The sequence below is a fragment of the Schistocerca gregaria genome, chromosome X, assembly GCF_023897955.1.
Source record: "Schistocerca gregaria isolate iqSchGreg1 chromosome X, iqSchGreg1.2, whole genome shotgun sequence".
Taxonomy (NCBI): domain Eukaryota; kingdom Metazoa; phylum Arthropoda; class Insecta; order Orthoptera; family Acrididae; genus Schistocerca; species Schistocerca gregaria.
The window spans coordinates 159,783,299-159,927,477 of NC_064931.1; the positions used below are offsets into that span (position 1 = coordinate 159,783,299).

General features: G+C 41.0%; 1 protein-coding gene across 1 annotated transcript; it reads right to left on the bottom strand.

The window, feature by feature from the left end:
- Positions 1-23,050: 23,050 nt before the first annotated feature.
- Positions 23,051-91,420, bottom strand: LOC126299242 (DNA polymerase epsilon subunit 4-like). The gene is made up of 3 exons (XM_049991030.1): positions 91,113-91,420; positions 46,705-46,926; positions 23,051-23,629 (listed from the first exon to the last, which is right to left on the bottom strand). The coding sequence occupies exons 1-3, from the start codon at positions 91,227-91,229 to the stop codon at positions 23,480-23,482; spliced, it is 489 nt and encodes a 162-aa protein (XP_049846987.1). The 5' UTR covers positions 91,230-91,420; the 3' UTR covers positions 23,051-23,479.
- Between the last annotated feature and the right edge of the window lie 52,759 nt (positions 91,421-144,179).

Genomic DNA, 144,179 nt, shown 5'->3' on the forward strand with positions numbered 1-144,179 from the left:
GTCCGCTGTGCCGTGCGTGTGATCATTGCTTGTACAGCCCTCTCACAGTGTCCGGAGCAAGTATGGTGGGTCTGACACACCGGTGTCAATGTGTTCTTTTTTCCATTTCCAGGAGTGTATATATGTTGAAAGGTCTCTGTTGGATTCCTTTTGCGTTAATTTCTTAAAACTGTTGTAATTTACGGCATACATTCTACTTCTAAATTTACTGTGGTGTTTCTGACTACCTGGGAGGAGGCTGAGTAGTGGAACGTGTTACTTTTACACATAATGAAGAACGATCTGTCACACTACTACACTTTAAAACACAGTGTATATGTAATTCATGTCACACAGTCTCATATAGAACCTAAATCCGCTTTCTTTTATATACTGTATATAATAAGATACTGTCATCACCCTTTCCTTCCGTGTGAAAGGATGAATGAGTAAATGTATTTCTAGTTGAATGCTTGATGGTAGCAGACAAGCCTGTCTGCTAGAGAACAGTAGGACCAACGTCGGAACAGGTAGCTACGCTTTATAAAAGCAAAGAGGTTTCTATTCTTAGTATGGTCCTGTCCGTCCCTTGTCATGTTGGTATTTGAAGCCGCCTCTCTGGTCACTTCCGTTTTGTCTCAGGAAGCACCCTTTGTAGGGGCCCTCAGGCAGTCTGTCCGCGGCGAGCGTCTGAAGTGGTAAGATCTCCGGCTAAGCGCGCCTCTGCTAAATCCATAGGACAATGGATTTCTTAACTTCAGCCTAACTGAAAATTTAATCACCTTTATTTCAGGTTTAGATCTAAAATATCTAATGTTATCTTAAATTGCAACGCAGTGTAAATCGAGTGAGAAGTTCAGAATATCCTCCAGTAGTTGCTTTGTCACTAATTTGTGAGTAAACTGGAACCACGTGTGGATGACCTTAACTCTAACTAAGATCATCAATCTTAAATGAGAATGTGCGTGAGATTATAACGTGTTGTCTTGACAATACTTTTCAATATAGCAACTTTTCTTTATGTTCAACCCACATAGGGTGTACTTTGTGAGACCAGTACCACGTACTTATACAATTGTTTGACCCATCAGGTTAATAGTAAGACGATAGTAACAAGTTCGAGGTTTTTCTTTTGTAATTTGTGTTTCGATGTAATTTATTTTAATTATCAAAATTATTATGGAGTTACACTCTTTGTGTAAACCATGTTGACCACGTGAAACATGTAGTGTAATCATTAAAGTATCCCTCAGCTATTCTTTTCAGGAAAATTTCACAGAGCGTTAGTATGAATTTAGTATACCAATGTGTGGTAATTTCATGATGGACAGGATTGCACTACAAACATAACTTCTTTGGGTGAAAATTGAATCAGTTGGTTGTGGTTAATTTCCTCTTGCATATGTTTCAACGTTCTTCGTGTGTTATTTTATGAATGCAGTGTTGTATGCAGTCTCCCAATCTTGGCTCTATATTGGATGTGTTCCATAAGATTACAAACTCACATTTTCACAATCCTAAATAAGGCACCAGTTTAGTTATGAATCAAGTTTAATATGCAGAAATTTTAACGGAACAATGATCAATGTTAAAATAAATGTCTAAATATAAACTGGTTTATTTCTTTCTATTTAAATTGTCTTTATATATATATATATACATCACCGGTAATCGTAAGATGACTACTAAAAGATTATAATTAATGTTAGTCTGGTTGGGAATTTGGTAAGCTAGACTGGATACCTGATGAAACAGTTGCTCAGTAATGCAAGGTTAACTTCCCCAGATAGCTCACAGCTTTTAACCCGCTTTTATTGTCTTGAATATCAGCACCGTTTTCAGAACAACTTAATGCATCAACATTACAATGTGGCCGGTTTCCTAGGATGATTCTGTCTGCGCCAGTGGCCAGTGGCGGAAATGATTCACGTTTCTGGCTATCGGTAGGAGCTGTTCGAATGGAGAGGCCTGCTGGGATGCAGGAAAGTAGCCGACTTAACTGTGTCGTCCTCTAGACGGCCGAATAGCGAACTATCACTTAGTATGTGTTGGATAACTTTCGTGATCGCGTGGAAATTTGAGAAGATTCAATATGGATGTGTGTTTGTACTGGACAATTATTCCCTTCCATGTAAATTGTCCTGTTGACTGCTTCTACACATTTCGCGCCTTTATTTAGTTGAGAGAATACCGATTGTGGCGTGTGCATCTAGAAGGTGAAAGACGAGCAGAAGACACGATTGTAGGTTTTCTAGAGGTGAGGAACAACTTAGTTGACTTTGCAAATTATAGGGGTGATTTGGAATCTGTTAAATCACCAACATGGGTATTCGCGTGTGGAAATATCAGTTTCCTCTATTTTTTTTCGAGTTTTCACGTAAAGGTCTTCCTAGTTACTCAATGGTTTACAGCACGCTCCACCTCGCTAAAGTTTCGGGTTTCTAGAGAAGTAATTTCCAGCCTATATCTGCGAAATTATGTTGCGCGAGCGATCGGGATCATACTGTTATGTGCTTGATATCAAGAAGTATCGCGTAAATGGTGTAATATTCTTGAACACCCTGTGAAAATACACGTGTTCTTGTAATCCCAGAATCTGGAGAGCCGCGCGCTACTAGCCGAGCGGTCTATGGCGCTGCAGTCGTGGACTGTGCGGCTGGTCCCGGCGGAGGATCGAGTCCTCCCTCGGGCATGGGTGTGTGTGTTTGTCCTTAGGATAATTTAGGTTAAGTAGTGTGTAAGCTTAGGCACTGATGACCTTAGTAGTTAAGTCCCATACGATTTCACACACGTTTGAACATTTGAGAGTCTGGAGATGGGTGTAGAAAGGATGTATGCAAATAGGTTAGGGCCAGAAGTAGTGATGCCTTTGTGCCAAGGCGAACTGACCCAGACTTTGTACAACTGTCTTTTGCAGTATATGTATGAGTGTGTGGTGGTCGCTGCTGCGAGTCCTATCGTGATGGAGGTATAGATCCAGCACATCAATAGTCGTAAGGGGAATGAAAGATGTTTTGTTTTTTTACATTGAAAATTATGTGCACTATAGATACTGAGATTCGTTCCAGAACCACTGTCGTAAAGAGGAAAAGAGGAGACAGAAATTCTAATATTTAATTGTAGTTACACTAATGAATATGTATCGGGTTCCCAATATTCTTGTGAGTCTGGAGATGGGAGTAGAAAGTGAAGCAGTAGGCCAGCTGGTCAGGGCCGGAAACAGCATCTCAGTGGACGCCTTTGTTCTGAGATGGGGCTTGCCCATCCTTTGTACACCAATTCAGAGATCCTATGAAAGCTTCCGGTTTATGACGATTTGGCCACCAGCTGCCTGGGGCAGGCAAATAGCGAACTAATATCCGATTGCCTTTGGGACCGCCTATAAACTCTGTGGGAATTTGAGAAGATTCAATTTGACGAGTGTTTGTGCTGTGAATATTGATGGCAGTTGAACTGCTACCACTCAAGTCCTCCTGGGGTGTGGGGGTCGTCCTCGGCCGACTGGCCAATCTCTGATTGACACGCGCTTCCAGAGCTGTGGTCATGTGCCGCGTTTATGGCGGCCGTTTCCTCTGTCGGCGCTGCACATTGGCACAGTCAGTACGTGGGATGTATTTGAGATCTGTAGACCACTTTTGCGAGGTTAAACTGTCAATGCAATACGATGATCTGTACAAAACAGTTTCTTGCCGCAGAAAGTCTCGTCTGCAGAAAAAAAGGCGGACAGTGCTTCCACACCAGCAGCATCAGTTATTTGGAGAGTAAATTCAGTAAGATCCCGTCGGAATGCTCCATGCATTCACAAGATGACCTTCGTGCTGGGGCATAGGAGCCTCTACAAACTGATTCGAGCAATATGGATGCAAGGTATATGTGGAAAGTTCTGAGAAAGCAAGTGTTCAAAGACAAGTTGAAGCAGTCCATCCATCTCCAGCGGGGATGCCGCCACTGATCCGCCACTATGGCATTAGAACATCTCCGGACCAGTAGCTGTGGGGCACCGAAAATTCCAGCCATTTTTCTCTTCTGTAGGACAGCGCTTCGAATTCTGTTTGCAGCCGGTGTGGGCATGCGGTTCTAGGCGCTTCAGTCTGGAACCACGTGACCACTACGGTCGCAGGTTCGAATCCTGCCTCGGGCATGGATGTGTGTGATGTCCTTAGGTTAGCTAGGTTTAAGTAGTTCTAAGTTCTAGGGGAATTATGACCACAGGTGTTAAGTCCCATAGTGCTCAGAGCCATTTGAACCATTTTTGAATTCTGTTTGCATAATTGTTCCGATTTTCCCGTCTGTACTTAGACAGTGCTCTCTTTCCAAACGACAAGAATGCTTTTATGATTAACGGTGTTTTCGCGAGGGTGCAAAGATATGATAAAGGCTTTCAGCGGTGAGAACGTTTACCATTCCTGAGACGTGTGTTGAAAGCAGGAGGTAACGATTTCCAGGAAGGAAACATGTGATTTCTCGTTAGAACCATTAGGAGGAATGCATTCGGTGTTATTCTGGGCTATATTCGTAAACAGGTCCTGTTAGGGCAAAACGTTTCATGCAGACATCACGAAAGCTGTTACAAAAGCGACGGTTAACTATTTCTGTGACACTTTTCCAATTCTGAGATGGGACTGATAAATAATTGATGGGCTCTCCTGTAAGGCTTGCGAGGAAGAATGCAGTCTGTGTTATTCTGGGCTATTTTCATGAACAGGTCCTGTTAGGACCAGAAATTCCATGCAAACAAATTGAGATATCAGGAAAACTCCTACAAAAGCAACCTTTAACTATTTCTGCAACACTTTCGGATTTCTGAGTGGAAGATTTGGCTCTTATTTACATAGACATCTGACATCAGTGTAACACTGACAACCTTTTAGCTGCGCCTGCAAGGGTGTGCCACTATGGAAACACCTCGCTGGTGCCTAGGTGAACACGTATTTCAACAGGAATTTCTCAGGTGTCAAGTATAAAAGGAATGCTGCCGCCTCATGCTTGTGGGACCCGAACAGACACCAGCGCCTGACTCGGCAGCTGACAGCCGTGTCGTCACTTTGCGAGGGCCACCGGTGCACCCCAACTTCCGTGGGTGTGTGTGGTGGCGTTCTGTACGGTCCAGTAGACAGGGTGGCGGCGGGTGGTCCGTGCTTCGCGATCGAAAGATGTTAAACTGTATAATTACGTGCAACGTGTGTTTCATGACGGTATTCCTTGCGTGATCAGAAAAAAGGGTGATCGATTTAATTACACTACTGGCCATTAAAATTGCTACACCAAGAAGAAATGCAGATGATAAATGGGTATTCATTGGACAAATATAATATACTAGAACTGTCATGTGATTACAATTTCATGCAGTTTGAGTGATGGATCCAGAGAAATCAGTACCCCGAACAACCACCTCTGGCCATAATAATGGCCTTGATATGCCTGGGCATTGAGTCAAACAGAGCTTGGATGGCGTGTACAGGTACAGCTGTACAGCTGCCCATACAGCTTCAACACGATACCACAGTTCATCAAGAGTACTGACTGGCGTATTGTGACGAGCTAGTTTCTCAGCCACCATTGACCAGACGTTCTCAATTGGTGAGAGATCTGGAGACTGTGCTGGCCATGGCAGCATTCGAACATTTTCTGTATCCAGAAATGCCCGTACAGGACCTGCAACATGCTGTCGTGCATTATCCTGCTGAAATGTAGGATTTCGCAGAGATCGAATGAAGGATAGAGGCATGGGCCGTAACACATCTGAAATATAACGTCCACTGTTCAAAGTGCCTTCAATACGAACAAGAGGTGACTGAGACGTGTAACCAATGGCACCCCATGCCATCACGCTGGATGATACGCCAGCATGGCAATGACGAATACACACTTCCAATGTGTGTTCACCGCGATGTCGCCAAACACGGATGCGGCCATCATGATGCTGTAAACAGAGCCTGGATTCATATGAAAAAATGTCGTTTTGCCATTCATGCACACAGGTTCGTCGTTGAGTACACTATCGCAGACCCTCCAGTCTGTGATGCAGCGTCAAGGGTAACCGCAGCCATGGTCTCCGAGCTGATAGTGCATGCTGCTGCAAACGTCGTCGAACTGTTCGTGCAGATGGTTGTTGTCTTGCAAACGTCGCCATCTGTTGACTCGGGAATCGAGACGTGGCTGCAAGATCCGTTACAGTCATGCGGATAAGACGCCTGTCATCTCGACTGCTAGTGATATGAGGCCATTGGGATCCAGCACGGCGTTCCGTATTACCCTCCTGAACCCACTGATTCCATATTCTGCTAACAGTCACTGGATCTCGACCAACGCGAGCAGCAATGTCGCGATACAATAAACCGCAATCGCGATAGGCTTCAATCCGACCTTTGTCAAAGTCGGAAACGTGGTGGAATGGATGTCTCCTCCTTACACGACAACGTTTCACCAGGCAACGCCGGTCAACTGCTGTTTGTGTATGCAAAATCGGTTGGAAACTTTCCACATGTCAGCACGTTGTAGGTGTCGCCACCGGCGCCAACCTTGTGTGAATGTTCTGAAAAGCCAGTCATTTGCATATCACAGCATCGTTTTCCTGTCAGTTAAATTTCGCGTCTGTAGCACGTCATCTTCGTGGTGTAGCAATTTTAATGGCCAGTAGTGTAAAAGACCTGAATCTTACCAAACAGCAGAGAATGATAGGTAAGAGAAATCCAACCCGACAAAGTGAATTTTTTTTATAAATAAGCAATATACCCTTGAATTTCCCTTCGTGAGATCGGTCCTCTCCACCGCTGAGCCGCCAATTTCCAGGTAGAGGAGTGGAGGGGTACAGGGATGGGGGCAGGTGAGGGGGATGGGGCTGAGTTACTAGAGGGGCGACAGTTTATAATTAGTGAGCGTGTCTGCAGAGCATTTTACATGCATTATTTTGGTGATTTACGAGAGTTGCATTGTATTCAATGACTTTGAGTTTATATTTCCCATATCTGTAACAATTTCAGAGTTGTTTATAGACTGTTTATGGCCTTTATGAGGTGAGATGGATAACCTCATACTGGCAAAATATTTCACATCGTTTCTCTGTTCATGTTAGAAAATCCTTTTTTTATAAAATCTATAAAAGTGTTTCCATGTTGAATTCAAGTATCTTTTCAATTACTTCTTGTAGTGTGAAAACACTGTCAGTTGGCGAATGTCATATCTAAAACCTGATTTTTCTGCAGGCATATTTTTCATAAAATTTTTAGTCTTGCATTCAAGACTTTAGCATTCTTCTTTAGTTAGATAACTAAGCATGACGCCAGAGTAGCATTTAGAGACACCGGTAACTGAACATGGCACAGAGTAAGTGCTGCTCGCTCCGGTTCCTAGATTACCAAGATCAACCATTCTCAAAATTTCTGACTTTACAAATGCCACCTGCAGCACCCAGTCGACCTACATTCTTTAATTTCATAGCAAACCATGCAGCTAGATTAACGGTCCAATCAGGTGATACTGGCAGTTGTTTATGGCACAAAATACCAGTCCGTAACTTCAAAGATCAATATGTAAATAAATTTCCACAAGCGTTATCTGTCGCCTTTAGTTTCCAAGTCTACGGTATATATATGTATTTCTGAGCACTATGGGGCTTAACTTCTGAGGTCATCAGTCCCTTAGAACTTAGAACTACTTAAACCTAACTAACCCAAGGACATCACACACATCCATGCCCGTGGCAGGATTCGAACCTGCGAGCGTAGCGGTCGCGCGGTTCCAGACTGTAGTACCTAGAACCGCTCGGCCACTCTGGCCGGCGAAGTCTACAGTCCTTTCATCCAATAACAATACATGAAGCCAGATAACGGAACAATTCCGGAGTGCTGGTAGCTGAATACGGCAAAAAGTATGCGCCAACCACCCCGGTTCCTAACTTCATAGGTTAATAAAATGGTTCAAATGGCTCTGAGCACTATGGGACTCAACTGCTGTGGTCATTAGTCCCCTAGAACTTAGAACTACTTAAACCTAATTAACCTAAGGACATCACACACATCCATGTCCGAGGCAGGATTCGAACCTGCGACCGTAGCAGTCGCACGGTTCCGGACTGCGCGCTTAGAACCGCGAGACCACCGCGGCCGGCTCATAGGTTAATAACTTAATAAATTTCCCCTATCGCAATGCCATTTACAGCAAGCATAATACGTTCCTTTAGTTCAGTGACAAAACCTGAAGACAGGTTAATGGTCAGGACCCTATCTCACTGGCAAATCGCTCAGTAAATTCCCGCCACCACAATATGCCACTTGCAGCATCCAGTCTACATTCCTTTAGTTAAATAACACAACATGAAGCCAGACCTATGATCTGATTAGGTGGTACAAGCTGATGAATATGACAGAAAATATGCACTGTCCTCTTCCACACCTAAATTCGGTGGGGAGTGTTCAACAAATTTCTGCCATCACGTCATCAGAGTGCTGTGGTGCTCCTGGGTATGCCCTCTGTAACCTTGTGGTCAACAGGAATGCTGATGACGTCTGAAAGTTGCAGCGGTGTGATGGCCACTTGGCATCCGTGTCTTGCTTTGTTTACATCAATAAGAAGAGTGTGTCTGCCTGCATCAGCAATGTGTGGTCCCGAGTGAGCACAGCCAGTGACATATTCGTCCACTTAATTCCTTTAGGAGGCCACAGTAACTGGGCTCTATGTTCGTCCTGCTGTGGATGGATGGCGGCGGTACCCGCCGCCCACCCTCTCCCTGCTATGAACTGTTATCCTCCAAGGCTGAAGTTTGTTGCTGCTGTGGCCTCCCAGAGATGATTTCTCATTGTTGCCTAAGTACGCGGTGGTTATGTTACATTAGATTAGTACTTGTTCCATAGATCATGAATATGACACTTCGTAATGATGTGGAACATGTCAGGTTAATAAAAGGTGTCTATAAAAGATATTAAATTACACAAAATATTACATGACGCTCAATATTTTTAATTTTTTGTGGGGGTTGGGGTAATTATCCACTTACTATATCCAAAAATTCGTCTAATGAGTGGAAGGAGTTGCCATTAAGAAATTCTTTTAATTTCCTTTTAAATGCTATATGGCTATCTGTCAGACTTTTGATGCTATCAGGTAAGTGACCAAAGACTTTTGTGGCAGGACAATTTACCCCCTTCTGAGCCTATGTTAGATTTAACCTTGAGTAGTGAAGATTATCCTTTCTCCTAGTGTTGTAGCCATGTACACTGCTATTACTTTTGAATTCATTTGGATTGTTAATAACAAATTTCATAAGTGAATATATATATATTGAGGCTACAGTGAAGATCTCTAGCTCTTTAAATAAGTGTCTGCAGGATGATCGAGGATGAGCTGCAGCAGTTATTCTGATTACACCCTTTTGTGCAATGAATACTCTTTTACTCAATGATGAGTTATCCCAGAATATGATGCCATACGAAAGCAGAGAATGAAAATAGGTGTGGTAAGCTAATGTACTCAGATGTATATCTCCAAAATTTGCAATGACCCTAATAGCTTAAGTAGCTGAACTCAAACGTTTCAGCAGATCCTCAGTGTGCGTGTGTTTTTTTTTTTCAGTTAAACCCATCATCAAAGCATACACCTAGAAATTTTGAATATTCTACCTTAGCTACCGATTTTTGATCGAAGTCTATGTTTATTAATGGTGTCATTCCGTTTACTGTGTGGAACTGTATATACTGTGTTTTGTCAAAGTTTAATGAGAGCCCATTTGCAGAGAAGCACTTAATGATTTTCTGAAAAACATCGTTTACAATTTCACCAGATAATTCTTGTCTGTTGGGCGTGATAGCTATACTTGTATCATCGGCAAAAAGTATCAGCTTTGCACCTTCATGAACATAGAATGTCATTAATATATATTAAGAACAGCAGAGGACGCAAGACCGAACCTTGCGGCACCCCAGTCTTGATTGTTCCCCAGATTGAGAAACCACCAGTTTTTTGCACATTATGTGAACTGTTTATTTCAGCTTTCTGTACTCTTCCAGTTAGGAATGATTTAAACCATTTGAGCACTGTCCCATTCATACCACAGTACTTGAGCTTATCTAGAAAGTATTCCGTGATTTGCACAATCAAAAGCCTTTGATAGATCACAAAAAAATCCCAACGGGTGACTGCCGGTTACTCAGAGCATTTAATATTTCATTACTGAAAGTATATATAGCATTTTCCGTTGAAAAACCCTTCTGGAAACCAAACTGACATTTTGTTAAAACTTTATTTTTACATAGGTGTGAAGCTACTCTACAACACATTACTTTTTCAAGAATTTTGGATAAGGCAGTCAGAAGAGAGATTGGGCGGTAGTTGTTGACATCAGACGTATCCCCTTTTTTATGCAGTGGTTTAACAATGGCACACTTCAGTTTATCTGGGAAAATACCGTTACACTTCTTCCAGGAACGTGCTTTTTATTAAAAGGAATTAAGACTGCAAATTTATGTCATACCAGAGTGGAGGAGGAAGCGAGCCAGTACGTCACAAGTGGGTTAGGTCGTTTACACATTAGACCACCGTCTGCCAAGTGAGGACATGCGTGCAACAGAAAGGAGACTGCGACATAAAACCAAAGGAAGTGAGACAAGCATATTTGTTAGCTCGTAAGACTTTGTGCAAGAAAATTATCTCTTACACAAGAGCACATACCGAGGAACTGACACAGCAGTGAACAGTCTGTTTAGTGAATATCAGCCCTGGATCTACGGTATTTCCGAACCAGGGAAAAAGAGTAAGAACTCCTCGATGATGAGTGTTCATCGGAGGTGAGGATATCATCTGGAGTGCCCCAGGGAAGTGTGGTAGGTCCGCTGTTGTTTTATATCTACATAAATGATCTTTTGGATAGAGTGGCTAGCAATGTGCGGCTGTTTGCTGGTGATCCTGTGGTGTACGGGAAGGTGTCGTCGTCGAGTGACTGTAGGAGGATACAAGATGACTTGGACAGGATTTGTGATTGGTGTAAAGAATGGCAGCTAACTCTAAATATAGATAAATGTAAATTAATGCAGATGAATTGGAATAAGAATCCTGTACTACTGTAATGTTAGAATACTCCATTAGTAGTGTAGCGTTTGACACATTCACGTCGATTAAATATTTGGGCGCGACCGCTACGGTCGCAGGTTCGAATCCTGCCTCGGGCATGGATGTATGTGATATCCTTAGGTTAGTTAGGTTTAAGTAGTTCTAAGTTCTAGGGGACTGATGACCTCCGATGTTAAGTCCCATAGTGCTCAGAGCCATTTGAACCATTTTTAAATATTTGGGCGTAACATTGCAGAGCGATATGAAGTGGGACAAGCATGTAATGGTGGTTGTGGGGAAGGCGGATCGTCGTCTTCGGTTCATTGGTAGAATTTTGAGAAGATGTGGTTCATCTGTTATGGAGACCGCTTATAAAACACTAATACGACCTATTCTTGAGTATTGCTCGAGCGTTTGGGATCCCTATCAGGTCGGATTGAGGGAGGACATAGAAATAATTCAGAGATGGGCTGCTAGATTTGTTACTGGTAGGTTTGATCATCACGCGAGTGTTACGGAAATGCTTCAGGAACTCGGGTGGGAGTCTCTAGAGGAAAGGAGGCGTTCTTTTCGTGAATCGCCACTGAGGAAATTTAGAGAACCAGCATTTGAGGCTGACCGCAGTACAATTTTACTGCCGCCAACTTACATTTCGAGGAAAGACCACACAGATAAGAGAGGTTAGGGCTCGTACAGAGGCATATAGGCAGTCATTTTTCCCTCGTTCTGTTTGGGAGTGCAACAGGGAGAGAAGATGCTAGTTGTGGTACGAGGTACCCTCCATCACGCACAGTATGGTGGATTGCGGAGTATGTATGTAGATGTAGAACTATGAAGTGGCGGCCCTCCTCCCACCCCCTCCTACTCTAGTGTTTGAGATAGGACGTCAAAAATTTTAAAAAAAATCACTTTCTCCAAAATGTGTTCATTTTGTAGCGCACATATTTCTGAAGAGTTTGTTATATAAAACATATATGTTCGAGGAAACGTAAGACATGTTATTTGGTCGTAAGTGTGCCAAAGTGCAGTGACACGCCCCTTTGCAATGCAATTTACTATCGCAACTCACTGTATTTCGCTGTATGGAATCCAAACGCGTATATTATGTAATGGAAGCTATCAAACCTACATTCAAAACATTGAAATCAAAATGTCCTGTGTTGCCTCTCCTACTTCCAGTTGTACGGTTTGACATCCTACCATATATTATAATTATTTTTATTATTAAAGCCCTCACATTTAATACTGGGTGGGATTGTTTGTGACCGGGAGAGTAACAACTCTTCAGAGAATTTGCACTCTTTATTGCCTATTAGCTAACAACTTTCTCTTTTGTGTGACATAAAATGAAATATGGGAAATACAGAACAAGTAGAGACAAGCAAGACAGTACACATTTTTCAATCATTAGGTCCCAGTAATCTTTTCTCCGTAAGCTTGCTACAGTTTTTCTCTCCTTTCCTTTCTGCGAAAGAATCTATTACCTCATCAAAGCTCGCAAACGTTTTGCTACATGAAATTTCAAAATGTTTAATACTGAGAAAGCTGTCAATACGAATAGTACTCAAGACCGGTGTGGTTTCTCGATTTGATTACGTCTATTTTGACGCTGTCTGAGAGATTAAACGAAATAGGCCGTTCTAATATTGTAGCAATAGGAACACACGTCAAATAAGCGAGACTGTTTTGGCACAAATTGTCATTTTTACCTATCTCATAAATAACATGACAGAATATAATTCACGGTGTACCACCATCAAGCGCTTGATAGGCTTACTGCAAGCAAATAGGTTTATATTAGGAAACAGTTCCACATTTCATTCATACGCTCCAGTTTCTCAAGCATAAGATCGAAAGTAGTTTTTTTTTATGGTTTTAGAGCGCAAAAATGCTACTGTCATTCGCGCCCGTCGAAAGTAGTTGGTGGTGGTGGTATTGTTGCGTTCTCTACAACTAAAACTACAGAATACGTTTCAGTAGTTGGCCGAGGGAGTCAAGATTGGTCAGAAGCACTTTCACTGCGTTTCGTAAGAAAAATTGCGATTGATTGCTGACATTTCCTACAGATTTGTTTTAGCTTGTGGTGCATGAATTTCACCGCAGAGGACAACTTTTAATGGACAATCGCTTCAGTTATCCCGCGTTTATTCTCTGGTTATGTATTATTATGTGTTCTTACAACGCCTTTTCCGCGCTATTCGAGAATAGAACTTAAGCGGCTGCTAACCCGGGACTGTACAACATGGCCCTTAGTACTGTAGCGATCTCGCAAAAATTTTCTGTCAAAATTATATATTCTTGGAAACACAGAGAAGATAATACGTAATCTTTCTAGCCTGTTAGTCGTTTATTTCCACTCTGGTAGTCTGCATCTATGGATTTCGCTAATAATAGGCTATTTTCCTATGTCCAAAGTATGGATCGGATTATTGTTATTCGGAGAGATTACAGCATACAAATCACATTTACGGTCAATATTCTCAAAAAATATCTAATTTTTATGTAATTACAGCTTAACAAATCATTAAATATCAAGATTTGGTCACGTGATCTAAAACTTATTGGCTGAAGCTCTGGTGACGTCACAGACTAGAAGTAAGACGAAGCTACACGTGTTACAGGAGTGTTCGGCGAAGTTATTAGGTACTTTTCCTGCAAATAGTTTAGCTGTTTAGTAGTGGAAAACACCTTTACAACTTCGATGCGTTTATGCTCCACTTATTTAGAGCGCCGTTTTGCAAGGACGGACATTCTTTTCCCTGTTCCCTGCAACATCATAACCATAGCACAATAGAATTATTCTTGGCAAGTCATAGCGCTGACTTCCGGTGTACAAGATGCGCGTTGTGGCGCATCTGCTAGCGCAAGTAACAATGGATGAGAAAACAGGTTCGAATCTCGGAAAGGTCACACATTTTTAATACTTTCACAAGAACTAATTGCAGCAGTTGTTTCGATGGCGGGATGTATTGTATACAGCTTCACACTGATCTCAGTCAGAGAGATGGATAAATGACGATAAATGCATCTACTTTGCTTACAAGCAATTACCTTTTTTGGGGCAAGCATTGCTAGCAGTGAAGGTATCACCATACTCCCACAGTAAAATGAGGTGTAGGACGACGAGGTTTTATATGCGGAGAGATATAATGCATAGCGGTATCCAACATGGAGGTAACGAACTTTAAGAGCTGTGCTGTTTGTGAGTGTAAATTAAAGTCAGTGTCTGAAGCAGACTTAACTTCGTCTTACGTATAATGATGAAACTTCAGAACCTTAAAACAGTAAGGATCCTTGCTGGACATTACGATGTTTAAAAAAATTCTTTCTACTACAGTAAAAAGTGTGTCGTCACATTAACCAGAAAATATCTTTTCGAACGTGTAACAAGCTATTGCAAATGTATGCGCATGCAAACGCCAAGGAAAACACGATAGTGCTGAATTTTTGTAGTTGTGATTTGGTTTTCATATGAAAGGACTGTCGATTTGTTTTAGGCCTACAAATAGGTCAAAATATTGTTGCAGGCGTGATTCCAATCAGCGATTAACGGATATCTTTCAATATTAGAAATTCCACCGCTCTATCAGGCGAGCTACCAATGATGTGCACGTTAGGAGATATAACAGTAATTTTTACAATGGGTTTAATTTTTTCGACTGACGCTATGCTTCGTTGTGACTGTAGGAAAGTGTCTCGGAGGTAAACTATGTTAACTTCAGAGTGCAAGACATTCTAATTAAGCGTGCGCCACCGGTAGCTGAGTGGTCAGCGCGACGGACTGTCAATCCAAAGGGCCCAGGTTCGATTCCCGGCTGTGTCGGAGATTTTCTTCGCTCAGGGACTGGGTGTTGTGTTGTCCTAATAATCATCATTTCATCCCCATCGACGCGCAAGTCGCCGAAGTGGCGTCAAATCGAAATCTTGCACCAGGCGAACGGTCTACCCGACGGGAGGCCCTCGTCACACGACATCATCATCATCTAATTACGTAAGTACAGGAACTTGGGCATCGACGTGGTGGCATTTTGCCGGTACAGTGCAAGCAATTTTTAGGCACATTCTCATGCCTGAAACACTCAAAAACAAATTTTCATGAGCTTTTACGGGTGTATTAATACAGTGCGGTGCTACACACAATTTGTAAGCCATTTTCCGAAACTTGAATTCCAAAACAAGATATCACTATGAATTAGGATTATGCGAGTAGCAGCAGCGAGCTAGCCAGTGAAGTCACAGGCATCACAATTCGAATATAGCATTTTAGCGGGCTTTCAAATTATTTGAATTTCATTCCCGTTTTTATAAAAGAATACTGAAATTCAAGAAGGAAAAAAGCATATTATGAGAATAAAAACACAATCAACCATTTAGGATCATTTCCAGAAAAACAGTGAAATACCCTATTATAACAACGCCCATCATTTGCACACCCAATCACACAAACAAACAGCGATTGGTATTCACCCATTCGGGTTCCTTTGGCTCAGCTCGTACAGCCCCCTCCCCTTTTGTCTGTGGGAAGTTTTTTATTTCTTGATGCGATGGGGATTCCCCTGGCGGAGACATCACGTACACTATGTACGCCAGTGATCTCTATACTATCTGGATGTTGAACTTCAGCTGTTTGATGTGCCAGCCAGAGATGCTCATATTTCGTTTCTTGCCAAACTACAACAATGCTGCTAAGAAATGCCACAAGAACACGGAAAGAAAATACATTCCGATTCTGCCCCCACATCAGTCTATTACACCATATATTCACGTAAAGTTCAAAACAAGAAATCAATCTGCAGTTCCTTGTCACGTACAGAGCGATGGAAATTTATTTGCTAAACTAAAACATGGCGGACGATGCAAAGAAGATGAAGCGGCAGACATGCTACAGTACTATCGTCAGAGACCATACTTCTACATCCCGGTTGTATAGAGATCACTGATGTACGCAATCACAAATCAACTTCTGAGTCATTCAGAAATCAACCTAGAATGTGCTCAGAAACCAACAGGGATGCATTTCAAAACCATTTAAATAATCGATAGAGCAACATGCACTGGATGCTAGGCGCGACAGATACCCCTGTGTGCCGCCGCCCCCCCCCCCCCCTCCTTATGCATCGCGGCCTGGTGAATATAGGGAGAATAAGGACGACACACGTGGTAATTATGAACCGGGCTTCGTGTCATACCCTCACACTAGCTCCCTTCAAATACTTCAGGTCTCTGGTTATCATGATGAGTTGATCATTGTGACGGATGCATTCACAATAATGACACTTGATTTCATGATAACAATACAGCAGTGAATCTATGTCCTAGGTGCTCCATCACAGTCTATGAACTAGATGAAGATATATTTAATATGATGGCCTCCTCCTGATGAACTCCCTCCTCCTCGACACCTACCATTTACTGTTGGAGAACCTGACTGACTTCCAACACCACCACATTGCAGGGTGCTGCCAGCACTGAACTTTGACGCAGCACCCAGCAATAGGGCCTTTTGGGGTCCATGTTCCCATTCAACACTCAGGTGCCTTGGTGCTGAAACCTATCAGGCAGTATGGAGGAGATCAACCAACCAGGGGACAACCAACACCAGGTACATGCAAATTTGCAGTGAGACTGAAGACTCTCCAGCAGCTGGTACGAGACCGTTCCAGGTGGGACAAATGTCAGGCCTGCTCCCGGGCAATTCACTGCAGTGCCAGGGGTTGCCAACACCGCCTGGACATGCAAATGCGGAGCTGACTTGACAAACAGGCCAGAATCCAACACACAGCTGACTGAAACATCAACTGAGGCTGGCGTGGAAGGTTGACAACTTGTAAACATTGTGAATAAATAATTTAACTGTAATAATGTTTTATTGACTTTAAGGATGCTTCACAGGCTCCAACAGGCACCCTGACTTCATGCAGAGGCGTCTCCGCTTGGTCCCTCCATAAACTGGTACCGAAGTATGTACTCTGGCACTCATCAGAGTGATTTGGAATTAGAGGTGTTAAGATTCCAACGACTGGAATTCGGGGGCAGTTGTTTGACATTGCAGCAGTAACCGCTGTGTGATAAGCATGAAAGACATTTTTCTCTTACTTTGGTTGTGAAATGGCAGACTTTAAGTGTACTGATGGGCATCACAACTAACTTTTGTAAAACCTGTTGATTTATCAGAATTCATAGAAAATTGTAAAGAAACATATTTGGTACTAGCGAGATGTACTACTTGTAATTTGGCAGGCCATAGTGAATCATGCATTACGTTCATACCAGTAATCTGTTCTGCTTGTAGACGATAGTCGCGCAGCACGTCTTTCCACAATGCAGACCTTTTCATCCGCACCTTTTCCCACATATGCCCCGGTTAATTGACTGTCCTCCAGGGGTAAATTCATGATACACAATACTGGTAGAATTGAAAATAATCGACAACATTGTCTTCACCTTCGACAGACTTTGCCGTGCTTTTTTCGGTCGTAGTGAACCTGTAGTCTTCCACTGCGAAGACTGCACTTTGGTTTCAGGATCGTATCCATATACCTATAATTTGTCACTTGTCATTACCCTATTTAACAAATCTGGGTCATTTTTAGTCTGATTAATCAGTTCTTGGCACATATCAGCCAGTATTGTCTCTGGTCACTTGACACCACTTTTGTAATGAACTTTTCAGACATTGACACATGTTCAAATCTTCAGTAAAAATTGACTGAACTGCACAGAAACTTAATTTAAGTTCATCAACCATCTCCCTAATTGTAAGTCTACGATCAGAGCACACTAAATCATGAACTTTCACATTTTCATACGTTTTTGCGGTGGAAGGACAGCCAGACTGGGGCTCATCTTCAAATGATTTGCAGCCATTTTTAAATCTACAAAAACATTTGACTGGCTAATACAATTATCTCCAAAAGCTGTTTTTAACAGTTAGTAAGTCTCAGAAGTTGATTTCCTGGTTTTAAAGCCAAATTTCACACAAACTCGTTGCTCCATTTTTACATCCATTTTCACGCAGGCAGAATCTAGCAACAAGCCCTAACAGACCCGCACTCAACCAGCTGCCACAACGAAAAGAATAAAGGAAACGCAGTTTTCTGTCGGGGGGCATTCAAGGATAAGGCAATGACTCACTCCCCACCCTCCGTGTATCTGCCCGCAAACCAGTAACAGATCCATTCTTAAAACTTTCCAATCCATCCTCATGTAAGACAGTGGTAAACTGTGCAAAAATGCTAGGTGTTACATCAGCGATTACTAGCAACAGTATAACTACTCTGAACAATTGTCACGATTATCAGAAGAGAATGCTCAACAGAAGTTATGCCATGATGATTTGATGGCTCAATTACACTGACGGTAATAAAAAAAAAATCTCAACACCAAGGAGGAGTTGTGTAACATGAACAAAAGTTGGTAGCCATGTTTCTACAACCGAAAGATGTCTCTTCAATTTTTGTGCCAGTTGCATAAGAGTGGCACTACTACTTCCACTATGAGAATGCAAACCAGGTTTGCTTTAATTACACTTCTTAAGAGTCATGAGTAGTGGTGTAACAGCCTAAGCATTTATAAGTTGGGGCAAATGCCCAAAATTTGTAAATGGCCAAAATTTGTAAATGCCCAGTCATTTATGCATTTTAAAGATTAATTGATAAGTGGCACTTCTAAATAAATTTTAAGCTGTTATATTATATTGGAAAAGGTGTTTTGCAACACTGTTTCTTCTGTGATTGGGTAACCAAGCTGAGAAAGCTGCTTCGAGCATAGGGAAGGGGGGGGGAGTGGGAGGAAGGAGGGAGGGAGGGAGGGAGGGAGGGAGGGAGGGAGGGAGGGAGGGAGGGAGAGAGAGAGAGAGAGAGAGAGAGAGAGAGAGAGAGAGAGAGAGAGAGAGAGAGAGAACAGGTAAAAATAAACAGGACATTATCAATGACAAGCAGCCGTCAGCAACATGTGCCCTTTCTTTGTAGTTCGTACTTAGTAATTAAGGGAAGTGTAAAGATTTACTAAATTTTAATACTGAGTTTAATTTTATTTCCCTACTTTAATTGGTACATTATACATTCTAGCAGTAAAAACATTAAAAAGTACTTGTTTCATAAATGCCCAGATTTTGGGCATATAAAACTGGTTTGGGTAAATTCCCTGGCAAATGACTCTATAAATGTCCTGCCCACTGGACATTTGCCTGGCCCACATTACTAGTTGTGAGTGATAGTTACCTTTAAGAAAGACTGGATGCAATTATACGATAATAATCAAGAATGCTTTTAAGGCAACAAAGATGCCATTACCAATAACTCACCAAGTTTGAACGAGGTCATATAACAGGGCTATGAGAAGCTGGATGTTCTTTCTGTGATCCTGCAGAAAGACTTGGCAGGAATGTAACCACTGTACACGATTGCTGGCAGTGGTGGTCATGAGAATGTGTGCTCACAAGAAGACTGGGCTCTGGACATGTATGGGGCACTAGCAAAAGTAAATACCATTCTACTCTGTGCTTGAAACTGACGCATGGTACTGCATATGCAGCAGTAATTTGAGCAGAAGCTGGCACTACAAGGTCACAATGAACTGTTAAAATTTTGTTACCTCAAGGACAGCTCCAGGCCAGACACCCTGTAATGTGCATTCTGCTAACCAGAACCCACTACCATTTGTGACTTCAGTGGTGTCAAGTAAGATCTCATTGGAGGGCAGGGTGAACTTCTGTTGCATTTTCTGATGAAAGCTGGTTCTGCCAGTGATGGCCGTGTGTTTGTTACGAGGAGGCCGGCTGAGGGCCTGCAACTGACCTGTCTCTGTTCTACACACACTGGACTTACACCTCGAGGTATGGTTTTGTAGGACAGCAGGAGCATTCTCGTGGTCATCCCACACACCCTGACTGCAAATTTGTATCTCAATCTGGTGATTAATCCTATTGTGCTGCCATTGATCAGCTGTCCAGGGTGTGATTTCCGACAGAATAACACTTTCACATACTGCTGTTGTAACCCACACGCTCTACAGAGTGTCGACATGTCACCTTGGCCTGCTCGATCACCAGATCTGTCTCAATTCCAACACATGGAGCAACACTAATGGCAATTCCAGCGTCATCAATGAACAATGTTAACTGCCCTGTATTGACTGAAAACTGACCTCTAGCACCTATATGACAATGTATATATATATTTGCATTCAATATTCTGGTGGTTACACCAGTTATTAATTACTGGCTTTACACATCTGCCATGGGCTATCTAATGCTTAAATTAGCCTGTTATCTTGCAATGTTAATCACTTAAATATGTTACCTAGAAAAATCCAATCCTGAAATATTATTCTGCATTAACTATTTTGTGGTGTTATGATTTTTTTCTGTCAGTGCAGGATCTTTGAGGGATGTGCAAGTGCCACAGTCAGGTTTGAGTGAATTTAAGTTCCCACTAGTAATGCTCCACTTTTTAGTAGATACTTCAGCAGCCAACCTAATCACACCCTTCTCCAGCAAAACAACAGAGGATGTAATGGTATTCATTAATGATGTGTTGGCTATAGGTAGAACAAGAAATTGGTCAGCTATATCTGCTTTGCGGATGGCCAATTTACACCTAACAGGGCATAAAGAGAGCAGGTGGATGATCCCGGCACCCTGTAAACCGAGGCAGGAAGAAGGCATACTCATCCCCAAATGCCATGAGCTGGTCACCCACGGTGTCGAAGAAAGAAAGGCAGTGCCAGCAGGAGGGTGGCAGGTGCTTGCAAGCACAACAAAGAAGCCCCAGTGTCCACCCTCCAAGGAAGAAGAGGCAGTAAGTGGATCACACTGTGCACATGGTGGGAGGTTCATTTGGCACCTACACTGCCAACAACAAACTGTGATGCCAGTAGACACCACTGAGGGAGCAAAAATCTTGAAGGGAGCGAGCCAAAAATTGAGGACCATTGTCTGAAACCATTGTACAAGATAGGTGTTCGACAGAAAAAAAAGGTTGACACTGATGTGGCAGATGAATGATAAAGAACATATGAAATTTAGAAAAGGTGTCAACAACCAAAAAGTGCCTACAGAAGGCCCTACAAAATCAACAGGAATTCTGTGCCAGTGTATTGTCAGTGCCAACCAAAGGGAAAAAAAACATTACATGATGCCACATGTTGCTTTGAACACTTGTGGCAAGCCACGACCAAGCTTTCCATCTCACAATCAATGTGTTTAAGCATTGCATCTGTAGTTACTGAAGATGTAATCTTGCATCTTACAATGAAGAAACCAGCAACAGTCTGTCATGCTTCTGTAGCAAGTGAAAAATGAAATGATTTGTCCTGAGCAAACAACAGGTCAGGCCCCATGGGCATCCCATATGATGTGGGGTGGGGTGGAAAGACAAAGAATGTGTTTCCAGAAAGAGATTTTCATTCTGCAGCAGTGTGTGCACCGATATGAAACGTCCTGGCAGATTAAAACTGTGTGTTGGACTAAGACTAACTCAGGATATTGTCTTTTGCCGGCAACTACCATCTGAGTTACCAAAGCACAACTCTTGACCCACCCTCACAGCTCTAGTTCTGCCAGTACCTTATCTTATGCCTTCCTAAAGTTATTAGGGCAGATCACAAGTCCTCCTCGGGTAACTACATCAGGAGAGCACTTGCCCAAGAAAGACAAAGGTTCAGAGTTTGAGTCTCGGACTGGCACACAATTTTAATCCGCCAGGAAGTTTCAAATATGTCGCAATAACCAAAAATTCAAAAGCAGCATAAGTGTCAAACTAAAACAATTTCTCAATATGAGGATTGTTAACAACCAAGTAAGTGCCAAGATGGACTACAGGTTTTGTAAGCCATAGCCGTGGTAAATTGATCAAGAACAGGAATATTCTGTTTATTTTAGGTTAACAAACTGTGTTTGACAGGAGCCAATGGTGGAGAGCTCAGTCGTGCATATGTTTGAGTGTTGAGGAGCGAAACAGATACTCTGACATCCACATGCAGCTCTCTAAGCTGTGCAAAACTAGAACAGCATGACAGAAGTGTTGCACGGTGCCATTGTTGTTGTTGTTGTTGTTGTTGACAGGGTTGTCCGCTGCGGACAGGTGTGAGCGACAGCAACCTCCCCTTCGCTTGGCGAACCTGATTCAATGTGCTGCTCACCTCCCTCTCTGCCCACTTTGATTTGATGGCCTGCAGTGCAAAGAACTGTGGGCAAGGATGGATCCTCACAGTGAAGGTTGCACTGATAAACTGCTTTGTTGGGTGCTAGGGAAGGATCACATCCCTGACCCTCCAGCTGCCTAGTGCCTAGAATACAATAGGAGCCTGGAGTACCCCAAAGGTGCACTACTCCAAGTGTGTGTGTGTGTGTGTGTGTGCGCGCGCCCCTTGGCAGTGGCAGTGGCAGTGGTGTAGTAACATATGGGTCACTACATAGCATGACACCCACACCCACACCCACACCCAGTGACATGCACCTTGGCAGTGAAAGTGAACGTGCAGTAACATGTGGGTCACTACACAAATACATGACAATCCCCCTCCCCACACGCATGTGCAAGCAATTTCAAACAAAGGCTTTGTCCAAATCCGATTCTCTTCTTTTTTGGGCACTGTCCATCACAGATCATCATTCCTAATTGGTGACCAGTAATTTATTCACTTACACATATGAGTTCTATAGTGGCATAACTGATGTAATTCTCAATATTTAATAGTTAATCTTTGTTTGGTTATTAGCCTTCCACTGTCTCAGCTCTCTGAGTAAAATTATAATTTCAATTTTCCTGTTGTGAAACAGTTTCTCAGAATTTTATTTTATTCCTTGTTTTTGCTGTGATTTACCATGTAGCTTCCTTTTTGTGTTTGGTAAAATCAGTAGTCTCCTATTGTACTCATGGCAAAAACTCATTACCTGGAACCACACGAAAGGTGGGAGCAAATGCTGTCTGGAAACAGTTCTTTGTAATTTCTTCCAACTACACATACATAGAATAAATACCATTTTAAACATTAGGTATGTAAGGTTTGATAGCTTTATCCTGTATCAGGTAGGAAGTTGGTTTTTATTGCACTCTTTAACGGAATACTACATCTTGGAAGGATCATAAATAACTGTATCTAAACTATGAATACGTCTGACAAAACCATTAGCTTGTGCTAAAACATGACATTTGATATTACAAGCAAAAACATGATTGCAAGGATTTTACATAGACAACAGCATAATATATCATTATCTCCATGCACATTTCAAGTATCAAACTTCACCTTGCATATGAATATCATTTGAAATATTATAATCCTTCACAGGTGGTGACAAAACAAACTTAGTAGCATGCTACAGGCATTTAAAGGTAACGGAGGCAAGTAACTTTACACTAGCACCCCTACAACTATTTAAAAAATAACATACTTTGAAATAGCTCATGCATTTTTGTAAGTACATTTGCTAATTGAAATTAATTTGGAACATTCAACACAAGTCATCAAGTACACCCTCCAAGAATACAAGAGGGTCTACAGCTTCAATCACCGCATCAATGTCTTTTCTCTGCACGGTCTTCCTCTTCCCCTTTATTGTGAAATTGTAAGCTTCCTTTGCCAATGACTCAATAAACAGCTCCTGAAATGAACAAAACAGAATCAAAGGTAAACATAGTAAATAAATATGACTCTGCAACTCTTGAGTTGCAGTGTGAGGGTGATACAAGTGGGACAGGTGAGTGCTATGTGAACAGGACTATGCAGCAAAAGCTCTTACAGTTACGTCATCTTGCAGCAATGTTAGCAAAGTAGCAGTGAACCGATAGGACTTCCTCTGAGACGTATAGTTTTATACACCATATTATACCTCTTCTCAAATATATTGATGCATCTGATGGACGTGAAGAAGTGCTCGACTCCAAGCATACTTGCCACCTTTAGTGTAATTTGTGCATCATCACACTGTTCACAGGCATGTTGTGAGCATGTGCTGTCCGAAATCAGTTCTCCGTAATTTCTTCCAACTCCACATATTTAGAGTACTTTTTTTTTTAAACTTCCTCGCAGATTGAAACTGTGTGCCAGACCAAGACTAACTCGGGACCTTTGCCTTTCATGGGCAAGTGCTCAACCATCTAAGCAACCCAAGCACGACTCATGACCTGGCATCACAGTTCTACTTCCACCACTATCTCATCTCCTACCTTCCAAACTTCACAGAAGTTCTCCCGTGAACCTGGGAAAACTAGCATTCCTGGAAGAAAGGCTATTGCAGACATGGCTTTGCCACAGCCGAGGAATGTTTCCAGAATGAGATTTTCACTCTGCAGCCGAGTGTGTGCTAATATGAAACTCCCTGGCAGATTAAAACTGTGTGCCTGACCGAGATTAACTATGGACTTTTCTTTTTAATTCCCTTTTTTTTTAAAAAAAAAAAAAACTGGCCCACTTTTACTTGCACTTTCTAAAATGGAGTCTTTGATTTTGATAATGGTGCTCAACACAGATACAGGTATCCCTAAAGTCTGTGCTTACAGAAGCCCCATGTGTAGAGAGTATGGATGATACCAGTACTGCAGCAGGTGTCTTAGGCTTTCTCCAAACCGTAAAACACAGCCACAGTCTGGGATTTCCACAGAAAACTAGTCATGACATGCGTGGACAAAGTGACGAGATGGTCAACCACAGAACTGTGCACTTCAAATGCACACTGTGCAATCGTTTGCAAATTGCGAGTCTTGAGTCACCATACCAACTGGGCATGAATCATAAGTTCCATCACCTTGCAAACACAGCTGGTGAGAGAGATGGGGCAGTACCTAAAGGAAGGTGTTTGTCCTTACTGGGCTTAGATACAGGTATGACTGGCTTCACGCCAGCATCCGGGAAACAGACCATCTGCCCAGATGTGGTTGTACGTATCAAGGGGAAACGGCTTGCCCACAAGAGAAAGATGCTGCAACATCTGAATGTTAACAGCGCCTGACCCTGGGGCAGACTATCAGAATGAAGTGAGAGCATGATCTAGCGCCCTCATAGTAAAGGTGTCATTGTAGTATTTATGATCCTGAGAAAAGAATGGTACCACCCGAGCCTCCTCCACTCATTTCTGATGGAGGAAGGAACTGATAGTAGGAGCAGCCCGAAATTTCTGCAAAATGGCGGACCAAGGTGTTGGAGACAGCAATAGGATCCACGACATCGTCTGCTACTGACAGGCTGGAAATTTAGGAATGAATCTTGCTCCCAGAGAGACATTGGAGGTTGGGCCACATGGCCAAAGAGGGAGTGGAACTGCTAAAAGAGCCCCAGCTAGCTTTTTTGCTATCCTGAATATCATGACGACACTGTGTACACATCTGTTTACAATGAATGCAGTTTGCCATCATAGGATGACAGTTAAAAAACACAGAGCATGTATCTACACAAGAATCGTGTCATGGCATGCCTCAGTCCACCAAGAGACCGGGACACAGCGTGGTTGGTTGGTTTAAAGGTGGGAGAAGGGACCAAACTACGAGGTCATTGGTACCTTGTTCCTAATAGAACAATGCCACAAATGTGAGAATAAAACGGATGAAACGTATAACACAAAACGGAAAGAAAGGAAAAGCCACAAGAACAAAGGGGAGGCAACAAACACTAAAAGGAACAAAAGAGGACAAGAAAACAAGAGAGAGACGTTAGAAACAGAAGAGAATAAAACATGAAAGCAGATCACAGTGGCTGGCCCACCACGAGAATAAAAAGCGAAAGCCAGCCACTCTGCAGCATATTAAAATCTCCACCCTAAAAGCACTAGTGTGGAGGACACAGAGGGACAAAGGACATGCACTAAAACTACATAGAAGTATAAAACCCACTCTCATGGATAAAACATAAAACTAAATATGCTGTGGAGGCATTGTTGCCCAACACCGAAGGCAGGGTGCTGGGAAAGTTAAAAGTCTGCCGCAGAGTGGATAAAAGTGGGCAGTCCAGCAAGAGGTGGATGACTGTCATTTGGGAGCCACGTATGGCCAATGCAGAGCCGGCAGTGGACAACTGATTCCCTGAGAGAGGCCTGCATGGAATACTTCCACATGCCTATCTCCAGAAGTGGTTTCCACATTGCCTGTTTGGACAGCTTGTTGCCGGGGATTCCAATGTGCTCTGGGGTCCACACAAACACCACTGAACGGCAGGACTGTTCCAGGGCATAGATGAACTCCTGAATGGACACTACCAGATGGTGGCGAGAGTAGCAATGGAAGATAGCTTGTAGGCTGCTCAATGAGTCAGTACAGATGATGACGACGACGACGATTGCATTGTGGGGCGCTCAACTGCTCGACTATCAGCGCCCGTACAAATTCCCAACCATTTCTCAGTCCAATCTTCCACTTACATGAAGTATGATGAAATGATGAGGACAACACAAACACGCAGTTATCTCGAGGCAGGTGAAAATCCCTGACCCCGCTGGGAATCAAACCTGGGAAGCGAGAATGTAATCACAAGACCATGAGCTGCGGACTCCGTACAAAGGAGAAATGAACCTCCAAGCCATGAGCAGATGTACTTGAGCGCACGAGATAAGGCTGCCAGCTCTGCAGTGAAAACACTGCAGCAAACTGGGAAGGATTGCTGCTCAATATGTCCTCCATAAACATATGTGAAGCCTACGTGAACATCAGCCATTGAGCTATCAGTGTAAACCACTTCAGAGCCCCAGAACATGCCAAAATTCGAAAGGAAGTGACAGCAGAGAGCGGCAGGGTTAACGGAGTCCTTACAGCCAGGAGGTCCAGATGAAATTGCGGCTGAGGCGTACGTGAACGGACTGCAAGTAGACATGGTAAAGGGAAGGACTCCAGTTCAGAGAGGAGGGACTGCATGCGAACTGCAATCGTTAGCCCCGACCTGGGCCACCGATGCGCAAGATGGACTGCTGTGGGCGGGAAAAGGAGAGGGTAATTCGGATGCTCAGGGGAACTATGATAGTGTGCTGCATAACTGGCGAGCAGTTGCACACATCTCATCTGCAGTGGACGGACACCAGCCTCCACCAGTATGCTGGTCACCGGACTCGTCCTAAAAGCTCCTGTCGCTAATCGAACCCCACAGTGGTGCACAGGGTCGAATAACTGCAATGCTGAATGTGCTGAAACCATAAATCACACTCTCATAGTCAATTAGGGATTTGACAAGGGCTCTGTAGAGCAGCAGCAATGTAGAGCTATCTGCATCCCAGTTGGTGTTGCTCAGGTAGCAGAGGGCATTGAGGTGCTGCCAGCACTTCTGCCTAAGCTGACAAAGATGAGGAAGCCAAGTGAATCAAGCATTGAAAACCAGTCCTAGGAATTGATATGTCTCTACTACAGTGGATAAAAATCGGGAGTGGTCCCCGAAGACACCACTCATACAACATGGGAAGGATATGGTGTCACCAAGCTGTGTCGTATGCTTTACACAAGACAAAAAAGACGGCAATCAGATGTTGCTGTCTGGAAAAGGCTGTTCGGATGGCAGACCCTATGGACACAAGATTATCAGTGGTAGAGCGACCCTGGCAGAAGCTGCCCTGACATGGAGCCAACAAGTTATGCGACTCCAGGACCCAACCCAACTCGGCCACATACCATACGTAACACGTTCCAGCAGCTTACGAAGGCTGGGGGGAAATTCTCCAACGCAGAGGCTCGAGCAAAGTGCTCAGCTAAGTACTTGGCAATTGCGTTTGCATTGGTACATAACTCACCATTTATAGTAACACCAGGGACAGCTGTTGGGGCTTGGCACCCAAAAGGACGTGTGATCTTTGCCCAGACTTGGAAAGGTGATGTGTGGCACCCAATGGTGGAGACTTATGTCTCCTAACTATTCTTCTTCCATTGTTTGACAAGGTAGCGAACATGGGCACGGAGAAGTTTAAAGGCTATGAGGTGCTCCAGGGAAGGCTGCTGCTTACGCCGCTGTAGAGCTTGCCGACGCTCCTTAATTGCTTCAGTGACTTCCCGTGACCATCATGGGACTGCCTTACACCTCATGCACCCTAAAGAGCGAGGGATTGCATTTTCTGCTGCAGAAACAATTGTTGTAGCCACCTGCTCAACCATCACATCGATTTTACCGTGTGGAGGAGATTCAGCAGTGACAGCCGAGCTGAAAGTTCTTAAGTCTGCCTTGTTCACAGACCATCTGCTCAGGCATCCTTATGCCTGATGTTGGGGCAGCGACAGGGAGATGAGGAAACGGTCACTACCACACAGGTCATCACGTGCTCTCCAGTGGATAGATGCAGAAGTCCTGGGCTGCAAATTGATAAATCAATGGCCGAGTAACTACCATGAGCCACACTGAAATGCGAGGCGGCCGCAGTATTTAAGAGGCAGAGGTCAAACTTTTCTAATACAGCTTCAAGAGGGGTTTGAAGGGGCACATGTTCACTACAGACCAAGTTTAAGACATAAATGCAAACTCCACCTGACACTATTATAGTCGCTACGGTTCCTGCAATATCCCTTATATCAGCAGAGTGCAGGGGTCCACATTGCTGAAAACCAGGTTTCCTGGAGGGCAATGCAGATAGGTGTAAAGCTTAACAGTTGCTGTAGCTCAGCCAGGTGGTGGACAAAACTGCCACAATTCCACCGGAGGAGGACATCGTGAGATTGGGAAGGCATGGAACATTCAATGAGGCAGTTTAAGTCAAAGGGTCACCCGCTGCCACTGACTTTTTGGCTGAGCAGTCTATATCCATTGTGTCTGAGGGTCTGGCGAAATCCTCAGTGGACGCTAAAATCTCCACGTCATCCTCAGCCGCAGAGTTGTAGGTAGCGGTGGTGTGGGTGCCACCTCAATTTTCTTGGTCTTAGGGGTTCTCTTTTTGGATTTCTCTCGTTGTTCCTTGGGTTTCCCTGGCTGGGAGGACTTAACTGGCTCAGTCTCCAGGACTGAGGATGAGAGTGAAGCTCTAACACCAGCTGCTTTTGGGTTCTTCAGCCACTGGTGGGTGTTGTCTTTCCCACTAGAAGAAACCTGGGAAGGGAGTGACCCAAGAGACCCCTTCCTAGCGAGATAAGCCGAAGAAGACTTGCGCTTCCCCGGTATAGAAGTGGGGATGGACATCCCTGATGGTTGGGGTGGGGGGGGGGGTTGCTCCCAAAGTAGGTGGTGCAAGAGTAACAGAGGGGGAAATGCCCACCATCATCAAGGGGGCAGGTGTAGTCTTCCAGCTCAGAGGTGACCTGGGCTGGCAGAGGTGATGATGCCAGAACTGTTGTAGCAGCGGTGTAAGACGATGTCATATGCACAGGATGCAGGTGTTCAAACTTTCTCTTAGCCTCTGTGTAGGTCAGTCTGTCCAGGGTCTTGTACTCCATGATTTTCCTTTCTTTCTGGAGAATCCTGCAGTCAGGCGAGCATGGCGAATGGTGCTCTCTGCAGTTGTCACAGATGGGAGGCAGGGCACATGGAGTATTGCAATGTGATGGGCGTCCCCAATCTCAACAAATCTCAGCATGTGAGGCTGGAAGTACAAAGGGAAGACACATGGCCGAACTTCCAACACTTAAAGCACCTCATCGAGGGAGGGATATAGGGCTTTACATCACACTGGTGGACCATCACCTTGACCTTCTCGGGCAATGTATTACCCTCAAAGGCCAAGATGAGGGCACCGATGGCAACCTGATTATCCCTCTTACCCCGGTGTACACACCGGACGAAATGTACACCTCGGCACTTTAAATTGGCCCGCAGATCGTCGGACTGCAAAAGAAGGTCCCTGTGAAACATGCATACCCTCGATGATATTTAAGCTCTTATGGGGCACGATGGTTACAGAAACATCACCCAGCTTGTCACAAGCAAGTAATGGCCATGACTGGGCAGAGGATGCTGTTGTGATCAAGATTGACCCAGACCTCATTTTGGACAAGCCCTCCACTCCCCTAACTTGTCCTCTAAATGCTCAACAAAAAAACTGAGGCTTCATTGTCACGAAAGACTCCCCATCAGGTCTTTAACATACAAGGTAACAGGGTGAATAAGATCTGCTGCCATCCTTAGCCTGACGTTCCTTCCCTGGTGTGGCCAGGGCAGGGAACGATTTGGTGTCATACTTCTGTGCGTTGAATTGAGCTCGTGATTGCTTGAGACTGCTGGTGTTTCACCACCAGCAAGAGATGATGTACTATGCTTCATCGCGTATCATCCGCCCTGATGCCACCCACTACGACCACGGGCCCTCCTCACAGGTACCTTCCAGCTGCAACAAAGGCCACCTGGCAGGACGGCCATTGCCAGGAGTCCCGATGCCTCGGTGGGATGAGCATCTACCCCTTGGCGAAAGTGGGGAGTTAATGGAAGCAGGCATCAGCAGTGCGAGACCTGTGTGGTCAGGGGGCTACAACCAACAGGGTACATGGCGGCCCCACCACAATGGACTGGCTACTGCGCTGTATATCAGGTGCAAAGAAGTCCATGTTCATCGTCAACACAGAAATCGTTACAGCATAGTGCATGGTGGAAAACGCACCCAGGAAGGTGTCCTCGCCCAAGAGATGGGGAATGGGCAGGACTGCAATGCGACAATGAGAAAATGTGCTAGAGATCTCAACACACGATGGACACATAGCACTTTGTAAGGCGAAACAGCATAGTTGCCCCAATCCTTAAGCCAGGCAAGAACCGAATGTCTCTCAACAGCTACTGGTTGAGTTGCCTGATCAACATAGTCTGTAAGCTGCTAGGAAAGGATGGTTACCTGCATATTATGATGGGTTCTCGAATCTTGTGGCCTTATGACCTATCAATCCTGTTTTCAGGAGGGTTGATCCACAACCAACCATCTGCTTAGATGGGAAGCAGCAATCTGCCAACACCTTATCACAATATTTTTAGATCTGCGTAAGGCATATGACACAGCATGGCAGGCTCACAGTTTACTTGCTCTCCATGACTGGAGGTTTCAAGGCACCCTACGAGTTTTACTAATCAGTTTTTATCCCACTAGTTGTTGGCTCTAGCCAACAAGCATCTGAATCTTCATCTAAAGGTAATAATAAAAAAAAAAAAAAAAAAAAAAAAAAAAAAAAAAAAAAAAAAAATCAGACTAAGAAACAGTCCATACCTTTGCCAACTTAAGAGTTCTTGTTCAATGGTGTCGCCATGATACCCTCACCCGTCTGAACTTCTAATTGCCGGTGGGCACCACAATCTGTTTTTCCGTCCTGGAATCTGCACGCCAACCCAGAGAGAATGCCGATGACTCCATGGATCTCATGGAACACAATCCTCCAACCTCTGCACCCTGTAGCAATTAGTTCTGGAAGGCTTGCACTCAGCAGCCGGCAAGGTGACACCTCTTCATTTTTCCCCTGCTGCCCTTTCCCCATCATCATTCTCCATCAATGAAACGTTCACAGCCTTAGATCCAACAAAGAGGAATTAAGGCTGCTCTTCGAATCACAGGAGTCAGGAAACAAAATTGCATCCTCATGACTGCTTTGATCTCTCGCATTCCTTTCTGTTGTGCTTTGACCTTCCCATTGAGGATGGCATTCAGTCTCATGGCAGAATCATGCTGCTCATCTGGAATGAAGTTCATAGTCAAACGATCTCACTGAATACCTAGCAACAAGCTGTTGCAGTCCACATTTCCCTTCCTCGCTTCACCTTTCCTCTTTGTAACACCTACATCCATCCATCCTTCGGTGTCACTAAAGCGCAGACTTCCTCCAGCTTATTCACCCCTTTTTTGCTGTTTGGTGACTAATGTGCACCATACCTTTTGGGGCTCCTCAAGAACCTGTCAGAGAGGTGCCTTCTTGGCTGACCTTCTCAGTCAGCTCAACTTCATCTGCCGTAACTCTTGAGTGCTCACATTCCTTCCCGACTCAATGTACACCTGTTCCAATTTGGACCTGCCCAGCTTGCCCGTCGTCTGGCCTGTTCTCTTTTGCGTACTCTAACGACCACTTCCAGTGCTCTATCAGTTTGCTGACTCGTACCGCACCAACCGTAAACCCAACTGGCAGCTTTCTAATGGCGACTGGAGGCTTTACTCCTCCTGGGCAACCTTCATTGAACATAATTTCCCCCGTTGTGATGACCTTACAAATGCTATCCTTACTGCTGCAGAATGTTCCATTCCTCGCACTTTATCTTTGCCGCGCCATGTCCTGGTTCCTTGGTGGACAGACACATGCCATGATGTATTCGCACTTGGAGATGTGCTCTCTCAGTTTTTCACTGTTGCCCTAAGATTGTGAACGGTATTCATTACAAACAGTTGCGTGTGCAGTACCGTCGCATTCTTTGGGACAGCAAAAAAGCCAGCTGGATTTAGTTTGTTAGTCCTAACAGTTCCTCTCCCTCTTCCGTCATGTGGGCCAACCTCTGAAGGCAGCCTGGAACCATAGTCCATTCTCCAATTTCTGGCATAAGAATAGCAGATGATGTCATAGTGGACCCCACACCTTGGGCCACTATTTTGTGGAGAGTTCGAGCACCACTCACCATCACCCTGCCTTCCTCTATCAGAAACAAGTGGAGGTGGCTCAGGCAATACCTTTCTCTTCTCAGAATCTTGAGCGCTACAATACCGCCTTCACTAGGATGGAGCTAAATCGCGCTCTTGCTTCATCCCGATCCTCGGGCACAGGGCCAGACGCTGTTCACATTCAGATGTTGCAGCACCTTTCTCTTGAGGGCAAACACTTTCTTCTTCGTACGTGAAACCACATCTGGGAAGGGGAGGGGAGGGGAGGGGGGGGGGGGGGCACATTTTCCAGATGCTGGCGTGAAGCCAGTCATACCCATACCTAAGCCTGGTAAGGACAAACACCTTCCTTTAGCTACTGTCCCATTTCTCTCGCCAGCTGTGTGTGGAACGTGATGGAATGTACGATTCAAGCCTGGCTGGTATGGTGGCTCAGGTCTCAAAATTTACTAGCCACTGTACAGTGTGGATTTCGAGGGCGCCGTTATGCACTTTAATATCCTGTCACGTTGCCCACCCGTGTCATGAATGGTTTTCTGTAGAAATACCAGACACTGTCCATGTTTTTCAATTTGGAGAAAGCCTATGACACTTGCTGGAGCAGTGGTATACTCAGTACTCTCTATACGTGGGGCTTCTGAAGCCACCTGCCACACTTCCATCAGGAAATTTTAAAAGGCAGTTTACAAGATATGTGTGGGGTCTGTCTTATTGGACACATTTATCCAGGAAAACAGTGTGCCTCAGGGTTATGTCCTGAGCGTCATCCTCTTTGCTATCGCCATTAACCTTATAATGGCCTGTTTCCCTCCAGGCATCTCCGACTCCCTTTTCGTTAATGAGTTTGCAATCTATTACAGTTCTCCATGGACTTGTCTCCATGAGCAGCATCTTCGGCCATGTATCGTCTTTACTCATGGAGCACCGATAATGGCTTTCGTTTTTCCACTGACAAAACCGTTTGTATAAATTTCTGGTAGTGCAGTTATTTCTCCCACCATCTTCACATCTTGGGCCTGTTGCTCTTCCTTTCATTGAAACTACGAAATTCCTGGGGCTGATGCTCTATAGGAAACTTTCTTGTTCCTCCCACATCTTACTTAGCAGCCCGCTGTATGCGGTCCCTCAGTATCCCACGTGTCCTCAGTGGTACTTACTGGGGAGCAGATTGATCCACCTTCCTCCATTTGTAGTGCTCCTTTGTTCAAAGCTAGCCTATGGGTGTTTTGTTTATGCATCTGCACATCTGTCCATTTCACGCAGTCTCAATACAATCCATCATTGTGGCATCTGTTTGGTCACAGGCCTTTTTTTACACAAGCCCAGTTGAGAGTTTGCAGGCAGAAACTGCCAAACTACCACTGTCATAACCCCACCCACCCAGGAGGCTCACCACTCTTTGGTGGGGTCGTGCTTGGCTACCAAGGGGGCCAAGCCTTTACAGCATCTTTTCCCTTTCACGCTCCATGTCTGTCCACTTGCTGCTCTTTTTCCCTTCCTTTGGGGAACATCTCTGGCCTGTTTTTCGGTAGTCCATATCAGAATACTCTTCACTGTTTTTCATTCATTCTTTCTTTGTTCACATTCTCCTGTCCTTTTTCCACTATGGCATTTGATCTTCTTTTCTTCTTCTTCCCCCCCCCCCCCCCCCCCCCCTGTGCTCCTGAAGGCCAACCCATGCATCTGACTCTTAACAGGTGAGTGGTTAACGCGTAATTCCCTGCCCCGTGTTGACAGGTAGGGTTCACATGTACCCCCAGTAAAGGCCAGGCCCAGGGAGAGGTGACTGCCAGAGATGCTACCTTCCCAAATTGCCGATTGGTCCCTCTGTCAGGTGGTAGGGAGGTATGACCTGAGGTGTGGGTGTGCCCCAATCTGGGGGTGGGGGGGGGGGGCGGCTCAGTTGGAAGGAGCACTCCATCGGAGATCCTGGAAACATGGAAGATTTTATCCCAATGAGCCAGTCATCTCTTTCACTGTGAACATCTACCAAACGTAAACGGAATGAGGCTAATGATTCAAGATGCTCCCAGCTGCACTACGGTTCCTCTTCGCTTCACATACTGAAGACTGTCAGTCCTTCGCTACATCAATCCATTTTTTATCTCTTGTTCATTGTATCTCTTGTTTATGCAATGGCACTTTGCTTTTGGAAACCAATAGTGATTATCAAGTCCAACATTTTATGGCTTCCCTCCTCCACAGCTATCCTGTTCATGTTGAGGCCCACAGAACGTTGAATTCTTCTTGTAGTGTTACTTACACTAGGCTGCTCAATGGTCTGACTGAGGCAGAAATCCAAACGTACCTCTCTGATGAGGGTGTCATTGCAGTCCACCGGCTGATGAAAAAGGTAGGTGCAATCTTAGTGCCCACACGCACTCTTTTCCTCACATTTGATAGAGTGGTGCTACGGTAGGCTATGAAATTAGCACAGTCCGACTGTACATTCTGAACCTGATGCATTGCTGCCAGTGTCATGGTTACAACCACAGTCTATAGCCCTGTTGACACCTGGCCAAATGCGTAGCCTGTGGTAGGGATGCTCCTGAGGGCAATTGTTCACCTGCTCCCCACTGTATCAACTGCAATAGCGACCATCCGTCTCTTCCCGACATTGTCCTGTGTATTTCTATGAGCAGGCTGTACAGGACATCCATATGAAGGAAAACATGCCTTACCCGGTTGCTCGCTAGTTGGACATGCTGCATTCTACCATCTGGCACCTATAGTACTGTTCTTGCTACATCTCGCTCCATAGAGGACATTGTCATGCAGACATGCGACCTTAAATTTAGCACCGCCAATGTGAAATGCCCTCCTTCAAGGCAGGGTCACAGTCTCCTCCAGCTGTGCAACAAGCCACCAAACTTACACCTCACGGGGTGAAGTCACCTGCTACACAACCATCGGGTCGGAAAGGACAGAAGGAGTACTCCCGTGAAAACTTCTCTCTCTCTCTCTCTCTCTCTCTCTCTCTCTCTCTCTCTCTCTCCCCCCCCCCCCCCCCCCCCCCTCCCCATTTGCTTTCAATGGTTGTTTCACAAAATGCAAGTGTTCCTATCGCATCTTTAACTTTTGGTTAAATAATTATGCCAATTTAACTACAACAGCTTCATTTGAATTAAGAACCTGTTTTCCATTAATGCCACATCTCAATTTATTATGTTGCATTTTCGAACTTTTTCAGGCTGCACTGAAGGAGGAGAGTTGCCGATGAATTGTTTGATGACCACAGCCAAACTACTAGTGTTGAATTGGCATTTACTTTATCAAACTTATTTCAGTGTCCTCAAGATCTCTTTTACCGACCTTTTCTATCGGTATCCAGGAATGGTAATTACACAAACTGTGTAACTGAGATCTGTCAGTGGTCTCTAAACAATGCTGTCAGTCAATGTTCTTGTCGATCTGATGCCAGATGGCGGAATACAATTTCATGCCAAACGAAAAAAAATTTCTATGCACCATTTTACTGTTTCAGGAGCTTTACCACCAGCAGAAGTGATTAATAAAGTTTATAATAATATTTTTTTTTTAAATATCAGAAATATAATAAGGGGTTGTCTTCAACTTGTCACTTCTTCAGTAGAAACTTAGCCGGATAGAAAGAAGGTGACAATGCCATTGCAAATTGGGTCGCAAGGTGTTCTGCAAGAAGCAATGAACCGGTGCAAAGACTACCCTGGTGGACAAGAGCCAGCATAGGCATACAAAGGTCAGTTGGCTCTTTGAAGCACCCAACAATGGCAGTCAGTCACTCTGGCATTGGCAAGGAAACAATAAGATACCCAGAAAGTGGTCACTGTTGCGAAGGTCATAGTGTAATGACCAGTGTAACAAGGCCACAATATTACAGGAAAGACTGTTAGATCAATAGCTGAAAAGGTGCCACAAGTGGCACTGGAGTGGGTGGGAGAACCATTGTTGACGTGGCACAGTTCATGGTACATGAGAAGCTGTTCAATCAGAAGGATCCTATATGACAAAGTGGTACTCCCCCGCAAGGGGTGATGTGCACAGACGTCCCCAAGTAGGAGAAAGGGGAGGGGGAGGGGAGAGGAACGTTATTGGATGAAGGTGGTCAATTCAATGTATGTAAGTGGCCTGGATGCAGGTGGGAAAAAGTTGCAAATGCTGATCGCTCGTGTTGCTTGTATTTTCTTATAGAGGTCTTTACCATCCTCACAATCCAGACGACTAAGCCAAGATCCCCATTCCCTATAACATACCACCTTCCACCACCGTGCTATATGGTGGTCACTTAAACGTGCTCAGAGCTTATGGTTACAAAGAACTAGCAGTGCACTCTGGCCACCAGCTCAGGAAACCCAAGTGTCCAAAACTGAAAACCAAATCAAAGTAGGGTTGGCATCACAAAGATCATCCAATGGTAAGGCAGATGGGGGAAGAGAATAGTTTACTTGCAGCATGGAAAGGGAAGCAGCACTGCAAGGGATGGTGGCCCACGATGGCCAAGCACATAAATCATGAAAGTGATGAGAGCCCCCTGGCGGGAGGGTGGATTTGGGCTAGGTGATCTTTCCAGAAAGTGATTTAACGTTATGACCTGTGCGTGTGCATTTTAGCAGCATTGATGGTGAGCATTCGGGTGTGATGGCGAGTCTTCACCCAGTCTGAACTAGACAAAATTTGAGAACAACATATGCCGGTAGAGGCAAGGCTGTTTCACCCTCTCTACAGGCGAGCTTGCACATTGCGCTGCTTTGAATTCCATCTGCAGTGATCTGAGGTTTTACATAGACTTCCAACACACGTGTATGATGTACGCACAGTTTTTAAAAAAGTTATGACACAATCGAATTAGTTCTGCTGGGTCTCAAAGTGTGTCCACATACTGATTATGATTTACCATTACCTTGAAAAATGTAGTGAATGATTACTGTATTCTATATCATTATAGATTTCCATAACAAGGATACTCAATTTATGCCATCTTGTTTGCTTTTTGACCAGAATTCATTAAGGATAGCTGCACCAAAATCATTACACATTTTACACTCTATGATGCAGGATTTTGCTTGGATTTTTAATGAAATTGAGAAGTGTGATTATCTAAAATCTGAAAACTACTGTTGTGTGCAAGGGAAGTTATGATGTTATTTCCACATCTCTAGAATGTTTTAATTACGTGTCACGAACATGTAAAAATATTTACAATAATGTGTTTAACTTGCAGTTAATTATGAGGAATGCTAGTACTGGACATGCCAGTAGTCAAACAGGAGTGACTTGCTTCTGACCATTGCCAGCCTTAGTTAGCAGACATTTCAATCTGAAGCCTGTACATGGAAAAATCATGGGTAAAGCATGAAAAGGGTTCGAAGGCAGATGTATATCGAGTAGAGAGAAATTGGAACTCCTTGCTCGGCATTCGAGGTCTCAGTACAGGCCATCGTGTTTGCGATAGTGTGGGAGCTGCAGAGTTTGATCCTATGTAGATGAATAGTATTTACAAACCATGTGCTTTGATACAGTTTGAACTACTTTACATTCCTTGAGCCATATCCACTTAGCCCATTAGAATACATTTTGCATAGTTAAAGGTGTAGAAATGTCACTCCACAAACATTAAATAACTTACAGAATAGTCACCATGTTGTATGCACAAATTAATAAAGATTTTTTTTTCTTATTCATTAACCTTAAGGACATCTTTAAAAGAAACCCTAACAGCTGTTGTATCTGACTGTAGCATAAGTCTTCTCATGTACTGTTTTAATCTAGGGACCAGTTGGCAGTGGGGTGGTGTTGCAATGTCAAAGTTCTAGAAAAGTGTTTATAGCAGTAAGCACATTGTGAGCCCTATGGCTCAGAAATTACAAAGGTCCAGGGTATTTTTCATTATATCTGAAGTAGAGATAGCACAGCTATACATTTCATGAGTTCCATGTAATCAACATATCTTCCCATCAAATAGAATTCCTGTGTTGAGTCAAGGTCTCAGCTTCCTGTGTTGAGTCAAGGTCTCAGCTATCAAGTAAAGATGCTTTAGTGAGTGTATACTGGTGTACGAGTCCTGCTTTTCCCCACATCTACAAGCTCTTTGTGTGAGATGTGTTCATGGCAGTCGAAAATGCATGTTTGTATGCATCATGCCTGTGGTCTACAAATATGACAGAAGCACTTATTATAGATAAATCAGAAACAAAAGTAAGTCATCTATACAGACATCGTACTCATTAAAAATATCAAGAATACAAGTTGAGGAATAAACCCCCCCTCCAGACACCTGGACATACCCGCATACATGCACCGATGCACCCATACACACATACAGAAGGCATACAGTACCTCTCTTAATGTAGCAACTATAAATGTGTATGTATGCAAGCACTTGCTTTTTGTAAGTGGCTTCAAGTGTACGTATGTATGTGGGTTGGTTGCAGTAGTTATTTGAAGATGAAGAGCCTTACTCAGAAGTTTTAGTCTGATAATTTGTTTTAATATATATTTGCACACAGTCAGTTTGGCAATTGTACTGCACAGGCATGTAAAGGACTGTGGGTTCCATAGCATACACCTGCTGCGCGTCTGTGTGCCCTGCCCCATTACCGCAGTGCCATGGAAAACAGCCATATAAGGAACTGATGTCAACAGCCTACTGTAGTCTGCCATGATCTATTTTAGACCACCACAATCAGTGGGCTGTGTGTTGTCATTAACATACACTCCTGGAAATGGAAAAAAGAACACATTGACACCGGTGTGTCAGACCCACCATACTTGCTCCGGACACTGCGAGAGGGCTGTACAAGCAATCATCACACGCACGGCACAGCGGACACACCAGGAACCGCGGTGTTGGCCGTCGAATGGCGCTAGCTGCGCAGCATTTGTGCACCGCCGCCGTCAGTGTCAGCCAGTTTGCCGTGGCATACGGAGCTCCATCGCAGCCTTTAACACTGGTAGCATGCCGCGACAGCGTGGACGTGAACCGTATGTGCAGTTGACGGACTTTGAGCGAGGGCGTATAGTGGGCATGCGGGAGGCGGGGTGGACGTACCGCCGAATTGCTCAACACGTGGGGCGTGAGGTCTCCACAGTACATCGATGTTGTCGCCAGTGGTCGGCAGAAGGTGCACGTGCCCGTCGACCTGGGACCGGACCGCAGCGACGCACGGATGCACGCCAAGACCGTAGGATCCTACGCAGTGCCGTAGGGGACCGCACCGCCACTTCCCAGCAAATTAGGGACATTGTTGCTCCTGGGGTATCGGCGAGGACCATTCGCAACCGTCTCCATGAAGCTGGGCTACGGTCCCGCACACCGGTAGGCCGTCTTCCGCTCACGCGCCAACATCGTGCAGCCGCCTCCAGTGGTGTCGCGACAGGCGTGAATGGAGGGACGAATGGAGACGTGTCGTCTTCAGCGATGAGAGTCGCTTCTGCCTTGATGCCAATGATGGTCGTATGCGTGTTTGGCGCCGTGCAGGTGAGCGACACAATCAGGACTGCATACGACCGATGCACACAGGGCCAACACCCGGCATCATGGTGTGGGGAGCGATCTCTTACACTGGCCGTACATCTCTGGTGATCGTCGAGGGGACACTGAATAGTGCACGGTACATCCAAACCGTCATCGAACCCATCGTTCTACCATTCCTAGACCGGCAAGGGAACTTGCTGTTCCAACAGGACAATGCACGTCCGCATGGATCCCGTGCCACCCAACGTGCTCTAGAAGGTGTAAGTCAACTACCCTGGCCAGCAAGATCTCCGGATCTGTCCCCCATTGAGCATGTTTGGGACTGGATGAAGCGTCGTCTCATGCGGTCTGCACGTCCAGCACGAACGCTGGTCCAACTGAGGCGCCAGGTGGAAATGGCATGGCAAGCCGTTCCACAGGACTACATCCAGCATCTCTACGATCATCTCCATGGGAGAATAGCAGCCTGCATTGCTGCGAAAGGTGGATATACACTGTACTAGTGCCGACATTGTGCATGCTCTGTTGCCTGTGTATGTGCCTGTGGTTCTGTCAGTGTGATCATGTGATGTATTTGACCCCAGGAATGTGTCAATAAAGTTTCCCCTTCCTGGGACAATGAATTCACGGTGTTCTTATTTCAATTTCCAGGAGTGTATTATTAGTGGCAAGGTTTGGTTTCTGTCAGATCACAATATTACTGAGCCTTTCCAATATACATTGAAGAGAAGTGTGCAGGATCACTATCCACTTCCAAAACTATCGTCACCTGATCATATCAGTATTTTTCACAAGAATGGAACAAGATTCCCTTGAAAAAACAAAACCATACAAGATGTGTATTTATCCATTCCAAGACAACTGGGAACTCTGAATGCCCAAGGCCTTCCCACACTACATGAGGCATAGTAATGTTCCTGCTCCACTACAGTTAATGCAGCGCAGCTACATGTGTGTATACGTCAGGTGCTGGAGTCTACTTCTACTCTTGCTACAGATCTAGCCTGGTCAGTGTAATACATGAGGGTGGTATTGGCAGTATCTGTAACGCAAAGAAATTGAAGTCAGAAGTGTAGGCTCTCATCTCTGCCATGGTACTCTCTTCTCTACCAGGCAGGTGAGCATTAAATACAGGCACACTCTCTTGCGACAATTTGCTAACCTACAGGACATGGCGGGCGCAGAACCCTAACTTCGTTGCATGGAAGGCAAGTTTGTGTGGTGACTGAATATGTCATTGAAATTATTGCGAAACTTTTTCCAGAGAGGCAGCCTGCACCGAGGCACAGTTTTGTTGTGGGGTGAATGGTGCATCGCCCCAGCTAAGAGCGAGAGTGATTTAGAGTTGCTCTGTACTATGCATGTAACCTTGGTAGTCAGCAGCCATCTTTTGACTAAACTGCCACCTGCCTGAGAATCCACTGTCAGGATCCCTGTATGGGATAATTAACGTGTTGAAGAATGTGCATGGAAGGCTTCTGGCCTTGGTGCGGTTCCTACCAAATACAGTGTCTCCCATTACTGTCGATGCTGGCTGGGGTCGGCACCCCTATCTTGTGTTTAATTGAATGGCAAGGAGCAACAGGCATATCCGGGCATGTCACTTCACAATGCCACCTCCCACCTTGTGTGCGACTTTGTGAGGGTTCAGGCATCAAGGGGTGGGGTGGAAGAAAAGGAAATGTAGTAGCTTTATTTCTCATGGCACTGCGTGCTGGACTAAGTGACACGAGATGGCCAAGAAACACAGTCTGCATGGACGCTTAGTCTGCAGTTGATCATGGTGTGCAGTGTAACAACCAAACTTCATTGACTCCAGAAGACCTGTGGTCATAGTAATAAAGGCAGCGACTTCACTTATCCCCTCTCCATACTTCCTATGGTGAGGGAATTAACAGTGATGTTTTCTGGGTGATCTTTCTAAACTCAGGTAAGGGAGCGTAATCAACTACAATGTGTGATAAGAGTGCAATGTTTTGTTTTGCAGTGGCTGATGGGCATTTCTTTTAAGCGTAAAGCACACAAATACTCTGTGTGTGTGTGTGTGTGTGTGCGCACATTGTTTTAAACTCGTGCAGTCAACCTTAAGGAACTACAGCGTTTTGGTAGATATTAAGTTGGCTTTACCTCAGGACAAGGCATTATTATTATTATTATTATTATTATTATTATTATTATTATTATTATTATTATTATTATTATTATTATTATTATTATTATTATTATTATTACAATGGAACCTCTCATAGCGCGCATGATTTGTTAAAGAATCTTACTCGTAGGGCGAAACACTCATTTACTGAAACAATTTATCAATATAAATAGATGTAAAATACAACAATGCATTCCATGCAGAAAAAGCACTAAAAGTTTTATCTTATTCATGCCATTTATTCCAAGAAAATTATACACACAGTATTATGTATTTTATTATTCACAATACTTAACTAATTCTTTTTTACTAGGATTAGGTGCAATCAATTCCCATGCTGCCAGCATTTCTCTTATTACACCAGATTTTGCTGCTTTGCTGTGACTGCCGCCTAGTCGTCCTCCTCCTCCTCCTCCTCCTCCTCCTCCTCCTCCTGACTCCTCTTAACAACTTCCTGCTGTGAAACATAATGCAACTCCATAAGCTCTTCAGTGGTCATTTCTTGGCTGTGATTTTCCACAAACTCATCGATATCATTGTTATTCACTTCTAGTCCCACGATCTTGGCCAGAGAGAGAACCTCTTTGACTAAATGCTCAAATTCCTCAGTCACACATTCGATGACACACTATGGCCAAATATTCTTCCAAGCAGAAGTGAGACATCTCTTGGTAACCCTTTCCCACACCTTTTCAATCATCGACACAGACAATGACGTTGAAATAATATTTCTGAAACACTCAGAATGAGATTGGTAGCTTCAGTCAACTCAAAGCAATGTTCAAAGAGTGCTTTAGTGCAGACTTCTTAAAGTTAGAAATAATCGGCTGGTCCACAGGCTGGAATAATGGATCTTGATTAATTGAAATTCTTCAAGGAAGTGATCTTGTAGGCTGGGAGAATGGGCTGGAGCACTGTCCATAACGAGTAAGACACGGAGTGGCAGATTCATCTGAAGCAAATATTTTTTCCACCAATGGACCAAACACTTCACTGATACAATTTAAAAACAAAAAAAAAAATGTATGTGTCACACAAGCCTTGTTGTTGGACCTCCACATCACATTAAGCAACTCTTCTGGACTTCTTGAAGGCTCATGGAGTTTCTGATCACCACTAGCATTGGCGCATAATAGCAGTGCAAGAGGGTCTTTCATTGGCTTGTGACCGGGCAATGCATTCTCCTCTGCTGTTGTAAAGGTACACTTCAGCATCTTTTTCCAGATTACACCAGTCTTGTCACAATTAAAAACCTGTTACATCAGATAATCCTCAGAATCTATGAGCATTTGGTAATTACTGATAAAGTTCTCTGCTGCCTTTGTGTCCAAACTGGCTGCTTCGCCAAGCCTTAAAACGCTGGGGAAGCCGGTTCTTCTCTTAAACTGCCCGAACCACCCACAGCTTCCCTTAAACACTTCTTCAGCCGCTGATAATCCTGGTGTCTTCTTACTGAGGTCGTCAAAAATCAGTTTCGCCTTCTCACAAATGATATTCTTGTTCCCAGAATGAGATTTTCACTCTGCAGCGGAGTGTGCACTGATATGAAACTTCCTGGCAGATTAAAACTGTGTGCCCGACCGAGACTTTAACTCGGGACCTTTGCCTTTCGCGGGCAAGTGCTCTACGAACTGAGCTACCTGCAAGGTTCGCAGGAGAGCTTCTGTAAAGTTTGGAAGGTAGGAGACGAGATACTGGCAGAAGTAAAGCTGTGAGTACCGGACGCGAGTCGTGCTTCGGTAGCTCAGATGGTAGAGCACTTTCCCGCGAAATGCAAAGGTCCCGAGTTCGAGTCTCTGTCGGGCATACAGTTTTAATCTGCCAGGAAGTTTGATATTCTTGTTAATTGTGTCACTTTGCAATTACTTTTCTTTTATCCACATAAGGAGCAACTGCTTGACATTGTCCAGAATACATCTCCTTTATCTTATCCTTGTTCTTGAGAATAATGCAAATGATTGATGTAAACCAATTATATATATATATGTGTGTGTGTGTGTGTGTGTGTGTGTGTGTGTGTGTGTGTGTGTGTGTGTGTGTGTTGGAGTTGGGGTGGTTGCGCTAAATCAGTAACTCCCAAACCATCTTCACTGTTTTCAATGGTTTTATGTTTTGTTGCTAAGGTCATTTTCTTTCTCTTATGGTCATCTTTACGCGACTTATCTTCAGGGACACTTCCACAATATTAAAATTTGCACACACACAAACACACACACACACACACACAAACACACACAAACACACACACACAAACACACACAAACACACACACACACACACACAAACACACACACACACACACACAAACACACACACACACACACACAAACACACACACACACACACAAACACACACACACACACACACACACACAAACACACACACACAAACACACACACACACACACACACACACACAAACACACACAAACACACACAAACACACACACACAAACACACACACAAACACACACACACACACACACACAAACACACACACACAAACACACAAACACACACACACACACACACACACACACACACACACACACACACAAACAAACAAACCAGTGTGAACACAAGTTTAGCAAAATGTGCAACCACAAGCTGCACTAGTCCTACTAAATCATTGTCAGTTGTTACGTGAAACATTGCTCATTAAGCAAGTCTTTTTTACAATTTGTTTTTCTTGTTATGCCAATTGTGTGTTATGGGAGGTGCTTGTTAAGTGAGGTTCCACTGTACTAACCTGCTATCTTTTTGCCACTGCCACTTTCTCCACAGCAATCTTGTGCTGTCACAGCAAAATCGCCTGAAAAGGTGGGCTTAGAGGGGAAGGGGTGATGCCAGTAAGACAGTTTAAAGGTACAGCCAGTCAACTGCACGGAAAGGATGGATGAGGACAAGAAATTTGGCAACACTGCACAACATCATTGTCAGAAATCTTGAAATAATCTGTAAACAATGCAGGATGCCGGGATGAACATTGCCCCACTACTTGCTCTTTCTTGGAATGTGGGCTTGAAAACTCTTCAGAAATATTGGAGATTCCATGTGTCAGATCAGCACAGCTTTAATGAAGAAGAAATGAAACCACCCACAAGATCCAAAGGAATAAGACCTGTTAAAGTCCAGGCCGTTCCTCATGTGTTGGCAATATTTTGGCAAAATTGTGCAGAATCATGAGGAAACATTACTTTTACGTAATCTTCTGGCCACCTACAAAAAATTGTGCTCTTCTCTGTTCTGTGAAGGACAACCTGGAACTGTGGGGGCTAGAATCTGCAGAATGCCTTGCCAGTATGGAAAAGCCTACACTGGTCAGACTACATGCAAAATACATTAAAGTTGCATTAAACATGATTGCAGCATTATTCTATCGCAACCCTGTAAGTCAGCCATAGCTGAGCATTGTATCTCCACAGGACATTCTACTGCTTAAATTAAATTAAAATCCAGACTTTTCAGCTGCTTACAGGTGTTGATAAATATCAATGGAGACAGTTGAAAATGCATGCCCTGAACAGGACTCTAACCTATGAACTCCTGCTTACATGGCAGATGCTCTATCCGTCTGAGCCATTACGAACACAGATGATAGTGCAACTGCAGGGACTTACCTCTGGCACACTCCCTGTGAAACTCACAATTCCAACTTACTGTCCACAAACTACGTTTGTAGTGCTCCTGCCCACTGTACTCATTACTCACGACAGTCAATCTATCGAATCCTGTAAGTTGGTAATGTGGCTCTCACAGGGAGCATGCCAGAGATAATTTTCTGCAGTCACACTATCCTCTGTGTCCTCAATGGCTCAGTCAGACAGAACGCCTGCCAAGTAAGCAGAAGATCCTCGGTTCGAGTCCCTGTCAGGGCACACATTTTCAACTGTCCTCGTTAATATTTATGAACACTTGTAAGCAGCTACAAGGGTTTGGATTTCAATGTTATTTCATACTTAAGGAGCTGCAAGATCACCAATGGCGACTGTTCTTTCAGGCATCATAACTTCTGCAAATAAAATCTTGGTCTCGACAAGATTATTCTGGGATTCAATTATTAAGGAAGTGTGGAAACATGTTGGTGGAATATCTTTGTAATCAAGATGGTGGCTTTCAACTGGATAAGGTGTGGGACCTAGTGATTTTTTTTTATATATTTAGAAATAAGGGCCAACATTAAAACAGGGAGCATACATATATGATCCCCATTACACATGCGCCTGCACTGCATATGTGGAGCAATTTTTTGAAAACTGCACTAAACTCAACAGAAGTCTTTCACGTAGCAGCTACCTTTGAGCATGGGTCTCCGTGCAACTTTTGGTAAGAAGTTAGTGATGTCAAACAGCAGTCTTCAGTGCAAAACACTCACCTGAATATGGCTAAGTAGTTGTCACCTGAAATATCATGGCAAGCAGTTGATGTCATCTGGCTGCAATCTCAAAACTTCATGGAATATGTAATTACTGTTACAAAGTCAGTGTCTTATAAAATGGTATGTTCAAGAGGTCAGAGTCAAATTTTGCCCGTACAACATTATACAAAGTGACAATACAACTCTATTTCCAGAACTGGCAACAATAAAATTAATTTATAGCATAATTAATCCATAAAACTTACAGTTCCTTTTGCTACTAGGAAAACTGCTTCTTGTGTGGCAAGAGAAACATCAGGATCCATTTTCATCAAGTGTTTAATTCTCCCAATAGGCAAACGGACCAGTTTCTCTGCTTTATCTGCCTGGTCATTATTTGCATTGCCGTACAGCTGCTCATCTGTGGGCAAGTCATCATCAACTTTCTCCAAATTCTCTTGTATGGGTAATGTCTTTTCCGTTCCATTCTAGAAAAAATATAATAGTAATGTCAAGCCATTACTTTTCTTAACTGATAATATTTGTGAAAGAGCACTAATTTCTAAGGTTTTTATGCACCACAAGGTTCATAATACAATAGAAATGAATGTCTGCAGTAACATTAATACTGTAGTTATTACTAGGTATTTCTGAGTCAATTTCAGACAAAAGTGTGTGTATCAGGAAGTCATCCTGGTGGCATAAATGTACTGCTACAAAGGCATAATACAAGTAACCTTAATATTTGTTGGCATACTTAAAGGCACTGCTTGTGCACTACCATATGCAAAGCTCTGATGCCTGTACTATGTGTGAAATACAAATTATGCAAAAATGTTCATGCATTTTCTGTTCTAAACAGATCACCTCAAATTCCTATGAATCTCAGAAGTTGGTGCCATGGCCTGTATGTAATGGTCTTATTTATTGTGGAACACAAAATGCAAATAATGCGAGTTAAGAGTCAACATAGGAATAACTGAAGATAACATGTACTCGTGTAACACACAGTTGCATAGTACAAGGGACATGTATGTATGGTTGAATGCTAGTAATTAGGTACAGCATCCAACAACCGAAAAAATGTAAACCATCGAAAGGCAGAGTTGAGTTTAGTTGGTTTGAAAGAGGGGTGGAAGGGACCAAACTATGAGGTCATTGGTCCCTTGTTCCCAATAAAACAATGCCACACGAGAGACTAAAATGGATGAGACACATAACACAAAACGGAAATAAAGGGAAAACCACAAGAACAAAGGAAAGGCAATGAACCCTAAAAGGAACAAAAGAGGACAAGAAACAACAGATGCTAGAAACAGAAGAGAGTAAAACAAGAAGGTAGATTACAGTGGCTGGCCGACCAAGAGAATAACAAGGAGAAGCTAGGCATTCTTCAACACATTAAAATCTCCACCCTAATAGCACTAGGGTGACACAGAGGGACAAAGGACATGCACTGAAACCTACATGAAGTATAAAACCCACTCTCACAGGTAAAACTTGTGACTATAGCTGCTGTGGAGCCATTGTTGCCCAACACTGAAGGCAGGGTGGTGGGAAAGTTAAATCTGCTGCAGAGCAGCTACAAGTGGGCAGTCCAGCAAGAGGTGTACGACTCTGGGAGCTACAGCGACACTGAGGTGGGTCCTCACGACAGAGTAGGTGACCAGGCGTTAGCCATGTATGGCCAATGCGGAGCCGGCAAAGGAGAAGCGATTCCCTGCGAGAAAACTGCATGGAAGACTTCCACAGATTTGTTGTTTCCTTAATGATACACAGCTTCTTGTGCATACTGTTATGTCATTTTGTCTCCCAAAGCGAGAGAACCCTGCGGCATAAAACAGAACACAAGCCAACTTCGGAGATGCTCATCTCCAGAAGTGGCTTCCGCGCCCCCTGTTTAGCTAGCCTGTAGGCAAATTCATCGACTGGGATTCCGACATGTCCAGGGGTCCACACAAACACCACTGAACGACAGGACCGTTCCAGGGCATAGATGGACACCTGGATGGACGCTAACAGAAGAAGGCGAGGGTAGCACTAGTCGATAGCTTGTAGGCTTCTCAATGAAATGAGCAGAAATGATGCACCAGGGCATGAGCAGAAATGATGCACAAGGGCACAAGATATGGCTGCCAGCTCTGCAGTGAAAACACTGCAGCCATCTGGCAAGGATTGCTGATCAATATGTCCTCCATGAACATACACAAAGCCTACCAGACCATCAGCCATCGAACTGTCAGTGTAAACCAATTCAGAGCCCCGGAACATTTAAAGAATCTAGAGGAAGTGACAGTGGAGAGCAGGGTTAACAAAGTCCTTAGGGCCACGTGAAAGGTCCAGAGGAAGCTGTGGACGAGTCTTACACCATGGAGGCGTACTTGATCAAACTGCAAGTAGAGGTGATACAGGGAAGGACTCCAGTTCTAAGAGAAGGGACTGCACACGAATCGCAATCTTTAGTCCCGTTCTGGGCCGCCGATGTGGGAAATGATCTGCCGTTGGCAGGAAAAGGAGATGGTAATTCGGATCCTCACGGGAACTATGAAAGTGTGCTGCGTAACTGGTGAGCAGTTGCGCATGTCTGATCTGCAGTGGAGGGACACCAGCCTCCACCAGTACACTGGTCACCGGACTGGGCCTAAGAACTCTTTTCACTAGTCGAACCCCACAGTGGTGCACAGGGTCGAGTAAATGCAACACTGAGGGTGCTGTTGAACCATAAACCACACTCCAATAGTCAATTCAGGATTGGACAAGGCCTCTAGAGCTGCAGCAGCGTAGAGTGATCTGCACCCCAACTGGTGTTGCTGAGGCAACAGAGGGCATTGAGGAGGTGCCAGCACTTCTGCTTAAGTTGATGAAGATAGGGAAGCCAAGTCAATCAAGCACCGAAAACCAGTCCTAGGAATTGATCTCTCTCCACTATAGTGAGTGGATTGTCATTAAGGTAAAGTGCGGGTTCCGTATGAACGGTGTGACGTCGACAGAAGTGCATGACACACAACTTTGCAGCTGAAAACCGGAAGCCATGGGCTAGAGTCCATAACTGGCCACGAGAGAGAGAGAGAGAGAGAGAGAGAGAGAGAGAGAGAGAGAGAGAGAAACTCAATACAGAGCGTTATAGGATTCATTGTGACATGTGTGCTCGGCAATTGCGTTTGCGTCGGTACATAACTCGCCATTTATGGTAACACTGGGGACAGCTGTTGGGGCCTCATATACAAAAACACATTTGATCTTCGCCCAGACTTGGGAAGGTGATGTATGGCACCCATTGGTCGAGACATCTCTCATAACACTCCTGCTTGCGTCATTTGATAAATTGGCAAACGCAGGTACGGAGCTATTTAAAGGTTATGAGTTGCGCAGGGGAGGGTGCCACTTATGCTACTGTAGAGCTAGCCAACGTTCCGCAATTGCTTCAGCAACTTCCGACGAACACCAAGGAACTGCCTTATGCCTTGGGCACCCTGAAGAGAGAGGGATCGCTTTTTCGGCTGCAGAAACAATTGTTGTAGTCACCTGCTCAACCATCACTTCAATGTTACCGTGTTGGGGAGATTCAACGATGACAGCAGAGGTGAAAGTTTCCCAGGCCACCTTGTTCAAAACCCATCTGGTCAGGCATCCTTGTGTCTGACGCTGGGGTAGTGACAGGAAGATAGGGAAAGTGGTCACTACCACACAGGCCATCATGTGCTCTCCAGTGGATAGATGGGAGAAGTTCTGGGCTGCAAATTGATAAATCAATGGCTGATTAACTACCTTGAGCCACACTAAAATATGTGGCGGCCGCAGTATTTACGAGGCAGAGGTTGAGTTGAGTTGAGTTAGTAAAGTGTAGACATCTCTGCATTGGCCAGTAAGCACAATGCCACCCCACAAGAGGCTTATGGGTGTTAAAAACTCCCAAAAGTAGGAAAGGTTTAGGGAGTAGATCACTCAGTGTAGCTAATACATTCAGGGTTACTGCACCATCTGGAGGAAGATATACGCTGCAGCCAGTTACTTCCTGTGTCATCCTTATTCTGACAGCCAGAGCTTCATGAGAGATTTGAATGGGAACAGTGTCACAAGACTGAGTTTAGGACAAACACAAACTCCACCTGACACTATTATTGTCACTACATTCCTGTAATGTCCCTTATAGCCGCAGGTAGCAGGTGTTAAGCTTAACAGTTGCTGTAGCTCAGCCAGATGGTTGAAAAAAATGCCACAATTCCACTGGAGGATGACATCGTGAGGCTGGGAAGGCATGGAACATTCAATGAGGTAGTTTACACCTCAGGGTCACGTGATGCCACCGACTTATTGCCTGAGCAGTCTATATCCATTGTCTGAGGGTCTGGCGAGATCTAGGTCCTCAGTGGACGCCAAAATCTCCACCCCATCCTCAGATGCAGAGCTTGTAGATAGCGGTGGTGTGGGTGACACCAAAATTTCCTTGGTCTTAGGGGTTTTCTTTTTGGATTTCTCTCGCTGCTGCTTGGGTTTCCCTTGCTTGGAGGAATTCACTGGCTCAGTGTCCAGGACTGTGGATGAACGTGAAGCTCTACGACCAGCTGCTTTTGGGCTCTTCAGCCATTTGCGGGTGTCATTTTCCCAATAGCAGAAACCTGGAAAGGGAGTTACCCAAGGGACCCCTTCCTAGTGAGAGAAGCCGAAGACGACTTGTGCTTCTCCGGCTTAGAAGCGGGGATGGAGATCCTCGATGGTTGGAGTTGCAGGAGCAACAGGGAGGGAAATGCTCCCCACCATCAAGGGGGCAGGTTTAGTCTTCCGGATCTGAGAGGTGACCTGGGTTGGCGGAGCTGATGGTGCCAAAACTGTTATAGCGGCAGCATAAGATGATGCCATACGTGCAGGATGCAGACTTCCAGCACTTTAAGCACCACATTGAGGGAGGGATATATGGCTTCACATCACACCGCTAGACCATCACCTTGACCTTCTTGAACAATGTATCGCCCTCTAAGCAAAGATGAAGGCACCAGTAGCAACCTGATTATTCCTCGGACCCCAGTTGACACGCCGGACGAAATGTACACCTTGCCACTCTAAATTGGTGCGCAGCTCATCGTCAGACTGCAAAAGAAGGTCTCTATGAAATGTGATACCCTGGACCATATTTAAACACTTATGGAGCATGATGCTGAAGATTAGATGGGTATATCACATAACTAATGAGGAGGTATTAACTAGACTTGGGGAGAAGAAAAATTTGTGGCACAACTTGACTAGAAGGGATTGGTTGGTAGGACATATTCTGAGGCATCAAGGGATCACCAATTTAGTATTGGAGGGCAGCGCGGAGGTTAAAAATTGTGGAGGGAGACCAAGAGATGAATACACTAAACAGATTCTGAAGGATGTAGATTGCTGTAGGTACTGGAAGATGATGTAGCTTGCACAGGATAGAGTGGCATGGAGAGCTGCATCAAACCAGTCTCTGCACTGAAGACCACAACAACAATGGGGCATGATGGTTATAGAAACATCCCCAGCTTGTCACAAGTGAGTAAAGCCTGTTATGACTGAGCAGAGGATGCTATTTTGATCAAGACTGACCCAGACCTCATTTTGGACCAGCCTTCCTCCTCCCCAAACTTGTCCTCCAAATGCTCAACAAAAAATTGAGGCTTCATTGTCATGAAAGATTCCCCATCAGATCTCCAACATACAAGGTACCGGGGCAAGTAAGATCCGCTGCCATCCTTAGCCTGACGTTCCACCCATGGTGTGGCCAGGGAGAGTAACAATTTAGGGTTGTACTTCTGTGCACTGAATTGAGCTTGTAAACGCTTAGAGACTGCTGGTGTTTCACCACCAGCAAGAGATGATGGACTACGCTTCATCGCGTATCATCCGTCCTGATGCCACCCACTCTGACCAGGGGCCCTCCCCACGATGCCACCCAGCTGCAGCAAAGGCCACCTGGTAGGACGACCATTGCTGGGAGTCCTGATGCCCCAGGTCGATGGACATCTATCCCTTGGCATATGTGGGGAGTTAATGGCGCAGGCATCAGCAGATCAACCCCTGTGTGGTGAAGGGGCTACAACCAACATGGTACATGGCACCCCCACCAAAACGGACTGGCTGCAGTGCTGGATATAAGGGGCAAAGAAGTCCATAGTCATTGTCGATGCAGACTGCGACACTGCATAGTGTTTGGTGGAAAACTCACTCAGGAAGGTGTCCCAAGGGATGGAGAATGGGTGGGACTGCAATGTGACAACGAGAAAGTGGGTTGAGGATCTCAATGCACCATGTAAAGCGCCCTTCCCCAATTGACTCACTCTTTGGGAAAATTTTAAGGAATGGAAGTCAAACCCTATAGGAGACCATCACGTAAAGCTGAAACATGTAAGACTCCTTTTAGTCGCATCTTACGACAGGCACGAATACCTGGGGCCTAGTCTTATCCTCGGACCCACACGGGATAGAGTCGAGTTTTAAAAAAAAGGTTTAGAGAATATATTAGGTATGGCTAAACTTTCAGGAAACATTCCTCACACACAAAGAAAAGATGTTATGTGGGTATGTGTCCGGAAACGCTTAAATTCCATGTTAGAGCTCATTTTAGTTTCGTCAGTATGTACTGTACTTCCTCGATTCACCGCCCGTTGGCCCAATTGAAGGAAGCTAATGTTAACTGCGGTGCTTGTGTTTACATGCGACTCATTGCTCTACAGTATTAGCATGAAGCACATCAGTACGTAGCAGCAACAGGTTAGTGTTCATCACGAACGTGGTTTTGCAGTCAGTGCAATGTTTACAAATGCGGAGTTGGCAGATGCCCTTTTGATGTATGGATTAGCGCAGGGCAATAGCCATGGCGCGGTACATTTGTATCGAGACAAATTTCCAGAACTAAGGTGTCCCGACAGGAAGACCTTCGAAGCAATTGATCGGCGTCTTAGGGAGCATGGAACATTCTAGCCTATGACTCGAGACTGCGGAAGACCTAGAACGACGAGAACACCTGCAATGGACGACGAGAACACCTGCAATGGACAAGGCAATTCTTCGTGCAGTTGACGATAACCCTAATGTCAGTGTCAGAGAAGTTGCTGCTGTACAAGGTAATGTTGACCACATCACTGTATGGAGAGTGCTACGGGAGAACCGTTGTTTCCGTACCATGTACAGCGTGCGCAGGCACTATCAGAAACTGATTGGCCTCCACGGGTACACTACTGCAAATGGTTCATCCAACAATGTGTCGATCCTCATTTCAGTGCAAATGTTCTCTTTAGGATGAGGCTTCATTCCAACGTGATCAAACTGTAAATTTTCACAATTAACATGTGTGGGCTGCCAAGAATCCGCACGCAGTTGTGCAATCACGTCATCAACACAGATTTTCTGTTAACGTTTTGGCAGGCATTGTTGGTGATGTCTTGATTGGGCCCCATGTTCTTCCACCTACGCTCAATGGAGCACGTTATCATGATTTCATACGGGATACTCTACCTGTGCTGCTACAACATGTGCCTTTACAAGTACGACACAACATGTGGTTCATGCACGCTGAAGCTCCTGCACATTTCAATCTAAGTGTTCGTACGCTTCTCAACAACAGATTCGGTGACTGATGGATTGGTAGAGGCAGACCAATTCCATGGCCTCCACGCTCTCCTGACCTCAACCCTCTTGACTTTCATTTATGTGGGCATTTGAAAGCTCTTTTCTACGCACCCCCAGTACCAAATGTAGAGACTCTTCGTGCTCGTATTGTGGACGGCTGTGATACAATACGCCATTCTCCAGGGCTGCATCAGTGCGTCAAGGATTCCATGCGACGGAGGGTGAATGCATATATCCTCGCCAACGGAGGACATTTTGAACATTTCCTGTAACAAAGTGTTTGAAGTCACACTGGTACGTTCTGTTGCTGTGTGTTTCCATTCCATGTTTAATGTGATTTGAAGAGAAGTAATAAAATGAGCTCTAACATGGAAAGTAAGCGTTTCTGGACACATGTCCACATAACATATTTTCTTCCTTTGTGTGTGAGGTATGTTTCCTGAAAGTCTGGCCATAACTTTTTCTAACACCCTGTGTATATATATATCTCAGCGGTTGTCGAAGCGCCAAAGCATTGGGTTCTCTGTATTATCAACTGATGTACTGAAGCAAATATACTTTCTAACATTGGCTTTTTAATGAAATTCGAAAGCTCTTGAGAAGATGCATACCTAACACTTGTTATGCTGCATTTAAATTTTCACCACAGTACCCAAGAATGTGTTCAATTTGAAAGGCAAGGCACCCGGTATCGGCTATTGCTGTGTAAACACCACTAAGTTGGGCTCTCGTGCCAGCCTCTAGTTACATTCACCAACGTCACTACACTCTTAATTTGAAAAGCTATAAAAATGCTGTTAAAATATTGTTCCAATTATAATAAGTGCACATTATATTCAGGAAGTAGATCAGCTCTACTAATAGTTATACAAACTCAAATGACAGTGAATACTACTTCAAGAAGATGGGAGATTTTAATGTGGAAGTAAGACAAACACCAAACAATACTTTTTATGTGGGAAATTTTAAATGTGACAGCACATATAATAGAGGCCATCCATTCCTATAATTTATGAAGAAGAAAAACATGTTTACCCTTAAAATCATTCAAACTACGAGGGTTGACGGAGAAGTAATGCCTCCAGCTTCGTAACTGTTCAACAGTTGGCAGCATTAGTATGCGGCTTGATCCGTAGCCTCTTCTCTACATCTCCAGTTGACGGGAAACCTTAGCATTGAACAGTTGTGTTGTTACAGTGTAAAGTATAGAACCTTACGCAGATGGCCGGTCAGCGCAAGGTGTCACCCCAAAGGAGATTCATCAGAGAATGAAGGCAGTTTATGGTGATTGTGTTGATGTGAGTACTGTGCATCGTTGGGGGAGTAAGTTTAAAGATGTTGAAGTTTAAAGATGTTGAAGTTTAAAGATGTTGAAGTTTAAAGATGTTGAAGTTTAAAGATGTTGAAGTTTAAAGATGTTGAAGTTTAAAGATGTTGAAGTTTAAAGATGTTGAAGTTTAAAGATGTTGAAGTTTAAAGATGTTGAAGTTTAAAGATGTTGAAGTTTAAAGATGTTGAAGTTTAAAGATGTTGAAGTTTAAAGATGTTGAAGTTTAAAGATGTTGAAGTTTAAAGATGTTGAAGTTTAAAGATGTTGAAGTTTAAAGATGTTGAAGTTTAAAGATGTTGAAGTTTAAAGATGTTGAAGTTTAAAGATGTTGAAGTTTAAAGATGTTGAAGTTTAAAGATGTTGAAGTTTAAAGATGTTGAAGTTTAAAGATGTTGAAGTTTAAAGATGTTGAAGTTTAAAGATGTTGAAGTTTAAAGATGTTGAAGTTTAAAGATGTTGAAGTTTAAAGATGTTGAAGTTTAAAGATGTTGAAGTTTAAAGATGTTGAAGTTTAAAGATGTTGAAGTTTAAAGATGTTGAAGTTTAAAGATGTTGAAGTTTAAAGATGTTGAAGTTTAAAGATGTTGAAGTTTAAAGATGTTGAAGTTTAAAGATGTTGAAGTTTAAAGATGTTGCGTGACAAACAGAGTTTAACGTCCTGTGACAGCATCCACCCAATTTCACAAGGAAAATGTTGACAGATTGCTTCAGGATGATTGTTGTATCACTCAGAGAGAAATTGCAAGCACAATCAGTATTTCACAAGAATGTGTGGGTCACATTATTGCTTTGTTTGGCTATTGGAAGATCTGTGCATGATGGGTACCTCGGATGCCAACTCCTGAAACGAAAGCGCACAGACTTGAAATTTGCCAGGAACTCCTCTCGCATGACGAGAATGAATGTGATGCCTTCCTCCATTCGATTGTGACAGGAGACGAAACGTGGGTACATCATTACAACCCAGATACGAAACGTCAGTCTATGGAATATCAACACAAAGACTCACCCCAGAAAAAGAAATTCAAGACAGCCCTCAGCTGGTGTTATCCATGTTGATTTCCTTGATCATGGAACAAGAATAAATACAGAGTGTTACATTGCAACGCTGCGAACTCAAACGACGGCTAACTGTTCCAAAAGGAAAAGGTAAATGTTTTCCTGCAGCATGACAATGCCAAACCACACACTTCACGTGCCACCATAGCAGAACTTACGAGACAATCTCACCACTGTACGGCGTCCTCCATACAGTCCAGATTTAGCACCGTCTGACTTCCATCGGTTCCTGATAATGAAAGACAATCTTCAGGGACATCATTATGCTTCTGGTGAAGACGTTGAGAGAACTGTGAGAATGTGGTTCTGGAAACAGAGTGTCTACTTCTTCCATGATGGCTTCAGAAAACTTTTTCATCGTTGGCAGAAATGTATCCAATTGGCTGGTGATTAAGTGGAAAAGTGAATATTGGTAACTGAAGTTCACATTCCAATTGGTAATTAAAGTTCACATTCTAAGGATTATTTCTGCACTTGTTAAAATATTCCCATCAAAACCCAATTAACGACGGTGGAGGCATTGCTTTTTATTCAACCCTCTTTGACAAATATAAAATTTGAAAAAAAAATTAATGGTAATACAAATGGAAGTTGCTATAAACACTTTCAAGAAATAAAGGAATTGTATAGAAGGTGACATTCCTAAATTATTTTAGACTTCCAAAATATCATACATTAGAAAGATTAAGAGTAAAAAAACAGGTACAAAACTAGAGAGAAAGAAGCTTATCAAGCACAAAATCAGAAATGCAGATTATAGCACTATTAAGAATAGCAACACATATCAGATTAAATTAAGTAACAAATTCAGTGTCTTGGAAAATAGTAAGAGTATACAGTTGAATGGCCTATTTGATACTGGAGCATTTTTCTCAGTACAAAATCATATATTCTCAGCGGTTCGCACCAGGAGTTGCGTACATCAAACAATGAACTAAGAAAGAGTTGATATTTTAATTTAAACACTAAGTGTGTAATATAAATGTTGTAAAAATCTGATTGATGTGTTATGGAAAGATATCTCATGGCCATGACGAGAATCGCAACCTGGTTGGCTGCAGAGGTGGAGGTGACTGGTGGACAATATGAAAACAAACAGTCGCCACTCCTAAGGTTGTATTTCACAGTGGCATCCAGATGCTGTCAGCAGAGGTTGCCAGATAACAGCTTTGTTACACTGGGTTTGATCTCCTCCATCAATTTTTGGCGGGGTCAAGGCAATTAGTCTAGGTTAGAATCTGTTCTACGTCTGAAGCAAGTTCCATTCTGCAACATAATCAATACCTCACGGTAACCTTGAAAAAGCAAGACTACAGACACAGTTATGTTCAATTTATTTGAAGTTGTGCAGACATACATCAAGTAATCTTCAATTCTTCAATGACTGTCACTCAGCACGTGTGTGAAAGACAAATGAAGTTCAGAATAAAATACTCTTCACACAAGGCACTGAAAAGTGGTAACCCATATTACATTTGGAAACAACTTAATGTAACACAATCACCCTCCTACTGGTATTAAAATGCCAGTAAGTAACAATATTAATCTGTAGGCACCTAATGTCAGCCCCCCCCCCCCCAAAAAAAAAAAAACAAAAAAACAAAAAAAAAAAAAAACCACCACAGTGACTTTAAACACCAGATATGTCACACTTCCCACTTTAACAAATTATTTTTGAGGTTATACTTTAAGCCTAAATTTTTTGATAAAGATTTCGCAATGCAGTTTCCAAGAAGCTTGTGATTTCAATCCACAGATCCCAAACTATATCTCGATTGTGATATTTCTCATCCCCCTGGACACCACAAACTCTTTCTGACTAAACTTCTCAGCTTTTCACAGTCCATATTTAGTGTTGCGTCAACTGATATGATCGGAGACAACAAATTGATCTGAATTTTGCCGACTCTCGTCTGAAATTAGTATGATCAAGCAACGAGATCAGTTTTGTGACATACTGATTTTGAAAGAACAGACGCCTTCAGAGGATGTCAGCCATCAGCGGAATCTACTGATATCGGTGCCACTGTGTCCGCAGCTGGACCATATATATGGAGGAAATGGGAAGCCAGAGAGTGAGTCTCTTCAATACCAATTTTCAGTAACGTACGTCAAAAATTAAAACGCTTCATCTATCCCGAATTACAGTGACCATATAGCAGAGAAGATGAACCACAGATAAACACTACAAAAAGCCTGTCACAAATGAAGCTTTCAGCCAGTAAGGCCTTTGTCAAAAATAGACATCACACACACACACACACACACACACACACACACACACACACACACACAGACAGACAGACAGACAGACAGACAGACAGACATACAGACATACACAGAGCCAGCAGTCACAGGCAACTGAGGCCACAGCCACACTGCAAGCAGCAGCACCAATGCATGATGGGTGTAGTGACTGGGTGGGTGAGGATAAGGAGGCGGCTGGGGCAGGGAAGGGGAGGGATAGTAGGGGAGGGGTGGCGGACAATGACACACTGCTGGGGGGCACACAGCGATAACGTGGAGAGAGGGTAGTGCAGCTATGTGCAGACGGTAGGTTAGACAGAGGGCACGGGAGAGGTGGGAGGAAGTAGTGGGAAAAGAGAGAAGTAAAAGGACTCAGTGCAATGGTGGAATGAGGGCTGTGTAGTACTGGAATGGGAACAGGGAAGGGGCTGGATGGGAGAGGATAATGACTAACAAAGGTTGGGGCCAGGTGGGTTATGGGAATGTAAGATAAATTGTAGGGAAAGTTTCCATCTGAGCAATTCAGAAAAGCTGGTGTTGGTGGGAAGGACTCATATGGCACTGGCTGCGAAGTAGTCATTGAAATTAAGGATGTCATGTTTGGCAGTGGCTCAGCAACAGAGTGGTCCATGTGTTTCTTTGCCACAGTCTGTCGGTGGCCATTCATGCAGACAGACAGCTTCCTGGTTGTAATGCACACATAAAATGCAGCACAGTGGTTGCAGCTTCACTATTAGGTCACATGACTGCCTGTGATGGCATAGGTGATGTTTGTGACTGTACTGGTGGTGGTGGTGGTGGTGGTGGTGGTGGTGGTGGTGGTGGTGGTGGTGGTGTATGGGACTGGTCTTGCATCTAGGTCTATTACAGGGGTATGAGCCATGAGGTACACTGTTGGGAGAAGGCATTGTGTGAGGCTGGACGAGTATATTGTGTAGGTTGGATGGATGAGTATATTGTGTAGGTTCGGTGGATGGCAGAATACCACTGTGGGAGGTGTGGGAACAATAGTGGGCAGGACATTTCTCATTTCAAGGCACGATGACAGGTAGTCGAAAACCCTGGTGGAGAATGTAATTCAGTTGCTTCACTCCTGGGTGGTACTGAGTTACTAAGGGAATGCTCCTCTGTGGCCGGACAGTGGGACTGGGAGGTGGTGGGAGACTGGAAAGATAAGGCATGGGAGATTTGTTTTTGTTGGGAGGATAATTACAGTCTGTAAAGGCTTCAGTGAGAGCCTTGGTATATTTTGAGAGGGACCGCTCATCACTGCAGATGCGGCGACCACGGGTGGCTGGACTGTATGGAAGGGACTTCTTGGTACAGAATGTATGGCAGCTGTCGAGGTGGAGGTATTGCTGGTGGTTAGCAGGTTTGATGTGGATGGAGGTACTGAAGAAGCCACCTTTGAGGTGGAGGTCAACATCTGGGAAGGTAGCTTGAGTAGCACCAGGTGAAGCAAACGCGAGACAAATTGTTGAGGTTTTGGAGGCATGTGGACAGTGTGTCCTTACCCCCGATCCAGATCGCAAATATGTCATTAATGAATCTGAACCAGGTGATGTGTTTAGGATTCTAGATGTTTAGGAAGGATTCCCCTAAATGGCCCATGAATAGGTTGGCATAGGATGTATTCCTTAATGTATTTGTAATGGTTCAAACTTACTGGTCAAAATTAAGAAAAACTCAATTTCTGAACAGCATTTTTCCAAAGGAGTAGTAATTTCTCATCCATAATATTTTGTGCACTACTACACTACACAGTATAGTTACTTTTTACAGGCTATTAATGATGACAAGCTTTAAAAAAGGATTTTAAATTTTTTCATTCTTTGGCCTGCAATATCTTTGTTAGGGGACCAAATAAAAACCAGAAAATTACACACTTAACAGACCTTTATGATATCAAACTTCAGTATAAATTTCAACTCAGATTCAATGGGAAGTTATGAAAAAAAATTACCAATATGAATCAAAAATATGTTTCTTAATATCTGCAATATCTGGACTAATGGACTAAAGTATATCAAACAATGAAAAATCCAGGATGGAATGTAACAATATCATGAAAAGGATAGTTGCTACTCACCATACAGCAGAGATGCTGAGTTGCAGATAGTCACAACAACTGCTAACAAGGTCTTTGTTTGCCAAAAGCTCACTTTCTGACAGTCTCTTAGTTGTGGCTATCTGCGAATCATTATCTCCACTAGCCATTATATGTCAAGTAGCAACTGGAGTTAAGTATACCAATCATACAATTTACATGCTCGAAAAAATACATGAAGTTAAAGTAACAAATCATAATTTATTGTAACAATCCTCTGCAGGAAGTTACAGCAGGCTAGCAGACAGCATCTGCAAGACTTTATAGGTTCACAGACAAGCCTGTATAAGTCTGTGTGTTGTCTTCCCCCTTCCACCAACATCTGTTCACGCACACTTAGATAACAATAAGCTTTTGAAGTGTGTAGTTTAACAATGAAGTATCAGTGCTCTATTGGTGTTCTTATTAATGAAGCTTGCCATGAAAATGAGAGTGGTGTGTTTCCTAAAGACATTAATTGAAGACTACAATGAAGAAGAAGTGTGGTTTTACTTAAGAGTTGGCTCCAGAGGTTAACCCAACTTGCAAATAGCAAAATAGCATGAAATTAAATACTTAAAGAAATTTCATCATCTTTTTGGCCTGTCTTGCTTGGACCCTTTTAAGAAACATAAGGAGCCTGTAACAGAAGGTCTGAGAGAAAAAATTAATACTATTCTAAAAATAAAAGCCCTTTTGTCAATATAATACTGGGAAATTCATTATGTCCAACAGGTTATTCTAAGATATTTGTCACTAACAAAAAAGGGATCATGTTAGTTCAGTTATAGAACTTTGTGGCTCACCAGAAACTATAGAAAAAGTGGATTTAGCTTCTGAAATCCTTGGTGTATCAGCTGAAACTAAAATTAGAGAACTAAGTGAAGGGGGAAAAAAACTTTTGCACTGAATGCAAAAATTGAGAAAGTGGCAACCACTGTCAAAAAGAATTTGGAAGTTTCATTTCAAAAGAAAAGTTGCACTAAAGCAGATCGAAGTTCTAAAAATTCTCCGAGAAAATATGGTGACTTCATAGAAAAGCTAAAAACTAAATGTCAAATTTCAAACAAAGCAGATAAAGTTAAGATTATCAGTTTACTACCAAAATTCTTGGACTTTAGCAAAAGTTTGTGATGAACTTAATGTGTCAACATGTTTGATTAAATTAACAAGGCAGTTGTAGAAGAGCAGGGAATTTTACCTGCAATAAAGAAGAAAAATGCGTCTAACTGAATAGATTAAAACATGATTGAAAAGGTTATTAGGTTTTATGAAGATGACACAGCCATTTCATGCCTGGTTAAAAAGATTGTGTTACTGTAACAGAAAATGGTACCAAGGTTCAGAGACAAAAATGTTAATATTGTGTAATTTAAATGAACAATTCACTGAATTAAAAAAAGAAAATTCTGACATTAAAATTGGAAGGTCAAAATTTTGAACATTGAGACTGAAATGCTGTATTGTTGCAGGGGCACCTGACACCCATAATCTTAAAAGTTAGTCTGTGTTACCAGATGATAGATGGGGACAGTCTTGGAGTTAACTATAAAAACTTTTTGGAATTTCTAATTTGCAATATTGACAGTAACAATTGTATGATCACGGGAAAATGTCAATACTATCCCAATAAACAAGCTTTACTTGACATGTTTGAAGAATCTTAAGAAGACAATTTCATGCCTGACAATATAGAATACAAACAATGGGTGACAAGACAGAATGGAAATTGTAACAATTACAAAACCATGAGAAGAGTTTTTTGAACTTTTTTTAGCTTACCTTGAAAACCCGAAAATGCATCATTTTATTGCCAAATCTCAGGGTAAATTTCTGAAAGACAAAATGCAAACCTTGGGAATTGATGACTACTTCATTCTTGCTGACTTATCTGGCAACTATTCCTTTGTTGTTCAAGATGAAGTACAAGGCACTACTGGGTAAACAAACATGCCACAGTTGATCCATTTGTGTTCTATTATAAAAACGAAGTTAAAAATAAAGAGTCCCAATTTTTGTGCCGTAAGTGACTACCTTTAACACAATGCTACAGCAGTGCACGCTTTTCAAGTGCAATTAAACTACATGAAATAGCATCACCCTTCCATAAACAGAGATTCTCTGATGGTGATACAAGCCAATGTAACAACAAAAAACAAAGTATTAACATATCATTTCACGAATAAGACCATAGATCTGATGCAGAATGGTACTTTTTTTTTTTTTTTGCATCATACCATGGAAAGAATGTGTGTGGTGGCATCAGGTATACAACAAAGCAAGCTGTCAAAAAAGCTAGTCTGCAGTCAACTTATGAGAATCAGATCTCGCCACCTTGAGAAATTTAAAAAATCTGTAGAGAACAGGTAAAAGGGAATACCCATGTTTTTGTAAAATACAAGGAAATACAAGAACTCTACACCAAGGTCTTTGAGGAAAGATTCAATAATTGTCACAAGATTAAAGTCACCCGAGCATTTAATTGTTTAATTGCTGAAGGTTCACTTCAACGGCCCGTGATACTGAACATCAATGTGGAAAACATGTACCACTGACCCTTCCAAATAAGGAGACAGCGGCTTGTGTTTATGGCAAACAGTGATGGATTGCTTAAGTTGATCATACTGTTTGTCAAAACGAAGATTTGCACCTTATATTTTGCCACCCACCAAAACCAAGAACCTCACTTACAAAAAAGTTGAAAAGGATTAAGTCTGGATGCCTGTGAGAAGTGTACTAAAGAAGCTGTCTCCCCTGGAATTTACAACGGCAAGTGGGCCAACTTTTAACCAAATGCCCAAACTGAGAAGTAATTTCTCTGTTGTTCAATGAACAACGCAGCGAAAACAAGTAAGATGAGAACAAGATAATGTAATTAGTTGACTCATTATGTTTAAATTACGTAATTGATAAACTTTATTCATTAGTCCACATATTGCAGATACTAAGGAACACATTTTTGACTCACTCTGGTATTTTTTCCTCAACTTCCCATTGAATATCAAAGTTGAAATTTGTACTGAATTCTGATATCATAAATGTCTAGTAAGTGTGTAATTTCTACATATTTATGTGGTCCCCTAACACAGATATTGCAGGACAAAGAATGAAAAAATTCAAAAAAGCCTTTTTTTAAATGTGTATTCTTTTAAGTGTAAGGTTCTCGTCATGTACATTCTATAAAAAGTAACTATACTGTGTTGTTTAATGGCACACCATTACACAACATTGAGCCATTACAAATACATTAAGGAATACATTCAGCTAGGTCACCCCAGTTTTAATTTCAAGGCCAGCGTGTGCTTATTTCGAAGGTCTGGGGTAACCCATTACAGAATAATTTTTAAAAAACCACGGATGCTTATAAATGCAAAAAACTACAAGCAGTCTGAAAAAAGGCCACTGTTTCTAAATGGTAACCAAAAACAAATTTTTTTAAATATGTTTGTTAGCACCAAACATGAGGGAATACAGCCAGCTAATACTAATTTTCTGAGATGATCAAGCAACCAGTGCTGGACCACTTGATACAGATCAACCCACAAGCTCAAATATTGGGGTATCAAGCATCATTGTTGGTAATTGGGTTTCATCCATTTAAAATCAATCAATGCAGTGTTTCTCATCAACAAACCCAGGTAATGTACACAATTACACAAGATGCAAAATAGTTGTATTTGCTGATGATAAGTATTAGACTCAAGCCTAATGGAGAAAATTCTTACAATTAAAAGAATACACATTTAAAAAAAGGCTTTTTTGAATTTTTCATTCTTCGGCCTGCAATATCTGTGTTAGGGGACCACATAAATATGTAGAAATTACACTCTTGAAATTCATTCTTTGAATTGGCAGCCATTGAACTAACAAAGCTACATATCTCTAAGATGATGATCATACTGCAAGTGTATTGCTCACCTAGTGGTCATGTGGACACTTTCTTCAACACATTACCTCAAGTCCTGTAAGTAGCCTCACCCACAAAATGCACATAATGATAGGGCCTGTGTGGAGACATGGAAATTAACACAGGCATTAAGGGCAAAATTCGTAATAACTACCTAAACATTCTGAACACTTTCGGCAGGGCACAAATAGCAAACACTGCCTCTAGGGTATAAAAAACTCAATGCCAGTGTTACACCATGTACTTACAGATATCAACACTGAACATTTATAAATATTTTAAAATTTTCTTGGCCTTTCTGATCATTATTGTCAGATTATAAAGATAAAGAGACGCTTGGTAAATCTTACAGAACTGCAGGCCTACAAAAGGATCTTCCCTGAACATAAAATAGATACTTTTTCTTGGGCACTTGAAATGAAGTGGGCAGACACGAAGACTGCAGTACCACCCACCAGCTTTGACTCCTGGCATCACCAAGATAGTGGACACCTCTATTTCAAGCATATACAATATGGTGACCATGACATCTCTTAATATACACACAGACAGACAAATAACACGAAAAATATTTAACTGCAGAAACAACATGAAGCCAATGGGACAACTGTGGGAATCAGACGGCCAAATGATACACCACATAATACCATAATCCAAAACAAGCCAATATAATTAATATTAAAGACCTCACCTCACTTCACCTCACCCCACCCATGTAAGAAAAACAAACATGATGACACCTACAAATCACAATACCACATAATCATCAACACCTAACAGCAAAATGCACAAATCCATAAAAATTTGTATTAACATCAATTTCAATATACAAGAAACACTATTATGTGCAGTAACACCCACACTTTACATGCTACAGGAAACGAATGAAACTCTAAAACATACTAATAACCAAGTCAGATTACACACAGTTAGCAATCTAGTTAGAGTAAAAATAATGTTTCATTAACCCAATCTCTTGAATGGCCAGCCTAGACTTCTCAAACCAGAAACCCATCCAGATATAACACCATTCTTTTGTCACACCAACAACACCACATACCGGGTGATCAAAAAGTCAGTATAAATTTGAAAACTGAATGTATCATGGAATAATGTAGATAGAGAGGTACAAATTGACACACATGCTTGGAATGACATGGGGGTTTTTATTAGAGCCCAAAAAATACAAATGTTCAAAAACTGTCTGACAGATGGCACTTCATCTGATCAGAATTGCAATGATTAGCATAACAAAGTAAGACAAAGCAAAGATGAAGTTCTTTACAGGAAATGCTCAATATGTCCACCATCATTCGTCAACAATAGCTGTAGTCAAGGAATAATGTTGTGAACAGCACTGTAAAGCATGTCCGGAGTTATGGTGAGGCATTGGCGTCTGATGTTGTCTTTCAGCATCCCTAGAGATGTTGGTCGATCAAGATACACTTGCGACTTCAGGTAACCCCAAAGCCAATAATCGCACAGACTGATGTTGGGGACCTGGGAGGCCAAGCGTGACTAAAGTGGCGGCTAAGCACACCACCACCAAATGACGCGTGCAAGAGATCTTTCACGCATCTAGCAATATGGGGTGGAGAGCCATCCTGCATAAACACCATATGTCTCAGCAGGTGTATATCAGCCGGGTGGGGGGGGGGGGGTGGCGAGATGCGATTCTGTAGCATATTGGTTGGCGTACCTCTCACCCATCACAGTAGCAGTTTTGCTGTCCAGCACCATCTGTGACGTTTTGTGAACTTTTTTTTGTTCTAATAAAACCCCATGTCATTCCAAGCATGTGTGTCAATTTTTACCTATCTAGCTACATTATTTCGTGGTTTATTGAGTTTTCAAATTTATACTGACTTTTTGATCACACTGTATAATGGTCAAAGATGTACCAGCTTTGGTGCATCTCATCTCATACCTTCTCCACAAACACTGTACTTCACATATTTGTCAATTTTATCAAATGATTGTAGGAAATTAATCGTGATTAACATGTCGTCATTGTAGCATGCAGGAGCCTGCTTGTGAAGTTCATTGCCATATCCGTAAGTAACAAAAATCAAAACATGCAATTAAATATCAACTGTAAACAACACACTGCACTTCTAATACCATACAACAAAAACAAATGTATTGCCCATAACCACCAATAACAAAATAACTCCCTAACAAACTGCCACAAAACACTGTCAATATTGTTCTTGTAACTTAACACTCAAGAAGTCCAATGACTCATCAGTAGCACCCATAAATAATTGAAAAATATAAATGTCCCACACTAGAGAATGCCAACGTTTTTCCAAGCTACCGTCTATGAACATGATCCCTACACAACACCGGTACATCATGGGTCAAAGGTTGGTTGGTTTGTGGCGATTGAAGGGATCAGACTACGAAGGTCATCGGTCCCATTTTCCACAATCATGAAACGCACTCAAGGAACAAAAACAAGCAACAGAGATGACATACAAGAAGAAAGACATAGAAAATACCAGAAAAGAGGAATTAAAAACGCAGAGTATTACAGTGGTTGGCCGACCATGGAAAAGAAAAGCCAACCACCAAGAAACACACTAAAAAGCCCAATCTAAAACTGTAGGCCAATGGCCAGACTCAACACAAAAGGCAGAGACAAACCCTCAGATCAAGCGATAAAAGCACCCTGCAAGAATAAAACTCAAAACTAAGCCTGCCATGGCAGTGTCATCCGTTAGAAGAGGAGGGAGCATATCAGGCAGTGGCCTCAACAGGCAAGACTATGGATGCACTCCTGGATAGCCATCACCAGACGAGAATGAGGAAAACACTGGTCGATAGCTTGTAAAGCCGCTCAGATAAGGAAGGACTCACCTAAGCACAAGTGGATATACTCTAGGGCGCGAGAGATGGCGACCAGCTGAGCAGTGAAAACACTGCAGCCAGCAGGCAGTGAGCATTGTTCAGTATGATCCCAAAGAATAAGAGCATAATCAACTCTACCAGCAACCATCAAACTGTCAGTATGATCACGTCAGAGCTGTGAAATGCGACAAGGATGGAAAGAAAGTGGCAGCAGAGGGCCTCAGGAGGGACTGAGTCCTTCGGGCCCTGTGCCAAATCCAGCCAAAGGCATGGGCGGGACACACACCATGGGGTATACGTATATGGGCTTGGAAAAAGAGGTGGGAGAGGGAAAAACTCAATCCCAGAGAGAAGAAGCAGGACGCCAACCACCATTGTACACCCTGACCGGAGCCAGCGTTCTGGAAGATGGACGCCCGAGTTTGGGAACACGAGACAATGATTTGGATGCCCGGGCAAGCAATAGACATGTGCAGCATAAGCGGTCAGTAGTCATTGGTGCCGGATCCTCCACAATTAGGCTGTTTACAGAGCTTGCGCACAAAGCTCCAGTTGCGAGTCGGATCCCACAGTGAAGAATGGTGTCGAGCAACTGCAATGCAGAAGGCGATGCCGAACCATAAGCCAGGCTCCCATAATCAAGACGGGACTGAATCAACAACTGATACAGTCGTAGAAAGGTAGACCTATTGGCACCTGAGCTGGTGCGACTCAAGCAATGGAGAGCGTTAAGATGGCACCACTACGTTAGTTTAAGTTGCCGAATAGGAGCCCAAAATCCTCTGTGTCTCCACTATGGCTCCGGGTGAACAGTGCAATGCTGGCAGAAATGCATGACACAGGTCTTAGCAGACAAAAACTGGAATCCGTGTGTGGCGGACCAAGACTGCGCCCTGTGGATAGCGCCCTGTAGCTGCCGTTCAGCAACCACAATGCCAGTGGAGCTATAGTACAGGCAAAAGTCATCAGCATACAAAGAAGCCGACATGGACATTCCCACAGCTGCAGCTAGCCCACTAAAAGCAACTAAAAAGAGGCAGATACTTAAGACAGAGCCTTGTGGAACCCCACTCTCCTGGACTCGGGAGGAACTATGGGAGGAACCAACTTGCACGCGGAAGGAACAAAGTGACAGAAAATTTTCCAATAAAAAGTGGAAGCAGGCCCCCTAAGACCCCACCCATGAAGAGTGGTGAGAATGTGATGTAACCACGTCGTATCTTACGCCTTCCGCATGTCAAAAAAGATGGCAACAAGATGGTAACGGTGGCCAAATGCCATGTGGATGGCATACTCCAGCCAGACCAATTTATCAGTGGCAGAGCGGCCCTTAAGGAACCCACCCTAGGACGGAGCCCGAAGGCCCCGAGACTCAAGTAGCCAACTCAACCTCCAGCTCACCATGTGTTCCACCAACTTGCACATAACGTTGGTGAGGCTAATGGGGTGGTAGCTGTCCGCCTCCTGGGGGTTCTTGCCAGGCTTCAAAACTAGGACGATAACACTTTCCTGCCATTAAGAGGGAACTCACCCTCATCCCAGATACAGTTGAAAAGGTCGAGAAGGTGTCACTGGCAGTCCACCAAGAGGTGTTTGAGCATCTGATAGTGGATGCGATCCGGCCTGGGAGCCGTATCAGCACAAGCGTCTACAGCATTGTGGAATTCCCACTCACTGAATTGAGCATTGTACGATTTGGGGAGGTGTGTATGGAATGAAAGGCTCCGACTGTCCAACCACTCCTTCAGGGTTCAGAAGGCCTGTGGATAATTCTCTGCTAAGAGTTCTTCAATCGTGTCTAATTCAGGTATGCTGACGGGTGTCTGGTACCCAGAGTCGCCTAATCTTGCACCAAACCTGCGATGGAGAGGTACAGGTGCCAATGGTGGAGACATACCGTTCCCAGCACTCCTGCTTCCCTCGGTGAATAAGGCATCAGGCTCGGGAACAGAGCTGTTTAAAGGTAATTAGGTGTTCCAATGAAGGCTGGAGGTCCTGCCTGCAATCTCTAATTGTCTCAGCGATCTCCGGTGACCACCAAGGCACAGTTCTCTGCCAAGGAGACCAGGAAGAACAGGGAATTGCAGATTTCATAGTAGAAATGATGCCAGTGGCGATCATGTGAACCACCACATCAATGGAACCATGAGAAAGAGGGTCAAGAATGGCAATGTAGGAGAACAAGTACCAGCCAGCCTTATTCAAACCCCATCTGGTGAGGTGCCCAGGTGAGTGATGCTGGGGCAGTGACAGAAAGATTGGAAAGTAGTCACTACAGGACAAGTCGTCATGCACTCTCCACTGGACAAACGGTAGAAGGCCAGGGCTGGAGGCCGAAAGCTCGATGGCTGAGTATGTCCCATGCGTCACACTACAATGTGTGGAAGCACCATCATGGGACTTAACATCTGAGGTCATCAGTGCCCTAGAACTTAGAACTACTTAAACCTAACTAACCTAAGGACATCACACACATCCATGTCTGAGGCAGGATTCGAACCTGCGACCGTAGTGGTCGCACGGTTCCAGACTGAAGCGCCTAGAACCGCTCGGCCACATCGGACAGCCGAAATATGGAGGTCAAACCCTACAGGGTACCATCACATAAAGGCCAAAACATGTGAGACTCCTTTTAGTCATCTCTTACGACAGGCAGGAATACCGCGGGCCTATTCTAACCCCCAGACCTGCAGGTGTGCATGGGTCAAAGCTGGCAGACAGTCCTGGAAACTTCAGTTGACCCGTGGAAAACATTGTATATGCTAAGTTCTCTAAATTCTGTACATTGTTTGAATTAATTTTGGAGGAAACATTTCCAAAAGTAGCCTCACCTACAGCAGCTGCAACAAAAATTGCGTGCTTGATAACTGCTTGTATCAGAAAATTCTACCAGACACTTAAATTTCTCAGTTCTTTACAAAAGCACTGCACAATTATCCTCAATTCCTTGATTACTATCTCAGATATAAGAAGTATGCAGGAGGACTCTGCCTGTTTAAAAATCATTCAATGACAAAATATATAATGCAGAAAATGATATCAAAGTAGTGTGGAAGGTCATAAAACGAGAAGCGGGAAAAGGCAGACAAGTATAAGAACATACAAATCAAGATGGGGTAGAATACTAGAAAATCCTCGGGAACTGGATAATTTTGTAAATGATTATTTTTTGGTATTTCCGAGACCTTGGAACAATTTCTTCCTAAGGCACTTGTAGCACCCTCAATTACTTACACAGCAAGCACAATGATGATTCTCCCCCCCCCCCCCCCCCCTCTCAACAGGCTTTGAAGTCGGGAGCACAACACAGAAATAAAAAAGTAAGTTTTTAGAGATAGGTGAGGCTCCAGTCTTTGTTCTGAAGAAATGTGCAGGGAGTAACAAGCCCAATTAATAAACATGATAAACGCGTCCTCTAGTTCGGGTATTTTTCCTGAGTATCTAAGGCATGCACAAGTCAAGCCTTTGTTATTAAGGAAAGTACTGTGGAGAGTATTAAAATTACAGGCCACTTTCATTACTGTCTGAATTCTCAAAAATAATTGAATCAATCATGAATAAATGCAACCTTTCTAAAGATGGGAGAAGTAAAATATCAGAAATTACCGAGTCCATGAAAGTGGTACCTCAAGCTCTTGACAAGGATGACTGTGTTACAGCCATATTCTTAGGCCTGTCTAAGGCTTCCGACACTGTTGAAAATAAATTACTACAAAACAAGCTAGAAGCACTAGGTGCAAGAGGAATAGGAAATGACAAGTTCCAGTCTTATTAAAAAACAGGATTCAAATATCCACTGATAAATTTTTAGTAAAACAATTAGCAGGCAAGAAACAGGCAGAGTTCCTCAGGGTAGTGTATTAGGTCCAATTCTGTTCGTAATATGTAGCAAGGATTTTTCCAGCAGTACAAGACATTGAGAAAATGTTCCCTTTGCTGGTGACATCCTCATAGTCACTGATTAAACATAAAAACTCTCACTAGAGAAAGAAAATGAGACCATCAAGGGTCTTTACAATTAGTTAGTGTTTAACAAATTAAAATTAAACATAAGGAAAACAAACATTATGCACATCAGCATGAAGAGGGGAGACTGTTCTGTCACATTCAGCATACAAATAACATTTCTAGGAAAGAATGTTGACTGTCACATAACACAGAATGAACATGCCAAGACGCTGGCAAAAATAATACCATCAGCAATGTTTGCCCTTGCTGTTCAATCATCTTTTGCAATAGCCAGTGAGTCATGGTGACCTGCTCATTTGTACACACAGTTCTAAACCAAGGGAGTCTTTTCTGGAGATTGAAGGCTAGGAGGAGGAAGTATTCAGACAGTTATACTTTGCGTATATGCAATAGATTTGACCGACTATCAGAGTTGAGGGGAGAGGAGCCTCTTGTAGCTGTAGATGTAGGAAACATGCAGCAGTCGTCAGCAGTCAGGAGACCTAGGTCAGTTGCAAAGTCTAACAGAAAGAAGACGGTTCTGCTGCTAAGTAGTTCGCATGGTAGAGGTGTGTGCCAGCAGTTTAAGGAAGTGTTGGGAAGGTAGTACCAGGTCACCAGCACTGAAGCATAGTGCAGGGTTGGCTCAGGTGACTGACAGCATAGGGGAGTTATGTAGGAATTTTACAAAGGAGGATGAGGTAGTCATAGTGGGTAGAGCAGGAAATCATCTTGATAGGGATTTTTTTCTTTTTTTTGTGGTTTTAGGGCGCACAACTACAATGGTCATTAGCGCCCTGACTAAGTTAGGAATGCACCGTGAGGCACAAGGTTAAAACAGCAACTAAAAGGGGCAACACTATAAAAGACATATTAACAGGCATAGGATTAAAAAACTACAACATAATCAAACGTCCTTAAACAGGTGTGTCAAGTTGATAAAACAAAGAACGCGAGCAGCAGCTCCCGGCTCATCCGCTAAAATGGCATCCAGAGTACATGGCAGGCCAAGATCAAGACGCAGTGTAGTAAAATCCGGACAGGACGTTAAAATGTGGCGGACCGTCAGCAATTGCCCACATGGACAGAACGGCGCCGGTGCTGCCGTCAGCAGATGGCGATGGCTGAACCGGCAGTGTCCAATTCGTAGCCGGGCCAAAATGACCTCCTCCCACCGAGAAGGACGTGTGGAGAACGTTCAAGCTGCGGGAAGAGGTTTCAAGGCCCGAAGCTTGTTATCCGTAAGTGCAGCCCAATCGGCATGCCACAGCGATAAAATGCGCCGACAAATGACCCTGCTACAATCTGATGAAGGGACACAACAAGAAGCCGTCCGAGGCTGGAGGACTGCAGCCTTGGCCGCGGCATCTGCAGCTTCATTCCCAGGGATACCGACATGGCCAGAAACCCACATAAAGCTAACTGGAGACCCGTCGTCCACCAGCTGCTGAAGAGAGCATTGGAAGGGTGAACCGCATACGGATCACTGAGGCTCTGGATGGCGCTCAGAGAATCGGAGCAGATGACATAAGCAGAATGTCAGTGGCGGCAGACGTAAAGAACAGCCTGGTAGAGGGCAAAGAGCTCAGCTGTGAAGACCGAAAAATGGCCATGTAGCCGGTATTTGAAACTTTGTGCCCTGACAATAGAAGAACACCCGACCCCGTCATTGGTCTTAGAGCCATCTGTATAAATGAACGTCATATTAATGAACTTCGAACGAAGTTTGACAAAACGCGAGTGGTATACCGAACCGGGGGTAACCATCTTTGGGAGCGAGCTGAGGTCAAGGTGAACGCGAACCTGAGCCTGGAGCCAAGGTGGCGTGTGGCTCTCGCCCACTCAAAAGGTTGCAGGGAGTGAAAAATCAAGGTGTTGAAGGAGGCGACGAAAGCAAACTCCAGGGGGTAGCAGGGCAGAGACATACAACCTGTATTGACGGTCAAAAGAGTCGTCAAAAAAGGAACGATACAATGTGTGGTCGGACATTGACAGTAGCCGACAGGGAACGACAAAGCAGTATATCGTGCCGGTAGGTGAGTGGCAATTCACCAGCTTCAGCATGAAGACTCTCGACGGGACTAGTATAAAATGCTCCGATCGCAAGACGTAAACCCCGATGTTGTATGGAGTTGAGGCGGCATAAGATGGACGGCTGTGCAGAGGAGTATACAAAGCTCCCATAATCCAGCTTGGAGCGGACGATCGACCAATATAGGTGAAGTAGGACGGTTCGATCCGCTCCCCACGACGTGCCACTGAGAACACGGATGACATTTAGAGAACGGGTACAACGGGCAGCCAAATATGACATGTGGAGACCAGCTAAGTTTCCTGTCAAATGTAACACCTAAAAATTTTGTTGTCGCCAGGAATGGGAGAGCAACGGGACCGAGTCTTAAGGACAGTTGGTTGGTTGGTTTGTGGGATTAAAGGGACCAGACTACTATGGTCATCGGTCCCTTGTTCCATAAAAACTAAAACCACCCGAAGAGAATAAAAAACGAACAACAGGAAAGACAGCAGACAGAACAGGACATGAAATACTCTGACAGAGACCAGACAAAACAAATTAAAACACACAGTGTGACGGTGGTTGGCCGACCGTAGAGAAAAAGAGGAAAAGCCAACCACCAAGAACACTTTAAAAACTCAGTTTAAAATCAGAGGCTAAAAGCCAGAATCAACACTTAAACACTCAGATTAAAGGATAAAAACCCCCTGCCCGAATAAAACACAAAACCAAGTCCACCATGGCAGAGTCATCTGATAAAAGAGCAGAGAGCGTGTCATGCATTGCAAAAGTCTGCCTGAGCATGGTTAAAAGGGCGCACTCCGACAGAATATGGACCACCGTCAAGGACGCCCCACAACGACAAAGAGGGGGATCCTCACGGCACAGTAAATAACTGTGCGTGAGTCGGGTGTGGCCAATGCAGAGCCGACAAAGGACGACTGAGTCCCTGCGGTTGGCTCGCATGGATGACTGCCACACAGTTGTCGTGTCCTTGACGGCACGGAGTTTGTTAGGGGTGGTCAGACCGCGCCATTCAGCATCCCAAAACGAGAGAACTTTGCGGCGTAAGACTGCCCGCAAATCAGCCGCCAGGAGGCCAATCTCCAGAGATGGCGCACTGGTGGCATCTTTCGCCAGGCGGTCAACAGTTTCATTGCCGGGTATACCAACATGGCCTGGGGTCCAAACAAAGACCACAGACCTGCCGCTACGGGCGAGAGTATGCACGGACTCTTTGATAGCCATCACCAGACAAGAACGAGGGAAACACTGGTCGAGAGCTCGTAAACCGCTCAGGGAATCGCTACAGATAACGAAGGACTCACCTGAGCAGGAGCGGATTTACTCTAGGGCACGCAAGATGGCGACCAGCTCAGCAGTGTAAACACTGCAGCCAGCCGGCAATGAACGTTGTTCGGAATGGCCCCCTAAAGTTAGTGCATAACCGACTAGACCAGCACCCATCGAACCGTCGGTGTAGACAATGCCAGAGCCCTGATACGTGGCCAGGATGGAATAAAAGCAGCGTCGGAAGGCCTCCGGAGGGACTGAGCCCTTTGGGCCATGTGCCAAGTCGAGTCGAAGGCAAGGGCGAGGCACACACCACAGGGGTGTACGCAGAGGGGACCGGAAAGGAGGTGGAACAGGGAAACACCCAAGCCAGGAAAGAAGCTGTTTGACATGTACGGCGATCAGACAACCCAACCGGGGCCGACGTTCTGGCAGATGAACGACGGACTGCGGGAAGAGGACACGATAATTTGGATGCCCGGGCAAGCTAAAAACATGGGCAGCATAAGCAGCCAGTAATTGTTGGCGTCGTAACCGCAGTGGAGGGACACCTGCCTCCACAAGTATGCTGTCCACAGGGCTGGTTTGGAAGGAACCAGTGGCAAGGCGTATCCCGCTGTGGAGGATTGGGTCCAGCACCCGCAACGCAGATGGGCATGCTGAGCCATAAGCCAGACTCCCATAGTCCAGACAGGACTGGATTAACGCCTGGTAAAGCCGTAGGAGAGTAGATCGGTCGGCGCCCCACCTGGTGTGGCCCAGGCATCGCATAGCATTTAGATGCCCCAACACGCCTGTTTAAGCTGCCAAATATGAGGCAGCCAAGTCAACCGGGCATCAAAAACCATCCCCAAAAACCTATGTGACTCCACCACTTTAAGAAGCTCGGTGTCAAGATAAAGCCGCGGCTCCGGGTGAACAGTGCGTCGCTGGCAGAAATGCATAACGCAGGTCTTGGCTGCGGAAACCATGCGCTACAGCCCAAGACTGCGCCTTGCAGATTGCGCCCTGTAGCTGACGTTCAGCAGCAGCAATGCCAATAGAGCTGTAGTAAAGGCAGAAGTCGTCAGCATACAGGGAAGCGGAGACAGTATTTCCCACGGCCGCAGCGAGCCTGTTAATGGCTATTAAAAACAGACAGACACTTAGAACAGAACCCTGTGGCACACCATTCTCCTGGAATTGGGAGGAACTACACGAGGCCACGACGTGCACGCGGAAGGTACGATACAACAGAAAATTGCGGATATAGATCGGCAGAGGGCCCCGAAGACCCTATCCATGAAGCATAGAAAGGATGTGATGACGCCATGTCATATCATACGCCTTCCGTATGTTGAAAAAGACAGCAACCAGATGCTGACGGCGGGCAAAGGCAGTACGGATGGCCGACTCCAGGCTCACCAGATTGTCGGCGGCGGAGCGGCCTTTACGGAACCCACCCCGAGACGGAGCCAGAAGGCCTCGAGACTCCAGTACCCAATTCAAGCGCCGGCTCGCCATCTGTTCAAGCAACTTGCAAAGAACGTTGGTGAGACTAATGGGACGGTAGCTGTCCATCTCCAAAGGGTTCTTCCCTGGTTTCAGAATGGCGACAACAAGACTTTCCCGCCATTGCGACGGAAACTCACCCTCGACCCAAATGCGGTTGTAAAGATTGAGGAAGCGTCGCTGGCAGTCCACTGAAAGGTGTTTCAGCTTCTGAGAGTGGATGCTATCTGGCACAGGAGCGGTATCAGGACAAGCGGCGAGGGCACTTCGAAATTCCCACTCACTGAATGGAACATTGTACAATTCAGGATGGTGAGTGCGAAAAGAATGACTCCGACGTTTATCCGCTCCTTAATGGAGCAGAAGCCGAAGGGGTAGTTGGCAGAAGCAGAATTCATAGCAAAGTGCTCTGCCAAGCGGTTTGCAATGACGTCGGAGTCAGTACAAACTGCTCCATTCATTCAGTGAGAGTGCAGGGACACTGACAGGGGTCCGATAGCCATAGAGGCGGCAAATCTTGGCCCAGACCTGCAATGGAGTGACATGGAGGCCAATGGTGGACACATACCGCTCCCAGCACTCCTGCTTGCGTTGGCGGATAATGCAGCGGGCTCGCGCACGCAGCCGTTTGAAGGCGATAAGGTGGTCGATTGAGGGATGTCGCTTGTGGCGCTGGAGCGCCCGCCAGCGAGCTTTAATCACTTCAGCGATCTCAGGCGACCACCAAGGCACAGTCCGCCACCAAAGGGACCCAGAAGAACGGGCAATGGCAGATTCGGCGGCAGTAACGATGCCGGTGGTGACCGATTGAACCACTGCATCAATGGCATCGTTAGAGAGAGGCTCAATAGCGGCAGTGGAGGAGAACAAGTCCCAGTCAGCCTGATTCATAGCCCACCTGCTAGGGCGCCCAGAAGACTGATGCTGTGGCAGTGACAGAAAGATCGGAAAGTGGTCACTACTACACAGGTCGTCATGCACTCGCCATTGGACAGACGGTAAGAGGCTAGGGCTACAGATGGAAAGGTCAATGGCGGAGTATGTGCCATGCGCCCACTGAAGTGTGAGAAGGCACCATTATTTAAGATCGTAAGATCAAGCTGCGCCAATAAATGCTCAACGATGGCACCTCGACCTGTTGCCACTGACCCCACCCCACAGATGGTTATGGGCGTTAAAGTTGCCCAGTAACAAGAAAGGTGGCGGCAATTGAGCTATCAGAGCAGCCAGGACATGCTGTGCGACATCACCATCCGGTGGAAGGTAAAGACTGCAGACAGTAACAGCCTGTGGCATCCACACCCGAACAGCGACAGCCTCTAAAGGTGTGTGGAGAGGTACAGACTCGCTGTGAAGAGAGTTCAGGACATAGATGCAGACGCCACCAGACACCCTTTCATAAGCTGCCCGGTTCTTATAATAACCCCGATAGCCACGGAGGGCGAGGGTTCGCATTGCCGGAAACCAAGTTTCCTGCAGAGCAATGCAGAGGAAAGGGTGAAGGCTGATAAGTTGGCGGAGCTCAGCTAGATGGTGGAAGAAATCGCTGCAGTTCCACTGGAGGATGGTGTTGTCCATGGCTGAGAAAGGCTTGACGGGACTGGGAAGGGAGATTATGCCGCTGGGTCACCTGCTGCCTCCGACTTAGCACCTGTGATAGTGCTTTCCATGGCGTCTGATGGACCGGCGAGATCGATGCCCTCAGCGGACGCCAGAATCTCCATCGCATCCTCAGACACAGAGCTGGAAGGTTGCAGTGGGATGGCTGCCACCGCGAGTTCCTTGGGCTGAGAGCTTTAGCTCTTCTTGGGTTTCTCACGCCGTTCCTTGGGTTGCACCGGCTGGGAGGGCTTCACCGATTCAGTCTCCGGGACGGAGGAGGATCGTGAAGCCCTACGACCAGCTGATTGCAGGCACTTACGCCATTGTCGATTGTCAGGCTTCTCGCTGGCGGAAACCTGGGAAGGGAGGGACCCCAAGGGACCCCTTGCGAGTGTGAGAAGCCGAAGAAGTTGGACACTTCTCCGGCTTAGAAGTGGGGGACGGACGTCCCCGATGGGTGGGATGGTGTTGCTCCTGAAGTAGGTGGCGCAGGAGCAACCCGGTGGGTAGAGCCCCCAACTGGCGAGGGGCAGGAGGAGTTTTACTACTCGTCGATCCGGCCACAATTGGAGAAAGAGACGGGACTAGCACAGGTGTTGTAGCAGCAGCGTAGGAAGATATCATTCTCACAGGATGGAGTCGGTCGTATTTCCTCTTGGCCTCAGTATAGGTTAGTCGGTCCAGGGTCTTGCATTCCACGATTTTACGCTCTTTCTGGAAAATTCGGCAGTCTGGCGAGCAAGGTGAATGGTGCTCCCCGCAGTTGACACAGATGGGAGGCGGGGCACATGGAGTATTGGGATGTGATGGGCGTCCGCAATCTCGACATGTGAGGCTGGATGTGCAGCGAGAAGACATATGGCCGAACTTCCAGCACTTAAAACACCGCATCAGGGGAGGGATATAGAGCTTAACGTCACATCGGTAGACCATTACCTTGACTTTTTCCGGTAATGTATCCCCTTCGAAGGCCAAGATGAAGGCACCGGTAGCAATCTGATTTTCCTTCGGACCACGATGAACGCGCCGGACGAAATGTACACCTCGGCGCTCTAAATTGGCGCGCAGCTCTTCATCAGAATATAAAAGGAGATCCCTATGGTAAATAACTCCCTGGGCCATATTTAAACTCTTATGGGGTGTGATCGTAACGGCAACACCCCCCAACTTGTCACAAGTGAGTAACCGTCGTGACTGGGAAGAGGATGCTGTTTGTATCAGGACTGACCCAGAGCGCATTTTTGACAAGCCCTCCACCTACCCAAACTTGTCCTCTAAATGCTCGACGAAGAACTGAGGCTTTGTGGAGAGAAGAGACTCCCCATCAACCCTCGTACAAACTAAGAAGCGGGGCGAATAACTGCTACTGCCATCCTGAGACTTACGTTCCTCCCACGGTGTGGCCAGGGAGGGGAACGTTTTCGGATCGTACTTCTGAGCGTTAAACTGAGCCCGAGAACGCTTAGAGACTGCTGGCGGCTGGCCACCAGCGAGAGACGATGTACCACGCTTCATTGCGGGTCATCCGCACTGATGCCACCTACTCCGACCTAGGGCCCTCCCCACGGACGCCACCCAGCCACGGCAAGAGCCACATGGCAGGATGGCCGTTGCTGGGAGTCCCGATACCCCAGGAGGATAGGCATTTACTCCTTGGCATACGTGGGGAGTTAACAGCACAGGCATCAGTAGAGCGATCCCTGTGTTGTCAGGGGGCTACAACCAACAGGGTACATGGTGGCCCCACCACAACGGACTGGCTACCGTGCTGGGTGTTAGGTAACATGTGGTCCATGGTCGCCGTCGGTGCAGAAAGAGGCACTGCACAGTGCAAGGTGTTATCTGCACGCAGAAAAAGAGTCATGCCCAAGAGATGGAGAGCAGACAGGACTGTAGGTCTGATCGCAAGATGGACACAATGCACCAAGTAAGGCGCCCTTCCCCAATCGGCTCGCTCTTCGGAAAATTTTGAGAGATGGAGGTCAAACCCAACAGGGGACCATCATATAAGGCCAAAAAGTTTGAGACTCCTTTTAGTCGCCTCTTACGACAGGCAGGAATACCGCGGGCCTATTCTAACCCCCGAACCCGCAGGGGGACTTAAGGACGGTGGGAGAAACTCTTTGTAGCACCGGAAGTTAATACAGACTATCTTCTCGGCAGAAAAACGGAAGCCATTGGCGACACTCCAGGAGTAAAGACGGTCAAGAGAACGCTGAAGACAGCGCTCCAGGAAACATGTACGCTGCGATTCGAGCAGCAAACCAAACGAGAGTTAACCATCCACTCCATTACCTTACAGACACAGCTGGTAAGCGACATGGGTCGATAACTGGAAGGCAAATGCTTGTCCTTCCCCGGCTTAGGAATCGGTACAACAATAGACTCGCGCCAGCATGCGGGAACATGTACCTCAATCCAGATGCGATTGTAAGTACGAAGAAGGAAACCTTTACCTGGAGGAGAAAGGTTCTTCAGCATCTGAATATGAACAGAATCAGGCCCTGGAGCGGAGGACTGATCGGGCAAGTGCATTTTCGAGTTCCCGCATGGTGAATGGGGCATTATAACTTTCACGATTCGAGGAGTAGAAGTTACGTGGCCGAGCCTCCTCTACCTGTTTTCGGGGGAGGAAGTTAGGGGAGTAATGAGTGGAGCTCGAAACCTCGGCGAAAAAGCAGCCGAAGGCATTGAAGACATCCTCAGGGGCCACAAGGACGTCATTCGCGACCGTCAAGCCAGAAACTGGTGAGTGGACCTTAGTGCCAGATAGCCGGCACAGGCTGCCCCAGACAACAGAAGAAGGAGTAAAACTGTTGAAGGTGCTTGTGAAAGCAGCCCAGCTGGCTTTCTTGGTTTCTTTAAAAATACGACGATACTACGCATGTAATCGTTTATAATTGATACAATTCGCCACTGTAGGATGGCGTTTAAAGGTGCGTAAAGCACGTCGACAAGCACGTAAAGCATCTCTACATGCTGCAGTCCACCAGGGGATAGGTACGCGACGTGGAGAAGTAGTAGTGTGAGGGATGAAATAGTCAGCAGCAGTGAGAATGACTTCCGTGAGGTGTGCGGCCTGACTATCGCAGCTGGTGAAGGTTTGATCCTAAAAGGTCGCCCTGGAAGAGAAGAGGCCCCCGTCTGCTTTGGAGACGTTCCAACTAGTTGAGTACGGAGAGGGGGTATGATGCAGGAGATGGACAACACACGAAAAGTGGTCGCTCGAATATGTATCAGAAAGCGCATACCACTCAAACCGGCGTGCAAGTTGGGTAGTACATACAGAGAGGTCTAAATGGGAATAGGTGTGAGAGGTATCTGAAAGAAAAGTAGGGGCGCCAGTATTGAGGCAGACAAGACTGAGCTAGTTGAAAACGTCTGCCAACAGGGAGCCCCTCTGACAGGATGCTGGAGAGCCCCAAAGAGGATGGTGAGCATTGAAGTCTCCAGTTAACAAAAATGGTGCAGGTAGCTGAGCAAAAATTTGCATCATGTCTGCCCTGGTAACGGCAGACGACAATGGAGTGTAAATGGTACAAATGGAAAATGTAAAAGTGGGGAGAGTAATGCGGACGGCAAATGCCTGCAGGCCGGTGTGCAATGTGATGGGATCATAGTAGATATCATCCCGGACCAGCAACATAACCCCTCCATGAGCCGGAATACCTGCCACAGGGGGTAGGTCAAAACGCACAGAGGTGTAGTGTGCCAAGGCAATTTGATCGCATGGGAGTAGCTTCGTTTCCTGGAGGGCTACGACGAGCGGACGGTGCAAGCGGAGCAGCAATTTCAAGTCCTCTCGGTTGGAGCGAATGCTGCGAATATTCCAGTGAACAAGTGCCATCGTGAGAAGAAGAAGATGCAAGAAGGGGTCATCTCGAAGGCCACTGAGGGCCCAGCTTCGAGCCAGCACTGCCGCCACTAGCAGTAGGCGGACAGTCATCGTCCATTTGTTCTATAGGTTCATCGGCCATCTTGTTAAGATGGCCGGGAGGGGGAGCTTCTTCCGCTGGTGAACGGCCAGATGTTCAGCTACCAGCATTGCGGCCAGGCGAAACAGATGACGGCCTGGGGCGGGGAAGGAGAACTGTGCTTCCTATGAGCCTTCTTGGAAGGTCGTTTTGTTGAAGTATTGGTCGGTGGCTGAGAGTTCGAGGTACATAGGAGGTCTGCACGAGACGGTTCCTTCTTGAAGGCTCGTGCATCTGACTTCTAGTTCTTCGTCCTGGCAGAAGCTGATAAAGGTGCCTGTGTCAGAGGAGTGACGGGAGGAAGAGGAGACATCGACCGGGCGCTCTTAGCACTGGCCGAACGGACGACCGTAGTGCTGAAGGTCAGATCGCATGTCTGCATCGCCACCTCCCTGGTAGTCCGAGGAGAGGCGAGGGCAGTACTGTATTTCCCTGCCGGGAGCAGCGTGGGCTTCCTACTAGCAAATAGCTTGCGAGCAGCCGAGGTAGACACTTTCTCTTTGACCCAAATTTCTTGGATACAGCGTTCTTCCTTGTAGATGGGACAGTCGCGGGAGGACGCTGCATGGTCACCGTGACAGTTCACACAACGAGGAGATGGAGGTGGACAGTCACCCTCATGGGAATCCCTGCCACAAGTGACACATTTAGTCGCATTGGAACAAGACTGGCGAGTGTGATTAAAACGCTGACACTGGTAGTAGCGCGTAGGTGTCGGGACAAATGGGCGAACAGAAATAACCTCGTAGCCCGCTTTGATGTGCGACAGCAGCTGAACACTATCAAAGGTCAAGAAAAGTGCCCGGGCCAGTACAAGGTCATTGTTGACCTTTTTCATGACCCTATGGACAGCCGTCATGCCCTGCTCAGTGAGGAAAGACTGTATCTCCTCGTTGGTCAATCCGTCGAGTGATCTAGTATATACCACACCACAAGATGAATTTAAAGTGCGGTGAGCCTCCACCCGGACAGGGAACATGTACAGGAGTGTGGCCCGAAGCAGTTTTTGTGCCTCAAAGGCGCTCTCAGTTTCTAGTAACAAGGTACCGTTATGCAACCTGGTACAAGACTTGACCGATCCGGCTATGGCATCTACGCCCTTCTGGATAACGAAAGGGTTGACAAAGGAAAAATTCTTTCCGTCCTCAGATCGAGGAACTGTGGGGCAGGCGGTCGTACTTTCGTCACTGGTGGCTGGTCAAGTTTCCGTTTGTGGGCAGAAGTCGGGAGAGAAGAAGAAGAGAAGAAGAAGAGAAATCCATTGCGGAGGAATCCCCCATGATTGCCAGCGTCTCCGATGGCGCGCTCCTTCCTTGTGGGGACCCTCTCAGAGGGCACTCCCGCCTTAGGTGATTGTTCACACCTCAGGTCACACCTCCCGAGAAACGGACGGAGGGACCAATCGGCATGGTCAGAAGGTGTCAGCTCAGGCAATCATCACTCCCTGGGCCTGGCCTTTACCAGGGGGTACGAACGTGCCTTACTTGTCTACCCAGGGCGGGGAATTACGCGTTACCCTGTCACCGGCTACGCGTGCGAACGCGTGGGTCAGCCTTCAGGCATGCACAGGGAGGAAGGAGAAAGAGGAAAAAGAAAGGAGAGAGGGAAAGAAAGGACAGACTGTCTCAAACGCCGAGGCGGAGACCAGAGAAGGCAGGGGAAAGAGTAAGTAAGACAGTGAGGCGGAGAAGAACAAAGAAAGGAACCAACCAAAGGAAGGAAGAAACCAGAAGAAGTGAAAGACCAAAATAAACACAAATATAGGTCGTGGAACCGTCTGTCTCCGGACGCAGGCGCTAACTACCCCCTTGAGGGGGAGGGACTCCTTTTAGTCGCCTCTTATGACAGGCAGGAATACCTCGAGCCTATTCTAACCCCCGGACCCGCAGGGGGGTTGATAGGGATGGGGAATATGATGTACATGGTGATGTACTGGTGGCACGAATGTGCATTTCGTGCAACTGTTTCAGCATTACGATCAGCCTCATCTTAATGCGGACGTTACACACATTAACATGGGGCTGGAGAAGGCACTGATGGCAGAGCGCATGGGTCACATTGCAGTGGTGCAAGTTTAGTCTTTCAGTAGATCAGGTTTCAGTAGGTTTGTCCTGCACCTCCATAGGTATGGGAATGGGAGACTGACAAAGCTTAGAGGTGACAGTGTAGTGGGTGATGGTGGTATAACTCACAGAAAAATTCATGTAGTAGTTGGCGTTAGAGCTGCACCATTTTTAGATTTGAGTCAGGTGATAGGTATATCTGCTTCATCAAAATACAAGAGGTATTAGAGATAAAGTTAGTGAACTGCTTATAGATGTTGACTCTGAAATTATTGGTATATCAGAGCACCACTTAAATAATTTGACAATTCAAAGGGTTCATTTACCAGGGTACAGATTAGCTGGCTGTTTTTCGAGGAGTTCTTTGTGGAGTGGGGGAGTGGCCATGCATATAAAGAACAGCATTTGATTTGAGTTTGTAGACATATCATATCATGGCACTGCACTGAACAGGTATTTGAATGCTGTCGAGTGGCAGTTGAATTTAGTGAAATTAAACTTCTAACTGTAATTTGACGTGATGACACGTTCCATGACCTTTCAGATTTGCTCCTCAATTTGGTCCTACAGAACTTAACTTGTAAATAAATAAATTTTTCAGCTCCAGAGAAAGGTCATTCAAATAGTAACTACAAGTAGTGTTCTGGCTCATTGAAAGGAACTGTTTAAGAAACTTGATATCCTTAATCCACCAAGTGAGTACATCTACCAATCTGTTATGCAATTCCGGGAAGCATTAATTAGTATTTTGCTAGTATTTATGTACATAATCATGGAACACAGGGCAGTTTGCACTTGTATTTGCCAAGGAAAAAGAGAAAAATAGTCAAAACAGGATGTTCATTTAGAGAATAAAAATTTATAATAAATTTCCCAATGAGACAAAGAAGATTAGGACCTACTAAATACAACTGTTTAAAAAAAGCTTATTTTCATAAGTAACCCATACAACTTAATCAGTGATTACTTAGGGGTTTCAGAGTGGTGGTTAAGAATGAAATGGGTTAACTACAACACATTGTCACATTACAATAGGGCACCACTTGCATTTCAGCATCTGTAAGTGCATCAAAGTAGTGCCTTCGTTACAGAAGTGCCTTTTCATTCTTGTGACCGCAATATCTCACTTTTAACAGGGAAATCCTGAACCAGTTTTTTTGAGTGGACTGACTGGAGGACACAAATGCAGGCATATAGAAAAGTGGGATGTTTACATGTCTAGAGTCAGCTATCCAAGAAGACTGGAGTTAGGCAAGGAGCACAGCAGGAAAAATATGCTGTAATGCAAAATTCTTGAACACGCCTTCACATGTATTGTACAGCAGTTTATCGATGAATGAAATACAATATTCAAAATTTGTTGGTGCCTATATTCATAAGAATTTGAGCTGGAAATATTTTATATATCTTACAAAACTTCTAAGCTCTGCAGCTTTTGCATTAGAGATAAAGGCATAGTTTGGAGAACAAAAAATGTCAAAAAGTTGACTTATTGCCCAACTTTTCATTTAGTAATACCTTATGACATCAAATTATGGGGGTAACATATCTTTGGAGAACAGTGATCAGGTGGTGGTGCCCCACAGGTCATATATAGGGTGTACATTTTCACTGAAGACATTGATGTATCTCAAAATCTACACATTGGATCAAAAAAGTTACGATTCCAATTTGTTTGTATCTGAGGGGGATATCCAATGACACCACACTGGAATTCTCCCCCCCCCCCTCCCCAACCTGTTTGTGGGTGGCGGGGAGCAAATTTGGAATCTCCAATGGGAACCCCTGTTTTTATTGCAGATTATGATTTTACGGCAAAATCTACCTAAGTTTTGTTTGAAGCATTTTCTTCGTTTTGCCACAGATAGTTCTATAACCCAAGGAAAAGAAATGGGTACACAATTGCAATTTACAACATGCTACTCAATGGCCCTCTAACAGCCAGTGGCATGTGGGACCCCACCTCCATGCTACGAGGGTAGGACTTGCCAGTATTTCATAACTTCTAACAAGGGAACCTCCCCATTGCACTCCTCTCAGATTTAGTTATAAGTTGGCACAGTGGATAGGCCTTGAAAAACTGAACACAGATCAATCGAAAAAAACTGGAAGTAGTTGTGTGGAACTATGAAAAACTAAGCAAAATATACAAACAGTAGTCTATGTGCAAGACATGCAACATCAAGGATAAAGCGAGCTCAGGAATGCCTTGGTCATGTGGTTAGCGTGAGCAGCTGCGGAACGAGAGGTCCTTGGTTCAAGTCTTCCCTCGAGTGAAAAGTATACTTTATATTCACAAAGTTATGATCTGTCCGTTCGTTCATTGACGTCTCTGTTCACTGTAATAAGTTTAGTGTCTGTGTTTTGTGACCACACTGCAAAACCATGCAATTAGTAGACGAAAGGATGTGCCTCTCCAATGGGAATCGAAAACATTTGATCGCAAGGTCATAGGTCAACCGATTCCTCCACCGGAATAACTGTCTGAAAATAAAAAAATTAAACTTTTCACTCGAGGGAAGACTTTAACTAAGGCCCTCACACTACACAGCTGCTCAGGACAAGGGCTCTCCTGAGCTCACATTATCCTTTATGTTGCCTATCTTGCGCATGGACTATTCAGTTTGTATATTTTGCTTTTTTCTTTTCATAGTTCACACAACTTCTTCCTGTTTTCTCGCTTGATCTGTGTTCAGTTTTTCAAGGCCTATCCACTGTGCCAACTTTTAACTAAATCTGAGGGGGGTGCGATGGGGAGGTTCCCTTGTAAGTGGAAACTCCATCCACAACATTGTATTCCTCCAACATATCGAACAGGGCACTACTCGATGCACTACCATGGCTCAATGTGAACGTCAGTCTACTTTTACAATTACAGTAAGTGTTCAAACATTGTTTTACCAACTTCAAAACACCTCGCGATTCTCTTTTCAAATGACTGTACAAATGGCAGAATCTTATCTGTGGGAATGTCAGCACAGACATTTCTGATGTGGTGGCCTGTTGGTACTTGCTAGTACAACTTATCTTTTAAATATACCCACACAAGAAAACTGGCGACATCAAACCGGCAACCTCGCAGGCCAATTAATAGGGCCACCTCTTCCAATCAGCCGACCAGTGTAAACAAAATATAACACTTCCTGGGCTTCAATTGCATAAAGCGCTGGGCAATCGTTGTGCTGTAACCACATATGTTGTCGAACTTTCGAGGCAACATCCTGCAATAGTACTGGTAGTTCCTGTTCCAAAAACCAATTGATATTTTCATCCATTCAACATGCATTGATTTAACACAGACCAATGAGTTTGTTTCCCATTATGTCACACCATGCGTTAACTGATGAAGGCCATTGATGGTCAACTTGCCATAACCAGTGGGGATTGTCTACAGTCTAATAATGCATGTTATGCCAGACAACACTAACATGGTTTGTGAATATACACTCATCACAAAATAGTACCTCGTCAAAGAATGTGAGGGTCGTTTGTATTTGTTGATGTGCCCATTCACGTAACACTGCCCAGTTATGGAAATCAACACCATGAAGTTCTTGGTTCACTGACATGTTATGGATGATACTTGTAACGATGCATTACTGTGAAAATACTAATCGTGGTATAATTGTTGGCACTTATCCATGGGATGTGTAGCACTGTCTCTACTAAAGCTATTTCATTAGCTTCCCTTGTAACACATTTGCCTTGTTTCCTTTTGCCGGTGCCATTAGATATAAAGGCATTCACAACCTTGTAAAAGAAGGGTGAGAATGAGCTTTCCCCGGAAAATTCTCAGCCTACAAGGTGACATTTCTCCTACATTCTTCATAAGTCAACACCATTTCAATTTTTTCTTCCATGGTTGCAACAGTAATCATCCACTTGCACATCTATTCTGCAAACGATAGTTAGGTGTGCAAGCAATTAACACTTTACAAAGTATTGTAATGTTTAGAGCTGCTGTCTGTTCTACATCTGCACAATGTATGAGCTCCAGTTTGTTTTGATACAACGTCGCGCATTGAGTAGTCCACTGTTTGATATGTTGGAGGAATAGGGTGTTGCGAATGGGGTTTCCAGTTAGAAGTTATGAAATACTGGCCTGTCCTAACCTCGCAGCATGGAGGTGGCATCCCACGTGCCATTGAGTAGCATGTCCTAAATTACAATTGTGCACTCATTTCTGCTCCTCTTATTACAGCACCACCTGTGGCCAATTAAGAAAATGCTTCAGACACAACTTTTGTAGATTTTTCTGTAGAACAATAATCTACAATAAAAAATGGGGGTCCTCATGGAAGATTTCAAAGTTGCCCCTTCCACACAAACAGGGAGTGACGTGGTGGGTTGAGTGTGGTATTTTTTGATGTTCCCCAAAAACAAACAAATTAGAGTTATAACTTTTTTTGATCCAGTGTGTCATTTTCAAGATAATTCAATGTCTTCAGTCAAAATGTATATTTGAAAAATGACATTACCACCTTGAGCTGCCGGTTAAATTCTTTACTTACACAACCAGTTTGAGTCGACTGACCATTTAAAAGTTCTCTAACTGTCAAATAAAATAATGGCACAAACTGCCATGAATCCTTTAACTGGTGCAAATATGTGTTGTTAACATTTACACCAGTTGACAGATTTATGACACTAAGTCTGTAATGTTACTTGTGTGTGTTTTATTTGATACAGGGGAACCTGAGGGCCCATTGACCCAAACTGGTTCTGTAAATACAGAAATTTACCGGCAACTGAAGATAGTAATAAGCCTTTTTCAAGAAGGTCTGTGTTGCACAGAAGTGAGTAATAAGGTTAATACGTGGTGTCCACTCAACAGCTTCTTACAGACAAATCCTCAAATAATTGGGCACACTGAGGGCCTCACAAAATTTTGTTGTCAACAATTTCTTAAAATTTGAAAACAGTAAAATTCAGAACTATAATATCTGAAGGAGAAATGATGCAAATTACCCAATTTTCATGTCACACAAAAAAAGAGTGAGGCATTCAGCCATTTAAGTTATTGACCATTTACCCAGTGATGTGAATTATTTCATGAAGTTGGTTTGTTTCATGTTCCTTCGATAATTTGCAAAATATTTGCACAAATATTATACATTCAAACAACAAATTACTTTATCAATATGGATACATGCTGAACCCTCTCCCCCAATTTTTCTTCTCTTTTAACAGATTGTGTTAGTAATTCCTATCCACCATCTTTCACCTCCACATGTAGGTTACAGTATTAGAAATTGTTCTACAGAACAGAATATGTTACAGAGAAAATTCTTCCAGTTGTTTGTTTTCAAATTTTACTCTGCTGTCCATCAGACATTTTATATCACTGGATATGTGATCAAAAATTTTTGTTACAACATTGTGCACCCATTCCTGTGCTAAAGACAAGCTTAATTGGGAGTAGTGAATACAATTCGTTCTCCTCATACTTAATTATGTGCATCAATGTTCATTCGAGCTGCAGAGGATTATTTACAAACGACATCAGCAAAGCAGCAACCTCTCGTATTGATTCCATGAACTGAGTCACTGCTTGAAAAAAGTATTTTTAATGACAAATTTCACTAAGGAATAAATATATTGGGAATCAGTAGTTAATATCCCTAGTTCCCTAAACAGTTCCCGCTGCACTATGTTCTCGAGTTCACACCACAAATAATTCTTATCACACTTTTTTGTACCTGGAACATATTCACTTGGCTTGATAAGCTACACCAAAAAATTACCCTATATGGCATTATGGAATGAAGTATTCATAGTATGTCTGCTTTTTCATTTTCATATCTTCTATATCTGACAACAGTCACATTGCAAATAGAGATTTCTTTGAGTGCTTCAGCAGTTCTGTAGTTTACTTCTGTATTATCAAGCTGTAATCCTGTTCTGAATTGCACATAATGTATTTTTTCAAAGTTTGGTGAAAAAAAAAAAAAACTGACTAGGAACCATTTATTATTATAGTACATGAAAATTTCATTAACCCATCTTTCTTTAACTACACTTTATTTGCTATTTACTGCATGGATGAGCACTATATATTTTTCTTACAGCACCTTTTTGAACAATGAAGATTTTAACTTTTTATACCTGGGATTCACAATCATGTAGAACTATATAAAATACATAATATTTACTGCTATTTAGAGCATAAGTGACTAGTGATGGGTTAACGAACATGAGTGTCTAAAGACTATGTTGTTTCATGACATATGGACAATATGTAACAGTGTCACTAATGTAATTAATAGTAATGACAATGGCATAAATGTGTAAGCTCACTTTAAGTTGACATGGCTTACAGCTACAAAGATGTAAGCAACATGGTTACGCAATTTGCATTTTTAATTCTGTGTAATCGCCTGAATATCAAGACACACAACGATTTTGTTAAATAATTTATAAACAATCTGCATTTTTCAGCTGCACTTGGTAATGGCCTAAGGCTGAAATTGCAATCGTGAGATTAAAAAAGTGTTACAGCCACTGGTGTAAATATGTCTCTTATAATGATTTTCTTTCTTAAATACGAGTTACCCCAGAGCACTATTTATTCCATATGACATTAAATGGAAATATGCAAAATATGTCGACTTACTGAGTTTTTGTGTTGCAAATGTGACTGAACTAAGTTGTGTTAGGAGTTGCAGAACGACCCTTGTGCAGTTTAAATGGAGATAATAAAATTAACTCCAAGGCAAGGCAGAAATGATATCTACTTGACACTATAACTCGTTTGGGGTATATTTATGAATGAATCTGCAATACTATTGCTTAGTTGCATGGGTAATAAAAGATGGATTCGATCAATCATGTACGCGGTGTGCATCTTACTATTTTGTAAAGTTGAAACGATTAGATTTTAAAAACAAATACACAACCACTCACTTTTGTCATGTCACCCAACTCATCAAAAATAAAAACTGATAACAACGGTAACCGACAGTACTGAACGAAAGGCGCGCAAATAAATGAAATGTTAATCTCAAAAAAATAAGGGGGCAGTATTTAATTTTTAAGGAATATAAGACAGCACCAAGCCCCACACAAAAATCCTAAATAGTAGATAAGCACAGATCATGTCAACATACTACAACGAAGGAGGCTGCGGCCTCAGGGGTAACACCCCAACAATGTTCACATTATTGTGTCGCTACCTATCGACAGAGAAAATACGGCAGAGCATTAAGTAATTCACTCACCGTTTTCTCACCAACTTCCTCTGTGTTAGTGTTATTCTGGGTATTATTAGGTTCTAAGGATATCACGTTTATAATATCAACACCATTGACAGACAAAGGTACTTCGATGGTATCCATGTCTCACACGATTATCTACTTTGGCTCAAATTATACTACCCACAAAGCCTACTACACACCCCGCTACTAAGCGAGCTTACGACACATTACTGTCTGTAAGTCCCGCCAAACACGACGCAAACCCCAGAACACCGAAACATCTGAACTGCGAGGTAGTTAGTACTGACAGAAAAATGTTGGTGCCGATCAGTGTTGCCAACTGGATGATACTGAAAATTCCCAAAAGCCATTTAAGTTACCATTTCGAAACAAAATACCCCAAATTTAAAACAAATATAGAAACATATAAAATAACAAATTATACTTAAAACTTACTATTATATTTAAACAAAACTGATAACGATAATCAGATATTACCTAAAATAAAGCGTTTTTTTTAACTTCCATATCCCTCCATTCTTGAACATGACTGACTAGGTCCAGCTGCCAGATTGTCTAGTGTAATTTTACATTGTACCTGTCAACTTAACACACACCCCGTTTATATGGGGCTCTCAAAACCGGATTTCGTAAACCGATTTCTCAATACCCCTGCTGGTCGATCATGTAAGCACTTCAAAAACGATTTTGGTTATCCACTTCTAGTTACGGATTTTCCCATGGAGGTAGAATAAGGGGAGATGGCACTACAGACTTAACGCTGTACGTTGTTTTGAAGCCAGTAGGCGTGGCCTGCCGCCATCTTGGATCCCCCAAAACATTAGCAGACGAGTGTTAACAATTGCTTCTTATTCGTCATTTCTGTCTTCTGCACACGATATTTGTGTTATATAGTAAATGTTACACAGTTCTAGTGAACAACACAGCATAAGGAACGCAACTTCAAACTTTTGTCTTGTCATAAATGCGTATTCGATACAGTAATACGACACGAAAATACGACGCATCTGGCCTCAGTACTGTCCTTTTTGTTTATACACTTCAGATAACCGAGAAGTATGTGATATGAAAAGCGTGCTTTCGTAGTCCATTTCTATTCACTTTCATCGTGTTTGTGTCGATTATTGATAAAGCCAGAACGCCAAAAGCAATGATTGATAGTTTGAAGGCACCGATTTGTATTCGTCGCATTTTCAAGTCAAATCCAAATTTTATATGTTGAAGTTTGCAAGAAACTTACCTTATTTCCTTTGGTGTCCCATAGACATATACAGGGATGGTATAAACAAGCGAGCTGTCATGTCAACCAAGTGAAAGATTTGTTAAATTATGAAGGAAAAGAACTGAATTTAAGATTGTCTGGCCCATTGTAGTTTACACGTCTGCTTTGTTTTTTATTTGTACCTACCAAGTGACATTCAGTGTGGCAAATAACACCAATTTACAGGGTAACACGACAGCACAGTGATTAATGTAATGATCTTAATAGCCTGGACTTAGATAGGGAACTTTGCTTTAACAAATATATAACCCTTTAAGTACTTATAATTTAACCACAGTAACGGGTGATCCACACATCTTACTCGAGATTTAATTAACTACATGTAGTTACATCTTTATATTAATTTATTGCATTTTAAAACATTAGTCCCCATTTCCAGTATATTTCTTGCCAGAACTTTTCAGTTACTTGAGAATAACCAAACAATGAAAACCAAATGTATTGCTCACCTCCTTCCAATTAATTTTAAATTCCGTTTTGAGGGTTTTAGAGTACACACAGTTACAGCAAATAAGTCAGTAACAATATTAATATCCCATGCAATTACTTTTATTTATTCATTCTTTCATCCATCCATCACCCAGATAACGTTTAGTACTTTTGACATTTTCAATACAACACATTATTGAACACAAGTATGAAAAATTATTTATTTATTTTGCACAATATTGCTCTAAGAGAGAATTCTCCAGTTTCAAAATTCACATTTCAATTGCATGACATTCTGTGTCAACATACTGCCAATTTTAATCACTTGTACTTGACAAAGTTACACAGTTCTTTGATTAACATTTTCAATTCTAAGTAAAAAGTGTTTGATTGATGCAACTGGTAGTCTACAAGACCTGACTCACAGACAAATTTTGAAAGTGTTTTCCAAAATATTAGTCAAAGTCAACTCATCTGGGCACAGACACAGAAATCTTGGATAACACACAGTATTGAAAATCTTAAAACATACCTGGAAATAGTTTAAACAGAAACGAAAGAAAAATTTAAGAATTAGGGTATTATACTTTATGATGAACAGCATTTTACAATTATTTATGGTGTATTAACAACATGCAGAAAAAAATGCTCCATTGAGAGAGAACTTTCAAATTCATTGACAATTTTTGAAAGTGTTTTCCAAAATATTAGTCAAAGTCAACTCATCTGGGCATAGACACAGAAATCTTGGATAACACACAGTATTGAAAATCTTAAAACATACCTGGGAAATAGTTTAAATAGAAACGAAAGAAAGATTTAAGAATCAGGGTATTATAATTTATAATGAACAGCATTTTACCATTATTTATGGTGTATTAACAACATGCAGAAAAAATGCTCCATTGAGAGAGAACTTTCAAATTCATTGGCCCTTAAAAAGCACCAGATTTGTGTATGCTGATCTCAACTTTTTTGCATGCAGTGCATCTGTTGCACATTTTGCCGGGTGTTTATGCCGTGTCAGCAGATACCTTTTGGCAATCTCCTTGATAAGCAGCAGTAAATGATTGTCTAATGGATGCTGATCCTTCATGTGTTCGGTCAAGTCAGTGAATATTGGTCTGTACAGAAATGTTGTGCGAATTTCTGACACACACTTAGTATAAAGGTGCTTGTTTGGAACTTCCCAATCTCCAGGAGTGTATTTTCTGAATGTCTTTTCTGCAGAAAGGCAAATGTCAACAACATCATTTGATGGTGAAATTAAACCACCTATACTCTTCATATGTATAAGGGAATATAAGGTATGACTGCCATCACCTCGCAACTCAGATAAGCATTGTTCACACTGAAGTGTATTTTCTAAGTGGCGAACGACAAACCCTGCAATGTTCACTACAATATGGGCAGCCACTTCAGACAGAAACACACCAGTTCCAACATAAATAGCTGTCCATGTCTACTAACTGTGAGCAAGTTGAGGTGAGATTTATGTGTTCTTCAAAACACTGCCCACAGTAAGTCAGAATAGAGATATCTCAGACTCGCGAATCTCATTGTGTACTAATAGCTTTTTGTAGGCAGACATGAACTGACGTGCAGTTGGGTTATTATTCCACCCACCACAACTACGGATAGCACTGAAAAACATTTCTAAATGGTCTTGAAAGCACTTGTAAATTGGTAGGAATTTCAGCAAAGCCACAGAAGATTGAGGCTCAACTAACTTCACATACAAGTGTAAAACACTGTGTATACAAATAATAAAGCCAACAAATCCCGTCTTCCTGTTGGAGTCCACAAGTTTTATGTTATGAGGCACTGGAGACACTCAAAGTGTTTTGATGTATTTTTCTGCATCCAACAAAAATCCTTCCACAACTCTAAAGTTATGAACTGTCAGAGGCTTCTTCCAGTGATTCTGGATTAGGCTCCTCGAATTCAGCACATCGAAAAGGTTATTGAATATGCGGATAAACTGTATAGTTGCAGATACATCATCAAAGCCAGGAATCTTCATATCAGAACAATATTGCATTGCATCTGCCACAGAGTTGCTGAGCAGCTGGGCTGCTAATCTAACTTTCATTTTGTTGCGTAAAAAATTTATGTGAGAGCCTATAATGCTGTTGCCTAAATGAAGCCCTTCTTTCACCTGTGTCTTATGAAGCAGTTCAAAAAGGTACCAAGAAATTACACCACCTTTCTCATCCCAGAAATGTTTCTTCTCTCTTAAGGAATTTCTCACTAATTTCAGTATATGTGGAGGATCTAGCATAAATGCCACTTCACAAGTGGTACCTTCAACAATAAATGTTGTCTTTAAATTATCAAGGACAAGATTGCATCCCAAGTATTTGGCCATGGATAAATTTGTGGCACAACCATCACAAGGCAGAGAGACCACCTGAACACCACTGGCACTGGAAAATCTAATGCATTGTTGAATTATCTGAGCTTTCTGCTCCCCCGTTATCCCACAAGTCAAAAAGTACCCCACTGGTAGCTTCCAAGAGGCAATAATAGCGCACAACATCAGTGCAAATGCCTCTTTAGCTACAGGTAAGCTATCCATGGCTATAGAGGACCCCATATCAACATAGCCATAGTACTGACTACCATCAAACTCAATGTGTTGCCTAATTGCAATCTCATCAACCAATAGGCTGCAGAAAATACTCTTACCTGATCCTGATGCTTTAGATCTAAGTATGGCAAACGCTTCGGAAATAAATCCAGGTGCCCCGCCCACACAGTGGTACTACCTTGATGTTCTAGGATGTGGTAGACATGTATTAAAAGTATTTCTGACATACTTATATGCTCTTGGAGAGTAAAAGTGTAAGGTTAAGGCAAACGATCGTAGTTCGGGTCTGTACGTTCTAGGCACACTCTGACAGTTTTCTTTAGCAGTTTGCCGTTGCAACAACTCCTTCTGCATTCCACGAATACTTTCCAGGACAGTAAGGAGACTTTCATCAATAAAATTATTTTTCCTAAGTTCATTAATAACACTGTTCAAAGATGTTACTTTCTTTTTTAGATGTTGTTTTGACTGCTGAAGAACTTTTATGTTTTTCTTGTATTCTTCATTTTTTTATGATAAAAAACTCACATCCCTCTTGAGTTTTTTTTACCACAACTGATGCTTCATCATGTGTAGTATCCGAAAATTAACTCGAGCAATTAAACAGAGAACCGACTCGTGGAGATTACATCTTGGACCTACTGATAACAAACAGACACAAACTTTTCGAGTCTGTAGGTGCAGAACAGGGAAACAGTGATCATAAGGCCGTTGCAGCATCTCTGATATGGAAGTTAATAGGAATATAAAAAAATGGAGGAAGGTTTATCTGTTTAGCAAGAGTAATAGAAGGCAGATTTCAGACTACCTAACAGATCAAAACGAAAATTTCTGTTCCGACACTGACAATGTAGAGTGTTTATGGAAAAAGTTTAAGGCAATTGTAAAATGCGTTTTAGACAGGTACGTGCCGAGTAAAACTGTGAGGGACAGGAAAAACCCACCGTGGTTCAAAAACAAAGTTAGGAAACTACTGCGGAAGCAAAGAGAGCTTCACTCCAAGTTTAAACGCAGCCAAAACCTTTCAGACAAACAGAACCTAAATGACGTCAAAGTTAGCGTAAGGAGGGCTATGCGTGAAGCGTTCAGTGAATTCTAAAGTAAAATTCTATGTACCGACTTGACAGAAAATCCTAGGAAGTTCTGGTCTTACGTTAAATCAGTAAGTGGCTCGAAACAGCATATCCAGACACTCCGGGATGATGATGGCTTTGAAACAGAGGATAACACGCATAAAGCTGAAATACTAAACACCTTTTTCCGAAGCTGTTTCACAGAGGAAGACCGCACTGCAGTTCCTTCTCTAAATCCTCGGACAAACGAAAAAATGGCTGACATCGAAATAAGTGTCCAAGAAATAGAAAAGCAACTGAAATCACTCAACAGAGGAAAGTCCACTGGACCTGACGGAATACCAATTCGATTCTACACAGAGTACGCAAAAGAACTTGTCCCCCTTCTAACAGCCGTGTACCGCAAGTCTCTAGAGGAACGGAAGGTTCCAAATGATTGGAAAAGAGCACAGGTAGTCCCAGTCTTCAAAAAGGGTCGTTGAGCAGATGTGCAAAACTATAGACCTATATCTCTGACATTGATCTGCTGTAGAATTTTAGAACATGTTTTTTGCTTGTGTATCATGTCGTTTTTGGAAACCCAGAATCTACTCTGTAGGAATCAACATGGATTCCAGAAACAGCGATCGTGTGAGACCCAACTAGCTTTATTTGTTCATGAGACCCAGAAATTATTAGATACAGGCTCCCAGGTAGATGCTATTTTCCTAGACTTCCGGAAGGCGTTCGATACAGTTCCACACTGTCGCCTGATAAACAAAGTAAGAGCCTACGGAATATCAGACCAGCTGTGTGGCTGGATTGAAGAGTTTTTAGCAAACAGAACACAGCATGTTGTTATCAGTGGAGAGACATCTACAGACGTTAAAGTAACCTCTGGCGTGCCACAGGGGAGTGTTATGGGATCATTGCTTTTCACAATATATATAAATGACCTAGTAGATAGTGTCGGAAGTTCCATGTGGCTTTTTGCGGATGATGCTGTCGTATACAGAGAATTTGCAGCATTAGAAAATTGTAGCGAAATGCGGGAAGATCTGCAGCGGATGGGCACTTGGTGTAGGGAGTGGCAACAGGCCCTTAACATAGACAAATGCAATGTATTGCGAATACATAGAAAGAAGGATCCTTTATTGTATGATTATGTGACAGCGGAACAAACACTGGTAGCAGTTACTTCTGTTAAATATCTGGGAGTATACGTGCGGAACGGTTGTTGGTAAGGCGGGTACCAGGTTGAGATTCATTGGGAGAGTCCTTAGAAAATGTAGTCCATCAACAAAGAAGGTGGCTTACAAAACACTCGTTCGACCTATACTTGAGTATTGCTCATCAGTTTGGGATCCGTACCAGATCGGGTTGACGGAGGAGATAGAGAAGATCCAAAGAAGAGCGGCGCGTTTCGTCACAGGATTATTTGGTAACCATGATAGCGGTACGGAGATGTTTAGCAAATTCATGTGGCAGACTCTGCAAGAGAGGCGCTCTGCATCGCGGTTTAGCTTGCTCGCCAGGTTTCGAGAGGGTGCGTTTCTGGATGAGGTATCGAATATACTGCTTACCCCTACTTATACCTCCCGTGGAGATCACGAATGTAAAATTAGAGAGATTCGAGCGCGCACGAAGGCTTTCAGACAGTCGTTCTTCCCGCGAACCATACGCGACTGGAACAGAAAAGGAAGGTAATTACAGTGGCGCGTAAAGTGCCCTCCGCCACACAGCGTTGGGTGGCTTGCGGAGTATGAATGTAGATGTAGATGTAGATGTCTACTACTTGAACACTTTGCGGTCTCAGCAGCAAGTATAGACACTTCAGATTCAGTTGCAGTCTTGGTGGCTAAATCTGCAGTGCTTTTTGTAGCCATCTGCCTTTCTGCTGGTGGTGGTCTCTTCCTCTGTTTCTAAAAAAAATGAAAACAAAAAACTTAGTTAAAACATTGCAACTGAAATCTGTCACATGTAAAAAAAACCCAAACTTGCCTCACAGCGCTCTAGAAACTCCAAAGTTAAATGTTAAATGTCACATTCTCATAGAAACTTATTAAAGGAATATAATAATTATCTTGTACACAAACAGATTTGTGTGCAGTATCAAGAATAACGAAGGGACATGCATATATGGTAGAGAAGACACTGAACACAGGGGCTTAAAGTTCATTAATCAGCTAGGGACAGAGCATGTTTTTGAAATTTCTGCTACAGAAAGAAAGTTAAATATAATTGCGAAATTGGAAATGATTGTACAGTAGAAGTCAAGGAACTGATTGCAGTGTCAAAGTGCTAAGCTGACACAGTCTGAAGTTATTTGGCAATCTTCATTTTTTTGCTAGGATTGGCCTGCCAGTTTAAATGCAATTAAATATAAAATTTTGTTTAACGTCTACAGCAGCAGAAATAAGATCTGTAATCTTACCAGAAAACAGCCAAACAAAAATATATGACAATAAAGGACAGTAAAAGTTGATTTAATTTGCCTGAAAACTTCTAATTAAATCAAACAACTACCATACAGTGCAGAAATAACATATGACACACACACACACACACACACACACACACACACACACACACACACACACACAGACAGAGAGAGAGAGAGAGAGAGAGAGAGAGAGAATGAGAGAGTGTTAGCTTAAGGACATTAGTAAATAAACTGGCATTAATGTAAATAAACTTCTCCTTCAAATATCTGTAACGTGTAATACAATAACAAAGTGAAATTAACACATCTATTAACAGATTCTACACTTTTATTACATACAGTTAATTCCATTGCAATCTCCACATTTCAGTACGTAATTACTGCAATTGAAATCTCCAGACAGGTAGTTCCGGGTATTGAGGTTTTATACCGTAATTTTATGGCAGCTGAATTCCATATTGATATGCTACATTTCACGAACCTTTTGCAAGTGAGCAGGATAAGCGGGAAAAATTGATGGCACAGCTTCTTCCCTAATGCGCACTGACGAAACTGATGTTCGATCAATATCTTCCTCCCAGAAATGCTGCGAACATATTTTACTGTACTTGGTTGGTTTCCAATCTTTCCTTCTCAAAGCATTCACACAGAGAGCTCTTCGCGTTGGCTTGATAGGAAATCTAAAGTCAAATCACAGAAATAAAACCATACAGTAAAACTTTACAGAGCATCAGAATTTCATGTATATATAAGAAAATAGCGCTTAAATAAGTCCACCTACGAATCAAATGTTATTTGTTTAAACTTTATAGACTAAAATCAGAACGATTAGTACACCTGTAAGCTGGCATTTTTTTTATCACAACACTTCACGACCACACGGAATCAAACCACCAAATGCGAATGTTTTGGGGTAGGTGACATGGCGGACCTTCTCTTGGGTTGGCTTCAAGTTTGTGACGTCATGACAACTCCTCTTATTTTTACCTCCATCGATTTTCCATTTACGCAATGAATTTTAGCTCCCATGAAAACGCAACCGGTTTTAAAATGTGCTTGGGCTGTCAGGTTTCGTCTTTCTTCTAAATTTTTTGACTAATATGGAAGGAGTGAATTTTTGTACAATGAAGGATAAGTAGAAATATTAGACTGAAGCTGTATATACCTCCTCTAATTGTGCTGACTAAATCAGAAACTGTAACAGCTTTTTTCCAGGCGCCAGACTAGCAAATTCGCTTCAGACACGACAGCGAAAGACGGTTTTCAAAATTTGGTTTTCGCCTTTCGGAAGATGTGTCGCATGTAAACGTAGTGACGGAGCCAGGTGGTTCATTTGAATGACAACACTTCTGTGCTGTAGCCCACTTCTTAAAGTAAGAATCGAATTCAGAGTATCGATAGTCACCCTAATACGCTATTTGATTTCACAATGCTCATTTGAGTGAAAACCGTCTCCATTTCTACATTTGAATGGGCCAGACTTGACACTAACTGTGAGATACAATTACTCTTGGAAGGAATTCATGCCTGTGGAATCTTTATAATCGCCTACGTCAGCCCAAAATTCCAATATGTTACTAGGGCTGCGCCATTTTATGATACTGATATGCCGCTACTGTCTAATGATGGATTCAGTTATGTCGGAGTTAGTATCACCAAAAGCCATTTAAGTCTTTAAGAGACTAGAATTAGGAAGCCCAATTCTTAGTTCTTAAGCGAATTCTATTGTCAAATCTATACACCATTTACAAAGGAGATTTTTAGTTTCACGTCTGAGTTTAATTTCTGAAATTATTTTTTCAAATTCATAAGCCATGATTGTCTTTTGCGGTTCCTATACTATTGGTTTTAAATAACATAGATATAGCTTATTCACAGTTTCAGAATATTTGTTGTACAGCATTTCTGCTGTGTAGCAGTTTTCTTTAGATCTGGTAACCTGAAAGTGGAGTTTCCTTTCCTCCCATTGGGATAATAATAACCGGCTCAATCGAAAGCCATAGTGTCTCACACACACCTGGAATTGTCATAGGTTCCTTCCCTTCATTTAATGTTTTACAGATGTCCCTGTACATTGCTTGGTGATTAGAAGAATGCGAAAACCAGTTGTAGGTTTCTTGGCAATGTTTTTAATGTGATGCTCACACCGACCTACTATAGGGATCAACACGGTAGTCAGATGTTCTGCTGCACGATGTGTTGGTGCACCAATGTTACAATCGGACGAAGAGGAACCCCTTCCCTGTGGGCCTTAAGGAGGCCATATAACTTAGGGAGAACAGCACAATAAGAATTGAGACTCTTGACGGTCTCCTGTGATAAGGAACTTTTCTTCAGAAGGTTCTTAGTCTTTCTATTAACACTTTTTGTGAGTCAGAACCGATCGTGCTATACGCTGAAGTAGACAGTAAACACTGCTTCGTCTGAACGTTATCCTGCTTGTCAAAAACAATGGCAGCGTTGTCCTTTGCCATAGGTAAAATAACAATATCCAGATCAACTGTAAGTGAACGTAAAACAAGCCCTCTCAGCCGCTGTGATACTTCTCTTGGGTGGACATGCCCCAGTCAGTACACAACATACCTCCCCCTTGCCTCCTCCACAAAATCAGGAGGCAGTTAAAAACCAGCCTGTTCAACACAACTAACAAAATCAACAGCAGGCTAACACTTAGGAGCTGGTGGCAAGTTTAAACCTTTCTCTTGCACAGATAAAGCTGCGCCATCAAAAGCTATCTCCGTGGAATTTATCACAGAATGTCGAGAAATAGTACAAGCATAAAAAAAAGTTTTACATCACCCAGGTTCCCAGAACTCCTGAAGATAGTCATTGATTATGGATATTGTATCACAGACATAGCCCTTTCACTGTTAAGAGATGTCAGTAAGTCCGCCCAAAGATGTATACAACCATGCATCAACAGCGCCTATTAGACGGGAGGGGGGGGAGGGGTCTGACAGCCGATCAGTTCCAGTCATTCTACCAGGAAGGAGATACATGGCTAGTGTTGTCTGTAGTTCAACCATGGCTAGACAGTCAATACCATGGTTCGATCGCATCCGCATTAATACTTTCTGGCAGGAAGGGCTCTCTACAAGGTACAAGGAAAGTGTCCACTGTCAATGACAAGCCTCGCTCAGGCTGCCCAAGGGATACTACTGCAGTGGATGACCGCTACCTAAGGATTATGGCTCGGAGGAATCCTGACAGCAACGCCACCATGTTAAATGATGCTTTTCGTGTAGCCACAGGATGTGGTGTTACAACTGTTCACAATGGGCTGGATGATGCACAACTTCACTCCCAACATCCATGGCGAGGTCCATCTTTGCAACCATGAGACCATGCAGCGCGGTACTGATGGGCCCAACAATATGCCAAATGGACCGCTCAGGATTGGCATCACGTTCTCTTCAGTGATGAGTGTCGCATATGCCTTCGACCAGACAATCGTCGGAGACGCGTTTGGAGGCAACCCAGTCAGGCTGAACACCTTAGATGCACTGTCCAGCGAGTGCATCAAAGTGGAGATTCCTTGCTTTTTTGGTGTGGCATTATGTGGACCCGACGTACGCCGCTGGTGGTCATGGAAGGCGCCATAACGGCTGTACAATACATGAGTGCCATCTTCTGACCTATAGTGCAACCATATCGGCAGCATATTGGCGAGGCAATCGTCGCGCCCCCATCTGCACATCTTGTGAATGACTTCCTTCAGGATAACGACATCGCTCGACTAGAGTGGGCAGCATGTTCTCCAGACATGAACCCTATCGACAATATCTGGGATAGATTGAAAAGGGCTGTTTATGGACGACGTGACCCACCAACCACTCTGAGGGGTCTACAGCGAATCGCTATTGAGGCGTGGGACAATCGCGACCGACAGTGACTTGATGAACTTGTGGATAGCATGTCACGACGAATACAGGCATGCATCAATGCAAGAGGACGCTGTACTGGGTATTAGAGGTACCGGTATGTACAGCATTCTAGTCCACCACCTCTGAAGATATCGCTGTATGTTGGTACAACAAGCAATGTGTGGTTTTCATGAGCAATAAAAAGGGCGGAAATGATGTTTATGTTGATCTCTATTTCAATTTTCTGTACAGGTTCCGGAACACATGGAACCGAGATGATGGAAAACTTTTTTTGAAGAAAACGGAAACGTTCAAACTTCTCCAAATGCTGTGCAGTTACAGAATGAAACTCCCAGTCAGACTTCAACAATGAAGCACCTTCCAGCGAATCCGGAAGAAAGACGAAATTTGCTAGGAATTGTTGCGGCTTCATTTAATGATTGCTTCAAAAATTTCGAACAGGATCGCTCATATTGTGCAGAAATATTATGTGAAGTGTGTCTTTCGACCTCCATCCAGGATTACCGTCCTTTTAAGATATGTAAAGGATGGTTTTGGTTTGTGTAGGGTGGAAGTGTGCCGTACTCCTTGCAGCTGTGGCATGACATATTTTGGTCAGAATATTGCCATGGTGGAGGATCGGTATACTGAGCATACGTGGCACACACTCTTACAACAGCTGAGCAAATCCGCCATTGTAGATCAGAGTCGTGGCACCGGTCAATCTATAAAATACAACAACCTGGAGATTTTGGCATGCACTTCCAGGTATTGGGATAGTGATATTAAGGATGCTGTTGAAATTAAAGTAATCTTACAATTAGAGGTGGTCGTTTTTGTCTAAATGCTATATGGTATCCTGCTCTTTCACTTGTCAAAAAACAGAGGGTCAGAGTCTAAGCTACGTCACCCATTGATGACTAATTTCACTATTGATAACTTCTAACATCGGCCGTCTTCGGTTTGTGATGGCCCTATTGTTTACAATGCGTATCTATCTACATCTACATCTACATCCATAGTCCACAAGCCACCTGACGGTGTGTGGCGGAGGGTACCTTGAGTACCTTTACCGGTTCTCCATTCTATTCCAGTCTCGTATTGTTCCTAGAAAGAAAGATTGTCGGTATGCCTCTGTGTGGGCTCTAATCTCTCTGATTTTATCTTCATGGTCTCTTCGCGAGATGTACGTAGGAGGGAGCATTGTACTGCTTGACTCCTCGGTGAAGGTATGTTCTCGAAACTTCAACAAACACCTGTACCGAGCTAATGAGCGTCTCTCCTGCAGTCTTCCACTGGAGTTTAGCTATCGTCTCCGTAACGTTTTAGCGATTACTAAATGATCCTGTAACGTAGCGCGCTGCTCCCCGTTGGATCTTCTCTATCTCTTCTATCAACCCTATCTGGTAAGGATCCCACACTGCTGAGCAGTATTCAAGCAGTGGTTCAAAAATGGTTCAAATGGCTCTGAGCACTATGCGACTTAACATCTGAGGACATCAGTCGCCTAGAACTTAGAACTAATTAAACCTAACTAATCTAAGGACACCACACACATCCACGCCCAAGGCAGGATTCGAACCTGCGACCGTAGCAGTTGCACAGTTCCAGACTGCGCGCCTAGAACGGCTAGACCACCGCAGCCGGCTCAAGCAGTGGGCGAACAAGCGTACTGTAATCTACTTCCTTTGCTTTCCAATTGCATTTCCTTAGGATTCTTCCAATGAACCTCAGTCTGGCATCTGCTTCACCGACGATCAACTTTATATAATTATTCCATTTTAAATCACTCCTAATGTGCACTCCCAGATAATGGATTAACTGCTTCCAGTTGCTGATCTGCTATTTTGTAGCTAAATGATAGGGGATCTATCTTTCTAAGTATTCGCAGCACATTACACTTGTCTACATTGAGATTCAATTGCCATTCCCTGCACCATGCGTCAATTCACAGCAGATTCTCCTGCATTTCAGTTCAATTTTCCATTGTTACAACCTCTTGACATACCACAGCATCATCCGCAGAAAGCCTCAGTGAACTTCCGATGTCATCCATAAGGTCATTTATGGATATTGTGAATAGTAACGGTCCTACGACACTCCCCTGCGGCACACCTGAAATCACTCTTATTTCGGAAGGCTTCCCTCCATTGAGACTGACATGCTGCGTTCTGTTGTCTAGGAACTCTTCAATCCAATCACACAATAGGTCTGATAGTCCATATGCTCTTACTTTGTTCATTAAACGACTGTAGGGAACTGTATCGAACGCCTTGCGGAAGTCAAGAAACACGACATCTTCCTGTGAACCCGTGTCCATGGCCCTCTGTGTCTCGTGGACGAATAGCACGAGCTGGGTTTCACACGATCGTCTTTTTCGAAACCCATGCTGATTCCTACAGAGTAGATTTCTAGTCTCCAGAAAAGTCATTATACTCGAACATAATACGTGTTCCAAAATTCTACAACTGATAGACGTTAGAGACATAGGTCTATAGTTCTGCTCATCTGTTCGACGTCCCTTCTTGAAAACGGGGATGACCTGTGCCCTTTTCCAATCCTTTGGAACGCTACGCTCTTCTAGAGACTTACGGTACACCGCTGCAAGAAGGGGAGCACGTTCCTTCACGTACACTGTGTAAAATCGAACTGGTATTTCTTCAGGTCCAGCGGCCTTTCCTCTTTTGAGGGAATTTAATTGTTTCTCTAGCCCTCTGCCGTCTATTTCGGTATCTACCATTTAGTCGTCTGTGCCACAATCTAGAGAAGGAACTACAGTGCAGTCTTCCTCTGTGAAACAGCTTTGGAAAAAGACATTTAGTATTTCGGCCTTTACTCTGCCATCCTGTTTCAATACCATTTTGGTCACAGAGTGTCTGGACATTTTGTTTTGATCCACCTAGCGCTTTGACATAAGACCAAAATTTCTTATGATTTTCTGGCAAGTGAGTACATAGAACTTTACTTTCGAATTCATTGAACGCCTCTCGCATAGCCCTCCTCACACTACATTTCGCTTTGCGCAATTTTTGTTTGTCCGCAAGGCTTTGGCTATGTTTACGTTTGCTGTGAAGTTCCCCTTGCATCCGCAACAGTTTTCTAAATCGGTTGTTGTACCATGGTGGCTCTTTTCCATCTCTTAAGATCTTGGTTGGCACATACTCATCTAATGAATATTGTATGATGGTTTTGAACTTTCTCCACTGATCCTCAACACTATCTGTACTTGAGACGAAACTGTTGTGTTGAGCCGTCAGGTACTCTGAAATCTGCTTTTTGTCACTTTTGCTAAACAGAAAAATCTTCCTACCTTTTTTAATATTTGTATTTACGGCTGAAATCATCGATGTAGTAACCCCTTTATGATCGCTGATTCCCTGTTCTGCGTTACCTGTTTCAAATAGTTTGGGTCTGTTTGTCACCAGAAGGTCTAATATGTTATCGCCACGAGTCGGTTCTCTGCTTAACTGCTCAAGGTAGTTTTCAGATAAAGCACTTAAAAAAATTTCACTGGATTCTTTGTCCCTGCCACCCATTATGAACGTTTGAGTCTCCCAGTCTATATCTGGCAAATTAAAATCTCCACCCAGAACTATAACATTGTGGGGAAATGTACTCGAAATATTTTCCAAATTATCTTTCACGTGCTCAGCCACAACAGCTGCTGAGCCAGGGGGCCTATAGAGACATCCAATTACCATGTCTGACCCTGCTTTGACCGTGACCTTCATCCAAATTATTTCACATTTCGGACCTCCATCAATTTCCTTTGATACTATTGCACTTCTTATAGCTATAAACACGCCTTCCCCTTCACTGTCCGGACTGTCTCTGCGGTATACATTCGAATCTGCGTTTAGAATTTCATTACTGTCTCAGGAGGTGTCTTGTTGGGCCTAGGGAGAGAAGTCTCTAACCTAAAAAACCAACATGTGCACTCCACATGTACTCCGCTACCCTTGTAGCCGCTTCCTGTGTGTAGTGTACGCCTGACCTATTCAGGGGGACCCTACATTTCTCCACCTGATAGTGGAGGTCAAGAAATCTGCTCCCCAGAATCGTCTGAGCCTCTGGTTTAAGCCTCCCACTCGGCTCCAAACCAGAGAACCACAATCTGTTCTGGGAACGATACTACAAATAGCTCAGATTCCACCCCGCGAGCGAGGTCTATATGGGTGTTTTATGTTTATGGAGCTCCTGTGAAGAGCGAGATATTAAATTCACTTGCACAGCGCTTACTTACTGCAGCTTTGCCTTGGAAATGGCGGGGTGCACCCTTGCCGAAGTAACGGTGGTTATCGACGACGTCACCGAGCTGAATTCCCGTAAGTTATTTGAGATGGAATATATGTAATGGTTTACGTATACCCCAGTAGACAAACAACAGAATCGTTGTTAAGCACTACACAGCGATTTTTCTGTAAGTTTTTCGTTAATTGCCACTTCATGAAATCAATTGACACAAAATAGAATGGAGCACATCGTAAGCACTGTTTTATAATTTTTAATACACTTAAGGACCCTTGGGCAGGATCGAAACACACAATCCATTCTGTTCCCAGCTTGTATTGTACACTACTGTTAACACCACCATATTCATGTAATGGTACAGAATACAGTGAATAAATAGTAAACACTATCATTGTTGGCATTTAGACATGCAAGGTCAGACAGCAATAATCGAATTAGATGATGTTGCATCTACACAAGTATTAAACGTATACAAGCTAATTTGTGGTATATCCGACAGAATGTCTTTTCTACAATACTAAAAATTCACAGTTTGTGGTGAAGGGAGGAGGTGGGGGTGAAAGAATTATTTATAATCCAATAGGGAGCATGCGATGTTTACGCAGCTGTGGAGTTGGTTTGGATTGCAGTGTTACTCGATTCAGCTGGAACAGTGGTCGGCAAGTAATTTTAAATGCGGTCTGGATACTTTTGAAAATTTTTATGGAGGTCTATGAGAAAACCCTTGCATTCCTTACTAATTTTTTATTTTAATTTTCACGCTCAAACTAATATGAAATGCAATAGATAGGTATATTTGTATTAAATAATCCAGAAAAAATTATCTTCTTCATTTTTTTAATTTTATTTTCACTCAAATAAATATGAAATGCAGTAAATAATAGGCATATCCAGAAAAACGTTTATTCACTACTGTTTTTTACTTTAATTTTCACTCTTAAAGTATGAAATACAATATACAGACGAATTTGTATCAAAAAATCAATGGGAGAAATTACATTTGCAATCTTGAGCCAGTTTCCTAAAGCTAGATTCATGTGGGGAGCAGTTTACATCAATACTGTCTTCAAGATGGGCGGCTGTTAATATTGAGCGATTTCACAAATATGTATAGACCAAACATAATATTCTGGTACACAGCTAATTTTTTTTGCTATTTTCATATATTTTGGGGACATGTTTACTCTAAAATTTTTCAGCAGTTGCATTTTTATACGTTTGCAAGGAAATTTTTTCGTTTAAGTCTATTATCACCATTTAGAGTAAAGTCATTGGAAGGCAGAACAACTTCCCAGGCACATCTGTTCATACCGCCATTGGATAAACTTCAAAAGACAATTTTAAGAATCGCAATCTCTGAAGAGTCTTGGAATCTTGCTGCAAATTCCATCTTAAGATCTGACATTAAACTTGAAAATACTGAAGTGTTTCTTTCAGAATTATTTTTAAATTAAAAGTTGTTGGAAAGTGAAACATTTCTTTGCTGTGATAATGATTGAAGCAGAAGAAATGAATTAAAATTTGTGCTGCGGCCGGGACTCGAACATCATTATCGCAGATAAAGAACATACTTAAATGTCACAGGTAAAATAAAATTATAAGAAACAATTCTTGATTTGCTATGTATTCTTAAAATATATCCATCTTGCAACTGACCAAAGACACACTTTTTATTATATCACATATTAATTTCCCATTTCCTTGTAGCTCAGTACTGAGCGCATTTAAATGTTTCAGAATGTCTTTCAAGAAATCCACAGCTAGCGCACTGTGCTCGTTTGCTTGGAATTTCAAATGGTTTTTGCTTCTTGTGAATCCAAGTTCTCTTGGAAAGGTGATATTTCTTCTTTTAGTTGCTAACAAACATTGTTGTACTGCAGTTAGTCATAATGCGCTGAATCACACTCAGAAAGAACCTCTTTGAACTGTCTGTGCTGAAGAGCAGAACGAGATCTCTTAAAAGTAACCACTTTGATCAGCGTGTCTGTTACTTCTTTCAGAATCACATGAAGATTCCCACAAAGGGCTGCCTGGTGAACTATGCAGTGATGTGATAGTAGTGCAGCATTTTTATTTTTTATTTTGGGTTCTCTTTCCTAGTTCTTCTCTTTGACGATCATTGCTGCAGCTCCTTCAGTCTTATAACTAATGTTTGATCAACAAAAGTCTTGAACAAATCTTCTCTTGGAGTATCATCTATCAATGGCAATATTGTTAGCGATTCTTCCCTACATTCGTTACTCTCTATATCCAAAATTCGCACGAAATTGTACATTTCTATTTCATCAACAATGTCATATGATTCAGTTAGTGCTATGGTGTAACAACGCGCTTTGTGCAGAAGTTCAAGTAAACTGCTTTTATTGTCAGAAACCAAAATTTCGCTTCGTTTTGAATTACTTTTTGCCGACAATCGAATACCTTGAACTGCTGTAACAATATCGATCTTCTCTTTAAAAAGTGCCACTGCCACTTTGTAACATACATTTTTCAACTGTGTCAGAATCTGAAAATGGCTTCTGGTGTTTGTTAAGCATCCAGCACATATGCATCATTGTTCTTGCAGATTTTTGTTGCTCGCTCATAGAGCGAACTAGGAAGGTTGTGCGTTTTTTGTAAGACACTAGATACACCTGGAGTATTTCTTGATGAGCTTCACTACATAGAGGAAATTTTTATGAAACTGCTTATGAGTTGCTTCTTAGTGTCACTTTACATTATCCACTTTCAACAAAAGCATAAGAGGCAAATTAGAACAGTTCAAGAGCTATCAGGCAGTGTAAAACAATACTGTTCAATCGAATCAGTCAAAAACTTCCTATTTTATTATCAACTTTATGTTTTTTAGGATCCATATCGATTTAAAAGAAACTTTATTAGCCTCGATAATAATGAAACGGTCCATACGAGATGGAAACAACTACTGAGGAAGTGGCGATAAAATTTCTGTACTTTATTTAGATCTAGACCTTAAGTAGGATAATTTTGTAGGTTCTGGCACACTAGCCCAATTTTGTAAAAAATAAAAAATTGCTAGCTAACACTCAATTTTTTTATTATTCACATAATTGACATAGATATCCAGAACCTAAAAAATTATTTACAGTTCAACCACATTCAGAAGTAACTTTAATTTTCCAATATTCTTTATAGCATTCTTTACATACATATCTATGTCCACATGTTTGGTATTTATATTTATTAAATTGCTCAATACTTTTTTTATCATACATTTACTTCACTGTCTTAATTGAGGTCCAGTGTTGTCCATTTAAATAAATTAAATTTATGAGAAAAGAATTTTTCAAAAAAAATTTACATTGTGAATGTAAGTAAACAGTTAAAATGTATTAACTAACGAAAGAACATTATTTTAAACATTTTACATTTTAACTCTATATAATGAAATTCTTTCTATATTTAAGGAAGATTTATATTTTTAAGTTTCTTCATTCCTTTGCATTTTAATTTTATTTGTCCTTTTTTAATTATATCAAAATCAATATCATCAATTAATTTAGAAAATCTATTAGGTAAAATAGCTTAAAAATTATTATTGCGTTCTAGACAAACTTGTTCTCCAAATCTAGTTTTTAAATATTCACAATTTTTTTGTATTATATAAGACATTTATCTCTAACTCATTTACTTTTCTAATTTCTTTAGAAATACTTAAATTATTTAGCTCCTTAATTAAAGTAGTTTTCATTTATATACTACAATTTTTTTACAAAAATAAATTTATAGTTTGTATTAAAATTTAAAAAAAATGTATGTATGAATTTATAGCTAAATGATTCATTTACAATTATTACTTTTTTAAATCAAATAAAAATTATTTCTTATAAGTGGAGAACAAAAAAGGAATGAATACTAAAGAATAAGATACTTTTGAAATAAGTGAGGTATGTGACAAAGACAAGGTTGTCCTATTTGTTTAAGTGATGAAAATAATAATCAATCTGTTAAAACAAATTGCAGTCATATTCTTCATAAACAATGTATATTGATAAATGGTTAAAGGAAAAAGAGAATTGTCCACTTAGTAGAAGTTATATAAGAAAGAATGAAACATCAGTAGAAAGCATAGTAGCAGCACTGAATTCTTTAACAAGTATAGTTGGATCTTTGTAACATATAAATTTTTTAAATCAGTATTAAGAAACTGATAGTGATTCTGACAATTATTAGCGATGATTATTTTTAAAATAATTCATATAAGTAAATCAAAACAAAAATTATAGAAATTCTAATAATTATAATAATTATAAAAATATCACTTCACAAAAATACACAAAAGATCGTTATAGAACTACATGTAGGCCATGGATAATTAAATATGATGTACAAAATTACAATAATAATCGAATTTTTTGTGTATGTGGAAAAAGTGTTACTAAAAATTATTTCAAAGAACATTTACGATGAAATCCAAGTGAAGAACGTATAACAAAATTATTAAAAATAGATAACGAAAAAAAATCTACATCTACAATAAATAATGAAGAAAGTGTAACTGAAGAAACATGTACATCTACATCTACAAGGAAAAGTAAAAGTTGTCAACAAATTAAAGATTTAATTTGTTTTTTATAAATTTTTCATATAAAGATAAATAAAATAATAAATGTAAGCCATGTCTCTAAGAATATATTAGGAATAAGGGAGCTTTAATTTTATGATTCATTAAATAATAATCCCTTATGAATTATTAAATAAACCATTAAACTAATTATTTGTTAAGCTAATTGATTATAACATTGTTTAAAAAGTAATAATTGTTAAACTAAATAATAAACTAAAGCTCGTTTTAATTAATGATTTATTCAATAATAATCCTTATCCATCATTTAAATAACTATCATTATATTAATAAAAATGATTTTAGCAAATCTAATGAATTTAATGTTGCAAGATTTCGATGTCTCGTAAAATAAAAAATTTACGAGGATATTCAAATTTCTGTAAAGCTAATTGAATTAGATTTATTACTAGTGATTATTCTTTTATTATTAGTATAATCCAACTATTGTAAGAAATAATTAATCGGAATTAAGTGCAAATAATAAAATTTATACATACATAAGTAGATAAAAATTATTAAATATTGTTACTATATATATACCTGAACAAGATAATACAAATATTGTTAAAATTATACACCTGACTCTACTTAAAATCTTTGAGGAAAGTTGCCATATAATGATATTCATGATGTTTTTCTCACTAAAGAAGATATATCATTGAAAAGAATATTTATATTTTTAGAAATATATTTGTAAAACCGAAGCAAAAACATAGAAAACAATTAAAGATTACTTAGAATTTAAAGCATTTGGAAACAGATTACAAACAATAAAACATTGAAAATAGTTTAGATAAAATTGATACCAAACATTACATAAGTGCAGAATAACAAAAATTTTTTAAATTGTGTAAGGAAAAATTTTAATTTGAATTGTCAATATATACTAGAAAAAGAAAAAACAGATGAAAAAGTTAAAGATTTTGGAGAACAAACAACAAACTATATCATGTTAACAGTAAAACAACTTAATAAAAAATTTAAATATATGAAAAGACTTACTTTAGAAAAAATTTCTAAATTTCAAGACATGTATCAGGATGTCATTAAATAGAATTATGGGTTTACAACTAGCAGTTAATAAATATATTTCATTAAAAGAATATGTTATATTGATTTACCTGAAGTAATGAAAACAAAAAAAAATTATTATTTTTGAAAATTGTTTTCTATGGTCTATAAAAACAGTTTTCTATCATGTAGATAAAAATGTAGAAATAACAATATATATAAAGATGTTGACCTTGATCTTGACAAATAATTTAAAAAATTAATTTTCCTGTATATCTTGATCATATTCCAAAAATAGAATTATTAAGTAATGTATAAATTAATGCTTATTGATTTGATGATGAACATGGAAAATATCATGTGAATCTAATAAATATAACAAATACAAATAGAGAAAAGGTTGTAATTCTAATTTCTCTTAAGAAAGACATTAAATCATATTGTTGTTACATAAAAACTTATCTACACTTGTATTAAGTCAAATTACCAAACATGAAACAGTAATATTAATTTGTGAATCATGTTTACAAATTTTTATAGTAAAGAAAAATTAGATAATCATAAACCAAATTGTTTAACTAAAAACCGATTAAAAGTTGAAATTCCAATGGATGGAGAATATGCATATTTTAAAAATTTTGCTATTAGATTAAATACATATACAGAAAATATAAAGATCATGTTGTTTATAGAGGACAAAATGCAAATTAAAAATTTATTGAATGTATAAAGCAAGAGGTTGAAGAAATTAAAAAAAATTATCGAAATTGAAGAAATGGAACAATTTTTGTACATTATGTAAAAGTTATTACAGCAAAAACAATAAAAAATCGTCTTTATGATCATTTAACTGGAAAAAAATTGTTCCATTACAATGTAATTATAATTTAAAACTAAAACAACCTAACTTTGTAACTATTTATTTACATAATTTAGGCGGATATTATAGACATCATTCTGGAAAACAACATGGTTATGATATTAAAGATACAGAACTAATAGAAAAGAAACAAATGACTTAAAAATTAGATTTATTCATATATTTAAGTTTAATGCGTCTTTACATATCAAACTTTCATATAATTTAAAGAAAAATTATTTAATAAATGTTAAGAAAATATTTGTCAACAGAATTATTTAATTTAGTAATTAGAAAGGGTATTTATCCATATGATGTTACAGATTCTTGGAATAAATTTCAAGAAACATAATTATCAATAAGAGAAAAATTTGATAGGAAATTAAATGACTGTAATGTAACTCATGAAGATTATAAACATGCAAAATTAGTTTGGGAAAATTCAAAATAAAAATCTTGATAAATATTATGATTTATATCTTCAAACTGATGCAATATTGTTAAGTAATGTATTTAAAATTTTCGACAAACATGAATACATCCATATAATCTAGATTCATCTTGGTATTGTACAGCTCTAGGTTTATTTTGGGATGCAGTTTTAAAAATTACTAAATTAGAACTGAAATTATTATATGATTAAGATATGCTTCTAATGGCTGAAAATGGAATAAGAGTTCGAATTTCACATTGTTTTAAAAGATGTTTATAAGCTAACAATAATTATTTAAAAGAATTTAATTTCAAACAGATATCAAATTAATTAATTAACTACATGCTAATAATTTATATGGTTATGCTATGAGCCAATATTTACCAAATGTAGGAAACCAATGTAATGAAGCAAATAACTTTAATTCCACAAAATTTCTAAATGTCAAACAATCGTGAAAATTGATATATAGTTGAAATAGATTTAGTATATCGAAAACGATTATATGATTTACATAAAGATTTATCATTAGCTTCTGAATCAATATTTGTTCCACATAGAAATGAAAATAAAATAACAACTACTTTAGATAAATATTATGTAGTACATAATATTGTGTAGTACACAATATTTATCTTTAGGAATACAACTTTCAAAATACATAAAGTTTTAAAATTTAAACAATGAAATAGGTAAAGAAAGATATAGAACTAAACACATTGATAAGAACTAAAGGTACAAATGATATTGTAAAAGATTTCAATAATTGAATGAACAATTCTAATTTTGTGAAAACAATGAAAAATATAAGAAACAAACATGAAATAAAATTAATTTCAAATAGTAAAGATGTGTTAAACTTTTAGGTAAAACTAAACTTATATGTAGAACTATATTTAATGAAAATCTTGCTGCTTAATATATGAATAAAACAAAAATTACATTTCATTAATCTATTTATATTGGATTATATATATGTGATTTATCTAAAGAATTAACGTATGATTTTCACTACAGAACTATGAAACCTAATGAAGATATGAAATCTATAATTGAATACTTTGATACAAATGATTATACAACAGATATATATATAATATTCTATAAGTAAACTTAAAAATTGTGGTAGAACGAATGATGAATGTAATGATAAAGCAACAGAAGAATTTTGTCATTAAAGAGCAAAGATGTAAGTATATAAAGTTGATTTCAAAATTGAAAAGAAATGGAAAGGGACTAAAATGTGTCGTAAAAAACAATATAATTTTAGAAGATTATAAACATTGTTTGTTTATCAATATAGAACAATGTAGAAAATTTTATTTAATTATAATTGAAAGTGGCTGGGGCAAGTGCTTCTAGGCGCTACAGTCTGCTATTGGCGCAGGTTTGAATCCTGCTTCGGGCATGGATATGTGTGACATAACAAGGTTAGTTAGGTTTTAGTAGTTCGGGCATGGATATGTGTGACATAACAAGGTTAGTTAGGTTTTAGTAGTTATAAGTTCTAGGGCATTGAAGACCTCAGAAGTTAAGACTCATGGTGCTCAAAGGAATTTGAAAGATTTTAAAAGTGAAAAACACGAAATATAGAAAATTAAAGTAAACTAAAAAGCTCTAAGTCATCATAATACTAAATGTAATGTATTGTAAAATAAAATAGATACATTCCTGTATGATTATTATAACTTATTAAATGAATAAAATTATTTGTATATAAAATTTATAAAAAAAATTATGTATAAAATTTTTCTATATCATGGAATTTTTTTACAAAGGTAAAATACAATTTTTCAAAAATCAAATTAAACACAAAGATTACTGTATTCCAAAACTCGAAAGATTAAATAAATCAAACAATAAAACAATTAACATAAATAATCATCATCAACATCGCCATCATCATCAACATTTAAGACTGATTATGCATTTCAGCGTTCAGTCTGGAGCATAGTCCCCTTTGTAAAATTCCTCAATGATCCCCTATTCAGTGATAACAGTGGTGCCTCTTCTGATGTTAAGCCTATTACTTTAAACTTATTCATAACCCCACCAACTAAGCCTGTTCGCTCTGACTGCTATACCTATATAGTTCATTCCCAGTTTTTCTTTGATTTCCTCATTGTCGACAGCCTCCTGGCATTGATCCCATCTACTAGTACTTGAAATCATCTGAACTACTTTAATATCCAAAGCCTCAACCTTATTGATAAGGTAACATGAGTCCACCCAGCTTTCGCCCCCATACAACAAATTTGGTCGAAAAATTGAACGGTACACAGATAACTTAGTCTTGGAATAAAATTAAAAGATGAAAGAATTAAAGTAAAAGATAAAATAATTAACTGCAAAAATATTCAAATTCAATAATTAGTGCAAAAATTTGTTACTTAATTCAAGAATAATTGATTTTTAAAATAAATAGTAAATCAATTCTATTAAGAACTAATTATTTAGAAGCTAATTGTTTGTTAAACTAATTTATTGTTAAATTATATAGTAAACTAATTCTTGTTGATGGAGAAGATAAAGTAAAATATGAAGATTTAAGTATAGCTGGTAAGTTGCCAAGTCTAACTAATAATGGAAAACAGAAGAACTATATTTATTGATTAGTTAGTATTATAGTCTTTTGATAAATATAGTCAAATTTAAAATGAATGCCAATTAAGGTGTAAAAAATTAAAACAAAAAATAATATAAACCATCAAGTAATTTTCATTAGAATTTAATATAATCAGTATCATCAAGAAGCTAAAAACTACAAATTTCTATACTGTTTATTTTTTCCAAACTAATAAAAAATGTGTGTCTTAAACGGAACTGTTTGTAGATCTAATGAACAGAAAGCTTACTTACAACTATAGGCTTGTTTTCGTGATTAAAAGAAAAAGCAAAAATGTTGCAAAGCTATTAAAGTATAACGATACTTACGATACTATTAGAAAACATGTTGATATTGATGACAAAGTAAAATATGAAGATTTATCTAAACCGGTATATGAAAAGTTTTCAATTTTTGTTACTTAATCTCGATTATAATTCTTAATTTTATCTTCTATAAAAGAAGACGCAAAAAAGTTTAAAGAAACTGATTACACATGAAGTTTTACCATTGATTAGAAAACATGGACAATATAAAATTAAAACTTTTTACAAAGATCAAATACGACATAAAGATCATTTTACTCCACAAGTCAAACATTGAAAAAATTAAGCACAGAAATAAATCAATTAAAAGATGGCCAGATTTAAAATTTGATGAAACAGTTCATACTACTTCAGAAATAATATGTAAAAATGAAGAAATAGATGGTTTTTACCTAATGTAGGTAGTACAACAAATGGAGACAGTTTAAGACCAACATTCATTATTTTAAGATTATTTGATGATGAAAGTAAATATTAGTATTATTTCATTAGAACAGAACCAAATTACACAAACTACTATGTGAAATCGAAGATAGACATCAAAATTGTGAAGAAATATTAATATTCAACAATAATCCTAATTGAATAAATATGTATCAAAGAATGAGAGATTTTAACGATTGAGTGTCATCTGAACTATTTCAATATTTTGGATAACTATTAATAATAACAATTGATTAATGTTATTAAAATGAACTATTATAAAATTACTTTATCTTTATATATCCTACTTTTATTTGTATTATCAAAACCTAACCATTTAACATAAACTATATTATCTTTCTTTTTAAAACCTCTATACATCTGGATATTTTGTTTCTTGTAGTTCATGGTCATAAAAAAATTTTGTTTAATTTCTTTTAATTTATATGTAATTGGATTAGAATTAATAAGATTTTCAATTTAAAATATGTCTGTTGACCTTTAAATTCGCTAATTCTAAATTTTTCACCTGTTTGAAATTTAGATTGCTCATTAGTTAAAATATTACTTCTATAAGGTATCATTCTTAATATAGAATGTTTGTATTATTATATTCATCAATTAAATCTTTAATTAAATTTAACCATTTATATTATCCTTCTAAAGGAAATTTCTTTGACATCATCTCTTTAAGTGCTCTGTTAAATCGTTCAACAACAGATGCTTTTAATTCTGATAAAGTAGAATAATGATTAATGATAATTTTTTCATTAATTCTTTTAATTCTTTGTTACCAAGAACTTTATCATTATCTGTTTGTATATTATTTGATTGTGTAGCTACTGAAATGTTTCGAAAAGCATCAACTATATTTTTAGCTATTTCTTATTTAAAGGTAATATCCAACGCATATTTTGAAAAAACATCAAATATCGTCAATAAATATCTATAACCTTTATTATTTATTAATTACTTTTAAAGTATCTGAGTGCATTTCAACTAAATCAGTTTGCCATATATCATCTGTATTAAAAGAAACAATATTTCTCACTTAAAAACTTTTTCTAATTGGTTTATGAACTCCATTAATTCAGAAATGCTATTATTATTACAATTATTTATTATTATATTTATTATATAAAACACTATCATTATCAAAATTTTTGAACATATTTACTTTTTTTAGATTTACATGTACAAAGACCATCAACTCTTTGTCTTCCATTTTAATTAATACTTTTTGTGAATTATTTGTTTCTACAAACTTTGTTCATTTTCAACAATAAATATGATCCTCTTTAAGAAGTAAATGTGAATTGTAATTATTCATTTAAACAGAGAAAAATTTATAACATTTTAAATTATTTCACAGTTACATTTACAGCAACAGTTTTAACAGAATCTTTCAATGTTAGAATTATAAAATTTGAGTTTTAACCATTATTGTTTGATTATTATAATTTTTTTAATATATCTTATCAGCTAAACGTACTGTTATATCACGATTATTAAATTTTAAATTTCTATTTATATTTTTAACAACAATACTATAATAAGTATGAAATTATATTCAAAATTGTATATTTGTGTTCACCACTAGTATAAAAATAAATTCAATTATTTGTTTTGATACTCTTTCTCTTCAGGATTACTTAACTCACTAAAGCATGGAATTATATCTGTTTTAATGAAATAACCTGAAAATGCTTTTCCTACTTCTTTTTTAATAAAATAGTTATAAAATTGTGTTAAAAAGCTTGTATATTCTAACATTGTAACAAAATTTAATATTCCGTTATCAAAATAAGGTTTGTTAACAACATCATTTGCATCAATTGGATCATTTACATTATCAAGTATTCTATTTTTAAAACCAATATAACCTAAAGTTATTTAAAAAAGAACCTTACATTCTTTTTGAATTCTTTATATCGACTAGTTAACTTTGGATAAGTTGGGTTGGGTTGTTTGGGGGAAGAGACCAAACAGCAAGATCATTGGTCTCATGGGATTAGGAAAGAACAGGGAAGGAAGTCGGCCGTACCCTTTCGAAGGAACCATCCTGGCATTTTTCTGGAGCGATATAGGGAAATAACGGAAAACCTAAATCAGGATGGCTGGATGTGAGTATAAACCATGTTCCTCCCAAATATGAGTCCAGTGTCCTAACCACTGCACCACCTCTCTCGGTTTTTATCTTAGGATCTGTTGATGATTGAAGTTGTTTAACAATATTTTAATTTCTTTCTAAATATATGAATTTGTATTAATGCTTCTTATTTTGTTTAAATAAATGTATCTTATTTCCAAAAATGTGCACTTATTAAATCGAAAATATTATTAAAGTTATAATTTTCACTAAACACTTCTAAAACAAATTAACATAGTTAGCTAACTGTTTTGGTATATTACCACCAAGTGATTGAGAAACAACTTTTTTATAGATGCAGTCTGAAGACTGCTTTAGTTGTTGCTCATAGAAATCCAATGAGTACCAGGATTATCAGATGTATCTAAATCAACTATTCCACATTACATTTTAAATGGTTTATTTGGTAATTCATCAATCATACATATACTACAAAAGTTTTTAGTTTTTAATTGGTTATATTTATTCCAGCGACAGCAGCTTTCTTTTCCATTTCTATGTTATGTCTTTTATGTTATACTAACTCTTTACCATGTTCTTTTTATTTATTTATTACTGGATTGACAAATGCTGTAGATACACCGCGTAAGGAAGTAATAATAATGTTAAAATCCAACTTCATGTTGTGTCATTCCTTTACCTTCTTTCTTTTTTGTTAAATAGTCAAAAACTTTTTAACAACAGGAATACCTAATTTATTATGTAAATTTCCACCAGTTTTTTATCTTTTTAATTTTTTGCGTTCTTGTGGTTCAGTTAAAATTGATTCAATTGTATTGAGTTGTTCATTATTTAACTTTAATTTAATTGATTTTGGTTTTGTTTTGCCACTAGGTATCAAAGTATGTTTAATTGGTAAGATATTTATTTCTATAGTTTGAAAGTTAATAAAGACTTTTTACATAGTTTAAAAATGAATATTATTTTTTCGTAATTTAAAAAATTATAACCATTTTTATTATTCCCAATAATTTTCATCAACATTAATTCCCATACCTAATTTCCTTTTTCTGTCTAACTGCCGCTGCTAATACTTTTTCACCAAATGTAGCATAATTTGCATTCATTCTTTCTTTTGCAGATAATTCAAGTTTTTTATCAGGTATATGTCTTTTATTCATAATGTTTTTAATTTCTATATGCAATATCATGTTTTTAACAAGCTTCATCCAATGGATGTATACCATTATCACCTTTAGCTAATCTTTTTTTAAATTTTGTACCTGAACCACAGTAAATATCAACTGTAAGATGCATTTCATATAATATTTACTAATCCTTTTCCATCTTTATCACTTTTACAACGCGTATGTGGAAGACTATTTAAATAATTACTTATTTAAATGTGGAATTCCTTATGGATTATCAATTACAAAATTGCTAAATTTGTTTGTTAACATTTGTGAAATACTTACTTTTTAATTATGTTAATTCTTATTTCCACCTTATACTTCACCATGCGTTACTGCTAATCTATCAATTAATTGTCTAACATTATTTTAAGAAACATATTCAACTGATTCATTTGTATAGTTTTTAATTAAACATTTACCTTTACGTTCTGGTAAACTGTTATCTGAATAATCTATAGTTTGTTTTCGTAAATTTGGAAAATAAATATTAACAATTTCTATTATTATGTAATTATATTAATTACCTCTACTTGATCTTCATATCATCTTGTCTAACTAACTGTTTTGGTATTTTTAAATAAGTTTGAGCTAAGTCTCTAGTAAAACTACTTCTTGATTTTCTAGACTAAAGTCAACAAATTCAACAACTGAATTATGTTTATATTCATCTAATGGAATAATTTCTTTATTTTTTTCAATAAACTACCAATTAATTTATTAATTTTATTTTCAACTTTTTCCTTGTTTTATAAATTCCTGATACTTTGCTTCTAAACTTTTGAATAAACACGCAAATGTTAAATTTTATTCCAATTTAACTATCCTGGTGACATAATATAATTATCAATACTTAATGTTGTTTTTCCATAATCACTTGGACCAATTATTCTACATCTAATATAATTTCGTAAAAGTTTACCACATTTATTTTTGAACTTATATTCTGGAATTCTTTACTAATTTAATTATTATTATTTTATTTATTTACACTTTTCATTTATTTATATTTTTACATTTGTTATTATTATTACATTAATTATATTTATGAACTGATTGATGTAGTCTAAACTATAGCTTTGGCTGTCGCCTATTTCAACTTAGAAGAGATTGACTGTTCCAATATATTATAATTAACTAATGTTTCACTAGTTGGTTTTTATTCAACATTCATAACATCTAATTTTACAACAAAAATTCCTGTAGATCAATACAGTTTTCCAAATGTAAAAAAAAATTATTCATTTGAAAGAACCTAATGTACATATTAAAGGCGATGAAATTTTAAATAGAATTCATATTGAAAGTGATATAAAATTATATATGGTTATACAAGATAGTATTAGAAATTTACTTGGTTTTATTAATCATGTTGTTTTACCTAGTCAAAAAGCTGTAGCTAAAGATGTTCCTAAAATAATTCCGTTGAATTGGTAAATATAAATTTAATCTTGCTGATGGAATGTATGTAAAACATAACGATCACTTTCATAAAGAAACTAATATAATTGCTTCATTTAAACATAGTGCAGAATTTAGTGGACCAATAATTTATGAACCATATTATCTTGTAAATGTTTCTATTTTTAATTCAATTCAAGATTTAGATGTTGTTATAATTGATAAAAATGATAATTTAACTGACTTGAATGGTGTAACAGTTATTTAAAAACTAACTAAATAAATTTATTCCTTAATAAATAAATAATTGCTAAAACAATAATGAATAAAATTGAAAGATATCAGGTTTATTTACTCCCTGTTATTAAAAAAACTAAAAATAATTTAAATGTTGCCAACAAATATACAGAAAATGAAATAAATATTAGTAATCGTTGGCTGCATACAAATCATGCACAATTATACTGAATTTTAATGTCATTCGAAATGATGTTATAGATTATCCAACTTATGATGGAAAATCAAATAATAAATAAATTGATAATAATGTGGCTAAATAGTTTGACTTTATAACAATTGAAAAAGAAATAATATTTGATATACAATTGAACATCCTTTTATTTCTTCTACACTTTTATTATATTTGACTTCATCTGATAAAATAAGTTTAGAAGGACATATTCTTAATACAGGAAAAGTAAACAGTGACAGAATTGAAGTACTTTAGCCATTATCATTACTTGGTTGATTTTTAAAGATTATAAAGAAATTATGGTTGAAGTTGACCTAACTGTAGTTTTTACACGTAGTTCATCTTCTGGAGATGTAATTCTATGTTGGTTTGATACAAATGATGCTGATGTTGAAATAAAAGATACATTACTCTAAGCAGGTAGAAATATTATAGAATCTATGGATATTTGTGTACCTCTTGTTAAATATGAAATAAATTTTGAGATTGAAGAACGTGTAAATATTTTAAAAATCCTATAATTCCTATTTCCTTTACTGTGCTTCAAACTCAAGAAGTTGCTGATTTATCTAATAAAAACAGTTTTGAACTAGATATAAGAAATTACTATAACTCTACAGAATTTGATATGTCATGTTTTGTTTTTGTTGTATTTCAGACAAATAATAAAAATAATCAATTAATTGATTCATCATTATTTGATCATGTTAAACAACAGAACATTTATTTAAAAAATGGTAGAAATGAAGTTTTTCCTCAAGACATGTGTAATATTAATCCACCAAATAATTTTTTAGAAGAATATGGTGCATTTTTAGATTTTACACGAATAACTTAATTAAAATCAGATATTGATATTAGTCCATTTAGTTTTATAAATAATTATCCAATTTATGTAATTAATATGACATGTAGAAAGAATTTTGTAGCTACACAAAAAACAACTATAAAACTTTGAGCAAATCTTAATGATAAAATTACAAATTATACACTTGCTTATGTAATTGTATATGGTAAAAGGAATCTTACATATGATGCACAACACAGGTAACTTACTGAAAACTTTTAATTATTAACATTTGCTTCTATATAAATGAATGAAAAACTTAAAAACGTAAGAAAATGTTACCTTCATGCTTATCTACATTTCTCAAACATTTTAAGAAAGATAGAAAAAATTAAAACTGAAAATTTAAAATAATGTTAACTAATACATTTTAATCTTTTTATTTATGCCCATAATTAAATTTTTAAAATAATTTACTTTTGTTAACTAATACATTTTATTTATTTATTTTCTTAACATTGTCAATCTTTTGTCAGCCATTTTATTTTTAATATAATTTACCTTTGTTAACTAATTCACTTTATTTATTTTCTTACATTCACCTATGGGAAATGTATGAAAAATAAATGATTTTTTTATTATAGTTATTATTATATTAGTATGTATTATAGTTATTATTATATTATATGTATTATAGTTATTATTATATTGTTATTATAATTTTTTAAATTACAATTATTAATTATTAGGTAAGGGGATAGTATGATGGTTTTGTAGGTTATGAATAATTAGGTCAATATTCGGAAGAATAACAAAATATGAGTGTTAATGAGCAGTTTTTTATGTTTGTGAGCCAGAACCTACTACCTGAGACAGGGGATCACACAGAACTCCTCAAGTGTGGACCAAGAATGCCCTATAACGCAGGTGCTCCTATTAATGCTCACTGTATATTATTGAATTACTCCCTTGGTGAACTCCATTGCCATGCAAATGACACTTGTGGTCAATAACATGTTGCTTTTGCCGCAACTCTACTCCTTGTTTGTCCACCAAGATATGCCCTCCACCATGTCATCCCAGAAACTCTCCTGGTGCATTCTCCTTTATGACTTCACACAAACCTCTTTGATCTGCTCACCTCTGCACCTAACTACCAAAGCCACTAGTTTTATCTGATTCTTATACCCTGCTATATTTGCCTGCCAAGCTGTCCCTGGCCGCCAACAGTGGAAAATGCAGATTACAGCAGCAAATCCCTTCCAAAACAATGAGTCGCAATGAAACTCAAATAAAATAACAAAACTTCCTTCTACCTTTAACATCTGGCTGCTTCAGCTCCATCTCTGTTACGTCACTGACTGTTTTACCAATGGTTTGTCCTTGCGCCCAACAATAAGCCTCGTATCAGACGTCCTCTGAAACTGGAATGCAGCTCACGAGGTTTGACCATTATTTTCTGCAAGCTGTGTTTCTTTCGAAAAGTTTCTCATTGTTGTCTTCGAAGAGTTCTCCTCAATACATGAGAAAGTGGTGCTCTTATGCCACAGTTTGACTGCTGGGCAGGGCTGTGTTGTAAAGCTACACAATAGCCCACTAGGCCCTGGCTTGCACCAGGCGTAATGACTTCTGTAAAGACAACACATGAAACATTGGTCTGCGATGCTGACCAAGAGCCCCTCTTTTCCTGTTGCATTCTCTGCCCATCTCATCGCAAATCCAATGCACTGTGCCTTCCCACGCATACAAACAGCATGTTAGATGCAAGAAAATACAGCTAATAATGATTGATCACATATGTAGTACAACCTTCAGTTTAGCACATGGTTACTTTAAATGTTCAAAATGTTCACCATTGGCGGCTATACACATAACAGAACGACGAGCAGTCACCACAACGCCAGTCACTGTTACAGTGGACATCGCTGCACACGTTGCTGTAATGTTCTCGTGAAATTCCTCCAGGGTGATCGATGGCGCCTGACAAAGAGTGTATACATTTTTCTGGCTGACTCTGTACATTGAGGGCAAACCTATTGTTCTCTTTTGACTGAATATTCCTTAACCTATTGTTCTGCTAAGAGGAGTATGACTCATGGGGATGATCTGTCATTTAGAATGAGACGTCCTTAACCTACTGTCTGGTTAGGTGGTGTTTCAAGTAACTCCACTACCCCCTCCTCCTCTCTCATCCCCTTGCCGATACAAGCACACTTTTGTTATCAATTTGACCAAGTAATTAATTAAATCGACCAATTAATAATAACCCCTCCCCCTCTGGGAAATGCTCCAGCCATTGGCGGTAAAGAGACTCAGTTTATTGGCCATTTGGCGGAAAAACGATTGCAGTGTATAGAAAATTGTTTAAACAATTTACACAATGTGTGGAATCTTGTTTAATTAAATAATTTATGGGATGTGAAGTGGTGTATGGAGTACGATTTATTTGTTAATGTAAAGAATTTGGTGGGAAATCGATTGCAGTGTATGGAATATTGTTTAAACAATTTAGACAACATGTGGAATATTGTTTGCTCAAACAATTTAGACAATGTGTGGAGTATTGTTTACTTAAACAATGTACGAGATGCGAGGTGGTGTATGGAATATTCAAACAAATTTGGTGGTTTTTCATTCCGATTGCATTAGAGCACACTTAATTACATTATCATAAATCGCTTAAATATATCTGAAAAACTTTCTCACTCCTCACCACCCGCACTGGATGCCTGGAGTCAGGGTGCACCATAGGGGCACACTGCATCACTGTCGTCTGTCAGCTGCCACGTCAAGTGGTCACGTCATGTTTCTGCATGTGTAAACCAATCTGTCGGACACAAGTGCACGCTAGAGATGCCTTCCTTCCAAAGTAAATACCTCACTGGGAATCGATCCTGAAATACTCCTGAAGTTAATAAACAATTAATTTCTGATCACATGATCAGGATGTAGGGAATATAATGTGGACATGGTAGCTATCTCTCTCTCTCTCTCTCTCTCTCTCTCTCTCTCTCTCTCTCTCTCTCTCTCTCTCTCTCACACACACACACACACACACACACACAGACACACACACACACACACACACACACACACTAAAAAAGATCGCTGCATACAAAGAAAAAGAGAGAGAGAGAGAGAGAGAGAGAGAGAGAGAGAGAGAGAGAGAGAGAGAGAGAGAGAGAGAGAGAGAGAGAGAGAGAGACCTGTAGTTTGCTTCACAGATGACACAGGTATTACCACGCCATATTTCATTCCGCCATTGGCTCTAAACTGCTCAAACCTGCCTCATGCACTTTCTTGTGGTACACTTCATGAACTGCTCCAGTAGTTATTAAATCTGGTGTGGAACATCATACTTTGAAGATGTCACAAAAGTTGCTTCAGAAGATGTGCCACTCAACATGTATACATGGAAGAGACCTGGAGATATCAGAAAGTTTCAGATTTATTATATAATGGCAAGACGGAGATTTTGGAATCAGATATTAAGCTGTAATGCATTTCCATGTGTAGATGTGGACTCTGAGCACAACTTATTGGTTATGAACTGTAGATTAACACTGAATAAATTGCTGAAATGTACAGAATTAAGGAGATGGGAACTACATAAGTTCAAAGAACAAGAGGTTGTTAGGCATTTCAGGGGAAGGATTAGGCAACCATTGACTGAAACAAGGGAAATGGAGATGAGTACCTTGAAAGAGGAAATAGTGAAGGCAACCAAGGATCGAACAGGTAAAAGGACAAGGTCTAGTAACAATCCTAGGACATCACAGGGGATGTTGAATTTAATAGATGAAAGGCGAAAATATAAAATGCAGAATACAAATGTCCAAAAAATGAAACTGACAATAAGTGTAAAATGGCTACGGAAGAGTGGCTACATGACAAATCTAAGTATATAGAAGCATACTTCACTAGAAGAGACATTTAAAGAAAAGAAAAGCAGCAGTATGAATATCAAGAGCTTAGATGGAAAACCAGCAAAAAAGGTAAAGCTGAAAGGTAGGAGAAGTATCTGGAGGTATTGTACACGAGGAATGAACAGAAGGCAATTTTATGGAAAGGGAAGATTACATAGATGAAGATGAGATAGTAAATGTAATACTGTCAGAAGAATTTAACAAAACACTGTTAGATCTAAGTTGAAACAAGGCCCCTGGAATAGAAAACACTCTCCCAGAACTACCGGTACATTGGGTGAGCCAGTAATGCCAAAATTATTCTACCTGGTGTGCAACATATATGAAACAGGCCAAGTTCCCTCGCACTTCAAGAAGACTTTAGTTATTCCAATTTCAAATAAATCGGGTGCTTACAGGAGTGGATATTACTGAATTATCAGTTTAATAAGTCACGGTCGCAAAATAATACCATGATGATGACGATGTTTGGTTTGTGGGGCGCTCAATTGCGCAGTCATCAGCGCCCGTACAAAGTCCCAATTTTTACACAGCCCAATTTTTTACCCAGTCCAATCTAGCCACTGTCACAAATGACCCCGAGCTGCAGACAAAAATAATACCATGAATTATTTACAGAAGGATGTAAAAACTGGCAGAAGCTGACCTCGGGGAAGATTAGTTTGGATTCCAAAGAAGTCTAGGATCACTCGAGACAACACTGACCCTTCAACTTATCTTAGAAGATAGGCTAAGGGAAGGCAAACCTACATTCAAAGCGTTTGCAGATTTGGGGAAAGCTTTTAACATTGTCGACTGGTATATTCTCTTTGAAATCCTGAAGGTAGCAGAGGCATGAAAGGGAAGCAATTGTTGGGAAGGGAGTGAGAAAGTGTTGTAGCCCATCTCAAATGTTATTCAGTGTGTATAGTGAGCGGGCATTAAAGGAAACCAAACATAAATCTAGAGAAGGCATAAAAATTCAGCGAGAAAAAATAAAACTTTGAGGGTTGCTGATGATATTGTAATTCGCTAGAGGCAGCAGAGGACTAGGAAGAGCAGCTGAATGGTATGGAATCTGTCTTGAAAGCAGGACATAAAGCTGCAAATGGAATGTAGTCGATTTACATCAGGTAACGCTGAGGGAACTAGATTAGGAAACGAGCCACTGAAAGCAGTAGCTGAGTTTTGCTGTTTGGTCAGCAAAGTAACTGATGTTGGTAGAATTAGAGAGGACATAAAATGTAAACTGGGAATGAGAAGAATAGAGTTTCTGAAGAATAGAATTTTTTAACATCGAATATAGATTTTATATTTACATGTTGAGAAGTCTTTTCTGATGGCATTTGTCTGGAGTGCAGTCTTGTATGGTAGTGAAATGTGGATGATAAACAGCCTGGACAAGAAGAAAATAGAAACTTTTGAAATTTGGTGCCACAGAAGAATGGTGAAGATTAGATGGGTAGATCATGTAAGTGTTGGGGAGACATGAAAAAAATTGCAGCGAAAAGAAATTCGTGGCATAAAGAGAAGAGATCAGTTGACAAGCCACATTTTGAGATATCAAGGGATCACTAATTTACTGCTAGAGGTAAGTGTTGAGGGTGGGGGGGGGGGGGGTATAAACTGTAGAGGGAGACCGAGAGATAAATAAAGTATGCAGGTTCAAAAGGTTATAGGTTACAGTAATTATTTGGGGATGAAGAGACTTGTACAGGTCAGAGTAGTGGGGAGAGCTGTCTCAAACCAGTCTTCAGACTGAAGATCACAACAACTGCTACACAGTCAAGCTGAATTCATGAAATGTTGGCGGGGCTGTCATCCAAGTTTCTGCGAGATGTTGTGGGAGACGTTTGAGGAAGTCGTCAGCAGCAGTCGAATCATGGTTTTAGACTGGGCTGAAGTGCTCTTTCCAGTTATTTAAGATGTCCTGACTATCAGTGAGGATGGTCGTCCTGTCTGAGGCTTTCATGGCTCCTCATCAGGAATAAACATGTCCATGTATTTCTTTTATTCCAGAATAACAACACCGCAAGTTCCTGGCATCTGACGAACTTTGAAATTCCTTGACTTTTTGCCACCAATTGTTCTTCTTTCAATCCAGCAAGGTAGCGCAATAGCTTGCAGACTGGACTGACATTCGAGAGGATGACGGTCCAGATCCATATCTGACAATTAAGTCGGTGGAAGGATTTGAGAAGGCAGATGATTATTTATTATGAACGCGCATCCTCAGATGGCAAACTTGCAGGTTGTGGTCAGTCCAGCAATCACTGATGTCTCAAGCGGTTTTTGGGAGTGGAACGTCTTTCCTGTCACACTTCCAAGTGATGACACAAGTAATGAGACGCTATTGTCTAGAACATGGATGCATCCATGTAGTCTTACAATGATCTGCTAAACGGAATTGTTTGTCACTACATATTATTCATATTATTAAGTATCCTGCCACGTTTTTCTATCTCTATGTGAAGGCTAATCTCAGGAACTACAGTTGCGATGTTAATATGGTTTTCACTAATAGATAAACTGACTGACAAGGAAGGTTTGTGTCCCAGGTGGGAGAGCCAAACACCACACTGACCTAGAAGAATTGCGCTTTCACCCCACTGTAGTGATCACTGCACACTAGGCCTCTATATTACAAGGAAAACAAACATAAGATAACATTTCAGATTGAAATACAGCCAAGGCTGCAAAGTTACTGATTTCAATAATGTTTTTCATTCTTTCGGGGCATCATCAGATTGTGTAAAAATTACTGGATACAAAATCCACCCATCATAATGTCATACAGAATGAGAGGTAAACCTTAACCACACCAGCAAACTTCATAATGGCAGTGCAGCTTCAGACACATAAGTGTAAATGCAGTATCTGCTGTGTGCAGCACAACAGGTCCATGTAGTGTTAAATGAAAGTGTTGTGCCGTGCACAGCTGATGCCACGTTTGTACTTCTGTAAGTGTGGTCCTATGCTGAGCTGCTATAGTGAAGTTTGCTAGTATGATTATATTCCACCTCTTATTCTGTATGACTTCATGACAGATGGGTTTTATATCCAGTTACTCCTACACAATATAAAGATGCCCCAAAAGGGTGAAACGTATCATTGAAATAATGACTTTGTCACCCAGACTGTTTTTCAGTCTGAAATAATTCAAAATGGCTGCTGTATCAGCCAGCCAGAATGGAAAGGAATAAATTTTTGAAGTCAATATTATAGAAATAAATAACAAATGAAATGAAAATATGATGGGAGATAGGATGCTGCAAGAATTTGGCAGAGCACTGAAAGACCAAAGTCTCAACAAAGTCTTTGCTGTGTATGGCATTCCCTCAGAATTTGAGATTCTTGGGAGCGCCAGTCATGACAAAACTATTCCACCTGGTTTGCAATATATATAATATATAATTAAGTTTCATATGAGCGCACACTCCGCTGCAGAGTGAAAATCTCAAACTGCATCAGGATCTACTGCACGTACTATGACAGTTAGGTGGGAGGTGAGAAAACGTGGATTTCATGGTCGAGCGGCTGCTCATAAGCCACACATCACGCCGGAAAATACCAAACGACGCCTCGCTTGGTGTAAGGAGTGTAAACATTGGACGATGGAACAGTGGAAAAACGTTGTGTGGATTGACGAATAATGGTACACAATGTGGCGATCCGATGGCAGGGTGTGGATATGGCGAATGCCCAGTGAACGTCAACTGCCAGCATGTGTAGTGCTGACAGTAAAATTTGGAGGAGATGGTGTTATGGTGTGGTTCTGTTTTTCATGGAGGAGCCTTACACCCTTGTTGTTTTGCGTGGTACTATCACAGCACAGTCCTACATTGATGTTTTAAGCACCTTCTTGCCTCTTACTGTTAAAGAGCAATTCAGGGATGGCGACTGCATCTTTCAACGCGATAGAGCATCTGTTCATAATGCACGGCCTGTGGCGGATTTGTTACACGACAATAACGTCCCCGTAACTGACTGACCTGAATCCTACAGAACACCTTTTGGATGTTTTGGAACGCCGACTTCGTGCCAGGTCTCACTGACCGACATCGATATCACTCCTAAGTGCAGCACTCCGTGAAGGCTGGACTGCCATTCCCCAAGAAACCTTCGAACACTTAATGTAACGTATGCCTGCGAAAGTGGAAGCTGTCATGAAGGCTAAGGGTGGGCCAACACCATACTGAATTCCAGCATTGCCATTGGAGGGCGCCACGAAGTTTTATGTCACTTTCACACAGGATACTTTTGATCACATAGTGTATATTATGTCTGAAATCTTGGAGTCTCATTTTAGGGGTTAATTCAAAGGAGCATACGACTTTTTTTGTTAATTTTTGCAAAAGCACTCGTACAAAAACTATCATTCTGTATTTTGCAAAATCTTGCTTCCTTGTTCGTTACCGTCTTTCCTCACATCGGCTGCTTTATTGCCTTCAGTAATGCCACTAACCACCTCGACCATTTACATGCATACGGGTTAAGCTTTTTTAATTTCTCTAACCAGTATGGCGGCAGTTGTAAACCGCTGTCATGTCTATGGAGACAGCTGCTCCAATACAATTACTAGCAATTGTATTGGGATGGAGGCAAATAAAAGTGGCGCAAATCGTTACTCAATTCTAGGAAATCGTTTTGCGAAGATACTTTCTCCTATTATTTATAAAATAAAAGTGACAGTATAACAATCTTTTATGTTTATCTTGTTATACAGAAGATGAGTTCGGAGACTGCAAGTAGCTCGAACACAAAGTATGTTAAGAAAACTGAAATAAAATAAAAACTATTGCCTGGTGACTACAGAATCATAGAGCCTGATTCAAGTCTCAAAAGTTCAATTTGGTCAGTGTTTAAGCCTGTAGTAGATGGTGATGGCAACAGTGTTAACTATCTTCACTGTGTCGAGTGCAATGAACTTTACTTGCCTACTGAACAGTCATCTGGCACTTCGCATATTTCATGATATTCGCGTTTGTCTTTACTAACAAGTGTCATGCGTTGACCAAAAAAGCCTTCCCAAATGTGCTCCAGACAAATTTACTGACTGTGTACAGGAGAAGCTATTGGGGGTGAAGGAGTTTTGGATCCTACTCAGAGATTAATCGACAATCACCGACTTACGGAAAATTATCCGTAAAACCTACTATGCCTCATCCCACAACTGTCTCATGACACATAACAGAAAAAGCGAAAAACTTAGAAAGAAAATTGTACCTAAAACAAATTATCGAGTAAATGAGGTGAATGCTAGGCGACCACAGATATGTGAGATGTAGCACAACAAGAGATCATTACCTGACACGTGGGTATCTTATTTCGTTAACTGGAACCTCAGTTCGCACCTCTTGCTTATGACACGGTTTCCTGATGAACCTAAAAACAATATCAGAAAGAAATTGTTGGGACTATCTATCTCCCTTGGTATTCACGAGAATAGTCTCAAAGATGTATCTTTTACAACTGACCGAGATATCAATATTACCGCTACTCTTCATAAATATTCTACATTGAATTTTCCATGTGACATGCTGAACAGAATCCTAAGAAATGAGTTTAATGTGTGGTCTATGCTATCCAATTGCCGACAACTTTATGTTGTTCTGATTTCAGTGAAGGAATTTGTGGCATTTGCAAAGCACAGTGGCGTTGTTCATAGCCTAGTGAGAACACTGGAGCAGTCGAACAATACTCAATGGAACACAGGATTGACCATGCTTGAATTGGTTGAAAGCTAGTATTCTGTACTGTGTAAAAATCTCTCTGAGAAATGAGATACAGAGAAAATAGAAGGAACTGACATCACATTTATGGATGAACTGGTTTCTGTTCTGACAGTATGTATGCTATAGTCGTTTTATATTAATGGGACATTGTATGTCCTATGCTCCCAATGTTAAATTATCCAATTTTGTGACCCGTTATCTTGGAAACTATTTAAGACATCAAATTACAATTTTCCATTATTATTGAATGCACCTTTCTAGATACACTGAACTAGAATTATTACTAAAATTGTGTTGTGGGGCATGTTACCTTTTTTTCAAACACTCAATTTTTGACAGAATTTTGTAAATAAATTAACATAAAAACAAAACAACTCAGGATATTTTAATTATTCTAGTATCATATGCGTTGAGTCTCACACTTGGTATGCTGTGAAAATTTCATGTCTCTACCACTAGTAATTTTTTAAAAAACGGGTCATTTATTGCAAAAAAATTTAGGTCAGAGATACTGAGGTTTAAGGGGACCACACTCTACCTATCTAACCTATGTTAATTTAGGCAAGTATTTGACCCATTTCTGAAAAAACTATTTGATGCAGGACCTCAATATTTTTACTGTATGTTACATGATGCTAATGGAGTCAACTGCACTAATCTTTACTTTATCCATTTTATAGTTTTTAAGAAATACTTTTTTAAATTTATTAACAAAAAATATTAAGTTTTTTCTGCAGAAAATATTTTTGTGAACTTCCTAATGTGGGAATATTAATGAATGTATTACCAGGAGGTGGCTTTTTATATTATGCAGAGTCTCTGAAAATTTCATTCATTTTACCTATGACAGTTTCTGATGTAATGGGGCATATGTCCTGAAAATTTTAGTTTGTGGGAAACTGACTTGAAAGATAAAACTTTTGAATTGTTACTTACAGTTAATTAAAATTGTCCTGCTGCATATGATGGCCCTTCTTTGGCCTCTAGCAGGTCTTCCAGCTTCTTTATCACCCTCCTAGATATTTGTCTTGCATTCTTGGCCATATTAGATGCAGATGTGTCTGCACCTGCTATTCTCATTTTATCTCAGTGTTGCAGCCCAGTAATCATATTTCCACCAGGATTAATTCCCAGCTTTTTCAGTACCCAACACTTTCCAATATTACCCCTATGGAATGTAATAACAGCGTGATGAACTCCTAGTTTCGTTGTATGCATGCCTACAAATACAGTTTTAGGAAGGCAGTTCCAAATTATGTAGTTGGAACATTCATTTCGGTTCTGTCTCTGCCCATGCAAACATTTCCTTAGAAGGTCAGGATGAGACAAGTCCCTGAAAATAGGTTTAATTGCTGTAATAACAGCAGCAGAAAGAGCATGCTGGTGAGAATAAGATTCTCCAGTTGCCTGACCCCCAAGACTATGGCCACACGAGCGGTTTTTTCACGCGCGTTTCTGCCGGCGTTCACGCCGACATTATAGACCACTGAGTGTTGAATGGGGCTCGCCACACGAGGCGTTTTCGCACGCCACGGGCCAGCAAACTTCAGCGTTCACGCTGAGCGAACGCTCTCGGGTGCATTCGTTGTGTTTGTTTTTCACGCTGGGCGCTGGCCACACGGGCGGGAGACAGGCTGTGGCAGAGTCCGGAACCTCAGCCCTTTCCTCCGACGCTTAACGACAATTACCGAACTGAAATCGTAGTGATACCAACATATGCAACAATGCGTGGAGAGGTATTATTTCATTAGGTATTTCATAATAAAGAACATATGCAGTCTAACAGTGCGTGGTGTGAAATTATAAAAAGTAGGTATTTCATAATGGAGTATCCACTCATCTTATTTTTGGTTTTATAACATGTCAAATGCATGATAAATGTACGTGGTTTGAAAGCCAAAGTACGAGATTTTAGTTGTTTATGCACGAGGAAAAAAGTTCTATGGTTGGCAACCCTGTTTGGCAGCTCGCTGTTCAGTTTATGGACAGACTTTGCCGTCGTCGCCTCGTTGTCATTGTAGCAGTTTTCTTGTATTTTATAAAGTGTCAGAATGGAGCGTCTGGACAGTGAAATCATTATTATGGAAGTGCAGAAACATCCATGGCTGTACAATACAAGGGAACCGGAATACAATAAAAGAGAAAGAAAAAGAGAATCATGGCGAACAGTTCTGGGAGAAAAATGGGATGGAATGGAATGGATAACAAGCAAAAATCAGATCTAGGTAATTACAGACAGTAAATACTTTATTAATTGCTATAAACATTGTACAATGAAATTTATACATGAATAAAATGTTAACAAGCCAATACAAAAATTAGTCTTCATCCGAAGAAGTTTGCATAATGATCTTGCCATGGTACAGATCCTTGAGGGGAACAAAAGTAATCAGCAAAATAAACTCTGATACTTTTGCCACTGACCGTTCCTTTTGTCCCATGTGCCGGAATACTTTCCATTGTGCAAGTCAGTGTGTCTTCAAAATTGTAACCATCATGTTGTCTCACAAAATTGTGAAGTACACAACATGCTTGAACAATAGTATCTGCCACATCTACGTTAACATCGATTGGACTATGGAAAATTCTCAATTTATTGGATAAAATGCCAAATGCACATTCCACATAACGTCGTGCTCGTGGCAGTCTGTAGTTAAACACTTTTTGTTTATTCGTTAGGTTTTTTGCGGGATATGGTCTCATGAAATGGTCACTCATCGCAAAAGCCTCATCAGCCACAAACACACAAGGAATTTTCAGTCCACAAGGATAATTAGGAAATGGCGCAGCTTCAGGCAAATTCAAGGCTTGTTGGTAAAGTTTTTTTACCCAATTCAATTGCTTTGAATATATTAGAGACTCCTTGATGACCAAATGCCCCTACATTTATGAATCTGAAACAACATTCGCTGTCTACTATGGCCATCAATACAATAGAAAAATACTTTTTGTAGTTATAAAATTCGCTGTCTGATGTCCATGGTTTAACGATTCTAACGTGTTTTCCGTCTATGGATCCCACACAATGAGGAAAGTCTGCTGTCTTCTCATACTGGTCGCTGATATTCTTCCACTCTTCTGTAGTCGGGGGTTTCATATACTCCACTTTCAGCATCTCCCATATGGAAGTGATAGTATCTCTAGCAATATCAGCAACTGTGGATTGGCCGAGAAGAAACTCAAAAATGCAGAGAATGTATCGAATTTCCAGTCCCCAGATGCCTGTAAAATTTGATTTGATCAGTTAGAAATGGTTGGGGAGAGCCAATGGAATCTCTCTTTATTTATGTTTCAGGAAGTGGTTCTCACTGCCAAACGTGTTTTTGAGTGCTATGCTACTTTATCGTGATTTTTTCCATGTGTAAGATGCTCCATTGTCCTGTTGTCTTCATTGTAGTATATAAAACCCAGAGAAATATTGAAATAATTGTCAGTCTTTATATATAGTTAATGGTGGAAGTCTGCAAAAACGTCGATCATTAGTTAAAAACTGCACATGGATTTATACATTATACTAAAGACAACTCAAGACTGCAGTACCGAACAGCATGCATAAATTCACTTGAAAATGGGAACCATTTCATAAAACATGTTGTGGAAAATATAAATGGAAAAATTTGTTCTTGGTAGTAGAACAATTGTTTCATACACAAACCTGTTAAATGATTTCATTTTAAGTAGGAGAAATTAAGTGAGCTCCAGGTACTTACATAAATCTACAATACTTTTATTCGTTATCTTTTAGGGATAGAAGTTCAGAAACGGTGGAAAAGTATGAGAGATTCCTATGCAATATATATGAAAGGCAAAGGAAGAAGTGGTGGTGATGCTACGTCCAGCAAATCATATGTATTTTATAAGCAAATGACATTCCTTGAAGCAGTGCTGTAACAAAGGACGTAAGTGACAATTACCCCTTACTGTCTGTGGATTATAAGGTCACTTGTTGAACATAGTAGCTGTTTCAGTAGGTTTAATATGAAAGAATACTGTTTTACATTATAAAAAAAGATTATTTTTTTAAGAACTGCTGGGAATATGAACGTCATTGAGAATGACGACAGAACAGAGAGAGTACTAGCACTAGAACCTCGAAGTGCAGAAAATAATCAAGGCCAAAACCAAAACAAAAAAGCGGAAACGAGATACGTTCGAGGGCGAAATTGTGAAGGTCTTAAAAGGGCATTTGGAACAACCTGCACGTCACGTGCCCGATGCGGATGAGATGTTCCTCATGTCGCAACTTCCTGTTATTAGGAAGCTTTAACTGAAGGACAGATTAGATTTTCAAATTAAATTCCTTCAACTTTTAAGGTCTTGCACAATTCAGACGTTTTCACCTTCACCATCTTCACCAAGTGGCAGCGCAATTAATCAGTCTCTTGTACATCACTACGAAAGCTATTCGTCACAGTCCACAGAAGAAAGAGAAGATGCTTTTGTGACACTTTTGACTTGTAATTAAAAACTATGTCAGTCTTTCAGATCTAGATTTTTTTCCTTCGCATAAACATTTTTAATTAATATTAATGTCTAAACGGAGAAAGAATAAAAAATAAAACGTACCTTAAGGTTACTGCGAGTTTTTCATCTGCACTGATACATTCCCTCATGCTCGTGTTCCTTTTAGAAATTCTCTCTCCTATCATATTCAGAAGCTTTTCAAATGCGCGAACCGACATCCTGTAGTATTCAAAGAACTTGTCTGGATTTGCCTTTAGTTTGTTGTGTAGAAGCACGAACTTTCCTTTAGTTGATCTGTCGCTTAACATGGGATGAATCCAGTGTTTCTTTTTTTTCCTATCGTCGTTTCCGACGCCTATGTACAACTAACGCAGCACATACTGCAAGAACCGCGTTCTTGTTTAATGTATTTCCGCTCATAGTTGATACTAAACTGCGCACAGTAGATGCCACAGCTTGCACCAAAGCACTACTGGCGTTTCGCTGGGCTTCACGCCGCGTGAGAGAGGCGGCCATGTGGCCGCGCGTGTTGCGCGAATTCTGACTCAGACGCGTGTGCAAAAAACGCTCGTGTGGCCGTAGCCTAAAGTCGGAGTGAACGCCGGCAGAAACGCGATGTATTTGCACCACGAATTTTCTCCCGATGGACACAATCCATGACATGGTTTATCATTAGTCGAGGACTTATGGAAGAATATGGCCCAAACATCTCTCTTCATTGCCTTCAGATTTTCTTTATTTCTCCTAATTGCCTGACCATTGTATACCTGCAAGTTTTCTATTTCAGTTTTAGTTAACGGAGCCTCTCCAGCCAACAATTTTCCATCTTCTAATTTGTTTCCTCTCATATCAACAGTTAGTTTTCTTAGCCTTGTTTCCAAACGTTTTTCGACATGGCCTACACACTATTTTGCTGACACCATCGCCCAAATATTTGGTGTGCCCTACGCCTCTTGTTTCTACAGAGCAATGAAATATTTGTTGTACTCCATGAACTTCTATACCACCACTCGTTCCTCTAAAATCAGCCACACAGTTGTGTTCTTTATGTTCATTGACTTTACATTTGAAATATTTAGACATTATCTCCACATCTAACACTTTACCAGTGTCTACACTCTTGACAGTCACTACTCCATTCAGAGAAGTATGTCCTCTTTTCTGCCAACTTCCATCAAGTGCAACTGCAATATCCGAACATTCATCATTTTGTTCCACTGCTTCCCTAGCAGCCAGCTTCATGCTTTCCTCACTGACAGCTTTTCTAATATTGCAGTCAGTTTTTCAAACTTATTTGGCGGTTGATGTAAGTTTATCACCGAACAAAATGTTCTCCCAGCAGCCATGGTCTTGCCTATGGATCGTAAGGCATAAACTAATCTAGTATTGATTTTGTAAGGGCCACTTGCATCTGGTTTTGAAGAACTCATAAATGAAATAACAGCTGAGCATTTAGTGCAAATTATATCCAAAGCAATTACTAGGCCTTTGCACCCACTGGCACTCTCACAAATGTTCACACTCTGTGACTCATCACACTGCTACATTGTAGAAATTTAGAAATTACAGCTGATAATATTCTCAAATTTATAATAATGTTACTGCACCCCTTGTCACACACAGTAAATTCGTTGCGACTTTCTTGAAATGGTGAGAGCTTCTTTGATGGTGCACTTATTGAAGAATTACAATTAGAAACATCGTTGCCAGGAGACATAACCTCTTGTAAAGAAAGATTTATAAACTTCTTTCCTCTAAATTGTCGTTTCTTGAAAATGCCTTTAAGTTTCATCATCTTCAATAAACACAACAAAACACACGCAAACAAGCACTGCAAACTTAAGTGTAACAACTACTCAAAATCACACTTGAACAAAACTAACCACATGCTTGAAAGCGTGTTGTTTAAAAAAAGCAGAAACAAAAGAATACCAACAGTTGCATTCCAAGGATATCCAACACAATCAGAAAAAAAGTCCCTAATGTGCAATGAGGATCTAAAACATATGCAGAAAAGTGGGCATGGCATACACACACACATGGTAAGAAAATGCTCTTTGAATGCTCGAAACAAAATTTTCAGCAAAATCCTTTTCAGAGTACGTAAATAAAACCTTAATGTATCGAAATATTATGAAAACCGAAAATCGATTTATTCGACCTGAACCACGGTGTTGTCCCCTTAAAACTTATTTTCTTACAAATTCTTATAGACTTACATGTTTGTGTCTTTTATGCACTAGAATTGCCCTGGCCGATAATCTGTGTCTTCTTCTGTCACACAACAGCTCAGTGCTTGCCGCCTCCTTTCCTTTCTTGCTTGCTTCTTTCGTAATTTGCTGAGTGGCTAACTCTGCTTCACGTACACAAAGCTCATCCAGTTCCCGCAGTCTTTTAGCTGTGTTCTGTCCAAAACTAACCCCTAACTTCTCCAGAACCTTTAAGTCTTTCAAAGTTCCCACTATTAAAAGTTATTATAGCATCACAAACTGCTAACTTTAGAGTCATAAGGCCAAAAAACACATTTTTAGGCAAACGGCACCACACATTATTTAAGTACTCATTCACATTCTGGGTCTTCCGATGTAGCTTCTTGAGTAGCTCAGGATTTGCCAAATCTCTACAAATAGGTTTGACTGCCTCCATTACTGCGAAAGGAAGAGAATGTTTGTGTGTAAATTCATGCAGGGTGCTAGAAAATTCAACTTGCCTATATTTACACCAAGTGTTTGGTGCAGGTAGACACAAAGCATGATATGGCTTTTCATCAGTTGATATTCGATGAAAGAAAGTGCTCCACACAACTCTTTTCATCTTCTCTGAATTGTCACAATTATCTCTAATCACCTTCCCATAATATTCCTGTAATTCATTAATTACTTTGTCCATTAGTCTTCCAGCACATTTCATTGTCTTGCCATTAGACAGTTTTGTGTTACCCAGCTTGGTTTTTAGGTTACACAGGCGTAGACGTAGCACAAAACAAAGCAATTCACAGTCTTCTAGACTGTACAGTTCCCAAAATATGACCGCTCAACTCTTGCAGTATATGTGTAGCAGCGAAATTTGAAGTCACACGTCAACATACAAAATATTATTTGAAGGTCTCACAATTGTGCGATTTTAATGTATTATATAGCAAAATATTCAGTAAAGGCCAAAGTACATTATGGAGTAGAAAACAGAAAATGTCGAATTTCACATACAATGTCTCCTTAAACTGGTATAGATAAGCACGTAAATTAGAGTAGGTCGGAAGAAGATGCTATTCTTAAGGTTTTGAGGATCAAAATGCGAGCTATAATTGGAGATTTAGGGTCAGCACTGACATATTGTTCACTGATGAGATTTTTCTATGTAAAGGCCAGTTCACGTTACGACACCATTAGAAATTATATGAGTACTTAATTTTTTTAAGAACAGTGTCGTTTAGGCATCTCACCCCAGGCATCGGGATGAGATTTCAGAACTAGTTTTGTGCATTTATGATACAACACGGCTACATACGTAATTCAGAAAGCAAATTTATTACGTTTGTAAGGAATACAATACAAACCAACTATATAAATACATTTAAAAATAAGCAAATGACAAGAATGCATCCAAATGAAATCACAATTCATTTGCACAGTTATTGCACACGTTTTCTTCCTCTGTACAGGTTTCATGCAACCATTTATTGCAAATGACACTCAATCCAATCCACCTGTGGTCCCTTTTTATCAAAGTAATTCTTGGCACACTCAGCACAATAATCACTATTACACTCCTGGAAATGGAAAAAAGAACACATTGACACCGGTGTGTCAGACCCACCATACTTGCTCCGGACACTGCGAGAGGGCTGTACAAGCAATGATCACATGCACAGCACAGCGGACACACCAGGAACCGCGGTGTTGGCCGTCGAATGGCGCTAGCTGCGCAGCATTTGTGCACCGCCGCCGTCAGTGTCAGCCAGTTTGCCGTGGCATACGGAGCTCCATCGCAGTCTTTAACACTGGTAGCATGCCGCGACAGCGTGGACGTGAACCGTATGTGCAGTTGACGGACTTTGAGCGAGGGCGTATAGTGGGCATGCGGGAGGCCGGGTGGACGTACCGCCGAATTGCTAAACACGTGGGGCGTGAGGTCTCCACAGTACATCGATGTTGTCGCCAGTGGTCGGCGGAAGGTGCACGTGCCCGTCGACCTGGGACCGGACCGCAGCGACGCACGGATGCACGCCAAGACCGTAGGATCCTACGCAGTGCTGTAGGGAACCGCACTGCCACTTCTCAGCAAATTAGGGACACAGTTGCTCCTGGGGTATCGGCGAGGACCATTCGCAACCGTCTCCATGAAGCTGGGCTACGGTCCCGCACACCGTTAGGCCGTCTTCCGCTCACGCCCCGACATCGTGCAGCCCGCCTCCAGTGGTGTCGCGATAGGCGTGAATGGAGGGACAAATGGAGACGTGTCATCTTCAGCGATGAGAGTCGCTTCTGCCTTGGTGCCAATGATGGTCGTATGCGTGTTTGGCGCCGTGTAGGTGAGCGCCACAATCAGGACTGCATACGACCGAGGCACACAGGGCCAACACCCAGCATCATGGTGTGGGGAGCGATCTCCTACACTGGCCGTACACCTCTGGTGATCGTCGAGGGGACAGTGAATAGTGCACGGTACATCCAAACCGTCATCGAACCCATCGTTCTACCATTCCTAGACCGGCAAGGGAACTTGCTGTTCCAATAGGACAGTGCACGTCCGCATGTATCCCGTGCCACCCAACGTGCTCTAGAAGGTGTAAGTCAACTACCCTGGCCAGCAAGATCTCCGGATCTGTCCCCCATTGAGTATGTTTGGGACTGGATGAAGCGTCGTCTCACGCGGTCTGCACGTCCAGCACGAACGCTGGTCCAACTGAGGTGCCAGGTGGAAATGGCATGGCAAGCCGTTCCACAGGACTACATCCAGCATCTCTACGATCGTCTCCATGGGAGAATAGCAGCCTGCATTGCTGCGAAAGGTGGATATACACTGTACTAGTGCCGACATTGTGCATGCTCTGTTGCCTGTGTCTATGTGCCTGTGGTTCTGTCAGTGTGATCATGTGATGTATCTGACCCCAGGAATGTGTCAAAGTTGTCCCTTCCTGGGACAATGAATTCACGGTTTTCTTATTTCAATTTCCAGGAATGTATTTGCTGAGTTACTTGGTTTGCTAAACTTAGACCGACCTGGAGTTGGTTTTAATTCACTGTGACCTAGCTCTTGCTGATTCTTTCCGACTCCCTGCTGTTAGAAATTCAGCGGTTTTCTTTCTGCACTTAGATGGTAATTGATCCAAGATAGGCATAGGAGTAATTTCTTCGAACAATGTTCCTGGCATCACCTCATTATCAACCTGTGCTTCAAGTATTCTATTGTCTTTCTGTGGGAGAACAACCTGAGCACAGCCTCTACAGTCGGTGTTATATCCTTCATTCTTGTCTGTCACACCAGTAGCAACTAGATCAGAAATTTGAAATACCTCCTCTGGAATTTTTTTACGGGTTGTATGGGCACAAGCCACAAGTTTCAAATCCAGATTGATCATTGAATGGAACTGCAGCTTTCTTCCAGGCTTCACTGAGGAAGAGTGGGAACTGTGCTCTTGAGACATTACATCTGGGATGACACAATGTCCACTTTCGCATTGTCCGGTAAAAAGCGTTTTCAGTGATTTGAAAACACTCCTGTCAAGAGGCTGAAGGTTGTGTGCTGAACACGGTGGTAAACAAATCATGAGCACATCATTTTCTTTTGCAAGATCAAGCATATCTGGATCAGTAGAATGTGAGGTGTGCCCATCGACAAGCAGAACTACTTTTCCTTGTTGTTTTCTGGGAATAAAGCGGTCTTTCATCCTACTCATGAGTATATCAGGGTTGACATCGCCTGATCTCTCATTCACAAATACAATCTAACCATTCAGAATTCTTTCTTTTACCTTTTAAAATGCACGCATTGCAGCAATTGATTATTGTTATGGTTTCCCCTTTTTCTTGGGAAGTTACTTGATAAAAAGGAGAACCTTTTTCTGTTATCACTTTTTCTGGCCTAGGATTCTTCTGAGACCCAGTTTCGTCCATGTTGTACAGGCAGCCAGGCTTATCCAGTGAAGAATTTGCTGTTAAGACATCCAGAACTAAAAAAAAAAAATGCTGTAATATCTTCTCTATTCATTCCCATAGCCCTATCAATACAGAGACCTTGTAGCCTCTTCATAGCTAGCTGTGGGTTACATTTCAGAAAAGACTGTAACCAGTTCCAATCTGCCATTTGATTTCCTTTACAAAATCTATGAGGAATTTCATTTCTTTCCGGAAACTAGAATACCAGCCTATGAAGAGTTTCTCCAGTTGGTGGAAATCCACACCTTTGCAACTATCTTATGTAAGTGAGCAATTGTTTCTCATTCTCTTCAACAAGGCTACCAATAAATAATAAAAATAATTATAATGTGACAGTTATTCACCACTGACAAAAGTTTGAGAAATTAAAAAAAAGTGTAATTCAATCATTAATTTTTAGGTGAATTAATATTTAAATTAGAAATTACTCTCATTTTGCTCCATAATCAAAGAAAACATAATTAATAGAATACTGCTTGCTTTGTGGGCCCATGCCATGCTTCCTTTCATTTTTCTTCGCCAGACGTAGTTTCAGAGTTCTATGTGGGATCCCATATTCTTGAGAAGCTCTAAATCAATTCATTCCACCAGTCCTTACATGTTCCATAGGGGTTCTTCAGACCACTGACCCCTGTTTGAATGTTCTAACATATGTTCGAGGGATTTCCTACTAAAAGAAAGTCTGTGTACCTGAGGAATGCGATTCGGCATCTTACC

What these genes read in the sequence shown, in the direction of transcription:
- LOC126299242 (XM_049991030.1), bottom strand. Translation starts at nt 91,229, where the DNA reads ATGGATACCATCGAAGTACCTTTGTCTGTCAATGGTGTTGATATTATA. An exon ending in AGGAAGTTGGTGAGAAAACG is followed by an intron (nt 46,927 to 91,112) that starts GTGAGTGAATTA and finishes TATTTTTTCTAG; the next exon opens with AATGGAACGGAAAAGACATT. An exon ending in TCCTAGTAGCAAAAGGAACT is followed by an intron (nt 23,630 to 46,704) that starts GTAAGTTTTATG and finishes TGTTCATTTCAG; the next exon opens with GAGCTGTTTATTGAGTCATT.